This window comes from Triturus cristatus, chromosome 1_2, assembly GCF_964204655.1.
Source record: "Triturus cristatus chromosome 1_2, aTriCri1.1, whole genome shotgun sequence".
NCBI lineage: Eukaryota > Metazoa > Chordata > Amphibia > Caudata > Salamandridae > Triturus > Triturus cristatus.
Window position 1 is genome coordinate 541,790,305 of NC_140580.1, and position 144,179 is coordinate 541,934,483.

The 144,179-nt window shown below is 44.5% G+C and overlaps 1 protein-coding gene across 3 annotated transcripts; it reads left to right on the forward strand.

Annotated features, from left to right (window-relative positions):
- The first annotated feature begins 10,288 nt into the window (after nucleotides 1-10,288).
- AVPI1 (arginine vasopressin induced 1) lies at nucleotides 10,289-51,877 on the forward strand. Of its 3 annotated transcripts, XM_085606370.1 has the most exons (7): nucleotides 10,302-10,426; nucleotides 12,912-13,188; nucleotides 13,281-13,400; nucleotides 13,492-13,589; nucleotides 13,736-13,769; nucleotides 21,099-21,461; nucleotides 50,973-51,877. In XM_085606370.1, exons 6-7 carry the CDS (start codon nucleotides 21,142-21,144, stop codon nucleotides 51,163-51,165), a joined length of 513 nt encoding a protein of 170 aa, XP_085462496.1. In that variant the 5' UTR covers nucleotides 10,302-10,426; nucleotides 12,912-13,188; nucleotides 13,281-13,400; nucleotides 13,492-13,589; nucleotides 13,736-13,769; nucleotides 21,099-21,141; the 3' UTR covers nucleotides 51,166-51,877. The 3 variants fall into 3 exon arrangements, with proteins under 3 accessions (XP_085462493.1, XP_085462496.1, XP_085462495.1); XM_085606369.1 differs by lacking the exon at nucleotides 13,736-13,769; XM_085606367.1 differs by lacking the exons at nucleotides 12,912-13,188; nucleotides 13,281-13,400; nucleotides 13,492-13,589; nucleotides 13,736-13,769 and having other exon boundaries at nucleotides 10,289-10,426.
- Nucleotides 51,878-144,179: the final 92,302 nt, after the last annotated feature.

The following is a 144,179-nucleotide window of genomic DNA, read 5'->3' on the forward strand; positions in this document are numbered from 1 at the left end:
CGATTGTGCTGAGACTGCCGTCTGGGTAGAGAGGTCTGGATTCGTATGGGATCGCGAGGCCGCCGATTGTGCTGAGACTGCCGTCTGGGTAGAGAGGTCTGGATTTGTATGGGATCGCGAGGCCGCCACTTGTGATACTGTCGTATGGGCAGAGAGGTCTGGATCCGTATGGGATCGCGAGGCCACCGATTATAAGAGGTCTTGGTATGTATAGTAGGAATTCCCTGTCCTTAGGTGGTAGATATATGTGGTTGCAGGTTATGTGTAAATAGGCCCTAGGGAGGGGGTAACGTTCTGGCTGGGTTAGTGAGGCTCTGATGAGCGGGTTCTATCTGATCCGAAAACCCAAGCAGAACAGCAACTCATCTTGTTCATAAATTTCTATCCTGTCCAGAGGCAAATTTCCATTAATTATTTCATCAACTTCTGCTTCCAGTCTCACTACATCTAACATTCTTGCCCTCACTGCACCTCTCAATGGCTCCCAACAAGCTGTTCCATTGCGGTCATCCCTCTCGCAGCTCTGATCTCTAGACCTGCTCTCTTCTGTCATGTTCCTAGAAACTGGTTGATTCCCTGACTCATCTGGTTCACCATTCCCTGTTATTGTACCATTCTGGTTCCTCGCAGGTGGTACCCACATTCTCAGATCTGATCTTGACTCAGCCAAAGACTTTGGTCTCACTGGCCTCGTATCCACCTGTCCTCTAGAGGAGTCTGTGGTGGCTGGTAATGGTGTGCTCCATTCTATAGGTCTCGGAACCTGTTCCATTCCACTCGGCAGTGATTCTTTCTCCTGCAGTTGACTGTGCTAGACTGCCAATTTTCGCTTGGTCTGGGTCATAGACCGATACTATGGGTCCAATGGTAACCGGTGCTGTTAAAGCATCCGGTAGCCTCACCCCCCCCCCCCCCCACTGCTTCTGTACCTGCTGGAGACTGCGTCCTCATGTCCTCTGTTCCTGTCGAGATTTTCCCTACTACTTTCACATTTGACTGAGTCTTTAACCCACCAGTCCCTTCTGCTGGAGTCGACTTTCCTTCGTAAGAATCTGAATTAAACGGAGGCTGTCTTTCTGACAACAACCTCTCTACCAAGCTGTCATCCGTATCACTATCATCCTCTTCTACACTCTTTGCCTTCGCACTTTGTTTTTTCTAGTAGCGGGTACAATCTATCCCCCTCAATCGTTTCCACTCTCCACCTTTTCTCTAGTGCATCCCAACTCGCATCTAGGAATGCCCTGATCGACTTCTTCACTCTTTCTTGACTTCTTTCTCTTTTCCTGTCATAAGCTGCTCTGATCCATGCGTGTAGTGCCTCAAACTGTGTCGGTCTAGACAGCGGTCGTAAAGAGGACATCACAGATTTCAACTGATACAACACATCCAACCTGAAAGTACCATACCGGGGGAAAGTCAGTTCTCCCTCTCCTTGAGTCATGTTATGCCAATTTTCAAGCCAAATTATAGTATGCAATCCCACATTCTTTGCCATATAATGTGCTGGGGTATCCTCTCCTCCCCGAGTAACCACATGTCTGTCACCTCTACACAATTCTCGTAAAACTTTAAAACATTTCATGATGAACTAATTTTTGTACGCCCACAATATTTTCGTTCACTTCCTGGTGTCAATCCACCAATACCACACTAACCGACCTATCGCAGCGTGGCACCTTATGACGTCACACTTCCTCCACTCGCAGCAGTTCCCCTCCTTCACAATTCACTTCTCACTCTTGCATTCGTCCCATTCACACTCTGAAGTAATTATCTGCCCACGAGACGACCGAAAAAATCACCTCTCTGACTGTCTATGACAGTCTCTCGAAATTGTTGACCTCAAATCTGGCAACTGTCTGTCCGCGAAACGACCGGACAATCGCCTCAACTGATAGGTTTCAAACGCTTGATGTTTCACATACAGCAACCCGCGACCAGTGTCGGTTTCTCACGCACTCACACATTCGCTCCCCCTATCTCGGTCTGGGTAATCGATGACGTCTCACGACTCCCCTCTCAATGGTCAACAATTCTACCTTGGGTGTCTTCTACACCACAACTTCTCAGACTACTCGTCGAGCCTAAGAATCCCCGGGCTGCGCGCACTCACAGCATGATCTCACAATCACTAAACCCTCATTCCAACTCCGCAAGACATCACAGAATCAAATCAACACCGCAATCTACAAAATACATTCCCCTGTTCATACTCACTCTACCATGAACTGCTGCTTTTGCCGCAACGCTACTCTCTGTCGGTTTCCATCAGCTGCCGTCTTCTGCCACTTACAATACAATAGGTCGCCATTGCCAGAATTCTATAGGGCTCGGTAATCTCTTATCTTGATCTAAATCTCCCCTTACTATCAGAGATAACCATCCTACTCTGCTACCAACTGATAAAGCCGGATTCTTATCTGTCTTACCATCACCAAGAATCCTCTCAGGTTGCCAGGATCTTTCTATCTGCTAAATAGTGTAAAGGGGAGGAAATCCAACTTTAGCACATAATTAACAAATCGAAATTGAACTCTAAAGGACCACTGACCCCGAATCTAAAATTTTAAGGGTTTATTACAAAGCCAAAAATAATTGCACATACAAGCACCTCATCACGAGGTTAAGAAAATAAATGGGCACTAGTACAAAGAATATCCTACGCAGGAGTCTCATCCGACTCAGAATAAGAATAGTCAGCTCCAGAAGCATTAGGCAACCAATAACTGCTCCAATCTCTATATTAGAAGTCATTCACCTAAAAGAAAAATCAATTAGTCTATCCCTACTTTATTTCTAAGGTGACATCCCTACTTAGCATTTTCCCCAGGCAAGAGAATAGAAAAAGGTGTCAGAAGTGAAGACTTCCTTAGAAGTACACTCACTTTGCTCAGTACAGAGGTCGTTCGAAGATGCTCCTTCTAGCTTCCCATCTAATCCTCAACTGCTCAAGCCCCGGGGCACTGTCCCGAATTCAAAATCCCCAAATCATAGAACACGCCCTTCGTCACACCTCTTCAGCCAGGTCTTCCTCCGGTACTTTTCCACCGAAACTTGTACTTCATCAAAAGACGGTTAGCTTGATCTTGGCTCCCAGGAACCTTCTCCGCTGAAAGTATCATCCCTACATTCCAGTATACTCCCGTGTTGGCTTCTCATACCATCCTAACTCTTAAAACAAAGGGTTAGTCTTCCTAATAAGCTAGGAGTCCTTGCACCTGCAACAGAAACATGGGAACGAGACATTTTCCACTTCTCTAAGATCTGCTGAGTCTCACAAACCCAAGGAGCCTTTTCAAGGGAAGCAATTTTCAGCCTACAATATTCAGCTAACATAAGAAATTAATATGCCTTTCTCTTAAACGTGTATACGGTCAGGCCTTTACACAATTTAAACACACATTTCTAGAATCATACTATAAGCATTGATATTCATTAAATAGCATACATGAATAAGCAAATCTACATGTGCAGACTTTAATATGGTGCACGTTTAAATCCCAATACATCACATTATACATGAGCTAATGCATTATGTATCATCTAGCATACATTTTCAACTAAACATTACATTAGACTTCATAAATGACTTGGTTACATTTCTATTCGCACTAATATATGCTGCTTTTAGTACTACATTTCTAAGCCACACGTTAATAAAATCCAACTAAATATATGGGTGTAGACTACCAGTGATTATAATGCACCCCTACAAATTTCAGAACAACATGGCGCTCTATCACCCCGCTCCCAGGGCTTTAAGTGGGCCGGGTCTCACCGGTGCTGAGCACCGGCAGTTTTTTAAAGGGGGCCTCGAAACGTGTCTCCTTCGGGCTCTGTTTTGGGCCCGTTTTCTCCGGGCTGCAGTGACAGCAGGCACATCGATGTGTGCTGCTCACACTGCTCACTTCTCACTAGTGGAGAAGTTATGGCATGACGTCATGCCAGGTGAGCGTTGTAGGGGAAGGGAAATCCTTTAAAGAGAGTCCTTTTCTCTCTGGATTTCCCTTCTCTTTTTGAAACTCAGGAGCAGCATCATTGTCGTGGTGTCACCAGGGCTTTAAGTCGAAGCCTTTTCAATATTATATACAAGCCATCTTTCCTGCTTATTTATCTTATGCAACTAACAACCATTGACAAAACCAATAGTCGTGACTTGTTGTAGGTATGATGTTACTTGTTGTACCATATATTTGGATGCAATGACAGAAACAGAAAAATACAAGTTGGGCGACTTTGCTAAGCACAGATATTTAGCGTGTGTGTTTTTAAGCCACGCCCTTAATTACATTGGCCACGCCCCTTTGAGAGACCCCCCCCCCCCCATTTTTTCATCCCATTTAAAGCCCTGCCCGCTCCCTTGACCGGGCATCTTTCAAACATAAAGGGGATGTTACTATAGGGAAGGAAAGATTGAAAACGCTTTGGGCCAGGGCCAGTTTACACACAGTATTTCTAAAATGTGTGCTGCAGCATAAGGACACAAGACGTCATCTCTTGGTCTCCTTTAGCCACCCTTCTCTAAATATAGCAGGGTAACTCCGTACTGTAGCCGTTATGTAGTTAATGTTATGTTATGTAACATTTGGTTCCTGTGTTTCGCAGGCCTGGTTCAAGCGGGTGGGCCGGGCCCACCCAAACATGTGCCTGGCCCAGCCAAACATGAGCCTTGGCCCTCGTAGTGAGGACATGAAGGCCATTTGAAAATGGGCACTATAATTTAAAATGTTCCTCCGAACGTTGTTTTTCTTCCTATTCTGGGAGTTGCGTGATTGGGCCTGAGCTCTTTCTCACAGCCATCTTCAATCACCCAACTCCTTTTAGAAAGCTGGGCTGCATTGTGTAGGTACAATAGGGGCATGGCGAAGGAGAATAATTCTTTATTTGGCACCGAGTAACTTTTGCCTACCATCATGTGCTGTGTGAATATTTCCTTTTCTGTTCAGCACTGGAGAAAATAAGTTTGTTTCTTCTGATTCACCTTTACTGACCCCTGTAGCTGCTTATCAGTTCAGTCTGTGACACAAAGTTTGACTAAAGGAGTAGGTAAGAGAATGTGTTACTATTTGTTTTTATTTTTAAAATCTGCACAGGCCCAGCAAGGCACATACTTTGTGCATGCTTAATTTACATTGTTTTATCATTATCATGGCCATGGATGCAAGAAAACAATAAAAATGTCCGGGTAACTGGTGATTATTGATACTGCTGGAGACCAATCCTTTGTCTGTTGGTAGTTTTGAAATGCAGATAAACTGTGTTTTATGTGGATAGCTCTATGGGTTACTGCCTTTGTCACAGTGATTTTTGCCTTACTTGCGGTTCAGAAGTTACAATCCTAACATAGAGCTGTGACCTATGAACTGCCATCAAAGAGCTGCATACAAACATGAATGGTATAGAAAGAACTTCACTTTTTTTGTGTTACTATATAGTTAGAACTTCCCCAGTCTTTCGTTATTTTAATGTTGCTAAATAGAATTTGGGCCGATATACATATTTATTAGTAAAGCCAACCCCCAACCACTGGTGTATGCTTTCAATCCTGAGTTTGTGCTTCCCCAGCCCAAACCCTCTTAAAATATACTGCCCACCAGTATGGATGACATGTATTTCCTACACCTTGCAGTTCTCATTGGCTTATGTGACATTCCCTATAGACTGATTTACATAATTGTAAGATTCATTGTCTCTGTGAAACGTGAGCGTGATGTAAAGTACTGTGACACCCTACACTGATATGAGTAGAGCTATACAACAAATTGAAATGCATATGAGAGAGTGGCTACGGAGAGATGAAGGGCACTGTTGGAGGGTTGTACTAATGGTATCTGCGGAGAAAGAGGTCATTGGTGGGGCGCCAAAAAAGACTTTCTCACTAGCGCTAAAGCCGGTCCTGTCATGGCCTTTCTGTATTTTTTTAATGAGAAGTCAGGTCATTCGGCAACTGTGGAACATATTTTAACCCCTTCGATGCGGCGCCGATTCCCGCTGAGCGCTGACCGTTTCTTGCGCGGGCGTGGTCATGACGGAACGGTTCCGTCATGAGCACAGCTCAACCGACGCTCATGACGGGACCGTTCCGTCATGAGCGCCGAAGGGGTTAAAGTGTGTGCTAATTATATGTATTGCTATATTCAATGTTTTAAGTTTGAAGGTGATTTTACTAATGTTTTTTTACTGGAATAATTCAAGTAAAGCTGGATGGTGGCTGATATGGAGCTGGGGCCCTTGGTCAGCTGTGAGATAAGTTCAAAGGAGATGGATGGTAGAAAAGTGGATAATCGGGCCTGGAAGTACTTGTGTTGAAGCCTGGCCGGCTGGAATTTGAGGGTTTGAACTTAGGTCCAGACATTACTCTTACTTTCAAATAACTCTCCACATGCTCTGTATACACACAGAATCGATCCGTTGTATCATGATGACTGTTTGCAAGTAGATATATTGTAATCTAGGGCTTGCAGGCTACGACAAGAAGAGACAAATTGGGCCCACAGTGGCCCACCCAAATGCACCCTTGGCCCACCCAAATAAAAATTCCTGGAGCCGGGCCTGGTGTTACGTTACAGTGCTGCTGTCCACGATTTTGCCGCTGTCTGTTATATTATGTAACTGTAAATGTGGCTTTTGTACATCAGTGTAGCACAAATGTAATTTCTGTAATTTGCAATTCAGGATTCAAATTGCAATTCTTTGCGGGCTCGTTTCATGTTATAACTCTTATGCACCATGCCAGAACCCTCGCTCGGCTCTTAAACTATCTTGCTTGCCAACCTCTGTGTGGGTTTGATGCAATATGTCTCGTGCATGCCAAGACGAATCAGAACTACCGAGGTAGACTTTCCACTACCATTTAACATGCTGTATCCAGGGTCACAAGTCGAGAAATCCAGAGTCAGTAAATGATGAAGTCATCACACGAGCCCTAGCCAACACCACCCCACACGAGCACCGTTCTGTAGTCACCGGGAAATGGTCAACAGCCCGAGTCTATCCTGTTTTTTAGGTCTTGCGTGCATTGCAGCGCAAAGCGCTGCTCGCTCGGCCAGAGAATTTGTGGATGAAGGGTTTTCAGAAAGGGACTTGAAGCCCCGCCCCTCATTTACATTGGCTGGCGTCACCCTTTATGCTAAACGGTGGCCTGCCATTGGAAATGAGGGGTTTTTGTAGATGACGTTTCGCCTCCGATCCGGACTGGGTCACCTGCTTTGCTGCTGTCGCAAAGTACTTTCTTATCTTTATGGGGCCATGTGTTTCTATTTAGAAACACATGGCCCCATAAAGACAAGAGATCCCCATGCTCCGGCTGCAGAGCGGTCCTCTTTCACTATCGGGACCGCACTTGTTTAAAATCTGGTCACCCTACTTACAGGTCACTTTACTACCCGTAACAACACACACAACCCGAAAAATGTAATTGTCATACGCTAATATCATCACTTAAAATAAAAGAGGCCGCTTTGGTCCAGTTAACAACATTAACACCACATTACGACCAGCACCGCTGCCTTTCATATTCTTGGCAATCTCGATGTAGGCTTCATTTACCAGACCTCACAAACAACCTGCTCCTTTTCAAAAGAGCCCGCCCGCAGCACCCATCAGACTGCACGAGGCAGGCGGGTTCACGTTTCAGCCACAAAGGTGCAGTGCGCACAGTACCCTCCCGTCACAACATCCACCGGCCGGGGAAGGTTGATTTCTTAAGGATGGTACATTTTGTTAATCACAGCTGCTCAGATACAATTACAAGGCTTCCTTGGTTGTAATTTGCCCTTTATTATTTAAATACAGGAAGTAGAGCGGGCTCGTATCAGTGACATCAAATCGCGTCATCTATATTTAAGGTCCTCTAAGCTTGGCCAAACTGAACAATTTGTCCCCTGGGGCGGGCACGGTTTCTATTGTCTCTGCCCACTGCTTCGTGTCGCCGCTTCCCGCAGAGGCCCGGTGCGCCGCCATGATGGAAACACAATTGGTTCTCTGATCAGTACAGAACATATTAATCACAAGCAGCACGTTCAAAGGAAATTGCATGTTTATATTAATTAGGAGGTCGGTTACGCCAGGCCCTGCCAACCGTTTTCTCCCTTGGTGGTCAAGAAACCAGGGCGCTGCCAGAAGGAAGGGCAAATTGCGATTTCTAATAGAAATTGTCTAAATGTCTTGTGGTTATTACTGTAAATTGGGAGTTCTGATTAAAAGGCATACCTGGCTCTAAACGTAAAATTTATATACTTAATAAGTTCCCAGATTACTAATAATTAAATGAGTGGCAGAAATGAGGAAGAAAACAGCTTAGTTGATAAAAGTATTTCACTTGATGTCAGATACTCTCAAATAGTGGGCAGTGTGGTCCTATATTTCAAGAGAGCCCAGGCAGGGGCCACACTCCATTCGGACCCCTCCTTTATGACTCCTTAGCCCACCGGGCCCCTCTCCCACCCTTCACCCACACATGGGTGTCTCGGTTTTTAGGCATTATTTCCAAAAGGTGACAGGTCCCCCGATCAGCGTTGCTACCTAAAGCTTGTGACAGCAGAGCTAGCCCTCATGTTACCCAGATCTTAGAGCTCCAAGTAAGGTCACCTCAGCATCTAGTACTTGCTAGATATAATACGTCATTGTAACAAGTTATGAACGTCTCTATGCAATAGGTCAGTGACCTTGCGTCGCAGCACATCAGGGGACAAGGAGATGGCCACCAGGCGCCAGTCCTCATTTAAAGGGTCTTTCTGCGGCCCCTCCCCCAGTCGCACACCCCGTGACCACTTCTGGTCATACCCCACTTCCTTCGGGCCCCCACCCATCACGGTGGAGCGACTAATGACGCCCACCCGCGAATGGCGATGGGCTCTTAGCCATTCTCAGTATAGGCTTGGCACTTTTTAGTGAATCAAAATGCCAGAAAGGTTGCCTGCCTGTGCAATGCAATACGTCTCGCTTTCACGCGAATTTGAGCTATTGACATTGCAAATAACAATGCCTTTTATTTTTGTTTTAAAAACATAAATATAAGGCATTGTCGTTTACAATGCCAATAGGTTAAACTCGTGTAAATGCGAGACCTATTGCACTGCAAATGCTTGTTTTCTCCAGTTTTTATATAGCGTGAATTTGGCCCAAAGCAGGAGTCCCAAATGCTTGCCCTTCCTCTATCCCTTTGCCCTTGTTTCCCTCCAGTCCCACCTATCCAGATCTGCCAGGCACTGGCTGGTGGCGCCCTGGGCGACAATGTTTGTTGGCGCCCCCCAATGACCACATCCACCACAGATTCTCTAACTAGCACCCTTTAACAGTGAGCAAGTCTCCATAACCACACTCTCTCAGATGCATTGCATTAGTTATAGCGCCACTCATACCAGTGTAGGGTGTTCGAGCACTTTGCATCACACACATTACACAAAGACAATCAATCATACATGTGTAAATCAGTGTATAGGAGATGTTACATAAGCCAAAGGACGAAAAGTGTAGGAGTCACATGTCATCCATACTGGTAGGCAGTATATTTTAAGAGTGCTTGGTGTGGAGAAGCACAAACTCAGAGTCGAAAAAGAAACCGCATAGTTGGGAGTTTTCTTTAATAATAAGAATCGATTTCTAGCCAAATTAGCCCTTTTTGCAACATTAATCAATGTTCTAATAATGTATACTTTGCAGTGTGTATGCAGTTCTAGGATGAAAGTTAATAGCTCGTTATTCTATATTAGGACTTTAAGTTATAAATTGCAAGTAACAAAAGGATGTCTCTTTTGAAAGCAGTAACCTGCTGCTCTGTTTACATCAGTCGCACTCTGTCATCTACTTGGTACACGTTCTTTGCAGCAGGCATATTAGCCCTCTGCACTAACTTCACCGCAGTCAAAACCTCAACTATACAAAATGCTGATCTCTCTCCAGGAAGATAATTAATCACACGAGTTATCCTGACATTTATGTGAGGCCTGATAATTGCCGGCGGAAAGAAACGCTGCAGCAGGTGCTTCAAAATCATAATGAACTTTCAAACACGGCTCCCCCAGGAAGCCAGCACCCGGTGCGGTGGCACCGGTCGCACTGCCAGGCTCACTTAACTCAGGTAGACCGCCAGAAAACCGAGCAGACGCTCACTAGCCTCCAGTACCCGAATAACGCCGGAGAACGCCTCAGACAGAGTAAGTGTAGTCAGCAGCCAATCAGCATTTCAAATAATGTGCATAGCACTAGGATTCGCTAAGGTGCCATAAATACTCCAATCCTAGGCCACCTTACACATCGCAGGTCCTGCCAGTCCCAGGCGACTCCCAGAATGTGTTCAGCCGTGGCATTGACTGGTTTATGACGAGTCGACCCGGAAGTGCTACAACTACTGACAAATGGCACTTATACGAAAATTAATATTTACATGCTGAACATTAGACTGAATTTACGGACGATCTAAGTAAGTAAAGGTGAAGTGGTTATTTTACGGATAACAGTAGCAGATGGTATATCTGTAGATGTAATCGGAGCTCCAGTTAGATGTACTATAGTGTAATACGATTTATCTTAGTGGCTGCGCACAGCTGGGCTTGTTCTTTCACACAGTATGGGCATACCCGAAGATACAGGCTACTGGGAGGAAACTCGAGACTGTGTGGGTTGGATACTGGACAATGTGATTGAGATCACCCCAAAACGATTAATATCGTCTATCTGGGGAGACGATGGAATACCAGAGTACACTAGACTATGGGTAAATTTAGGATAAGGAGTAACAAAACGAAATATTGCAACACTGTGGGGACTGGCCAGACTTTCAAAACTGGAATGAGGACATGGGTTGGTGCATCATGCATGCAAAGTGGGCGTTCCTGCCCTGACATAACTGGAGAAATGTCGCTAAGCGACATTTCTCCAATTATCAATGGGCAAGCTAACCTGCAGAGCGACAAGCAAAGTAGCGTAACCTCTGTTATCGCTACTTTCCTTACGCCTGCTTCAAGACTGACTTAGCCATAATATCCTATGTAAGGTGGATATCATGGCTAAGTATGCCTTGCCCTATCATCAAGCTATCGCCAAACTTCAGCGATAATCTCACGGATTTCCAGCGATAATCTCACATTTGGCAGTTAGCGCTTGGAAATGTATCGCTGTTGAGATAAGCATTGCTAATAGCACGCTATCTCAGCGATAAAATTCCACGTTACCTGGTGATAATTATCCTAGCGCTAAGTGCGCCTAGCGATAATTATCACCGGTCCTTGATGATATACCCCATAATTCGTTATCCATAATGTTGGGCAGTTAGTCTCCAAAATTAGCTTGAACAAACGACATGAACTAGAGCTGTCAAGGCATCATGTTAAATTACCACCTATGCCACTGAAGAACAGCAAATGGGCGGACCTACTCTGCCAACAGACAAACGAAGCAGAGCAGACCTCACTCACACCAAGGCTACCCTGAGACTCGAAAAAATGCCTTACTACCTTCTGTAATACGTTGTTGATAAAAGACGTTCTGATTTTACTTAGGTGACCAATTATACATTACTCACATAAGACTCCCGTAAATTCAACCTAACGCCCGTAGCCGAGACGATTGTTGATCTTTTAGCGGCCCTTGTGCGTAATGTTTGTATTTCCGAGTTACATAATCGCCAATCCCACGGCTTATGCTCTGCTACTATAAGAAACAACAGTATAATTGTGTTTTTAATAAACCACTTGACGGATGACTATTTTATAAGGTTTAAAGAGACATAATTATGCATCCTGCAAAAAAAAAAAAGCGAATTCATGCAGTGGTCACGGGATATTCAGAGCACGGCAAAAATAGTCAATGTCTGAGGGTAAAACCTTGCAAGCAACAGCTATGAGCACTCCCATCCAGGAGGGAATATGACTCATCAGTTAAACATATGAATATCCAGAGGGTTCATATCTGCCAAGTCTCTAAAGAGTGGAATCATCAGGGCTGGAGTCATACAGAACTACAACAGCTGAAGTCACTGGGCCAAAGCGGACTCAATGCCGCCACTTTCTAGCATGTTTCAAGATGTGAAACTGTCCTATTTATAATACGGAAATGTAGAATTACACGGAAAGAAAAAAGAATTAGAAAGGTAAAATAAAAAGACTAAGAGGGAGCATTATACAGTGAAGCAATTACAATGGAGACCAAAACGGAGTAATGAGCAGTTGCAAAGTTAACAGAAACAAAAGTTTCAGAAACAAATAGCATGAGAAGTAAGGAGTTAGACAGCGTTATAGAATGAAGGCACCAAAAATCATAATGAACAAGAGAAATAGACGGATTCACAGAATCAGAGAGCAAACAATCGTTAAAACAAGAAACAAGAGTGTATGAGTAAAAGGGAAACTAAAGGCGCAAAAAAGAGAAGTAGGCAGCTTCAACGCAAAAGAGCAAGATGAAAAACTAGAGTTAACAAAAAAGAATAAGCAATGGCCGCGCGGCCGCGAAAGTGACGCGGCCATGAAAGTGAATAGGAAAATAAAGCTGATGAGGTGGGAGAAGGGAGGGGGTAGGGGGTAGGGGAGGGGAATCACGCGCTGTAAGGCTTAATGAGCCATTACAGAAAGCCAGATGGCGGCTGCGCGCGTGCACGATCGCATGAAACACAAGCACTAGGCCACCAAAAGCCTGTGGCAGCACTTTGGAAACCCACACACTTATTTTCTCGCAGAGCAGCGCATGCGCTGGCTCAGCGAGACCTAAAAAAGAGTACCTATATGATTGCCAAACCTTGCGATCCTTACTATTCTCTAGGGTCAATTGTGCCTGTGCCTTTTGCTTTTTTCGTCTGCCCGGCCATATTAAATTATTGTGGAATCAATATTTTTTTTTAATTTTTTTATTCTGTACTCTTTGGCTTTCTCTCATTTTGACACCAGGTCATTCTATTTCTTTTCTTTTCACAGACAGCCGGCTCTTTCTTGATATTTATTTTATCATATGTTGAGGTTTTGTAGAGGTAGCTGCCTCAGGTACTTTTGCAGAGTGATGATTTGGCATGGATGCAACCCATAGGATCAGCATGGACTTAGGTGGTCACCAGAGTACATCCTCCTTGGGGACCTGAACTTCCACCTGGAGAAAAACAATGCGTATGGGTTAAAGATGCCCCAATAGGATTACAGGTACCTAACGGATGATTAACTCCCAGAAAAAAAGACACGGACAACGCCGGTTCTCCAGGTAACAGTTCCTCGCTTTCAAAATAGATTACACGAACACCGTAGGACTTTCCTGGCATTAGTAACCTGACGTAGCCCCTTCTTCTCCTTTAGAGACTTTGACTGTGGCATAATCTGCAAAACGGCCGGCTAAACCCACGCCGCGCTTGTTCCTGCTCCGGACATCAGACGACCGAGCAGTAGATCTTTCCTCCATTCCCCCCTCCCTTGGAGGTAAGCGCTCTGAGACCTTTTCAAAACATTTCAGGTCCACACATTGTTGGCGATAGGACGCGCCTTCATTTTATGTCGCTCTTGCTTTCAGATATCGTTCAGTACCTATCAACGCTCGGAAAACCCCGTGGTTGTTTCTGATTGTAGACAGAATCACCTTCAGTTAACCAGACACCGTTCTACACACCCGTAAGCCTCTCTAATAATAACCAGACTACGTGTTTATGTCGTCTCTATGTCGTATGGGTGTGTTTATTACTAAAAAGGATGTAAGGTGGCGATCTAGATTAGACTCCACAGAAATAGGTAACCTTGTCGGCTTTCCCTTTCTTTAGGGTTTGGGCTGAGTTCTCCGTTCCTTAGACTAAGGTAAGATTCCCTTTTTGACCATGCGGTTTTTCACTTACAAAGTGGGCCAGCTTAGTAAATCTTGTTTCTCTGCTTTGTTTGCAGTCTAGTGTCGGTCCTGATGAGAATCCCTGCCAACTAAGGGATTCGAAACGCGTAGACCTTGTTTTTTCTACGGCCAATCTTGCAAAAAGACAGCATTAAGCTTCATCATTATGTACAGTAGTGGTTTGATGGCCTTTGTGTAAAGATTATTAATTGAAGATTTCTGTCGTATGTTGTATATTATTGTGGGTGCATGAGTAGTATGAGTAGTATGAATGTTGGCCTCATGGGTGAGTGTATGAATGAACACAGTGGTGTCTAAGTGTTTTCAATATTGTCATTTTCAAGTCAAGTTTTTTATGTTTTTTGTAATGAATATGTACTGTTTCAGTTAAAAATGTTTCTAAACGTGAACTAAAAAGATTTTTCACAGGATTAAATCCAACGAAACAATTGGTTGTCAGTGCCCTTGTTTTATTCAGGCCACGGGAATTGTAGGCAAATTTACACGCAGCATTGGCTTGTTTTTTGTTCTTTCCTCATCATATCTTCAACAAACCAGACACCATCATCGCACCCCACCTCCGGAACGTCATAAACAGCTCCTTCACGTCAGCCATCTTCCCTGAAAGCTGGAAACACGCAGAAATCAACGCCCCATCTCTCTTCTCCCCTTCCCGGCTAAAGTCATCGAGAAGACCTTCAATAAACAGCTGACTGCATTCCTCAAAGCAAACAACTCGCTCGACCCATCCCAGTCCGGATTTCGAGCCAACCACAGCACGAGACCGCCCTCATCGCAGCCACCGATGACATCAGAACCCTGATGGACAACAGAGAGACAGCCGCCCTCATCCTCCTGGACCTCTTGGCAGCTTTTGATACCGTCTGCCACCGCACCCTAATAACCCGCCTCTACAACACTGGAATCCGAGGAAAGGCCCTGGATTGGATCACATCATTCCTCTCCGACAGAACCCAGAGAGTCCGCCTCCCTCCCTTCCGCTCAGAGGCCACCGAGATCATCTGCAGCGTACCCCAAGGCTCATCACTCAGCCCAACCCTCTTCAATATTTACATGAGCCCCCTCGCCACCATCGTACGCAAACACAACATCATCTCCTACGCCGACGACACCCAACTGATACTCTCCCTCACCAAAGACCCATTCACCGCCAAAACCAACCTCTAGGACGGAATGAAAGATGTTGCAGAATGGATGAAGCACAGCTGTCTGAAACTCAACTTGGACAAGACGGAGGTCCTCATCCTCGGACAATCCCCATCCGCCTGGGACGACTCCCGGTGGCCCGCGACGCTTGGCACCGCACCGACACCCACGGACCACGCGCGCAACCTGGGATTCATCCTGGACTCCTCCCTCACGATGACCAAGCAAGTCAACGCAGTCTCATCCTCATGTTTCAACACCTTGCGCATGCTCCGAAAGATTTTCCGGTGGATCCTCACCGAAACCAGAAAGACGGTCACCCAGGCCCTCGTCACCAGCCGACTGGACTATGGGAACGCCCTATACGCAGGAACCACAGCCAAACTTCAGAAACGTCTTCAGCGCATATAGAACGCCTCCGCACGACTCATTCTCGACATCCCTCGCCACAGCCACATATCCGCCCACCTGAGAAACCTGCACTGGCTCCCCGTCAACAAGAGGATCACGTTCAGGCTGCTCACCCACGCACACAAAGCGCTCCACAACATGGGCCCCGAATACCTCAACAACCGCCTCTCGCTCTACACACCCACCCGCCAGCTCCGCTCCACCAGCCTCGCCCTCGTCACCGTCCCACGGATTCGCAGAACCACCACCGGAGGAAGATCGTTCTCCTACCTGGCAGCCAAGACATGGAACTCCCTCCCCGCACACCTACGACTGACCCAGGACCATCTCACCTTTAGGAAACACCTCAAGACCTGGTTATTCGAGCAACAGCAGCACCCCCCCCCCCCCCCTCTCTTCAGCGCCTTGAGACCCTCACGGGTGAGTAGCGCGCTCTACAAATGTACTGATTGATTGATTGATTGATACTATAGGCAATGCAGTGTTAGCCACATCTCTGAAAACGTAACATAGTAATGTCAGCATTGTGTATACCAAGTAAGTAGGTTGAGCAGGTGGAAGAACGGGTCCCTGCAGAGTCAGAAGGCATCTTTTGAGCAAACATGGCTCACATAGTCGAGATATGTCAGTAAAGCAGTGGTGATGTTTGTGTTATGTTCCAGCCAACTGGTTGACAGGATATGGATGACCGGTTTATGACTCTGACCAGCCAATTGTGCTGTATCAAAGTGGAGAGCTCAGAGTGAAGCGAGTGCCTCCAGAGCGTAGAATGATCTCACGAAATAGGTACATGCAACACCTTACGAAGCATTCTTCCACTCTGAGATCTGCTGGAAGGGAGTTCCACACTATTGAGTCTTGATGTGTAGTGAACGTGCTCTCATATTTATTTCTCGATGAAGAAGAGGCACATCTTTTCTGAGAGGTCGATCTCGGTGTCTTTTGTGTCGAGACTTTTGACTTTTTACGTGATGGCTAATCAATGCACACATGTTGCTGGAATTATGCCTGTTTGGCATAGATTCTGCACTGTGTGGAATGTAACACGCCCAACCTTTTTTGGGGGGTTGGGTGAGGTGAGTGCTCGGTTAATGGGGTTACAGTCCCAGAGCTTGCAAAGCAGCACTACCTTTCTAAAGGGGGATTTTTCAAGGCATGCAGCAAGAGAAATATTCTAGCACATGTTGTGCCTTTTTGCATAAATCCATGCTGTATTATTAGATTTGTGACATTGCTTGGCAGATCAAAGATCAAGTTTCTCATTTTACAGAACATTGATGTGGTCAATAATTTTGGGCCCATCTGGGTAAGTGTTTCCTTTAATTTATCTTTTTTCAGTTTACACTGGAATACTGCATGGGCGCACGTAAGTGAGTAATTACTATATATGGCTATTGACGAGCTGATGTTCTCTAACGTAATGTAGTGGGTCAACATAGCTTGACACTATTACAAGCCTTCCACATCTGATTTTGGTTGGAGATCTGGGCTGCCTATGCAGTTCTCTTTTTTAAATTAGTATAGGCACTTGTACATTTCTTATTGAACCACCCAGAACTGCATAGGCTGCCCAGATCTCCAACCAAAATCAGACAGGCCAGAGTGGAATATAGAGGGGCTGTTAAAGAGAGAAAGCCCACATTACGAAACAACGCTTGGGAGGCCCTTCACTGTGCGGCCCTGCAGAAAGACAGCACCGCGTTCTGGAAGGCCTTGAGGACTCCCCTTTTATCGCCTAGGGATGGCCCCTCCGTTGAAATAGCAATTTCAGAAGAAACGTGGATTAGCCACTTCACTAAGATATATAGTGATCAAGGAAATCCGGGGTGGCAAATGGCTGATACTTCTACAAATAATAGTGATTGGGTTGATCTGCAAATTACTTTAGAAGAGGTGAATAGGGCATTGGCTGGTAAAGCCCCTGGACCCGATGGGGTTCCAGTTGATATGTTCAAACTTAATGTTCCTCTATGGGGGCCTATCTTAACTCAAGTCATTAATGCCAGCATTAAGTCAACAGTTCCTAAGACCTGGGTGCAATCAACAATTATCCCAATCTTTAAAAAGGGGGATTGCCAGGATCCAGGGTGCTATAGACCGATCTCCCTTCTGAACTCCATAGTCAAAGTGGTAGAGCGGGTCGTCCTAGAGCGCCTACAAGATTGGGCAGAAGATACCCAGATTTTATCAGACTTACAGTACGGCTTTCGTGCCGGTCTTGGCACAATAGATCAGAGTTTGAATTTGTCCATCATGATAGGCAAGTATACTAGAGCAAAAAAAGGGAGCCTTTTCTTGGCTTTTGTGGACCTCACCGTAGCCTTTGATTCTGTAAGACACAACAGGCTGTGGGAGGTCCTTGAGGCAGTAGGGGTCGATCCCCAAATTATTGCTTTTTTAAGACGGTTGTACAGCGGAGCTACCGCAAGTGTCCGGTATGGTTTGAGGGGGGAATGCACCCAGGCCTTTCCCATTAGACGAGGGTTCAGACAAGGCTGCGTGCTGGCCCCTTTTCTTTTTAATCTTTACATCAACGGACTAGGAGAAGCGTTACTATTGAAGGGCAAAGACTTTCCCCAAGCCGGAGGCCGGTGCATACCCGCACTTCTCTATGCGGATGATGCCGTGCTAATGGCACGCACCCAAAACGGCCTCCAGAGAGCCTTGGACAGCTTCAGCGATTTTATGAAGGATTTAGGCCTTAATACTTACATCTCCAAGACCTACGTCATGAGATGCAGACAAGGGACACAGAGGACACGAGAAATGTTCATAGACTGGAAGAAGCTACTTTCAACCAGAAGTCTTTCCTACCTAGGTATTTTATTTAATCAATATGATTCATAGGTTCAAACCATTTCTGCTAAAACAAACTGGCATTTACTAGATCAACATCAGCCCTAGTAACTTTTGCCAAAAAACTAGGCAGGAAACCACCCCTAGAACTCCTGCAAATATACAAAGCCAAATGTATTACAATGGCAACCTATGGGGCAGGGGTGTGGGGTTTTCTAAACACCATTCCGCTACAAACAGTTAAAAACACCTTCCTAAGGTATATTCTTTCTGTACCCCCCAGTACCTCTTTGTATGTCTGTCATGAGGAGCTGGGTCTCCATTATATAGCCGATCTCATAAAAATAGAGCCAATACTCTTTTGGCATAGAGTTTGGTGTAAATCTCAGACTAAGTTAAATAGGGAGATCCTGCAAGACACCTTGAGGTTGGAGGGGGCCTTAATGATTCCCTGGTTTAGATTTGTCCATGATTTCATGAACGATCTGGGACATCCAGAATATTTTTTAAACCCAACCTCCATGCTGGAGATTCCTAGAAAGACACTAAAAAAAGAGGGCCTCCAATTATTGGAATCTATCATAATTGTAGGGGAAATTCCTAAAATGAGTGCCAGGCAACATCAGTTGTTACGTACAACCCTGGGGATGGAGCCTTACCTATCTTTCGTACCCGGAACATTCGACAGATTTCTTTTAACTAGGTTCAGATTGGGAAATGTACATAGATTAGTGTAATTACCGAAAATGAATGATTGGTCCCATGATTTGTTATCGTGTCCCTGTGACAAAATCTCGGAACAATCCACTATGCATCTAGTCTTGTTCTGCAAATTTTATACCGAGCCAAGGAAAGTATGGATTATTCCATTAAAAATAAAAATCAGGGGCTTAGGCAGTGTCGCCCAGCCGTGCTTTTACTCCAGCCACTGGAAAATAAGCATATAGCGTGGAGATTAGCAATGTTCTTAAGGAAGGTGCTTCAATATAGGAAATGTTGTATAACTACTGAGTTGTAATTGGAGTATCTTGTATAAAATGAACTGAGTTTTTATTGCTTTTATTGTTATACTGCTGTAAATATTATGAAATGATAATGTTCTTATTTATGTGCTTTTATGTCAGTCTTAAAAAGCAGCCGAATAAAGCTTCCTTGACTGACAGACTTCCACATCTTTTTACATAGAATTGTACCCAACCTTGACTGTAAGTGTAGCAACTTATGTGCAATGACTTTAGTAATTATAGACCAATCCTCAGTGAGTGTTAGTTGCTTCTTTTGGACATTGTCACTCCCTGTCTCCTGCTTGTAGCACACTAAATCCGAAAAGGTTCCGTAAGTTATTTGCTCACCTGGAGAAAGATGGTATTTGTTTTGAATCATAAGACACTTCATAACACTCTAGTAGGGCAGAACACTCTTTATTCCGTTGTGCTGGTTTGTAATGTTTCAAGACAAGGTAAACCAAACCAGCTATATTATTTTACCCCACTAGCCATTACTCGTAGGTTAATGCAACCACTCGCCTGAGCCTCTTTTGAATCTTCTATCACAGAGACTAAAAAGTGGGCCAAAAGCTCATTCCCAGCCTTTACTCATTCGATGCATTGTTTTTTGAAAGACTACTAAGCATTTTAAACTACATGTTTGATGCACTGCCAGAAGATGGTAGCAGAGCAATGTTTACGACTCAGTTCTCATCTGTCAAGATGAGAAGTGCTGCTGTCAACTGTCACTTTCCCTCTCATTCCACCATATTTCACCTTTTAAAAAAAGATGGAAACCGTTTGCAGTCGGTTGTGCCCATGCCACTTCCTCCATGTTTGAGAACCCATACATCCTCCTTACGATTGGCAAGGCTCATCCACCCTTGCCACCCTAGCTGCTCAGACCTGGGTCTTATGCCTCTGTTTGGGCTACCTACTAAGGGTTCCCAGAATGCAAACATTTTGAGGATTGTGGGGCTGCAATTACTTATTACCGGCTTCTTCTTACAAAGTCATCAGCTTCTTTTTGGTCTGGGTTTTGACAATACAGCTGTCATCACACCTACTGCTAACACTATACACAGAGTGGGCATTGGATCTGCCACTTTCAACTGTTTATGTTCGCCAACCAACCTCTTTCAGCCATTGGCTTGAGACTTTGTCAGTCACATCTTTGTTCAGCTTATTGGAATATTCATCTGTAAGCTAATACTGGTGGGTATTTGGGTGCATCCGCCTGCAATGAACTGCACTAGGGGGCACTTTACAACTATAGTCATATTTGTCCACTCCTTTGGTTTCATCCCAATTCTCCCTCTGTTGTGTTAATTCTTCATGCATTAGCACATTAAACCCAGATCTATTGGTTTGGCGATGCTTTAAAAAAAATGTTTTAATTAGTTTCCTTTTATGAAGTGGTCTCTTCAACCTGGATTGTGTTTATAGTGAAGTCCTACAAGGTGTCCATTTACTTTGAAGTCCAGAATGTTGGGATGTGCAAATCTACTTTAAAAGCTGATAAATGCATGAAGTAATGATATGAGCATTTGAAGCCTACTCTTTGCTGATGGCGAAGCCCCACAACGAATACACTTTTCTAACTTGGCTGTCACAACAAATTTGTTAATGTGTTTTATTTTCAAGTTGCAGTGCTGATAAATATACTTCCAGCTACCTGTTGTAGTTAGGTACGGTATAGAGGTTTTGGCATCTGTGAAACTGAGAATTGGTCACAAAAGAGATTTATCTATCCAACAAAATATTTTGGCTCTCGACCAACTAGCCACGTTCCTCAAATTTGGTAGTAGAGTAAAAAAAATATATGCATGTAGGTTTGATTGGGATTTTGGTCGACTCATTAAAAAATGCTCATACTTTTTATGTGGGATCTTATTGATCTACATAACCTCTTGACACTATTATGTTTTTTGTTTTTTACAGTATTCCATTCTGCTCTCCCGCAGTTTTGTTTTCTTCCGATCTCATGGGCACACCAGCATCTGTGGTGTGTGAGCCTTCTCCTACATTGCAAGTGCCTGAACCCAGAACAAGGAAGAAGGGCATAGCCAACATTTTCAAAGGGGTGGAGCTGCTCCAGATACAGAGCCTCTTCAAAAACAATGGTGATGAGAGTGCAGAAGATCGTGCGCGGATTATCTGGGAATATGCAGGGGACAGAAGGATTGCAGAAGCAATGAAACACTTGAGAAGGAAGAAAAATCGTCGTGTGTTAAATCGAGAGCCTCCCGTAGTCAATGGTGACAATGTAGGGGTCCTTTCTGTTCAACATTTTAGCCAGCTCTGGTAAGTTTTGCGTTTATTCTTTTCTTTACATGGACATTGTTTCATGGATTCAAGCAAGGCTTTTGAAGAATTACTGTATACTTTTGTTGCCTGTCCAATAAAAGTATGTTTTCATTAATTAATTGTCAATTTATGATTGTTATTCCCTTCCTTGTACCCCAAAATCTCTACTTCTTTTCACCTCTTCCCTGACTCAGCTGCTGATTAATCTGTTGACCCTCACATACCTGTCCTTTCTTGCGGTCCGCTCCTTATTCTCTCTCTCCTAGTTTTCAAGCCTCTTGATTTCCACCATACCCATGTAGTCTTTCATGTACCACTGAAAGGTTTGCGCCCTTCCATCTTAATTGCCCTCCTACTCTCCTTCCACATCTCCTGGTCCACAACCAAGAACCCTCCTCCTTCCCAGACTTGTTTAGGGTGAAAGTGGAGAGCATTTTGGCAACAACATCCTAGTTTAGTGTTTTATGAGTATACTAATTAGGTGGTAATGAAGAAAGAAAGATTCACAACGTTTCCAACTAGCTCAGCTTTGCTTAGTAGCTCTGGGGACATTTATTGGTAGTGTTGGTTTAATCTTACCCTACAAAGCACATCAGAACCTTTGCAATAACAGGAAACGAGTCCCTGGATGATTTGTTTAAGATTGAGCCAGTTTTAATATATGTAGTTTCCTAGAAGAGTTCATGCAGCTTCTGCGTGGATGAAATTGATAGCAGAAACCAAAGGTGAAGTTGTTAGTATTGGTCAGTAGCTCACTTGTGGTGATTGGTAAAACAACAAAGAGGAAAGCTATAGGTGACTGTCTTAAAGTGTTGAGCTTCATAAAGCCTAGACTAGCGAATCAGACCACACAATAATGAGATGCACTGCACTTGAAAACAAAATAAACATAATTAATGTTAAACATACAGCACACATTTTAAAAAGATTGCTAAAAAGGCATATCATTATGAATTCTAGTCCATTCCCCTCCCCCGGCGCATACAATCTAAAGACTGAAGTATTAATGTTAAACATACAGCACAAATTTTAAAAAGATTGCTAAAAAGCCATATCATTATGAATTCTAGCCCATCCCCCTCCCCGGTGCATTCTATGTAAAGACTGAAGTACTAACCGAGGGCAATTTTGGATAGTTGGAAGCACTTAATCTTTTTCTCCTAAGGTTTAAGGCTTTAGTTTAATGTTAGCATTAAGGTATAATTTAAAAGCTTAAAATGAAAGCGTTCAGTGAAAGTTTAAGCTTTAAAGTAAGTTTTAATATAATTCCTTAATTGAGCTTTAATTAGGTTAAATATTTAGTTTAACGTTATCATTAAAGTTTAATGCGCCTAAGGGTTGATGCTTTAGTTGAAACAACCCAACCTATAGGACCCCATTTAGAATAAAGAGGTTAGAAAGAGTGCAGCGAAGAGGTACTTTTTTGTTTTTAGTTATTGGTGTTTACTTCAACGAGGTGTAGCTGTCACAGAATTTCTACCTGACTTTATATATAATATACACGCACATTTTGAAATGGGCGTCATTATGTTGTTGAAGGTGTAGTTGGGTATCTATGATTTGCACAGCACCTACGGCCTTGGCCCTCTAATGAGAGCAACTTGTGTGTTTCTGGTCAGTGTAAGTGGAATAGGCCGTTACCTAGAATGGAAAGGGCACGTTCCTTATCCACCAGCGCTCAGCGTTTCCCATGTACTCTTCATACCTACAGTCCCTCGTTCCTCCCTCTCTCTCGATCTAGTCCTACTTAAAGGAAATGTCTGAAAATATAGGCTTGCATATATTTCGCGCATCTTGGGAGTGTTATTTTGACTTTTTTGAGGCTTATATATCATACTATCTTTTGGAATATTTTTAGAAGAATAAGGCATGTGCCAAGTACCATTGTGTATAGAAGTTTTAAAAGGGGCTCACCTTTGCTCCCCGCCAATTACAGACCGATCAGTCTGATAGACGTTCCACAGAAACTCTTTGCGAGGCTTCTGTTGGATCGTCTTTTGGACTGGATCGAGGAGAGGGATGTCCTGACCCCTCTTCAGGCTGGGTTTCGTCAGAAGATCTCTACCGTGGATCAGGTCTTTAGGCTGTCCCTTATATATTGGAAAATAATACAGCTGGAGGGTGGCAGCCTCTATACTGTATTTGTAGATTTAAGGGCTGCGTTCGACCTTGTTCCGCGTGGTAAGCTCTGGGAAGTCCTGGCGAAAGTGGGGATGCCAGCTGATCTCCTGAATATGATCATCCGCCTCCATACAAACACCTATGCCCGTGTGAGGTGCGGTGCGCAGGGCGAACTCTCGAATAAGTTTCCCGTTGAGAGAGGGGTAAGACAGGGGTGCGTACTTGCACCGACCCTGTTCTGCCTCTTTGTTAACGGGGTCATTGACCATCTTAACGGGGTCCCCAATTCGGATGTCCCGAAGTTGGCGGGAAGGAGGGTCCCAGCAATTATGTTTGCCGATGATACCCTCCTTCTCTCCAAGTCACCTATGGGAATCCAGCGTGTTCTGGATGGTTTTGGGGACTTCTGTAGAGAGCACGGATTGGAAATTAACACCACAAAGACCAAATTTATGGCCTTCAATCCGCCACCCAGGTTTCACCGTATCCCTCGCATTGGGGAAAATGTATTAGACCGAGTGAGCACGTTTGAATATCTTGGCGTCACACTCAATGAGGAATTGGAGTGGGGCGAACATCAGGAGAAAACAAGGGTGAGGCTGGCGCAACATATTGGCGGAATATTAACAATGGTGGGGAAGAATAGGTCAACCCTTAAACCCATAGGCCCTCCTCTTCATATTTATAGGGTCCAAGCAAGAGGGGCAGTTACCTATGGGAGTGAGCTATGGGGTCATAAAATCCTGGACAGCCTGACAAAGGAGGAGAACAGATTCCTTAGGTGTCTAGTAGCTCTTCCCCCGAGTACACCGCTAGTGCCTTTAAGACTTGATCTAGGCATTAGACCACTGGAGGAAGAGCTGGCACTTCGTCCTGTGATCTACTGGCGCAGATTATGGACGGTGCCTGAATTGATTCACTACAGACAGGGTCTCCAGGAAGTTCTCAGCTTCTCAAATTCGGGAAACATTCCTTGGCTTAAATTCATTAGGAACAGTTTGATGAGCCTAGGACTAGATGCACTCTGGAATGATCCTGGCAATGCCTGCCCCAAACTTTCTAAAAAGGCTCTAACCAAGGTGTATCATGATTCTAAGGCTCCTATACTCCGACCCTCTAAATTTCTAGGGTCCCTAACAAATCAATTCCTTCTTATGAAGAGTACGTATACTTTCGAATCGGCCTTGGACAATGTTTACCCCGTAATGATTAGGAAGCTCTACCTGCAATGGAGGCACGGGTCCTTGCCAATTCGTGCCTTTACTAGCTCCTGGTCCACGCCAACATCCAGTATTTGCCCGGCATGCAGCGCAAGTGAGGAAACTGAGCTGCATTTTATATTTTTTTGCACGGGCTATACTGAGTTTCGTAGAAAGTGGATCATTCCCATTTGTAGGAACCTGGGTTTCGTAAGGTGCCATCAAGCCTTTAGAATTCTTAAGAGCGAAACGGCCGCGCACATTGTGTTTGCAGTGGCTAAATTTTTGGGGGCTTTCTGGCAAAAACGGAAAAAATACCTAAAAATGTCGATTTGATCTAGGAATGTAAATATTATGTATTAGCTGTCTGGATGCATTATTTTAAAGATTTTACCCATTATTCTCAAATGTTTTACACTGATTTTATGTGCTTTTATGGATTTATTCCGAAATAAAGTTTCTTTTGACTTGACTTTGAGATTGAGCCAGTTTTAATATATGTAGTTTCCTAGAAGAGTTCATGCAGCTTCTGCGTGGATGAAATTGATAGCAGAAACCAAAGGTGAAGTTGTTAGTATTGGTCAGTAGCTCACTTGTGGTGATTGGTAAAACAACAAAGAGGAAAGCTATAGGTGACTGTCTTAAAGTGTTGAGCTTCATAAAGCCTAGACTAGCGAATCAGACCACACAATAATGAGATGCACTGCACTTGAAAACAAAATAAACATAATTAATGTTAAACATACAGCACACATTTTAAAAAGATTGCTAAAAAGGCATATCATTATGAATTCTAGTCCATTCCCCTCCCCCGGCGCATACAATCTAAAGACTGAAGTATTAATGTTAAACATACAGCACAAATTTTAAAAAGATTGCTAAAAAGCCATATCATTATGAATTCTAGCCCATCCCCCTCCCCGGTGCATTCTATGTAAAGACTGAAGTACTAACCGAGGGCAATTTTGGATAGTTGGAAGCACTTAATCTTTTTCTCCTAAGGTTTAAGGCTTTAGTTTAATGTTAGCATTAAGGTATAATTTAAAAGCTTAAAATGAAAGCGTTCAGTGAAAGTTTAAGCTTTAAAGTAAGTTTTAATATAATTCCTTAATTGAGCTTTAATTAGGTTAAATATTTAGTTTAACGTTATCATTAAAGTTTAATGCGCCTAAGGGTTGATGCTTTAGTTGAAACAACCCAACCTATAGGACCCCATTTAGAATAAAGAGGTTAGAAAGAGTGCAGCGAAGAGGTACTTTTTTGTTTTTAGTTATTGGTGTTTACTTCAACGAGGTGTAGCTGTCACAGAATTTCTACCTGACTTTATATATAATATACACGCACATTTTGAAATGGGCGTCATTATGTTGTTGAAGGTGTAGTTGGGTATCTATGATTTGCACAGCACCTACGGCCTTGGCCCTCTAATGAGAGCAACTTGTGTGTTTCTGGTCAGTGTAAGTGGAATAGGCCGTTACCTAGAATGGAAAGGGCACGTTCCTTATCCACCAGCGCTCAGCGTTTCCCATGTACTCTTCATACCTACAGTCCCTCGTTCCTCCCTCTCTCTCGATCTAGTCCTACTTAAAGGAAATGTCTGAAAATATAGGCTTGCATATATTTCGCGCATCTTGGGAGTGTTATTTTGACTTTTTTGAGGCTTATATATCATACTATCTTTTGGAATATTTTTAGAAGAATAAGGCATGTGCCAAGTACCATTGTGTATAGAAGATTAAACAGACGAGATGCTGAGGAAAGTAATACCTTTTTTTTAGTCTGTTGCATCTCAAAATTCCTTGCTTATCATTGTTTTCAGAGGTTCAATGGATTAAATCGCTATCCAGTTATATAAAGGTAGTGATGCAGTCGTACAGGACAGCTACCTGGATATCCCTCATAAATTATGTTTATGTACGTTTATTTTCTCCTCTAGGCATTCACCTTTCACGGAGTAGAATGTGGAATATTAGTCAATGATTTGGTGATGATGTTTGCCGCAGGGTTCTTTTATAGTTGGGTTTTGCTTGATATGTAACAGCAAGCTATATCTGACGTAATCTGCAGCTGAGGCCAGGGATGCCCCTACGAGCTTTTGTTATGCCAGGTGTGGTGGCTTTGAGGGCAAACACATCCACTGCAGGAATCTCTCACCTCGGTCACAGTTTAAAATCCTGGCATATCACTCAACCGTTCATCCTTCTGAGGTCGATAAAACAAGTACCGTTGGGTAAAAAAAAACATCTGTTATTTCGGCGCCAAGATACCCTTCAGGGTTAACATGCGCTTTACAAAATCCTATATTTTGTTAGAATGATCACCTACTGGGATAGCAAAAAAAAAAAAAACATCAAAACCAAACGGAGCCCAAGGCAGTCATCTTGAGCAAGTCTTTAACCCTCCTTTCACTGAATTAATGAAGAAAATTAAGAACAGTTCTCTGAACGCAGTCCCGTCCCAGCTGAAGCTCGAGTTTCACTCTCGGTGAGAAGGCCATTTACAGGGGGGATGGTGGAGCACAAGAGGAAAAACAATTCCAGTTCTTTGGCTCTAAACAAAGCGCCTAAAAAGCAGTTACAAACCACTGGTTGACCTAACGATTGTTTCCCCCAAATAGGTTTTATTTTTCTTGTAGATTAGCAAGTACAATACATATACCAAGTAATTTGGATATATCAGATGTTATATAATTAGATCATATAGTATAAAATGTTAACATCAGGGCTTGCCCAAATTGTAACCCATTTCAATATAGGTAGCTTTTTATCTATGATGGCACACTCACCAGTGACTGAGACTAGCACATTTCACCAGTAAAGCATTAAGACTTGGTGCACTCGCATCAGGGTGTCTTCCCTGCCCCTAAAAGTATTTTTTCCCCCTGTGGCCTTTGTTTTTTAGGTCTTGCCTACTAGACGGCGCATGCACTCTGTTTTGCGAGAAATATTGTGGAAATACCAAGAACATACAGGGGCTTGGATAATTGTTTGCCAGTGGTTGGCTTTCCTATCACTCTCATTTCTCTGATTTTTATTCGTATCCCAGTTTGTCAAATTTGTGTTTACCATTCCCATGGAGCATTGCCTCTTTACCATCACTTTTGATTGGGTAGCTTCTGTGCTTCCTCTGTTTGTTTGTCAAGCAGTACTTTTTTCTTTTGGGTTAGGCATTCCAAGAGAGTGCATGTTTTTCCCAGCTCTCTCCCTCGTGTACTTTTCTCCCTCTGCACTCTGTGCTTCTCCCCGACCTTCTACATGTTGGGCATGGCCATGTGTACTCCTTTGCCCCCAGTGGTTTTTCACCTGTGTGCTTCTACCCTGCCCTCTCCAGATTGCTGTCTGGCCCATTGCTTCTCCTTCTCATGCCCACTGTCTGTGTTGCATCCCTCCACATATATATCTTCCTCTCTGGGGTGGAGGGAGAATACTCTGTATTCTCCCTTCACCCCATTGCCTACTCGCTTGTGTGCTTCCTCCCCACCCTCTGCACGTTGCTTTATCCCCCGTTGCTTCATCTCCTCCACCCACGCTCTTTGTGTTGCTTCCGCGACCCCCTTTATGCTTCCGCCCCACCCGCTTTAATTAAAAAAAAATGTTTTTTTTTTTTTTTGGTCCCGATCTAACTCAGATCGATAACTAAACAGGGAAAAGGGCATCGCCTTAATTTGTAGGCATGTGTGTGCCTACAGAATGGCATGGGTGGCTGCATTCAAATTTTCTTTAAAAAAAAATGCCTTGCTGCACAGCATCACTTAAAGCGAATAGGTCCCAAAGGTGAGACCTGTTGGCTTTGCCGTTGCTTGTTGATCTTAGCAGTCACTGAAGAGTACTCTGATAATCCAGTATATATAGAATTTGAATTGTCCAACTGGAAGTTAACCAGAGTACTGACCAACAAAGGAAAGTTCTTGCATATGATAAGTGATAAGACTGTCCTTCACAAATTCACTTGAGGTCAATACCTCATATAAACCGTAAATGTTTTATATTTCTATTCATTGGTCCCCTCTCTCCCAAAAATCTAAACATTGGACATGCCACAGATACTTTTTTCAACACATGTTCTCTGCCTGGCACAACATTCTGTTTTGCTGCCATTTATTTTGAGATTAGGTGTTTCTTTTCTTTACCCTTTTTTGCCCTCATCAGATGTCTAACAGGTCTATCTGGAGCTACCTTTTCCCATCTGATACGTGATTTGTCAAAGAAACACCAAAGACAAAATTCTCTTGGCTCAGTTCAGCTTGGATTGGTGTACTCATCGGACAGGCATTCAATTCTCACTGCGTTACTCAACTTAACCACTTAACCCAACTATTTTTAGCATTATTGCTTGCTCTGCAAAATATATTTTAGCTTTTCTGGTGCGTTCTATCACCTTGCTTCCTGACGAAGGCTTAGGATGGAGCCGATTTATACAAATATCTCTTCGAACCATAAAGATCCTATAGTAAAGTAGACTCCTCTATGAGCTATGGAGACACGGGTTTAAAGAAATATCTGTTCCAAATATAATAAAAGTCTGGCTTACCTTGATTTCCATGTTCCAGACCTCACATATGAAACAGTGTCCCAAAACCTTTTACGCCAATGACAACTTACAAACATATGCTCATCATTGGCATCAGTGTTTCCATCTTACACACATATGCTCGTCATTGGCATCAGTGTTTCCATATCTTCTACAGCAAGGTGCTTGGTTTTTGACAAATGTAGCTATATTCCAAGGAGGTCCAGTAAATCCTGTGCATGGTATAAAAATGTTTTTTCTTTAGTGGAGCGGGTTTAACTGTAGCGTAAAGAAGAGTCAAAGATACCTACCGTGTATCTTCTAGCTCAGGCGTTAGTAAGTATCTTTCCCAGATATGGTATGCACTCTTCATATTCTTATCCTCTGGCCTCATTAATTCCCAGTACCAAATGTAGGCTTTTTTTGGGCTGTATGTTCTGGACCCGCTCCTCTTATTCCCAACTTCCTCCTAGTATTTGTTTTTCAGCTGCGCACCATGATAGAAGTTGTATGTATTTCAATTTTGATGCTGTTCCCTTATTTATATCGGTTAACACCTTCCACAGTATCAGGTCTTGCTGTACCAAAAGTAGACCCCAGGATCCTATATCTGCATCTTTCAAGTGGGGGCTTAGACTATTGAGCAGACATTCTGAAGCTCATGCAGAGTTCCAGATAGAGGCAAATGCTACGTAATAACCGATTCCAATTGATTTCCTAAAAATATAACCGAGTTTATTGCTTTCAGTACCTTCAAGAAAAACTTTATTAAAAGTTTTGGGGATACCAAATTTATACAAAAAGCTTTCTTGCCATGACACTTCTGCTTGTGGCAGTAAGTAGCTTTCACTGAGATAAATTGTCTGGGCAAGCAAGTAGTAATCTACAGTTTTTGCACTTGAGTGCATCACAATAAAGCTGCACATACGGAAATGCTAGACCACCCTTTGCTAGCTTCCATCTCAAGTGTTTCCACGATAACCTGACTCATTTCTAAGCCCAAATAAAACTCCTTAACTTCCCTTGGATTCTTAAGACTAAATCTAGGGAATGTGACTAGAATTGTATAAAAACAAATGAGTAAACTTAAGGACAATGAACAATTTGACCAGATTGGTTCAGCCAGATATTGCTAATGGTAGATTCCTCCATCTCTTCAGCAAAGCATCAATTTCTTTGGACAATTTCCCAAATTTTTCTTTGGGATTTCTTATAAATTGTGGACAATAGGTATATTTAGGTATTTATTCTTCAGCTTGACTTCCCTTTCCGTGTATTGTAAAATCCAACAGATGATCTCAGAGTTGTATTTATTAATCAGATACCCTAGGAACGCACCAAACTAAAAAGATTAATAATACACAATCCAATTTCTTCTAATTTATTTGATATGTTCCCTGCTTCATCTACAAATAGTTCTTTCATATAATTCCTAGTTCTATCTGTTGCGGCTTTCCCGGCTAATAGGGTTCAACTTCTTTCTCGATATTCAAAAAGCCTCAGTTTGTCAGCCTTCCACCAAACTTCGAATCATTCCTCTACCATGGTACTATATGCTACCTTTGGGTCCTCTAGTTTTTGACTGAGGGAGAGTATGATATCTTGGGGTTTAAGCTTTTGTAGCTTCTCCTATATGTGGCTGATTTCCTGTTCAGAGCCTAGCACATAATCACTGGCTTTTTTTAGCTTTATTTGATGACTTTGCAAAACAAACCTCTCAAATAAATGCATGCCTCCAAACCATGATGTGGAAGACATTCACATATTAAAATAAAATTAATTCTCACTCCAGCTAAGGAGAATGGGACCAGTTTCTGGATCCCTTATTATTGTACTGTTTAAAGTCCATCTTTGTTACTGTCTTCTACCTGGGAGCTCGAGGGAAGTAAACAGCTGAATTATCTCAAAGATGTGCTAGTTTGTGTCTGATCCCTCTGACTCCATCTAATAGGTTAATATCTTTAGAAATATAGTCTAATCTGGATTAGTGTCCATACTTCTTGCTATGAAATCTTTAGCCTGTCCAGAGCCCCGCCTTCCAGCCCCAGATACAACAGAGCCCTGGATCCTGAAGAAGATTTTTAAATCACTCCTCACCTTTGGGATGCTTATGAATTCTCATTTTGTGGACCTAACCAGTTCTCTATTTGAGAAGGTATTGAAGTCATTGCACCCCCATTCCCCCCAATAACTACTGGAGTAGAGAACTCTACAAGAGTCGGCTCCTGAGTTTTTAAGTATGTTATGTCATCACAATTCAGCCCTTAGCACCCAGCACGTGTGATGGTTATATGATTACATTTTAGATTGATGATAATCTATCTTCCTGAGCAATCAGTTTTAAAATCTAAGAGTTCTACACAGCATTCCTTTTTATTGATAGGGAAACCCCCTTGGAGTACTCTGCCTGATCGGTGCCGGTTAATTGATAGAGCCCACTTTTGTTTATTAAATAACTCCTTACATTCTATGGAAGTCAAGTGCATTTCCTGCAGTATGAGGTTTTGGACCCCACTCCTCTAAGTTCTGTAAGAATTTTACTATTGAATTAAATGAGTCTGATAGTTGATGGTGAATGACAAATGGGAACAAGGCAGTCGGCTAGTTCGCTGGTTGCGAGATGCTGCTGGAGGAGACTCATTCTTGAGTAGTTTCTCTCCCCACTACCTTCTTACGCAGCACCAACTGTCTAGATGGGCCCATGACAGTTGCGCAGTTCCCTCCCCACCCTCAATGCCCTGGATGTTTGGAGTTCGAGACCCATTCCCTCTCATGCTGAAGGGACGCCAACTGGCAGCTCCGATGCAGCAGGAAGTTGGTTGTGCAGGCCCACTGGGCAGCATCATTACAAGCTCAAAAGCACGAGAGAAACTGGTGCTTTTCAGTACAAGAATAAGGCAGGTTACATCCGCATACTGTTTCAAGAGAAAGAAAATACCCCCCTCTATGGATCATTTGTTGGTCTGGGAGCAAGGGGGAAACAAACTAAATAATGCAAAAAAAAACTCCACTCGACCTGTACCCTTTTACTATAGGCTAATATAAGCTTATAGGTTACTCACTGCTATACATACACGTCAAGCATTTGTTTATATTTTTGTTCATTTAATTCTTTTATTAATCCTTTCTTTAGCAAAAACGTTCATAAAAATATCTAGCATGGAGGTACTTCATAGGTTTGTATACAGGAATATGGGTATGGATAAAGGTTGTTTCATCCTAGACTGTACTTTCCATTATGGCCATGGTACACAATGCTTGCTGCTTACATACCTTTTCGAGAGGTTGCCCAAGGGATTCCATTACGCCGGTGCAACTCGATTGCATTTTACCACAGCACACCTAAAACTAACACTGATGAACCTTTGAGATGTATGCTCATGTAGAGGGTCTCCAGGAAGGTAGACACTACAACTTCCTTAGTTTTTACACCCCGCCCCATCATACCCAGTAGTTATTAGTTCGCATTAGTGATGTTATTCTGGACCTTCCTCCCTTAATACGGACTCAGTTGACTCCAAAGGCATCGTGTGGATGGCTGGCAAGGCGGTATACGTGGCAGGGTCAAAGATTTTCTCCTGGTATGAGCCTGCATCCGCCTTCAGCATGTCTCGGACCTCAAGGTGGAGGGCATATTCTTTGCGCGCCGATATAGACGCTCTGGGGATGCCCATTCCTTGCGTTACTTAGAAACCTATAGAACGTCTCTCCATCAGCTGTGCCTGGATGAGGCCAAGTAGTGGTGGATTGTCTCCACCAGACGGGTCTACGAATGGGGAGACAAATCAGGGAAGCTCCTATATTGGTTGGCAAGACATGATGCTACTTCTAGACAAGTCCCTATGGTCCGTGTCTCTTCAGGACTGCATCTTACCTCCTCATTTGCTTACTATGGCTCTCTATTTTTTTTTTTATTGGCATTTAAGAATATAATCATACATACATCACGTTCCGTGGAAAGGAGTATGTTACATGAGTAGAAAAATAGACCAACATCAATGTAGAAAGTACGTCTGTCGTGTTCCGTGTAGAAGTGGTCTGTATTGCAGCAGATCAGTGCCTGTTTAGAAAAACTGGGGAGGAGAACCGAACTGGGGAGTGCCATGAAGTTCTGAGTGACAAGGCCTAGGCTATGTCCCGAGTCTGCCATTGCCCATTCGGCCGTATAGTTGCCTCCTATCTAGGGGGGAATGGGCGTGTGCACTATCCGGGATGAGAAACCGTGGGGTGCAGCAGGTGAGTAGGGGGGGAACCCATCTGGCCCGAAGGTGGTGCAAGGGGACACGGGGGGGGGCGGGGGCGGGGGGGGGGGGGGGGGAGTCCCCGCCGCGGGGACCCGGACCGCGTGAGGTGGTGCGGCATCGGGGGTATGCATGTCAGCTACCGGGGCAGCTGGGGTCTGAGATTGTCTGAATTGGTGTAGTAGGAGCGCCCATTCTAGAGAGATTGGGGTTTTACGGGTACCTTTGGCCTCCTCCTCTCGTATTGCGTCCTCCTCAGCTGCAGCCCATTTTAGAACCGCCCCTACCCAAGCTGCAAGTGGAGGGCCAGTAGGGGACCGCCAGTGCATGGCTATGCAGCGTTTAGCCAGTAGGTGGGCCAGGAAGACGAAGCGCATCGGTACCCTGTGTCGCTTTCTCCGCCCCAGGATACCTAGCGCGCATCCCTCCCAGGTAGTCAAGTGGGTCAGCCCAGTGAGATCTCTGAGTGTCGAGTGGACAGATGTCCAATAGTTCTGAATGCCCGGACAGGTCCAGAACATGTGAAAGAAGGCAGCATCCCGCGCTTGACAGCGAGGGCATAGGAATGTAGTGTCGGGATAAAAGCGTTGAAGGCGCGCTGGCGTCAAGTAAGCCCTATGGAGAATGTGAAACTGTATATTCTTAAAGCGGGCATTCCTGGATACTTTTTTGGGGAATTCTATCGCCCTGTCCCATTCGCTGTCGTGAAATTGTCTACCCGCCTCCTCCTCCCATAGGGCCCGGAGAGGCACCAGCAGTGGGGGTGTCAGGTCCCCGATTGATTTGTACAGCCATGTAATAAGGTGTCGACCCCGTCCCATTCGTAAAAATTGTGTGGAGGACTGGATGTGTGGGAGGCTCCCCCTGCGTGAGATCAGAATATGGCCGAAAGTGGCTGAGGAGTTGATGGTGAAGCAGGAACTGGCCTGGGGGCAAATCGTAATCCTCCATGAGTTGTCGGTAGGGCCGGAGCAGTTCCTCGTCAAATAGCATTTCTGCTTCGACGATGTCCCTCGCCGTCCACTCCCGGAGCATGGCGGGTGTGAAAAAACCGTCATTTCTGGGCCAGCCGACTAGCGATAGTGAGGGTGTGTATGGAGGGCAGCGCGGCACCATGCGGCGGATACGTTGAACACATTTCCGGGCAATGTCCACCTGCAGGGGGTAGGTTCGCATGGGACGGGAACCCAGCAAAAGCAGGCGACGTAACTCGGGCCCGGGCACATATCCCGTGGCAGTGCATGTCTCAAGTAGGTATCGCTCTGCCGTCCAATATGAGAGCCACTGGAGCTGCGACGCCAGGAAGTAGGCCTCGAAATTGGGCGCCCCGAGCCCCCCCTGCGTCGTGGGCAGTGTTAGCTTGGCCAGCACGATTCTGTGTCGTCCCTTCCCCCATATTAGGGAGCTGAGGAGTGTATCTAAATCTTTGAAGAAGGAGCGGGGGGAATCACTGGGAGATTGGTGAAGTAGTACAAGAGCCGCGGGACCAGTATCATTTTTGCCAGGGCTATCCGGCCAATCGGGCCAACGGTAAACTCCGCCAGAACCCAATGGAGGATCATATCCCTGCTAGTGCTCTCCAATGGTTCCCCTCAAAAATGTCGATTGGGGAATGATATAATCGGATCCAGAGATATCGGGGACCCTCCGTCGCCCAATGCAGTTTCCGGTCACCGATCCAGACCTCCCGAGAGGGGGCGTCCGGGTGGAGGGGATAGACCATCGATTTGTCCCAGTTCACCCTCAACCCCGAGGCCTCCGCAAACTCTGCCAGGGCGGTCTCAAGTACGGTGAGATCCGTCGTCACATCCCGTATATATATGAGAAGATCGTCCGCATACATGGATACACAGTGCGTGCCGTCCGCTAGTGGGATACCCCAGGCCTGTCCATCCCTACGGAGCCGGATGGCCAAGGGTTCTACCGTGAGTGCGAACAATAGGGGCGAGAGGGGGCACCCCTGTCGCGTGCCCCTTTGTATCGCGAATTCCGGGGAGATATAGCGACCTAGGCGGACCCGGGACGTAAGATTGGTGTAGAGTAGGTGAGTATAGGCTATGAGCGTGGGGCCGAGGCCCACCCGCCCCAGGACTGCAAAGAGGAATTGCCACGTTAGAGTGTCGAATGCCTTTTCAATGTCCAAGATCAGACACGCCGCGTGAGGAAAACGATCCCCAATCTGATCCTGAATGTGAAATAGGCGCCGGATATTATGAGAGGTATTCCTTCCTGGAACAAAACCGCATTGGTCCGGGTGTACTAACTGGCATATGATTTGAGAGTATCTGTCCGCCAAAATTTTCCCTAGGATTTTACAGTCAGCTGTGAGCAGTGTGATGGGACGGTAGGAGGCGAGGAGTTGAGGGTCCCGGTCGGGTTTCGGAAATGTCACAAGCACCGACGCTCTCATAGAGCCGGGCAGCTCGCCGAGTCTAAGCGCCGAGTCCAATACTGCTGACAGACGAGGGGTCAACAGCGGGGCGAAAGTGGCGTAATATTCAAGTGGGAGCCCGTCGAGGCCTGGGGCCTTGCCGCGGGCCAGTGCTCGTACCGCGCCTGTAATCTCAGTTGTTTTTATCTTTGCGTCCAACCCCTTCCGGTCTGCAGCTGAGACTCGAGGAAGGGGAAGAGGGTCGAGGAAGTGGTCGATGGCCCCGGGATCTAGAGACAAGGGAGCAGTGTATACTGCCGAGTAATGGTGATAGAACACCTGGAGGATCTCATCCTGAGATTGCACCAGAGTGCCCTGGGGATTTATGATTGCGGTAATAGGCCGGACTTCGGTATCTTGCTTAGCCAGCCATGCCAGGAGTGTGCCCGTTACTATGGCTCTCTATATGACTTTCTTGCCTTCCCCGAGTGTGAAAACACTCACCCATTTATAGCCAGTCTTCTGCTGGCCACCCTGACAAGCCTTGACCATGGAGGAGATAGCCGATGCTGTCAGCGGCTGTAATTAGTAGGATGCCTTACTGATTGAATATACAAGAAATTCTTCTCAGTGCTCTCTCCTCATCTTCTGCTTGGAGGTCGTGGATAAAGGCCACTGCCCGACTGCATTGGACCATGCCACACTTGTTGTTCTTGGTAAACTGGGCCAACCCCCAGAAGCCTGTTCGTCATATCGTCCTAGCTCCCTTATTAATGAAGAAATACATTGTTTTTTAAAGAAATCCGCGCAAATGGACTTTTGCCATTGCAGTCCCCACTCATCCACCCAAACCAATGCAGCTTTTTGCTCTGCCGCAGCACTCTACATTGCATGCGCTGGGTGCATATTGCTCTGAAGCACGGCTGCACTTTGGAGACCCATTCGCACTTATGCTTTTGGATTTTGAGAAAGCATTTGACTCCCTGGACTGGGGATTCTTATTACCACTATCCTTCATGATCAACGTCTTGTCAACCAGGTCCTTCAGAATATTTTACAGACCCAGGACTGTGTGATATGTCATATACATTTTACTTCTACAAAGATTAATGGTATCTACTTATGCCCTCACAAAATCAGGCCTCTTCATTCTTGCCTTAGGCCTTAATAATTTGTTACTAATATGCAGTGAACCTTTCTCTCTACCTCATCCTTGAGGTGCGAGTCATTGTTAAATTCGTTCATGTGTTCAGGTATACCCTTGTGCTTTAGTGCCTTTATCTTTACTCTCATTGTATAGCCAGGGAAGGTGTACAGTATTTATATCTCTGGTGGCTGTCTGTCCGTGCATGACGGTACTGCCCCAAGGAAAGAACCTGTAACCCAGGGCTTTAAGTGGAATGGAAAAACTGAGGGGTCTCCCAAAGGGGTGTGGCTGATGTGATTAAGGGCATGGCTTAAAACATGTAAGTTAAAAATCTGTGCTTGGCATAGTGTGCCGCCCGACTGGTATTTTGCTGCTTCTGTCAGTGCACCCAGATCTATAATACAACAAGTAACACTACACCTACAATAAACCAGGACTATTGACTTTGTCAATTGTTGTTAGTTGTATAAGCTATATAAGCAACAACTTTGTCTTCGTTGTGTGGAAATATGGATTTTTATGATCAGTTATGTCCCCTATCTTGGACCCCAGCGGTTTCATGTATAAATCGCAAGTACATGTATGTTCCCTCCAGTTCCAGTTATGAAGACGCAAATACATGTGCGTCCACCGTCAACATGTCCTCTTTCAGATCCGCCATGAATGGGCTGGATATTCGACTCCTAAGTACGAAAGGCCACCGACTTTATATGGCTTAGTTATGCCATTTTACAGTTCAGGCGAGTAGGCCTTGATTCTGCCATCAAGCTTTCCCTGCTTTCTGCCTCTGAGAGCTCCAGTCTGAGCCTGCATCTGTGACCATGAACTTTGTCTCATTCCCTGCGCGGCTCACGGTGCCTGACATCAGCTTGCCGCCTGCCAAGAACTGTATTTCACCTTCGAAATTATCTGCTCCGCTCCCTGCCCAATGCATTCCTGTCTAGTAGTTTAAGTAAACATCCTGCCAGCTACCGAGCAAAGGCCCGGCTTCTCTGTCTTTATGCAAGTAATTCATAGCCCTGTTACTATGGATGATTTCTGCCCTCGCATCTAGTGTAGACACTTAGACGCTTGTACACGCACTAACAGTCAGTATAGTCAGTATAGAATAAGATTCTACTCTAAGAGACCTCTCTTTTGGATAACATAGTTCTTTAAACATAGGATGTTAGATAAGATTTGGGATTAGGTTGACTTGACCCTCCAGACATCTGTCGCCACATGTAGAGTTAAATGTCAAATCCCCTTCACCCCCTAGTCGCACGTCAATCATACGTCATGCTGCTGCGCGCGCATCTCTGCCAAGTATTTCTGCTGACATTGCGAAATTATTTCATAGGTCCACCCATATGTGACATCACAACCAATGACGTTTCCTTGTTACTCCCAATTACGCCTCCTTCAGCTACGCATGTGAAATGTTATCTTTGTTATCAATTGTTACGCCTCTTACATTGGTTTCATTGTAATGTCTGTTCTATAAAAATGATTACTTATCAATAAAGTATTGTACTTCACTTCCTGAACCTCCGTGGTGATGGAACTTGGAGGCCACGATTTCGAAATCGTCCATTGGAATAAAGCCCATTCTGAAACCTCTTATATCACGGATTCTGCCTCTTATTTTACTGAGCTATTTTACTAAGATTCTGTATCAAATTCAGTCCCGGTAATTGAATTATTTACCACAAAATGGCGCCCGAACAGGGACACTCTCATCTCACGCGCCGGCGGTGCGTTGCAGGCCCGGTCTCCTGCCACAGCTGGACGGACAACAACGCGTACCAGCAGGATTTCCTGTATCTCCCTCCGGTTAAGCGGGGGCGACTGAGGCTGCGATCAACACCCAGACGAGGCGGTGAGAAGTGCGAAGTATCCCGACCAGAGCCTAGCTGAGAGAGCAAGATCCGAGGTATACAGAGGCCCACCAGGTTTCCGATGTCCAGAAGTGTCCGAAGTTTTCGAGTCCAGTCCGGTCCAGTCCAGTTCAGTTCCGTTCCGAGGCCTTCCGTTCCGAGCTACCCGGTGAGTACCATTACTGGGGAGGCGTTCTGGCGTGCACATAAGTTGTGCCGGTCCAGACGGGTTTGGGTACACAAATCCGGTCTGCACTGTTTTAGCAGTGTATCTGTACTATTTAGCAGTATATCTAGTATATCAAGTATATAAATTCAGAATAATTCAGTTAAAATGCCGAGGATTATGTCTTGTGATAAAGTCTTCTTAGATCGTCATCATCATTGTTGCTCATTTAAAACGTTAAATGTTAAATGTGTTAATACGTCCTGCATATTGTGGTATGAATGACTGTTCATTATTGTGCTTTTGTATTAAGTGTGTTTAAGAATAAGTATCAGATCAGTTGTCAGTATGCCGCTCTTTTCGAAATTAAGACAGATCACAACTAGAAAAGGGGTACTCGAAGAAGCTGTTCCTATTCCTCCTAGGGACACTCCAGGGCACTTTATGTATCACAAACATGGCTTAGACGCCATATTATTTCTTGATTTATGGGTGGACTACACCAAGGAACTACCAGAAAGTCACAGGTGGCCCGCAGCTGGGACCTGGGATACAGATTGCATCGTGAAAGTAGAGGAAGAATTATGGAAAAGGAAAGCCAGACAGTCACAGAAAGACGCCATTGAATTATGGCGTAAAGAATCGTATAGACGTACAGAAAAAGCACGTAGACAGGAAGAGAAGAGTAAGGAAAATTCAAATAAAGTCCGAGAGAATCTATTAATTCAAGAAGGTACACGAGTGAAATCAGAACAAGTAGACAGACAAAGAAATGCCCTTATGAAGGGTATGTATCCCCTTCTGGCCCAGGGATTACCTAAGGCTACTCCGGGGATACCAAAAGACTTGCCACCCCCATTGTTCCCAATAAAAATGCATCCTAAGGGGCATCCTAGAACAGCAGAAGATGTTTTTCTTTCCTCATATTTAGATGAGGCAGCTCCCGAGTATGCTAACCCCGCCCCACATAGACCGTCTGCCGGGGAGGTTCAACGCCAAGACCCTGTATCTGTATCCTTGCAGCATCAAATCCTGACACAAGTTCCGGCAAGCACATCTGTTTCCACGTCTGTTCCTACAGCTGCTTCTACAGCTGTGCCCACACCTATAGTTGCTGTATCGCGTTCAACGAATCCTTTCACGCCCGATACCCCAGACGGGGCTACCGGAGGTGCTACCAACATTTTTTCTACGCCACCCAGAATAAATAAACTTACTTTTCAAGAAACAGCACATCCACGTACCCCCAAACTCATAAATGCCCGCACGCTTAAGGAACTTCTAGTAGATTGTAGATATGACCCTGTGCCCGGCAAAGAGGACGAAATGATCATGGCATCATTACGTATCAGACGAGCCGCGGTGTATTTGGGGAAGTTACCAGGAATGACTGTGCATCTAGATAATATATATCATTTTGTCCAAACAGGGCGAGATTCTGAATGTATTAACAGAGCTATGGAATACCAGAAAGTGGAGATACAGGGGGAACTGTTACGTTTCCTCATAAATTGTGTGATCAGAAATCAAGACCGACCGGGGGTAGACCCGGAAGCAATGCAAATTCTTACCAGATGGAGCCAGAATATATCAGAAGGGAGACATGATAAGCAAAAATGTATAATAGCCATGTGTCGAAAGATCCGTAAAGAAATAGAACGCCTACATGAAGAGAGATTAACGGTAGATCAGTTCGAACAAAGCGAGGAGGAAGGATCAGGACTGCCCACAGGACAGTCAGAAACCATAGCCTATGTAGGTAGAGGAAGATCTTGTGATAGTACTAGATGTTTTACTGACCCGATACGTCCGATATGTCTAGAAAATAACAGGAATTTCCAAACACCTATAATAAATATAAGGTCCCCCGAGCATTCGTTCCAAGCCGCTGACAAATTACTCCGAGAACGAAGGGGTTATCATTTTCTCGATTCTGTGGATGAACAAGAATTAGCCAGGTCAGCCGTTCAGTGGGTTGACAGTCCCGGAAAATATGGTGATGATACAGTAGCACACACATTTTTGAACTTCACCCCAGATGAACAGCGTTTAGCTGGGATTTATATGATTCAACAACTTCTTATACTTTATCAAAGTCAACATTCAGACCCTGGTCCGTTACCTGATATATTGACTGAATTACTCACGAATAGATGGAGAGGTTCAGGTACTAAGTTAATTAGAGAAATACTAGAATCAAGAAAGCAGTACATTCTTTTTGTATGCCCAGAACATGTCTCACTGCCCATCAAGGAAAGAACGACGTATTACATGGACAGACAGAACCCCTTACGAGAAGTACACCCAATAAAGGGCGAGGACAATCAGTTTAAACGTGTATATGTATATACGCCCATATCGAAAATAGAATTGTTAGAAATGAAGAAAGTGGTACCCAGTCATGATAAAGACCCAGCGGGTTTTCACCGAGAAATTAAAGACATGTTACTCATGGGAGAGTATACCTATCCCGACATTATGACAATATTAAAGGTATTAATGCCTGCTGGCATTTATGAAAAACTCAAGGAAAAAGAGTGGGAGGTAGGAGACCAAAAGATAGACTGGACAGCATTAGAAAATGAAGAAAGGGCCCGAGGTCCAGGTTCGGGGCTTGGGGATAAAACTAAAGCACTACCAGGTTTACTAGTACAGGTACTGCCACGTTTATTAACGACGAAAAAGGAAGACTGGGGTGCAATTTCAGCCTGTAAACAAAAGCAAGATGAAGACACTAGTGATTTCTATGCCCGATTCGAAAAATGTTTTGGTATAAATAGTGGTATAAAAGCAAGTAGCGAGTCATACCCACATCTGTTTGTGACAAAATTAGTTGAAAATTCCTTGCCCCAGGTGAAGAATAGAGTATTAAAATTCGAGAGTACCTGGCAAGGTAATACCCCATCACAAATGTTACAAATGTTACAGTACCATTACAATAGAATTAGAGAGGAACAAGAACATGAACAGAAACGCATGAAAGACACAAAAATGAAAATGCTAGTCTCCCAGACAGTTCCAGCTGAAGGTCATAAAAAGGGTACGACACAGTCCGGTGATTCAGCAGGACCTGTAAAAGGGACATGCAACTATTGTAAACAACTAGGTCATTACATACACGATTGCCCAGTCTTGAAGCGCAATATCGCCACAGGTAAAACACAAGAAAGACCACGGCCACCTAGACAGGATCAGAATGAACAAGGAGCACCACAGCATGCACAGTCCATGCCAGCTCCACAACAGTCTATACAGTTTGTGCCAGCTGCACCAGCGTTGCCTGTTGCTGCCACACAAACCACGACACGACAGCTGTACCAGACCGCACAGTATGACTATCCTGATTATCAACGATACGCATGAACCAGCCTAGAGAGGGAAGTTGACTTACCCCTTATCGAGGTCCCTGTAGACCAAGAAGGACCTTATGTACATAGTGAACTATTAGGCCAAGATAGAAAATTTTTACTTGATACAGGGGCAAGTCGAACAACTATAAAACGTAGTGAAGTTCCAGGGGCACCCCTCTCAGGCTCACAGAATATTTCCCTTGGTTTTTCCGGAAAACCTATTGTTAATGAAGTATCACAGCCTCTTCCACTTACGATAGGACCTTTGACCCGAACTACAGATTTATTGCTTACTAAATCATGTCCAGAAAACTTGTTAGGTATAAAAACTTTGAAAGCTCTAGGAGCTATAATATGTTGTTCTCCGGAAGGAGTAAGATTGTTTTTACGAGATTTCAAAGGGCACTATGTGTCCCGAGACATGGATTCCCGACTGCAGACTTTACCCACACATTTATGGGCACAAGGCCCTACAGATGTTGGTTGCATGAACATTACACCCTATCGAGTCACACTAAAGGCAGGAGTGGTACTACCACGAATGCGACAATACAAGTTACCCCCAGATGCTGTAATGGCTTTACTGCAAATCATTGACGAGCTTATTGGCCAAGGAGTGGTTGTGGAGACCGACTCCAATGTATGTAATTCACCGATAATTCCGATTCTTAAACGAACTGATCCAAAGGCTCCACCAGTATATCGATTGGTTATTGATCTGCGCGAATTAAATAAATGTATTGTGCCACAATACCCCGTAGTCCCAGACATCTCTTCATTACTGACAGCTATTGATTCCGAAGCAACATTCTTTACTGTAATTGACCTCAAGAATGCCTTTTTCAGCGTCCCAATAGATCCAGAAAGTCAATACTTGTTCGGATTTAGTTTAAATGGACGAAGCTTTAAATTCACACGCGCACCCCAAGGATTTACAGAAAGCCCCAGCATCTATAGTCAAGCACTGAAACGAGAACTTGACAGTATACACATGCCAGTTAACACTGCATTGCTTCAATATGTCGATGATCTGCTGATCACCGCCTGAAGCGAACCTGAATGTGAAAAAGCATCACTGACGGTTTTACAATTTCTAGCCGAAAAGGGGCACAAGGTGTCCCCTTCTAAGCTGCAATTCTGTGTCCAGCGAGTTGTTTACCTTGGTCACTCGCTGTCCAAGGAGGGAAGGCAGCTTACACCAGATCGCATCCAGCTAATTGCAAATATGCCAATACCCAAGACACAAAAGGAGGTGCGGGCTTTTATAGGCCTCACTTCATATTGTAGGCAGTGGATCCCTCAGTATGCATTTTTAGCAAAACCACTCATTCAATTGACAACACAGGAGGTAGCCACATCGACTGTTCTCCCTTGGACTCAGGAACATACACACGCTTTTGAAAGTTTAAAGAAAGCTTTATGTCAAGCACCTGTCCTAGCAACACCATGTTACAGCAAACATTTTACACTCTTTGTTACAGAACGCGAAGGTACTGCCTTGTCAGTACTCACACAGGAACAAGCAGGATCACACAAACCGTGTGCTTATTTTTCTAGTACATTAGATCCCGTAGCTCAGGCTCTGCCTGCGTGCCTGAAATCAGTGGCAGCGACAGCTTTAGCAATCAGACAAAGCGATGCCATAGTGTTAGGACATCCATTGACAGTACAAGTACCACATGCAGTAGAGGTTCTCTTGAACCGCACACAAACACAACACTTGACCATAGCAAGACTTACAGGGTACGAACTAACACTGTTTCAGCCACACATAGAAATCAGACGCTGTAATACATTAAATCCTGCTACACTTTTACCTGTAATCGGAACAGACCCACTAGCTCATGATTGTATTGAAGTTATTACAATAACGACGAAACCCAGACAAGATTTGACAGATGTTCCATTGTTAGATCCAGACCTGACGTTGTATGTAGATGGTTCATGTATGAGAACAAGTACAGGAGATTTAGTGGCCGCATATGCAGTCACAACAGATACTGAAGTCATTGAAACAAACTGTATAAATACCTTGTCAGCTCAAGCAGCAGAGCTTATTGCTCTGACACAGGCCTGTATTCAAGCCACAAATAAGAAAGTCAACATATACACTGATTCACGTTATGCATTCGGAGTTGTACATGACTTCGGCGTGCTGTGGCGAGAGAGAGGTTATTTAACGTCTCACGGTGCCCACATTCAGCACGGATCCCTCATTCATGCTCTGTTAGATGCAATACATTTACCCACTGCAATATCGATTATGAAATGCAAAGCTCATACGAAAGTTACTGATATCATTTCTCAAGGCAATGATTTAGCTGACAGAACAGCTAAACAGACTGCGCAAACTCGCACATCCGACATGACAAAGACAATAGTCCAGACACCGACACATTGTATGACGATTAAGGATCCCGCTATTGATATAATTGACATACAGACACATGCTACACCAGACGAAATGAAGAAATGGACGGAATTAGGAGGGATCCAAACGGACCAGGGATGGATGACGAAGGAGAAATCTGTATGGTTTCTTCCTGACTCTATGGTCCAAGCTATCATAAATACAATACACAGTCCAGCGCATCTAGGAGAGAAAGCTATGCTAGACAGCATCCAACACATTTGGTTCAACAAACATTTACGAGCAGCAGCTAAACAAAAAGTCCGTACCTGTATGATATGTTGTCAGTTTAACCCAGGTAAAAGCATCCCCGTAGAGCAGGGTGGATTTCAGCCTCCTGATCACCCTTTTGAAGCCCTTCAGATGGATTATATTCAGATGGAACGATGTCGAGGATTCAAATATGTTATCGTAGTTGTCTGCGCTCTTTCCCGTTGGACCGAAGCGTACCCAGTATCAGATTACACTGCCCCGACCACTGCCAAGCAGCTAGTTCGAGAATTCTTCCCACGGTACGGTTTACCACGTGTTGTCTATTCAGATAACGGCCAGCCGTTCTCATCCGAACTGATGAAACATGTTTCACTTCTGCTAGGATATCAGTGGAAGTTTCATTGTGTCCGACACCCCGAGGCAGCAGGTCTCGTGGAACGACATAATCAAACTTTGAAAATCAGATTGTCCAAAATATGTAGAGAGAAAGGTGTTGACTGGGTAGTAGATTTACCAGTTGCACTCTTTTACATGAGAATGGTAGCACATTCTCGAACAGGGCTATCCCCTTATGAAGGGATCTTTGGTAGACCACCAAATATGTGGGGGACGCCTATACCACGTAAAATAACTGATGTTGACTGTAATGTGCTGACAGATTACTTGGCTTCCTTGATGTCTGCACTACAATCTTGTCGTTCACAGGTAGCTGCAGCCTTTCCTGACAACACTGAGGTGAAACCCCATGACGTAATTCCGGGGGATCTCGTTTTAGTGAGGAACTTTGATCGAAAGACTCAGCTGGATCCTAGGTGGAAGTCGCCGCAATTGGTCCTGCTCACCACAAGGACAGCCGTGAAGATCGAGGGCAGAAAAGGCTGGATACATTCAAGTCATATCAAGAAATTTCATGGACTACCATCGGATGTAAATGCCACACCTCGTGTGTCTTTACCCATTGACTCAAAGCTTCCTCTGGTTGAACTTAGTAGTCCGGAACAATATAAATTAAAACTCAGGTCTAACCCGTCAGGCAATTTGATTGTTTAAGTCCTCTCCAAGGTGAAGCGGTTGAATTTGCCTCTGACATGTACCCCTTAGACCTGAATAGAGAAAAAACGCGAAAAATGTTGAAACGACATGCATACTGTAAATCACTGCGTAGTCATTGCACAGTGACGTTATTGATTTTGTTTTTCTTAAGTCTTTTAATAATTACTGCAAGTATATTGTTGCACATATATTATCCTATTTCTAAACATGTCTATAATGTTACTGCTGAACATTCTTTTAGTGACCTACCCCCGCATGAATTGTCATATAGATTTGCGCTGCGCAATAACACTTTTATTAGTATGTTACATCATTCCCATCAGACTAGTAATGCTACCAATTGTTGGATATGTGGCCGACTCCCTCCCTATCAGAACTATAAAGGAATTCTACCTCTCTTTCCATACTCGTTCACACACAACGGCTCCTGTGGAGCATGGTTTAGTTTAATTAATTCCTTAGACTCAAACACAGCAGTTTATCAAGACAATTGGGTATGGGGAAATCTGAACTTAGTTTTATTCAAAGTCTGCTACCCCGACAAGGAGGGTCGTCCCAAAAGAACAGGAACTGATCTAGAAAATGAAGTATATGGATTAGGTAATTTTACGCTTAATCTCTTGATCTTGAATGTCGAATCCGAAGCTACTCCAATTTTGCCCGCCATGTCAGTATTTCCAGTAAAAGGTGAATTATGTGTAAGAAAGAATGGTTCCATACATATGGGCCATAGTAGATGCACTACTGTAATAGAATTCAGTGATCAAGGCAAGTCTTCGTTTAGAGCTTCTCGCCATCCCTACTTTGTATGTGGTCAGACTGCATATATGCGTTTGCCTCTAGATTGGGATGGTACCTGTTACATTGCATTCCTTTTGCCACCTGTTTTTCTAGCTCCTCCTGATTATCACAGAAATACTCATTTAGTACACAATAGAGAAAGGAGAGATCTCCCAATAGTCGATTACACTGAAACAGCATGGGAAAAATACACAGATTTCAATAAAGGTCTCTTTCCCTATATAGGTACAGTTACCAATAGTAAGCTAATACGTAGATTAACCAGGACTCTTGAAGCTGTAGTGAATGAAACTATTTCCGCCCTAGGCAATTTGACAGAGGAGCAGTCTGCGATGAGGATTGTTGTTCTTCAAAATCGTCTTGTCCTTGACGTCATCCTGGCCGATAGGGGCGGAGCTTGTAGGGTCATCGGATCAAGCTGCTGCGTATTCATACCAGAAAATTCGCCATCTGTATATAAAGCTATAACTCGCCTTCATAAGATTGTGAGCCAGATACACCAGAATCCAGGCACTTGGACTTGGTCCGGGTGGTTTTGGAGCGTGTTATCAGCCTGGGGATGGAGAGTTCTATCATTCCTAGGTATTGGCCTTCTTATACTATTCAGTTGCTGCTTATGCCTGCAATGTGGACCAGCGATTTGTGGTCTGTGTGCCACTTCGTGTATTCCACATCAAGATTTTCATTCAAGATCCCAGAAGAAAAAAGAAGAACAAATGATGCTATATGAACAGATCAATGGATTGATGAAGATTGATATCTCTTGACGGGCAAGTAGGGGACAAGGAGGGAATGTGGAAATATGGATTTTTATGATCAGTTATGTCCCCTATCTTGGACCCCAACGGTTTCATGTATAAATCGCAAGTACATGTATGTTCCCTCCAGTTCCAGTTATGAAGACGCAAATACATGTGCGTCCACCGTCAACATGTCCTCTTTCAGATCCGCCATGAATGGGCTGGATATTCGACTCCTAAGTACGAAAGGCCACCGACTTTATATGGCTTAGTTATGCCATTTTACAGTTCAGGCGAGTAGGCCTTGATTCTGCCATCAAGCTTTCCCTGCTTTCTGCCTCTGAGAGCTCCAGTCTGAGCCTGCATCTGTGACCATGAACTTTGTCTCATTCCCTGCGCGGCTCACGGTGCCTGACATCAGCTTGCCGCCTGCCAAGAACTGTATTTCACCTTCGAAATTATCTGCTCCGCTCCCTGCCCAATGCATTCCTGTCTAGTAGTTTAAGTAAACATCCTGCCAGCTACCGAGCAAAGGCCCGGCTTCTCTGTCTTTATGCAAGTAATTCATAGCCCTGTTACTATGGATGATTTCTGCCCTCGCATCTAGTGTAGACACTTAGACGCTTGTACACGCACTAACAGTCAGTATAGTCAGTATAGAATAAGATTCTACTCTAAGAGACCTCTCTTTTGGATAACATAGCTCTTTAAACATAGGATGTTAGATAAGATTTGGGATTAGGTTGACTTGACCCTCCAGACATCTGTCGCCACATGTAGAGTTAAATGTCAAATCCCCTTCACCCCCTAGTCGCACGTCAATCATACGTCATGCTGCTGCGCGCGCATCTCTGCCAAGTATTTCTGCTGACATTGCGAAATTATTTCATAGGTCCACCCATATGTGACATCACAACCAATGACGTTTCCTTGTTACTCCCAATTACGCCTCCTTCAGCTACGCATGTGAAATGTTATCTTTGTTATCAATTGTTACGCCTCTTACATTGGTTTCATTGTAATGTCTGTTCTATAAAAATGATTACTTATCAATAAAGTATTGTACTTCACTTCCTGAACCTCCGTGGTGATGGAACTTGGAGGCCACGATTTCGAAATCGTCCATTGGAATAAAGCCCATTCTGAAACCTCTTATATCACGGATTCTGCCTCTTATTTTACTGAGCTATTTTACTAAGATTCTGTATCAAATTCAGTCCCGGTAATTGAATTATTTACCACAGTTGTATATAATATTTTAAATGCTGCAGTTGTGAAATTATGATACTGTGAAAGAACTATAACGAGTCTCTTTGACCTTACATCAAAGGCAGTGAAGTGCGGTACTGTTGCAGAGTTAAGATTTTTTTTCCACCCTGAGGATGAGGGCAAAAGCAGAGAGCCCGATAGGGACCCATCTCAGCACCTGCTTTTCAGAACTGCCAGTGTTGAGGACCGGCAGGACCGGGCCCACTTAAACCCCTGCTGTAAGCACTTTAAATAATAGTAAGTCTCACGTGCATCAGTAATTTAATTACAGTATCTCTTTAACCTGAATACTTGACATGTATAACGGTAGCAAAAATAACAGTTGATGGACAGAATGCAGAACAATGTCATACATTCACCCCACTACAGAGATCTGGGCCTAAATCCATCGTTTTTTTGCACACCATGCCGTTCCAGTTTGAACCCAGCCATATGCAAATCAGTCTTGACCCTGTGCCCCATAGGAACAGTCCAGCCCGAACTGCCAAGCCAGGTCCTTCCTGGACTGGAAACAAACATCCTAGGTCCGGTTTCGGGGTTTCACCCTTCTTCAGCCAGGATAGCTTGATTCCAGTGGCATGGAGAGCACGGGACCCACGTCTGGGCATACCCTTCCCACTCGGGGTGACAAATGCAAAAACAACAGTTGATGGGCAGAATGCAGAACAATGTCATACATTCACCCCAGTACAGAGATCTTGGCCTAAAGCCATCGTTTTTTTGCTCACCATGCCGTTCCAGTTTGAACCCAGCCATATGCAAATCAGTCTTGACCCTGTGCCTCATGGGAACAGTCCAGCCCGAACTGCCAAGCCAGGTCCTCCCTGGACTGGAAACAAGCATCCTAGGACCGGTTTCCGTAATCATTACTGTGTTAATTCATTAATATTTGTTCTAAAAGTCCCCGTGAAAAAATTTGTTTCTATAAGACGACATTTTCTTTCAGCTAATGAGAAATCGATCTACCTATTGTCTTTGGTTGCTGCCTGTCAGTACGTACACTGATGGACCTAAGGCAGTAATACCAGAATAAATGCCAGAAAAAGCCTCGAAGTTGCATATCATGTGTTCTCGACAAATACAGAAAAAATCTTGAGTGTGAAAGTACTCAGTAGAACAATTTTTTTGTGTGGAAAATTACAAGTGACAATACGGCCACATAACCATTTCTGCAGCTTAATGTTCAGTTTAAATTGAAACCTTGCCATGAATACAATTTGAAAGGGATTTATAATGACCAGTATTTCACCAGCTGCCTGAAGAATTGTTCTTTTGCCATAAAATCCCAGTGGTGACTATGTGAAAGATGGGGCCTCTCATTAGCAGGCTATCAAGTAAACCAAAAATGTCCCCAGTGAAAGTTACAAAGCAGAAATGCATGATCGGGGTTTAACAAGCAGACAAGTCTGTTATCCCTTTCTAATACGGTCTTGCAATGGCAAGCCTATGGTGTTCCAGCTCCTAAACAGGCTGTGCTTAGGTGCTGAGCACCTGCATGCCTCCCCTTTGGCAGGAAATTGATGTCTTGAAGACATTTTGTATCACATGTCCTTTTAGGGCACCTTGGTTGTGCAGCAATACTTGCCAAGAATCTAAAGTTAAGTAGAATACTAAAACATGTCACTTCAGAAGCACAAACCATTAGCAACCCCAGCACTAAACCCCTGAGCCTGGGCTGATCCAGCTCTTGTCTTAATACAGGATCTATCATCTAATTGAGCCACGGATGGAGCACTGCAGGGCAACTCCAAGGTTTTTCCCATAGTGTGGTGAAGTGCTGATCCTTGTCGGGGATGCCACATATTTTAAGTTGAACATACTGTAACATAATTTGTTTTCAGGCGTGATTTGCATTTTTTGATTGTAGTAATTTCTTTTATAACCCAGAGGGGAAAGATTTTTTTTATGGTATTTGCTTCTTGTGCGTGCAGCGTGAAGCTTGATAAAAGGTGAAACTTGATAAAAGTTTGCTGTTTTTCAATCTTTAATTTCTGTGATTTTTTTTTATTTTTTAGAAGTCGATTTTTTTGACCCTAGCAAAACATGTGTTTCTTTATTTCAGCTTAGAAGATGGTAGTTACCCAGTCTGCAGTCTGAAGAGTGACAGCGATGTAGGAGATGACGAGCCACCACCCAGCAGAGATGAAAAGTCTGGCGGAACACGGTGGAGGCCATCAACCCAACGAGCCACAAGGAATAAACGAGTGAGCACTGGACACGACCCCTCTGTCTATCTTCACCAGATACGACATTAAGACACTAAATAGGAAGGCGTAGAAGGGCGCTCCCAGAATACCTTCGGCTTCCTTTCCAGGTCATAGACCTTCGTGCCAAGTACCGTTCCAGATGAATATCACTGTGAGCAAGGACAGTAGTGGATTCTATACTTGACATAGGGACATGCAGAAAACCAGGTAGCACTGGAAAGCAATATTTCTGACACTCCATAACCCACCCGAGAATGTCTATTCGAGTGATGTATTGGACAAAAGAGAGGGAGCGACGTTTATCTGCAGCAAAGAGTGGGACCTACATCTTTGTTTTTCATTCTAGATTCTAGTTACGCCAAATAAAGCATGGACTTCAGTGCAAAAAGCTTAGGGATGGTTAGGGGGGTTACGCACAAATATATCTTCGCTCCATCTCTGTTCTTAAACACTAAAAAAAATGTCTTTTCTTCTTTAGTGCACATACGGACAATCATTATAATGCTGCTGCTTTTTGAGTGCAATAATTTGCAATTTATTTACCGCTAATAATGCCTAAACAGGTTTTCAGAGGCAAAGCTTGCAGGGTGTGTTATTGTGGCCAATTCGCCACCACAGATAGGCTGACAAAATGCATCTTAATCATTTCCTCTACCTTACCAGTAACATTAACTTTATTTGATTACACACTAGAAGTGGAAGGCCACTTCCTATTTATTATGAAAACAGCATGTTTGTTATTAAAAACATTCATTGTAACGATTGATGACTCTTTGTTTGGAATATAAATGGATTTTTTTCTTAAAATATTTACTTGCTAGAGAATTTAAGAAGTGCAGCAGACAACTTAGTGGAACTGGATGAGCAAAGGATGCTTGAATGAATAATGAATCAATGTTTTTATTAAAATACTATCACCCACTAAGGGCATCCTGGCACTAGCACTGCAAACTCCCCAGTCTGAATGGATTAAGTAATGAACAGCCCAGCCTTCTGTTTGATTCTAAAGCGATAATACATCTGCTGGTTTATTTCAAAGATTCGGTGCTAGATAGCTGAAAAAACAACCCCCATGTATTGTACTAAATATGTGGGGTGTGGAAGCAACTTTACTGTGAGAAAAGCGTAGGTACCTCCTTGGTTCACAGAGCCTACATTTTGAACGAGTTGTAGATGCGGGGCAGGACTAGATATAAAGAATTGCTGTAATCAAGGCGGGAGGTGATAAGGGTCTAGATGAAACGTGCGGCATAGGTAGGACTTTCCTAAGGGATCGGAGAAGACCAAAGCAGGTGCCATACACTTTAGAGATGTGGTTGGAGGTAATATCAAACCAGATGACAGGGTTTTGGTAGAATGTGAAGGTTGGAGAGGCTGTTCCAGTTCCTTTGGCCACCATTCCCAAGACCAAGAAATAGAGTTGTTGCACAAAAGCAGAATCTCGGTTTTTTTCTCACTATTTAGCTTGAGACAATTAGAAGCCACCCAGTTGGTAAGTTGAATATGCTGGAGGCTTTTTAAATAAACATGTTGATCTGAGTGTCCTATACATAGAATAAAACCTCAGAGCTAAAGGAATGCACTAGTTTAGCCAGAGGATAAGCAGAGACATTGAAGAGAGAGGGATTTAAGGAGGCACATTGTGGGACTCTTTACTTAAGATTGGAAGGGGCAGAGGACATGGGAGTGATAGAAATAGATTGAGTCTGGCAATTTATGAAGGAGGCAAGCACAAGGTTGCCGTTTGACAGACACCAAATTCCAGTAGGTGCCTGAGTAGGATAGGATATCGCACAGTGTCAAATACGGCAGTGGAAATTAACACAATCAAGGCAACCAATCTGCTGAGATCCAGACAGCAACAAAAGTTGTCAGGAACTGCCAATAACATGGATTTGGTGCTGTGGGCAGGTCAATAAACCTGACAGAGTAATCGAGAAGGAGATTATCTTTGAGATATTCGGATAGCCGGGCATTGATGCGTTTTTCAAGAATGTTGCTGGGAGAGCCTTAAGAGAGACAATAGCTGGTAGGGAGTTTAGGTTCTAGAGATTTTTTTTTTCGAGAGTGGGATCATATTGATGCTACAGTGGCTGAGTCTAGATAAAAATTAGCGTGGGCTATTAAGTGTGTTTCGATAAGGGGGGATCCTAAGAAGCAAATATAGGGTAGACAGGGGTCCGAAGAGAGTCAAATTTGGTGGAAATTGCCAGGTGCTCAACTTCGTGCAACAAAATAAGGGAGAATTTAGATAAAGCACAGCCTGAGGTAGAATAGGTTTTGCTATCCAGATCCAATTGCGGGAAGTCTGAGTGAAGGAAATCCTTGTAGATGGTTTTAATATTCTCTGTAAGGAAAGTAGAAAAGTTGGAACAAAGTTCTTGAGAGGGTGTAATCTTGGGCCTGGAGGCACTAGGATTGAGACAGGAGTTTAACAACCAAGAAAATGTATTTGGATGATTTAGCAGGCTTCTCAGTTTTAGAAGCCAGATAAAAGGCATGGGTGGCACAGATAGCACTGAGATTTTTTTTTCAGTGCTGCTTTATAAATAGATTGTAGAAGGGATCATGAGATGATCTTCAGTCGCGCTCTCAGGACACAGAGGGCCAGATTTTCAAAAAGAACACGCGATGCAGCGCAGCACCCAAAGAGGCTATGCTGTGTTGCGTGACAGGGAGAAAGGAGGAGAGCGTCATATGTACAGAGATATGGCTCTCTCCTCCCTTCTTCCTAGCACCAGCGCTGATTTCAGCTGCTGAGCGCCACGCACACACCTTAGTGCTAGGGTGTATACTTGAGTCTAGTATAGGTTTTGTACAGGAAGGGTGCCCGTCCTGTACAAAATACCATCCCTAGACAAGTTTAAAAGCTTTTCCCACTTTATATATGTGCTGCACTGTGCAGCACACATGAAAAGTTGGAAAAGGAAGGAGAAATAGAAACATTTCTCATGTTAGGGCCTCTTTTGAATTAGTGTTAACTTTTAGCGCTAAGCCCTGTCTACTGTTGTTTTTAGATAGGGTTTGCGTCAAAAGGCATTGGGGGTTGCATGGGAACGCCCATGTAACACACATGTAACTCCCCCTTGGCGGCAAGTAATGCAAAGCAGTGCTTTGCGCTACTTTTAGGGTACTTTCCCGCTGGAAAGTAAATTAAAAAAAAAAATTGTGCTGGTTAGCGTCACTTTTGTGACACTAACCCAGCGCAAAATGTTTGAAAATCTACCCCAGAGAGTATTTTTGAGGGACCCAAGCTCTTTGTTAAACTAAGGCGCAGATGACAAGGGTTTAAGCGAATACAAAGTGTTAAGAGGTATAGCTTTGTCTAGGGCGCAGGAAATTGAAAATTTAAATTGCTCTGTATACTCTGAAGGATGACTATGAGGTATGAAAGTAGTAGTAGCTAAACCCTTAATAAAATCAGAGGCGAGGAGCTTGTACCAAGATCTTTTGTCAAATGAGGGGAGTAGAGATGGAACAGAATGGGACAGGATAGAGACAGAAAATGGGAGAGCATAATGGTCAGACCAGATCAAAGCCAGAAGTGTGGCAATAGAAAGGGCAGAAATGATAGCAAAAATAAGTTCATGGGCTCGTCCTACTCTGTGGGTGGGTTCCTGGACTGTTTGTTTGGGGCAGAGGGCTGCCAAGGTTTCCAAGAGGATGGTGGAATCACAAAAGGATAAATCATCCAAGTCCTAATTCAGGTCACCAAAGACTTAAGTGAGCGTAGTTGAGAAGGTGGAGGGAAATGGCGTTAGTTAACAGATTACAAACATTTGCCTAGGATCAAGGAGGGCGATGTAAAAGCATTCTCAAGACAGAAAAGACCATGGGAGCTTTCAAGCAAAATAGAAGGCTTTCAGTACCTTCTAGGAAGAATCAATGCTGTGATGGATAGTGAGAGCTATGAACAATAGCTACACCACCTCCTGGTTTGTCTGTCCTATTCCAGCATCTGATAGAGTAACCATCACCTATGGTTTCAAAACTGTTGTGTCCAGAGGCCTCTGTGAGTGATGTTTCAGCTAGAAATACGGCATCCAGTTTGTGATTGTGGATAAAGGGCCATAAATCAAGATTGCGTTTGAGTAGAAATCTAATGTTAATTAAAAAGGGCAAAGGGTGGGTGTCCCGAGGACGACAAGTAGTGTGAGTGGGAGCTGGGTAGTCATAGATTGGTGTTTTACAGCTAAAGCTTGAAGATCCCATCAGAGAACTAACTCCAATATGCTGACAAGGATGAGTAGGAGAAACAAGTCTGGCAGGTAGTTGTCAGGAGAGACCGTCTCTGGTTCGAGGGGCACGGGTCCTGGCACTTGGTGCGCCCAGACCGCAGACAGACTTCCTTTATGTGCACATACACTCAGGGCGCCATTTTGTAGATGTTCCAAGGACCGGGATGGTGGCGTCTCGGTAAAGGGAGCTGTCCCATATGTCCTCTCCCACCCACAGTTTCAGGCGAAAGTCAAGCACAAAAACCCAACAAACGGATACAAAAAATAATAAAATGACGAAATTAAAATAAAAGGTGCCAGGCGACCTCCAAGAGAAACTACAAGGAAAGTAAACACAACAAGAAATAGCAAGCTGAAATAACAAGCATTTGCAATGCAATAGGTCTCGCATTTTCAAGAGTTTGAGCTATTAGCATTGTAAATGACAATGCCTTTTATTTGTTTTGAAAACCTGCAAGCGGTGCGTTAACGCGCACTTTGGGCTTATAGTCCTTGCTTACGAGAAGCAAGGCTGGCAGTAAAAGAGGCGCAGTTACTGCCACCCTTGCTTCTCATAAACAATGACTAGAAGTACAAAGTGTGTGCTTACGCTACGCTTGCAGGTTTTCAAAACACATTAATAAAAGGCATTGTCATTTATAATGCCAATAGCTCAAACTCTAGCAAATGCGAGACCGATTGCATTGCAAATGCTTGTTATGTCGTGTACTTTGGGCTTTTTCAGACGGGCCACTTGGACGGGCTCGCCTGTTTTCCGTGCGTCGCAAAAGGTTTCTTATCTTTATTGGGCCATGTGTTTGAAACACATGGCCCCATAAAGACAAGCTCCAGCGCGATCCTCTTTCGCTTTCGGCATTCCTGGGAGAAAATCCTGTTTGGATGTCGGTACTTTTTATTGTTTACTTATTTATTTCTACGTATTTCTGAGCGTACTATGCTTCTTTTGCCACGTGTGAAGGTGAAGAACCATCTTGCTCATAATTGTATTTAATGCGGTATAGCCAATGGCTGTCTACAACAGAGGGGTAAGTGTAAAAAAAATAAGTCATTCTCCAGGTACCAGAATCGAACGAAACACCTGGGCCTGTATAAACTACTCACTTGTGACATGGGGAATCTTCGGATTTGTGGTTGTAGGGGAGTGGAAGAGCTGGCTTGTATCCCACCGATGCATTTAAAATCTGCTGTCCTGCTGTTTTAGAAGCAGCTACTGCATGGGGAGCGCTTTGATGTCAGACCGCCAGGCCTCGACCAGTGCTGGCAGATTCCTTCCCATCTCATGTGCCTGGCATGACTGACTCCGTCCACCCCATCAACCTCTCAAAGGTACGGGCCTGTCGAGAAACTCGCCCTTTTGCCTAGTGACCTACCCGTTTCTGGCACTGCCGTGGTCCGAGACTGGAAGAGAGAGACTGGTAGTCGGATGCCTTAGAACATGAGTAGCAAAAGCGGCACCTTTTTTCAAAGTGTGAATTTCACACATGTCCTTGAGTTGTGCGGTTTCCACTAAGGAATTTATTTATTTATTTATTCCATTAAATGTGGGTTCTTGCGGTTTCGGCTTCTGGGCGACTTCAGTATAAAACGGCCCTCTTCCAGCTTGCATTAATCGATTCACAACTCTTTTGTGGGGAAGTTGTGTGCATAGCAGTGTGGCTTACATGTTTGGCTGAGTAACGTTTTTCGTGTTATCGTTTGCATGACAGAGGACGGCAGGGAATCAGAAACGGTAGGTCTGTGTTTATTGTAACTTTAGATAAGCCATAAATCTTGGAGTGCAATGTCAGTGTGGGAGCGGCGTGCGGGGCTCTGCGCGGTCCGTGTTTATGATAAGGCAACCAGGCAAATCACAGGCGCGCGCACACACAGTCACACCATCACACAAGCATATACCTACACGCGGAAACTCTCGAAAGCACGCAAGAGGATCAATACGCGTCTTCGCAGAAGCAAGGCTACATAAAAAAGCGGCTTTGAACATCTTTTGGAAAGAACGGGCTTTGTAAAAGAGTTCTGGTGGGACATTATGCGCAAATTAAACTGCTCTAAGGGACTGCCAACCATGGGGTTCACGCAAACTTTGTAGTAGTGCAGTATCTGTGAACACGGGCACGTGTGTGAAAGAGGAAGAGAGATGTAGAGAAGTGGGACGAGTGTGTACTCGTGAACTCTTCTGTGCTTCACCAAATATGTTCTATAAAAATGTTCAACTCAACGATACATCGCCTCACCTCGCTGTACTCAAATCAGATTTAAAACAAGCAAGAAGGGGGTGGCAAATGGTGTGCACTTTGATGTCCTCAGTGGCCGCGCGGCTCACTGAGGACATCAAAGCGAAAGTGATCAGGCAGTGCTTTTCAGGCTGCCAAATGGTGCGCGCGCCCGGCCGACGCACATGCACTGTATTTGGAGGCCTGAAAAGCCACTGTTTGCACTTCCAAAACTCGCTTACTATAAGTCTCGCCAGAGCAGCGCTAAAGCGCTGTCTCAGACGAGACCTAAAAATGCACTTAACTGCTCCGACGGTCACTCCCTTCCTCCCGATCCTCGCCGCCTGGACGTCCAGGAACTGCTGCACACTGCGCAGGCTCCCAGCTCCCAATTCCTGCGCTGCTCATATACTGGGAATACTATTCCCAGCATGCGAGAAGCGCTGGGATTGGTCTCGGCACCGAACTGAGGCGCTCATACATAGACTGGGAGCCTGTGTTGGTTTCTACACTCAGCTGTACAACGCAACTAGGTGGAGAAAAGTCAAGTTTACGGAATGCTGGACAATGCAAACATTCACCCCCAGTCACAAGGATCTGGATTTAATCCATCATTCTTTTGCTCACCACACCACCCCAGTTTGGACCCAGCCATATGCAAATCAGTCTTAAGCATTCCGTCCATCAATTGTTTCTTTTGCGTATGTCGCCTTAAGTGGGAAGGGTATGCCCAGATGTTGGTCCCGTGCTCACTACACCACTGGATTCAAGCTAGCCTGGCTGATGAAGGGTGATGCCCTGAAACCCTGTCCCAGGATGCTTGTCTCTGGTCCAGAGAGTACCTGGCTTGGCAGTTTGGGCTGGACTGTTCCCACAAGGAACAAGGTCAAGACTGATTTGCATATGGCTGGGTCCAAACTGGGGTGGTGTGGTGAGCAAAAGAATGATGGATTAAACCCAGATCCTTATGACTGGGGGTGAATGTTTGCATTGTCTAGCATTCCGCCCATCAATTGTTTCTTTTGCATATATATATATATATATTTAGGCACACATTTACAAGCCTAGCTATACACAAAGGTACATGTCATATTTACAAAGCTATGCATAAACCGGGATAGGCCAGGCATAGAAGGCAAACTCAATGCCTTAGTCCTACTTTCATGCCCCGCCTGTCCCGATTTTTGCTTCTGAAAATCTGGTCACCCTACTCGGGAGAAGGAGGCGGCGCCGTCAAAGATCGTGGCGCAGGCGCCACCAGCGCTAAAGCCAGGCCTGGAACTTCGCACGTGCAGTGATTATCGTCTTGAACGTGCCACTCACGTGACCCCCTTCTTCCGGTGAGGTTGTGGTGCAGTGCAGGCAATCCGGTTTTGGCCTGGCTTGGCCACTAAGTGCGTCACGGCAAGACAGGGCACCAATGGGCATCAGGCAGTGAAGGAAAGGATGGCTGGGTAGAGGCAGTCAGAAAGGGAGAAGTAAGTGACAAATGAGAATAAGACGGGCGGCGGAGAAGAAAGGGTTACGTGGAGGGGAGTTGTGTCAGAGAAAAAATTGTCAAAATAGGGGACGAAGAAAATAGAACCGAAGTAGAGGAAAAGTGTCAGAAAGGGATGAGAAAGAAAGAAAGTTGAATGGTGGCGTAGAAAGCAGGGTGAGTGATGGAGTGAATAGAAATAGGGACAGAGAAGGGGGGGGGGGGGATAGTGGACAGCAGAAGAGGGGAAGACGAGCCAGAAGGGGAAGTCGGAGAATGGTCGTAAATATACCGGTAGCTACATTTACCTTAGAGGGAAGACAGTCTGGGCTTGGGCTCAGCAAGGGAGCAGTACGGCTCAGAAGTAGAGGGCCCGATAAGATAAAGAGTAGGAGAGAAGAGTCAGAAAGGAAGGGGTTAGGCGACCGGAGTAGAGCGATCAGATACATAGATCAGAAAGAGAGGAGACGTGGAAATGAGAGTGGAGGAAGGGGTAAGAGGAGAGCGGCCCGTGGAGCTCAGGCAGGACGGCAGCAGCCCGCCAGGACTGGAACAGAGAAAGGGAGACTGTGCAGCAGAAGGGCAGGACCGGTGCAGGAACCCTTCCTGCAGCGCTCACACGCGTAGGAAGGAAGGAATCCGCCTTCTGCACCAACCAGACCTCCCTCCCCCAGGACCTGCAGCTTGGGGCACCAGCATCCAGGACTCAACAGCCCTGAGCACCAAGATCAAGGACGGGTCGGCTCAGGACACCTGCCTGCAAGACAAGAGCAGGTCACCTTTTTGAGGACGCAACTACCATCAACATCCCTCCTCTATTAGGGCATCGACCTTCAGTACCCACCAGTATTCGCACCCAGGACCTGCTCAGGGCACTTGTCTCCAGGATATACCACCGCGGTGCGCGCGCTGTCACTTCAGAACCCACCAGTCTCGAGCCACGGGGGCGAGGCACCTGCCTGCAGCGCCCACCGCACAGGCCGTCGGGAGCGGACCCCCCAATGCCCGGCATCCCCCTGGCGGCATGGGCCAGGCGAGGAGGGAGCCAATAGCCAGAGCCCTGCGCGCGGGGCCGAGCGTGAGCCGCCGAGACAGGTGAGCTGCGCCCGCGGCCGGGGGGATGGGGACGGGCGGGGAAATGAGGGGAGACGGGAGTTTGGAGAGAAAGAGAGAGAATGCGTGTGATGGGAAGCGGGCAGAAGACACCGGAGAGAGCGGGGCAATAATAGCTGTTGTTGGGACGGGGAGTGAAGGTAAGAAGACAGCAGAAGCTGCGCACCGAGCGGTCCGTGAGGGGGCGGAGGAGACCCAGAGCACACGGGTGGGCAAGAGAGAGTCGAGGCCGGGTGTCGGGGGCGCACAGACGGAGAAAGGAAAGTTACAGAGAACATGAAAACGGACCGGCCCTGAAGCAGGAGCGCCGAAGACAGAGGCTAAGACACCGAGGAGAGGTTTGAGAGAGGCAGGACTGGGGAGGCAGGTGAAGAGAGAGGGCCGGGAACGAGCGGGCAGGAGGAGAGAGAAGGACACACTGATATAAAGGGAGGAGACATACTGAAGAGAGAGGGACCCAGACAGACAGACAGGGGATGAGCTGAGATGCAACAACTTCTACACTTCCGAGGCAAGTCAGCAACAATAGATCTCGCTGGCGACAGCGCTTCGCGCTGCGTTCGCCAGGCGAGACCTAAAAACGTGTACGATATGGCCACGCAACCCTTAGCCTGAGGGCTACAGCCTACAAGGAAAACAAGCATTGGCATAGCCAATAGGTCTCGCCTGTGGGACCTTTTAAGGGTTTAGCCAAGCAGCACATGCATACACAGGAGGAAGGACACTGCAAAAACCATGCAAATATGCTAAAACAAAGAAAAACAAGGCAATGCCATATTTAGAATGTTGAGTTGAGCCTCTTTCCCTCTAACACATGCATCACCCCCTATAGCTTTTGTCAGTCTCAGCCACCTTGAATAAATGATCCAACTGTCTGACCATGAAGGCTCTGCTTCCGACATACACCTTAACCTTCCTTGTATTATTATATGCATTAAACTCGGCTTATGTGACCGTAATAGAAAACACTATATTTTTCATGCAAAAAAACTACAGGTGACAGACAGGTGGTACTTAATGTTCTGTTGGATGTCTCCACAAGGGCATTTTCCATTATTTTGCCAACCATTCAAATGACAACATTAAGATGACGTCATGATGATGCAGTACTTGCAAATGGCGCACTACCACAGGGCTTGAAACTTCGTTGCACTATAAATTGTACTCTTATAATTGACTTATGAAAGCTATCTGAAGCAGCTTGGATTTTCAATTACATACAGCTGTCAGACGAAGGTACTGAACCCACTGGGCTATTTTACTGGCCTGGTAATTCCAAGCACCCGAGGATGGCAAAAAAGAGGCGGAGGGGAGAGAGAATACAAAACGGAAGAATGTCAGAGGGGAGGTCAGTCTGGCATAGCGTCAGTCACAACACGCACTTTGCTCCCGGTAAAAGCTTTGCGGGTCTAACCTCTTTCCTTGGGACCTCAGCAACTCACAGATTTTCAGTAATAAAGAGTGGGCGCCTTTTAATCTAGAAGGACGTGGAAAAGTAGTGAATGCTAGATGATGAGCGCTGCCTAGAGCAAAACGCCGTGGGTGTGAGCGGCGCTCTGGTAAAACAATGTTGTTAACTGTGTGCACTGAAGCATAGCTGCTTTTAAACTTTACCGCGAGAAAGAGCCAGCCAGGAGGCTGTGGTGCAGCGCCCAGTATGTGCTGCGAACAAAGGAGCTATGCGCTGGTGGGGGGAGGCTGCAAACATATATCAATCCTCTGACAGCAAGTATGTAGAAAATAGGGACGAGAGGGGTCGTAAACAAGGACAACGGGAGGGGAGGGAGTAAAGGCAACAGACAAGGGTAGCGCCTACACTCGCGAGTAGAAGCAGAACAGACACCAATGCTACTGCTGTATTTCTTTTGAAATGTGAGCAACTGCAATGTGCAACATCTCTCAAAGGAAACCTGTAGGAATTAAAGGCAGCAGAAACTCTCACCCCGAATCACACGGGAAGAGAAATTTCCAAGAGACGTTTCCAAGTTTTTATTTTTTAAATCATTTTTTTTAAACAGTTCCCCTACTTTTTGTTTCACATACCTGCTCCTAAACAGTGAAATCAGACTTGAGTTGCACTCAATAAGACAGTTCCCATTCTTTTTTCAGTGCCCTTGAACCGCTGAAATCAACACTTCGACTTACTGTAATGAAATTAAAACAAGCGATGGCCAGGCAGCCGCGGCACCCGTGCTTTACTTTTAACGTTAAAAGTAAAGCGCGGGTGCCGCGATTATACCAAAAGTAAAGAAATAGATGTTTTTTCTATTTCTTTACTTTTGGTACAATCGCGGCACCCGCGCTTTACTTTTAACGTTAAAAGTAAAGCGCGGAGTTAAAGTAAGCGCGGAGTTGATGAAAATAAGCATTAGCCACGAAAGTCATCGCGATCACGATCGCTGTGAAAGCGAAAGTGATCGCGATGACGCGCTAATGCTGCTGGCTGGCCGAGCGCATGGCGATGTAAAGCCATATGGCTGCTTTGCGCGCGTGCACGCCTCGTGCACTGTAGCTGTATGCCAGCGGCAGCACTTTGAAAAGTCCCTTCTTACAAAATATCTCTCAGAGCCAGCGCAAGCACTGGTCTCAGCGAGACCTAAAAAAAGGCAGGGGGAGAGTTGTGAACTGATCTGCAGGTCCAGGCAATCTTGCAGCGCTGACTGATGTTTGGCAACCATGCCCTTGTTATGACTATTTTTAGAATGCACTTGATTACAATCCAGTCTTCCAAGGTGACTATTTTCCAACTAACTCCACTACGCTGAACCGTCTGCCACATTCTCACAAACATGCATCATGGTCAATATTCGGACTAAAGCTAAGATTTGCCTTCTCCATCATTGGACTTTTCATGTGTTAAAATGATTTTGCATATTATCTGTCACCATTTAGGAATTTTCAGTAAATTGTACATAGTAGTATTAAAGGATTGCTATTTAATACAGTTGACCGAAGGCACCAATGAGTTGGATGGCCCTTAAGTAGCCCTGGGCGGTATATTCCATTCCGCTTGCGGAATTTGGGTAATTTCGCGTTCCGCTGAGAACACGGAATTGCCAAAAATTGGGCGATCCGCGGCTTCGTGGAATTTTTTGCTTGTTCGCGCTTTCAAAATGCGTGTTCGCAAGATATTTCCCCCGACCACGCAAACAGTGTTCGCGAACAGGAAAAAAGCATCGCGAACGGGCGGAACAAGCAATGGTGCGTGTTTGCAGAACTCTGCGTGCTCGCGGAGATTTTTTTACCGTTTCACAGAGCTTTGCGTAGCGCGACTACACAAATTCCGCCCACCCCTACCCTTAACCGGAAGAAACCCTTCAGAAGAATGGAAAAGTGATTTTGAATAAGCATAATTGGATTGTAAGACAACCAATTCCCATTTGATGATGACCAATTTACTGAATAGTTAATTAAAAAAAACATATCAGTCGACTTTTCCTCAACCACCCACATTTCAGGAACAAACTGAAAGCTTAACCCTGGAGATCTTGCATAGAACAGATTTCAGAAGGAAATTAGGCTTCTTTTAGGTGATTTACATCATGGTAAATCGAATTTGAGGAAGGGCTGTAATCCCTAGAGATGAGTGGGTTTGCAGGTCACAGTATCATGGCATAGCATTGCTGGTCTATCTTACAAATTCTTAAACTCAAACTTTCCAAGAGTTATTATGCTCTTTGTTCGAATCCCTAGCGTGAGATTTTATCCAGGCATAAAGTGTGGACTCAAATTTTCCTTCGGAAAATGAAGAGCCAAACCCTATGTCCTTAATGCTTTGGGAACCTAAACAATGTGAAATGCTGCCTAAGTTTAAACATTCATGACCTCCTCTGGAGAAGCCCGGTGCGCAGAAAAACATTTCAAGCCCACTTTCTGTTGGGTCATCGTTGTGGGGCTGTTGCTAATTTTAGGTGCCTCAGAGGATAGAATCTGTGGCCAGAAGGGAGCAGCGCAGAGTCTAAGTTTGTTTTCCCTTTTTAGGTCGAGGACTACCGGTCTGCCGAAAGGCAGAACCGGAAGTCGGAGATTTAATGACTTGGAGAAGAGGGGCTTGAACCAGCCCCTCTTCTCCCCTGTTCTCCATTGGCTGGCCTCGTAAATGCTGGCCAGCCACTGGAGAAGAGGTCAATCACTCCGATTAGGCCCCGTCCTTTTCGGATCGGGGGGCGTGTTTTTTTGCGAGAAGTCTCAAGGAGGAGACAACAGCAAAACACGCCCCCGAATCCGAAAAGGACGCTGCGTTTCTCCGAGGCATTTCTGCTCTGCCTCGGAGAAAGGCGGTGGTGTCTTCCGGTGCCCTCGGCTTGTTAATGATTGTCCGTGATGGTGAATGTTGTTTTCCTTTCTTATTTACCTTCGGGAGTGGATAGCGTGGTGGTAAGTTTGTGCCCCTGTTTCATGCGCAGAGTAAATTGCAGCAGAACAGAGCTGTGAAGTCAAATGGTTGAGCCCTTAATCGATGCGCGCGTGACGTGCCCGCTACACTAGCAGAGAGCATTGAATTCTTTGCTGCCTGCCGTTCGGCCTAGTCAAAGCCGCCAAGAACAATATCCGGCTAAATGAGCCCTTCCTTTGCAATTAATCCTCTCCCTCACATCACCAGTGATAAGTGCTGCTGGGGAGGGCACGCGGAGGGGTGGACCAGAAGGACGGGGAAGGGCAGCCCTCGCCGCCTCTCTCTGATTTCATATGCGTGGCCCCCTTTCGAAGAGCATGGTTTGCCATCTGCAGACTGAGTTTGAAGCAGACATGAGTGGCACACACATAATTGTGCCAAACGTGGTAAAGCAGGCACATACTCCGTCACCTATGCCACGCAGATTGGAGATTGATACAACTTCTGGTCAGGCGTGTCTGGCGGAAGTCTGCTCCAATAGCGGTCTATGCTGGTCTGAGCCCCATGCACGGACCGGTTACGCTTATGCACTAGTGAATCAGTGGACCAGGCATACCATTGCCCGCAACTGTCTGGTATTACCACGCAGATGAGTAAAACCACAAGTGTGAGACAACTTGAGGAATCTGCAAAAAAAAAAACAAGATCAGAAAGGAGGGCAATTCAAGAAAATGTACGTTGACCGAATGATCGATTAGTCTATGTTTTTGGTGTAAGTAGCTGATGCAGACTTAGGATTTAACTTCGAGTCATAACGTTCTATGTAAATTGGAGCACTAAGCTCAGAGCACGAGGCCAAGATTCACAGGCATGTAACCCGGAGACTGGCGTGAATACCAGTGGGTCCCTGATCGCTGCGCACCAGGACTCTCATGAGAAGCCCCGCATCTACACTTCCACTTTCAGTACACCTTCTGCATTTTATATATCTCGAACTCGACCGAAGCTATTGGAGCGCTTAACTTGAGCACCAGTTACGTTGCACATCCATTTTTGGAAGGCGCGGGAGATAAAGTGATTTGCCCAGAATCATAGGGCGTTGAGCCGACGCCGAAACTCAAACCTGGTTCCCCAGCTCCAAACTAGTCCGCAGCTCTCTGTCTGGCCGTTACGCCACATCAGAAATGCCCGTATGTTCTTGTGGGATTGGTGATTCCTTTGTCATTGCTCCAGAGAGCTCCTGTGCAGGGCGGTACTTACTCCTGCACACAGCGCGCCACGCGGCAGCATTTGTGATGCACATTTTAAGGATTTCATTGAAAAGTTTAGGACTGCAGCTCTTTAATAAGATTCTCGGACTGGGAAGCGGAAATATGAATGGCAGTGAGCTGTGCGGGGGCGAAGAGCAGTCTGGGAATTGTGCGAGATGAGAGAACGCTGCAGGATGGCCTCTGAAGTGATGGGCTGTTCGCTTCTGCACAAGAGAGCGGGCTGAAACCCTAGGGATTCCTCCTCCCAGCTATGTTCCATATGTTATGTGGAAAAATACGGATTTATACAGAGAAGTTATGTATAATTAATGTTAGCATAGAAGAATCTGGTGAAGTTGTCAGGACGAATTGTCAGCCAGCACCAGGGCTGACACCCAGAGGCGCAGTGCATGGAAGCAGCCACGCCCCCCCCCCCTCCCTCCCGTGCAGCACACGTGTTCCCAAAATAAGTACATTGGGGTACATATGTGTATGTTTTGCGAGTGAATTTCTGCTTTTTAAAGCGCATCCCTGTTACTCTGTGTAAATCTGCAGTAGATGGTGAAGAGCTGGACACGGAGAATGAATATTTCATTGTGTAGCAAAAATGATTTATTCGGTGAGGAGCCAAAGATTGAATGGGTGATGACTTTCCTGTCTCCATCTCCTGTTGCCGCCATCCATTTGCACATCGAGCTTCATCTGTGTGTGTGCGTGTGTGTGATCGCGTGCACGCGTGCACACGCGTGTGCTCCCACCGACACTCGTGTGTTTATAGGCCAGGTACATTTATCTATACCCGTGTCCTTCATAGGGAGCTATGTTGGTGTCGTTTCTTTATGTAAAGCAATCTTTTTCGATTTATCCGCATTGCTAGTGTCACAATGTCTACCAGGGCTCCTGTAGCAATACGAAAACATATTGTGTTGGTGCTTTGAACTTCACTCTGCAACTGCAGTAATAAAGCCGGAGCAGCCGCAATTAGCATTTCTAATTTTAAATTCAAATATGGTTAACTCTATTTACCAAACCATGTTAAGAGCAGCGTCTGCCAGTTATTCTAATAAAAAACAGGATATATTTTGCTCCCAGATTTAGGATCTGGCTCCCTTCAAATTATACTTCACTTCCTGTTGTAAAAAAAATAATTACTCATGAAATCTTAATCTTCATAGAGCCTGTTGAGGGGTTTGTCAGTTGATCCAGCAAAAAGTAGATATGTGTTAAATTTTGAGGTTACTGTGTGGCTCTATGTGTGTGTGGGGGTGGCTGTGTGTGGGGGTGGCTGTGTGTGGGGGTGGCTCTGTGTGTGTGGGGGTGGCTCTGTGTGTGTGGGGGGTGGCTATGTGTGTGTGTGTGGGTGGCTCTGTGTGTGTGTGTGTGTGGGTGGCTCTGTGTGTGTGGGTGGCTCTGTGTGTGGGTGGCTCTGTGTGTGTGGGGGAGGGTCTGTGTGTGTGGGTGGCTGTGTGTGTGTGTGGGTGGCTCTGTGTGTGGGTGGCTCTGTGTGTGTGGGGGAGGGTCTGTGTGTGTGTGGGTGGCTCTGTGTGCGGCTCTCTGTGTGTGGGTAACTCTGTGTGTGTGTAGGTGGCTCTGTGGGTGGCTCTATTTGTGTGTGGATTGCTCTATGTGAGTGGCTCTGTGTGGGTGGCTCTGTGTGTGGGTGCAAATGCAATAGGTCTCGCATTTGAGAGTGATTAAGCTATTGACATTGTAAATAACAATGCCGTTTCTTTAAATGTTTTAAAAACAAAAACATAAACTAAAAGAATGTCATGAGCAATGCCAATAGCTCTAACTTTAACAATGCCGAGACCATTGCATTGTAAATGCTAGTTTTTTAAATTTTAGATACACTTCTATTGCCACTGTGCTAATAATGACTGAACACAGGTGTGCTTGAGGCGGAGAAGCCGCTGTAGAGTCATACATGAGTATTGCTGCTGTTCAAACCCGCATTAGCTTCACCAGGAGGAGTTGATAGTGGCTGACAATACGCCTTGGGGTCATAGCCCTCACCGAATACTTTCAGATCCTGTAATACTCTGCTTGCTGAAAGTTGCAAATCATTTAGGGCCAGATGTAGGTAAATCTGAAATACCGATTTCATAATAGCGAATTTTACCAATTCGCTATTAAGAAATCGGTATTTCCTATGTAGGTAAAGATTCGGTAAAAAATACTGAATCCTTAATATTCCTTATTACCGAATCGGTAATTGAGATTCGGTAATAAGGAATACCTACCCATTCATTTCTATGGGCTTGGAGGCCCATAGGAATGAATGTGAAGACATTCACTATCAGCGATTCGGTATTACCGAATCGCTAATAGCGGCAGCACTTTCAAGGGTGCCAGGGTGTCAAAAGGACACCTTGTTGCACCCCAGAGATGTTCATGTGTGCACATGTGGCACACATACATGCCCTAAGGGCATGAATGTGTGCCACATGGCACCTAACACAAAAAAAGTGATTTTTTAAAGGAAATCGGTAATTACCACCAACTTGAAGTTGGTGGTAATTACCGATTTCTTAAGGCTGAAAAGCACTCTTTAATGTGCTTCCTACATTGCATATAAGGAATCGGTATTTACTGATTCCTTTTTTACCGATTCCTTACCTACATTAGGAATGGCTGAAAACCGGTCGGTAACGCTGAAATTTACCGAATTTCGGCAACGCTGAAATTTACCGAATTTCGGCGTTACCGACCGGTATTTAGCCACCTACATCTGGCCCTTAGTTATGTGTTTTTTAGGCACAGCTGAAAGCCTTTTTAAGCTTTCTAATTTGTTAATATTTTTAACATTTTCAGCTAGTGTATTGCGGCATCTTTTCAAAATCATTGGCTTGAAAAGCTTCACTCTGCACTCGATCACCGGATGAATCGTCGAAGTTACCAATATCTGGATTAGTGATATCTCCTGGAATATTTCTTAAGAAATTCACATGAAGACAAGACGACTGATTATTTTTATGAGTTTTAACTATTATATAGGGTGTGGGGGTGAAAGTGGTGGATGTAGCTAGTAAGCCTTTTTGTAAGTCGACTCCTGTTATGTCATTTGGGGGAGGGTGCAGAGTTTGTCCAATACACAAGAAAAAAAGCTATGTCACCTGATTTGTGTGGCCTTCCTATCGCTATAGACAAATACGTTTTTCATCTCTGTCCACCAGAAGAAAGAGAAGGGTCTCTATTACCTCTATTTGCAGCTCTGGTTTGTCAGAATGTCAAGAGAGAGCTAAAGGGGTCGTGGTCTGGCCACGCAGGAAGATGGCCGCCTGAACGAGGAGCTCCGCTTCGGGAATAAACTCCTGATGGAGGTGGCGCTTCTTCCAGCACCTTCGTGACTGCAGCAATGGCGGTTTCGAGGACCCAAACACAGCGGCACCAACTGACTCAAATTTTGAGGCGAAATGGGTCCCTTTACGACATCTTTTTCTTGAAGTCTCCCTGAACGTAACATCGTGTGTTGGGCCTTGTGATGCAGCGAAGCACCGTCTCTTGCGTGGCTGGACCGCCGGTTTTGCCGCCCTCACGTGTGAGCTGGCGTCTTCCGCTCCTGAGGAGAAAATGTACTTCTGAGTTCCGGTTCTCCCCCTCTGGTAAGAACTGTCGGTGCTTTGCATAATTCTTCTTGGTACCATCTGCCGACTTATGTAAAAGGAGAATAAGAGAATTTCATTTTCAGTTATTTCTGTCAGCGCAGCTGCACGTCTGGAGCTCCTCACTACTACGTTGGTACTTTTCCTCTATTGCCGGACTATTGTGGAGAGCGATATATTATTCTAATAATTCTGCACTAAATGTGAGACAGAGCTCTATGTGGCGCGACACCTGCTGGGTACCTGTTGCTTTGGCTGTTCTGACAGAGTTGTGCTCATCTTGACTGCTTTTCTTCGGGCCATATAGGTTTTCCCCTCACTGTTGGTCAGTCAATATATCTATATTTCTATTCTGTTGGTCTTGGACGAGTGGTGTGTGAGGAAGATTCATGTCGCACTTCACACGCTGCGCATTTCAAACTACTCTGTCAGCACTGCAGTGCATTTGCCAGCACTTCTTCACGCTAGTTCAGTCTTCGCTTCACATATGTCCTCTCACAAAAATGGAAACAAGCCTTCTAAGCAACCTTTTCTCCCAGAGGCATCCAAACATTTGCGTACCATATCTGCAAAAAGCTCAGTCTCCCCAACCTCTAGCCCACCCTCGTTCACCTCATCTGAGCTGTCAGGTGACACTTTAAATTGCATTTTACAAGAAGTTTCGTCAATCAGCTCTCGTTTGACAGATATGGACGCTAATATTTTTCCCTCACGACAGAAACCAAATCATTAAGGCAGACCTTGCACATTTCCATGCTAAAGCTGAGGGATTAGACCAGCAGTTAACTATAGTCGAGACTAGACTCGAATCAGTACAAATCAAAGCCCAAGACTTATCATCTCTTCACTTTAAGCTTGTGGATTTGGAAGACCGAAATAGACGAAATAATATTAGATTTTTTGGTTTTCCAGAACAAGTTGAAGGTCAGAATGCCCGACTGTTTTTATGCAATGTCCTTCCCAAGCTTCTAGGTATCACCTTTGAACCGTTGTTGGAACTTCAACGTGCTCATAGAATTGGTCCGCCACGCAAAGAAACAGGTTCCCGCCCAAGACCCCTAATTGCTTGTTTTTTACGACATGATCAAGTACGACAAGTATTGATGGAAGCACGCAAACAGGGCTCTTATATCTATGATGGTCACGAGATACGCATGGCTGCTGACTTTTCAAAAGAAACTAATGAAAAAAGAAAGGCATTTCTATCTATGAGACCACAACATCAGACAGATAATCATAAAATATGGCTTATTTGATCCTTCTCGTTTTCGTATCACCAACAATGGCGAATCAAAGTATTTTTATAATCCTGAAGACTTGCAACACTTTCTGGATAGTATTTCACTTCAAAGCATGGATATACAACATTCTCCTACTGATCTCTCTACTTCAAGTTCTACACCCTTTCAACAATCTTCCGACAATCAGCAACGCCACACCAGTGAAGTCCGTTATCGTGGCAGGGAACTTGAAAGATTGCATCGTACTCATGAAAACAAAGCCTCTGCTCTACTGGCAGTCTCCACCTTCACACACGATCGTCCTAGGAATAAATCTCGATCCCCTCTGAAATCTGCCTCAGATGAAGAATAGGCTCTGATATTATGTCTTTCTTTGTTACAGCTCTATTCTTTTCTACTGTATTTTCATGATTTTCTCTTTAGGTTTTAGTCCAACAAATGATAACTCTAGGGTATATTATCAAGCACTGCGTTAAAATTATCGCCGCTTTAGCAGCAGAAAACAGCAGCTAAAGCGGCGATAATGGGCTTGATAATATGCCGCAGAGAATTCCCATAGAAGCCCATGTTGACACCAGAACATGGGCTTCTATGGGAATTCTCCAGGGCATATTATCAAGCCCATTATCGCCGCTTTAGCGGCAGTTTTCTGCCGCTAAAGCGGCGGTAATTTTAACGTCGCTTGTTGATAATATGCCCCATTGATCCTCATTTGTGATCTACAATGGTTTAAACTGCATTAATATTGCCTTTCTACGAAATTCTTTAGGTTTTGAGATGGGTAAGTATGGTTCAAAAGTTTTTATATATATTTTGTTACCATATATTCGATTATTTATATATTGATAACCATCCCTGCACTTATATTCTATTTTAAAGCTTATTCATAGAATTGTTATGTCGGGCATACAATGAATTTACTTGTCGTTTATTCATCTATTCCTGTTGCTTTTTTATATTCAATAGGTTTATAATCATTCTTATTTGCATCCATATTTTAATATTTATTATAAATTGCATTTATGCTAGTATTATTAAATGTTATATCTTCTATCACAAACTATTTGAGGTTATGTATTTAGCATCATGTATTTCAACTTCTTGGTTTTATATGAATGTATTGACAATTTTATACTTGCTTTAATGACAATATTTTACCTTCATGGGTCTTCAGAGCCAAATATCTTTTAATCTATATTAGTTTTTCTTTCATAGTTACGGTTTTATTATCTTGATGGAATTCCTACCCGCGGCGGTGCTCAAGTGAGCCCAGACACGCAGTTGACAGAGACATATTGCTTACATAGCATAGTTTATTCTTCTTCATACATTTTGTATAGGAATTCTCTTTTACTGCTCTCTTATTGTCAGACTCCTCAGCTCCTCAGGATCGGAACGATGCTCATTATGGTCCACCTCTCGATAGCTTCAAGTCTGAGGGCTATTATAGCGCAGATCAGTGAAGCGATCGAGCGGGGGAAGGAAAGGGAGGGGACAGCAGGGAAGGAGACCTATAAAGACACAAAGACAACACCGTTATCATCCACTGATTCCCCCACCACTCTGCCCCCTGACCGTGTGTTTTTTGCTCAAGGTTTGAAGAGTAACCACCTGTAAAAGAAAATAAGGATAGGTGTGGTTCCTCAGGTTTCAGGCCACGTGCTTCACCCCCGAACCGGAGGTCCGCAAGACAAGGCCTTGTCTCAATTAAGAACACACACACGCACCACTACAATGATAAGACAGTGTTAGTTTCAGTCCAGCGCTATGCTCTGAGTATTCTCTCTAAATGTAACCCCTCCTCTCAGTTTAACATACCCAATTGTTATTGGTTAGAACGTCGCAGAGGTTGCATGAGTTCTTCTCGACTCAACCACAATTCCCTGCTAGGGAAACAATCATAAAAGCTCAATGTAGCGATCTCACTTTATCTGAGATTGAACAGTTTCACTCATACAGGTAAACAAAAGTTCCAAACTTCAACACAGGTAGTTGTGGTTCACTTCTGGCGAACAATCCGTATTTTACCCCACGTGGCTCTATCTGTTTTCTATTAAGTACTTCAATGCCCAGGCACAGGGATTTCTGCCATGCACCAGTATTCCTGCTACTCGCATGAGCCTACATACATCTGGCTCGCCAACGAGGAGGAACACCTGGTGATGACCACTCCTGCAATGCCCTGTAAACCATCCTGCTCTTGGGTGCCTTATTAGGTTCCAATAAAAGTATCCGGGTAGTCCTGGCCTCAGGATTAAGTATTTCAATCTCTAGAATCAAGATGTGCACGACAGGAACTGAAGCGGTGCACTGCACCCTTACCGTGTCAACACGCGTTCTCCACAGGTATTCTGAGCCGGTTAACTCTCACGGGACCTTACCAACATGATGCGCTACAGCGTAGCGTCTCCCCAAGGCTCATATGGCCTCCTGACCGGATCACGAAGGGAGGACTGGGACCGAACCAAAGACGCGTAGCGAAACCTTCCACATACAAAATAATCGGCAATGCCGCCAGGGCGGAAGCGCTCCAAGAAGCCTTCCGTGACTGTGCGCGCATGCCTAGTTGCCGCTAACGCTCATGGGGCATGTACTCCCAGAGCGGTTCGTGCTTTACCAGGAGATAATCAGGCCACGTTCGCATAAAATTTGCGAACACTCGGACCGGGCCGCGCGATCCTGACAGTACATCCCCTTTATGTGGATTCCTGTTGTGTGTTTGGCAGTGGATGTTTCCTGTGGTACGCGGCAAGCAACCGTGGAGCGTGTATAGCGCTTGCCGGTTCCCAGGAATTGTCCTCCGCCCCGTACCCCTTCCAAGCTACAAGATACCATCTATTCCTACCTCGTGTCTTGGTGTCCAGAATTTTTGATATCTCATATTTCCTCTCATCGTTTACCCATATGGGGTTTGGTTTCTTCTTGATGGGTGTAACAGAGGGTTTCAGGACTGATACATGGAATACAGGATGTATACGCATCGAAGATGGTAGGGCTAGTTTCACTGTCACAGGGTTCAGAATTTTAAGGACTTTATAGGGTCCGATAAATTTAGGATTGAATATGGAATGTTTTTTGAAGTGGATATTCTTTGTGGATAACCATACCATATCTCCTATTCTATAAACCGGGCCTGCTCTACGATGCTTGTCTGCCCCCTGCTTGTATTTCATTTTTAGGTCTCGCCTAGCTATTGCGTTTACGCAATCGCTATGCGAGACTCTAGTAGAGGGGCTCCCAAATGTGGATTGCATGGCGAGCACGCGAACAATCACGTGCATCGTGCCGCCATGCAATCCGTTTGGGGAAGCGCTTCAGCCCACTGGCGCCCTCGGCATCAAACTTCAAAGGGTCCGCTCCCCCGCCTGGAATGTGCTCCCCCGCCCCCGCCAAGCGTGCGCGCCACGCTCCGCCGCGTCACAAATTTGCTTTCACTTTCGCAGGCAGCTGCCTTCACTACTCACGACTTCCCTCCTCCTCGCCCACAGTGCGGCCTCATCAGCTGTGGTTCCGGAAGTAGGTAACCCCTCTCTGAACACTGCAGCCTCTTTCCTTCTGGTCCTGGGCACCTCTCTCGCCAGCTGGGGTCTCTCCCTCCCTCTGATGGCAGCCTCTTCCCTGCTGTCCTCTCGCCCCAGACAGCGTCTCTCCCTTCCTCTCAGGGCAGCCTCTTCCCTAGGTCTCTCTCTCCCTAGCGTCTCACTCCCCTCTCTCCTGGCAGTCTCTTCCCTTGGGCTCTCTCTCACCAGCATCTCTCCCTCCTTCTCATGGAAGCCTCTTCCCTAGGGCCCTACCTCCCTCTCAGGGCAGTCTCTTCCCTAGCGCCCTCTCTCTCACCAGCCGGAGTCTCACCCTCCCTCTCATGGCAGCCTCTTCCCTAGGTCTCTCTCTCCCTGGCGTCTCACTCCTACCTCTCATGGCAGTCTCTTCCCTTGGGCTCTCTCTCACCAGCGTCTCTCCCTCCTTCTCATGGGAGCCTCTTCCCTAGGGCCCTCTCTCCCTCCCTCTCATGGTAGTCTCTTCCCTAGGTCTTTCTCACCAGCCGGCGTCTCACCCCTCCCTCTAAGGGCAGTCTCTTCCCTAGAGTTCTCCCTCACCAGCCGGCGTCTCACCCCTCCCTCTAAGGACAGTCTCTTCCCTAGAGTTCTCCCTCACCAGCCGGCGTCTCACCCCTCCCTCTCATGGCCGCCAAACTTTGTGTGTGGAGCTACTAATACGTAATTTGCAACAGATAAAGTGCCACCTAAAAGAAAATGCCTTGAAATACAGCTTAATCTGTTGTTTTTCTTATTACGTGCTGCTGCTGAGCGCCACAATCAACCAGTTTATATTTAGTATAACGCTATCCATGCTTAATTTTTGACGGAAAAGTGCCGGGGCTATGATCTTGCCGCAGCTTGATCTTGCAACAGCGTTACCTAATCATTTTTTAAGTTTAGCCTGTGTAAAAAACTTACATAGACGTTTTTTACCCCGCACAACAGCTCGTTTATTAATGCTGACAAACTCTTAATGATTATCCAGTCTAACAATGTTCAGAACCATAATTCTCTAATCAAGTGCTGGGCATCTTGGCGACGCTCTTTGCTATCAGGACATTTAAGGCAGAGTTTCACCAATATCGGCTGGGTATCCCGCAAGGTCTATTCTTCACTTTATTTGTAATGACGGAGTCGGATATCAGGAGGAAATGTGTTTACCACACCTGCTGTACCCTAATTCAAATCTGAAAAACCCCTCAACTCGCACATACATTGGTTTATTTACAAGCCCCTTGCGTCACTTTTTTCTATATTAAAGTGACGCACCGGTGGCGCAAGGGGCTTGCAAATAAGCCCCACAAAGTCTTACTCAACACAGGCCCTACATCAACAGCTGTGTACACTTCCATCGACCTCCCAGGCACCCCCGCTCAACAGGACTCTCACTGCCATCTGTTGGTTCCTACTATGCACAAACAAGCATTTGCAATGCAATAGGTCTCGCATTTGCGAGAGTTTGAGACATTAGCATTGTAAATGACAGTGCCTTTTATTTATGTTTTAAAAAAAACAAACTTAAATAAAAAGCAATGTCATTTACAATGCCAATAGCTCAAACTCGTATAAATGTGAGACCTATTGCATTGCAAATGTTTGTTGCTATTTGTAGCTGGGTCTGGGTTCTTTTTAAAGTGTCTTGAATGTGCTTAACCCTGTTGCGTACCTCTGGTATGTTTTTCCCCACACCTGGATGTAGAAAGGGAAGGAACCTGGGGTGAAACCCATATGGGTTGTAAAAAGGGGTGGTTTTTGTGGAGCTATGTATGGCGCTGTTATAAGCCACTTCCGCCACCCATAAGCGGTCCACCCAGGCTTCTGTCGTGGAATCTACGTAACACCTCAGATATTGTTTAAGTGTTTGATTGACCCTTTCGGTCTGCCCGTCTGTTTGGGGATGGAAGCTTGTGGACAGAGCTACCTGAATCTGCAGGGCCGAACACCATACCTTCCAGAATCGCGCAGTGAACTGCGTTCCCCTATCTGACACGATTCGATGTGGTAGGCCGTGTAGTTTGACTACGTGGAGTAGCAACAGCTTAGCTAGTTGTCCTGCTGTGGGTACGTGATGACAAGCAATGAAATGCCCCATTTTAGTGAGATAATCGACTACTACCATAACCGTGTCATAGCCCTGGTCTTCTGGAAGTCCTGTGATAAAGTCAATAGAAATGTGCTTCCAGGGAACTGAGGGTGTGGGTAAGGGTAACCCTTGTTGTTTAGTGTGATTAATGCGAGCGCACGTGATGCACTCCTTTGTCCATTGAGCTACGTCCTTATGAACACTAGGCCACCAGAACTGTCGCTCCAGGGTCTTGTACACCCCGTTGTTCCCAGCACTTGGTATGTCATGGCACCAATTGAACACCTGTTTCTGTAAAGCCTTCGTGGGTATCAACATCATATGTCTTTTCATAAAGATGCCTTGTCTCTCTTTCCACTCTCGGTGGAATCTCAACCACGTTCTCCATGTGCATGTCCGACTTCCTTTTACTCCTTTCTGTAAAAAGTCACTGGTTTGTATGGCACAAACCAGCTTTTGGGGAGGAATGATGGCATGTTCCACTTCTTCTTCCTCCTCTCGGATTGATTCCTGTCTGGTGAGCGCATCCGCTTTCTTGTTCTCTTTACCTGGTCTGAAGGTCACCACGAAATCAAATTCTTCAAAGAAGAGCATCTAACGCAGCTGCCTTGGCGTTAGATGCCTGGCAGAGCGCATAAACTGTAGATTTCTATGGTCGGTGTACACCGTTACCCTTTCCTTTGCACCAAACAAAAAGTGCCGCCACTCGGTAAACGCTGTTTTGATCGCCAGCAGCTCCTTCTCTGCAATGATGTAGTTTTTCTCCGCCTCGTTCAATTTCCGGGACATAAATGCTATGGGATGCAGTTGCCCCGTGGTGTCGTTTCTTTGGGACAAGACCGCCCCGATGGCCACCTCGGAGGCGTCGGCTTCTACTATGTAGGGTTTTTCGGGATTGGGATGAGCCAATACAGGAGCAGTTACAAAGGCGGTTTTTAGGTCATCAAAGGCAAGTTGGGCTTCTTCAGACCATCGAAACGTAGTTCCCTTCCTCAACAGCTTGGTTATGAGAGATACGGTCTTGGAAAACTGGTTGATGAACCGCCTGTAAAAATTGGCGAATCCCAAAAAGCATTGTACGTCGCGGACGTTCTGTGGCTCCGGCCAGTCCTTTACCGCTTGTACCTTTCTTTCTGCCATTACCTGCCCCCTTGGTGTAAGCATGACTCCCAAGAATTCGACGACATCCACGTGAAACTCGCACTTGCTGAGTTGACAGTATAGGTTGTTGTTTCTTAACGCCTGTAAGACCGAGCTCACATGTTGTACATGCTGTTCTTCGGATGAGGAATAGACCAGAAGGTCGTCGATATAAACGACAACGGATTTATCCATGAGTTCACGTAGCACTTCATTAAGAAAAAACTGAAATGCCGCAGGGGCGTTGCAAAGGCCGAAGGGCATCACCCGGTATTCGTATAGCCCATATCTCGTTTTGAAGGCGGTCTTCCACTCGTCTCCGGCCCTCATCCTGACAAGGTGGTAGGCTCCTTTGAGGTCCAGTTTGGTGTAAATTACTGCCTTTTTGACCTGTTCCAATAGAACCGGGATCAAGGGAAGAGGATAGCGGTTCTTAATTGTTATGTCGTTCAACGCCCTGTAATCGATGCACGTACGGAGCTCTCCGTTGGCTTTCGGAATAAAAAATAGGGGGGAGGCAGCCGGTGACTTGGAGGGGCGGATAAACCCTAACCCCAGGTATTTATCTAAGTATTGCCGCAGATGCTCGTTTTCCTTTTCCGTAAGGGCGTATATGCGTCCGCAGGGCACTACGGCTCCCGTTATGAGATCGATCTGACAATCATATTGTCGATGCGGGGGCAGAGTTTCAGCTTGAACTTCGTTAAAGACATCCCGAAATCCTGAATATCGGTCAGGTAGGACGATGTCCTTCTCTGCCGCCGTCGCGATCCACTGTTTTGACGACAGGGCCTGCGAGGGCGATATCGTCCGACTGTAATACTTGGAATCGAATCTGATGTTCTTGTTTATCCAACTAATGTGTGGGTCGTGTTTTTGTAACCATGGGAGACCCAATATGATTCCATGTTGAGGGGAACGTATCACGTTGAATTCCATGACTTCTTCATGTTGGTGATTACACCGGACTTCCAACTTGTCAGACACGTAGCGAATGGGACCGGAGTCGCCCATCAACTGCAACCACCGTTTCCGGTACTGCTTTCTTCAACAAGCATACCCCCAGCCTCAGGGCTACCGATTCGTCCATAAACGTACCCGTCGCTCCAGAATCCACCAGCGCTTGAGCCTCTTTCCATTCTTCTCCGATATATATTTCAATCGTAATGTAAAAAAAGCGGTTCATGTCCGCAGCACTTAAGGAGGGCAGATATGTAGCGCTCGAGGGTTTCCCTCCGTGATCTCTCGAGCTGTCTAGTTTTCCGGAGTTTTCTTGGTGTAGGAGTTTGCCTCCTTTCCGACTTTTCCCCGAGCACTCTGGGGTTTTTGTAAACAGTCTTGAACGAAATGCCCCCTTCTTCTAAAATAGAGACATAACCCGTTCTTCCGTCTCGAGTCTCTTTCTTCAGGGGTTAGCGGAGCCCGTACTGCTCCTATCTCCATGGGTTCGACTGGACTTCGTGGAGGTTCCCCGGTACTGAACCGTTCGTTCCGTAGGGATACGCGTTCCTTCATCCGGGTGTCACCCAGACGATGTTCTAATCTCAACGTCAGGTTGATGAGTTCAGTACAAGACGTCGGCTGGGGGTCGATCTGAGCGATGATATCCTTCAGTTCGTCTCTCAACCCTTGATAGTAAATCGCAAACTGTTTCTCTTCTGGCCATTTGGTTTCAGCTACCAAGTGCCAAAATGTGGTAAGATAGACTACTGACTCCTTACTTCCTTGCCGCAGTTCAAGTAATTCACGGTCTGCAGAGAGGGTGTGTGACCTGCGGTCGAAGATATTCTCGAATTCCTCTCTGAACGAGTCCCAATCATAGAGTAGGGGGTCGTCTCTCTGCACTAATGGGACGGCCCATAGAGCAGCATCACCAGCCAAATAGGAAATAAGGAAAGCCACCCTTGCTTGATTGGTGACGAACGCCTTGGCCTTACAGTTAAAGTGTAACATGACCTGCGTCAAGAACACTTGTATCTTATTAGCGTCGCCATAGTATCTTTCTGGGGGCGCTAGGGGGATTGGCGTGGGAACCTCTACCGTAATAGGGTGAGGGTGAAACAGTTAAGACCCCCCTGCATCGAACGGGTTACTTTGTAAACGCTCTACCTTGACCTTTAAGTTAGCGGTCTCTATTCTGGAGGCTGCCAATTCTTGCTGAACTACCTGTAAGGCAGCCACCACATCCTCAAGGGTAGCCATACTTGAGTAGAGGATTCGATCGGTAGGAGTTAATTCCGTGGGCCGATTATTCTGTCAGACTCCTCAGCTCCTCAGGATCGGAACGATGCTCATTATGGTCCACCTCTCGATAGCTTCAAGTCTGAGGGCTATTATAGCGCAGATCAGTGAAGCGATCGAGCGAGGGAAGGAAAGGGAGGGGACAGCAGGGAAGGAGACCTGTAAAGACACAAAGACAACACCGTTATCATCCACTGTTCCCCCACCACTCTGCCCCCTGACCGTGTGTTTTTAGCTCAAGGTTTGAAGAGTAACCACCTGTAAAAGAAAATAAGGATAGGTGTGGTTCCTCAGGTTTCAGGCCACGTGCTTCACCCCCGAACCGGAGGTCTGCAAGACAAGGCCTTGTCTCAATTAAGAACACACACACGCACCACTACAATGAAGAAGACCGTGTTAGTTTCAGTCCAGCGCTATGCTCGGAGTATTCTCTCTAAATGTAACCCCTCCTCTCAGTTTAACATACCCAATTGTTATTGGTTAGAACGTCGCAGAGGTTGCATGAGTTCTTCTCGACTCAACCACAATCCCCTGCTAGGGAAACATAATCATAAAAGCTCAATGTAGCGATCTCACTTTATCTGAGATTGAACAGTTTCACTCATACAGGTAAACAAAAGTTCCAAACTTCAACACAGGTAGCTGCGGTTCACTTCTGGCGAGCAATCCGTGTTTTACCCCACACGGATCTATCTGTTTTCTATTAAGTAATTCAATGCCCAGGCACAGGGATTTCTGCCATGCACCGGTATTCCTGCTACTCGCATGAACCTACATACATGTGGCTCGCCAACGAGGAGGAACACCTGGTGATGACCACTCCCGCAATGTCCTGTAAACCATCCTGCTCTTGGGTGCCTTATTAGGTTCTAATAAAAGTATCTAGGTAGTCCTGGCCTCTGGATTAAGTATTTCAATGTCTAGAATCAAGATGTGCACGACAGGAACTGAAGCGGTGCACTGCACCCTTACCGTGTCAACACGCGTTCTCCACAGGTATTCTGAGCCGGTTAACTCTCACCGGGACCTTACCAACATGATGCGCTACAGCATAGCATCTCCCCAAGGCTCATATGGCCTCCTGACCGGATCACGAAGGGAGGACTGGGACCGAACCAAAGACGCGTAGCGAAACCTTCCGCATACAAAATAATTGGCAATGCCGCCAGGGGCGGAAGCGTTCTAAGAAGCCTTCCGCGACTGTGCGTGCATACCTAGTTGCCGCTAACGCTCATGGGACATGTAGTCCCAGAGCGGTTCCCGCTTTACCAGGAGATAATCAGGCCGCGTTCGCATAAAATTTGCGAACACTCGGACCGGGCCGCGCGATCCTGACACATATCTTTTTACTGTTTTATACGATATTTGTAGGTGTTATACTGTTTCTCTTCTTTTCTTTCTCTATCATATTTCTTATTCATCAGCCAATAACCTTTACTTTAGATACTAATTCTTCCAACTTATAACACTTCTATTCTCTTACACTTCTCTATTATATATCAGCCAGAGTTTCCTCCCCCCCTTTTTTTTTCTCTTCTTCTCTGCTTCTTTCTTTCTCATCCTGCCTTATTCTCTCTCCTTGTTTTTCTACTAATTTATTCTTTCTCTCACTTTGTCTAATACATTGATTCCTGAATTCCTAATCCCTTTTTGACCATATTTCATCATGGCTAAAACTCAACCTTTATCCACAATTACGTGGAACGTTCATGGTCTCACCCATTACATCAAGAGAAAGAAGGTACTTTCTTATTTACAGTCCAAACATGTAGACATAGCTTTACTGCAGGAAGCGCATCTTGATGAGATCGCATCTGACAAACTTTGTAGAGACTGGGTGGGGAAGGTCATCCACAGCAGTATTCACAAAAATGACCCTACAGATGCTAATCCTCTCCGCAAATGTGGAGTTGCAATCCTTATTCGAAGATCACTTCCCGTTACGATATCTAAGACTTGGTCGGATCCTGATGGTCGATACATATTTGCAAAATTGCGTATTGGGGATTCTTATATCTGCCTGGGATCAATCTATGCTCCGATTGGCACTAAAAAGTCCCTTTTCCTCCAATTGAATCGTCTTCTCACAGAAATTGATGCCTCGCAATACCTCATTGGTGGGGATTGGAACCTGGTACGTGATCCTATTCTAGACAAAACAGGTCTATTTGATAAAGCCAATGCAGTGGATAGAGCTATTTTAAATGATATACTCTTGGATAATGGCTTGGTTGATCATTGGTGTCTTAGCCATCCACAAGATAAAGAGTATACGTTCTTTTCTCCCCTGCATGGCACGTTTTCCCGCTTAGACTACTTCCTGGTGTCACACAAAGCGGTTCAATTAGTCACGGAGTCTAATATCCTAGAAGCGGCTTTGTCTGACCATTCTCCTGTTCTTTTATCTCTAGATCTAGGTCTATCTCGTCCAGGACGGAAACCATGGTGTATGAACATTCAGCGACACAGGACGCCCAAGGGTAAACTTCAATTGCAATCCCATCTTCAAGATTATCTTTCTGCTAATCAAGGCTCTGTTACTTCCAGTAGAACTGTATGGGCAGCAGCTAAAGCCACTATTAGGGGTCAGTTAATGCGTGATGCAGCGCTCGCTAATAAGAATAATATTGCAAAGCAAGCAGAGCTAGAACGAGACATCCAATCTTACTCATGTCTATATGCATCAGATCCTACCCTGCATAATCGCAAATTAATGGAGCAAGCACTCATGTCTCTTAATAGTCTCTTTACATCTAAAGCTGAATATGCTTTACAAAAAATGAAGGGGAGGCATTATGAGCAAGGGGAGAAAGCAGGGCGGTTATTGGCGGCACAATTACGTCAAAGAGAAGCTGCAATGGCTATTCCAGCTATTCGGTCAACTCAAGGTAACATACTTACAAGACCTCAGGAAATAGTTAATGAATTTGCCTCCTTTTATCAATCCCTTTATACCCCAGGTAACCAAATAGATCTGGATGGGATGTCTTCCTTTTTTAGAGAGTGACTCTCCCCCGTCTTTCTGATGATGGTAGAGCTCTACTTGATGATGATATCACAAGAGATGAGATATATAAAGCTATTGCTGCTCTCCCTTATCATAAGGCTCCTGGTGAGGATGGTTTCCCTGCGGAATTCTACAGGTTCGCAGGTCATAATATTATTGATACTTTACATACTGCATTTCTTGAGGCTAATAAAGAATCATCATTGGACCTCTTTCTAATAAGGCAGTTATAGCCATATTACCTAAGCCTTGTAAAGATCCCCTTTTATGTGGTAGCTATCGTCCCATTTCTTTATTGAACTGTGATATTAAAATTCTAGCCAGTATCTTGGCGTCTCGGCTTCGCAAAGTATTACCTTCCTTAATACATCATACTCTAGTGGGTTTTGTTCCGGGCCGTTCCTCTCGGAATCATCTCCGTACATTGGCTCATACATTGTGGTCTGCTAAACATCTTTCAGAAGATGCTTTGGCTCTTTTGCTTGATGCAGAAAAGGCGTTTGACCGCATTGAGTGGGACTACCTTTTCACTATAATACACAGATTTGGGTTGGGTGATCAATTCATAGCTAAACCCCTCAGCTCAGGTAAATTGCGGCGGTTTTTTATCTAATGCGTTCCCAATTCGGAGGGGAACGCGCCAGGGCTGCCCGTTGTCCCCCCTTGTTTTTCTTTTAGCAATGGAACCACTTGCTGCTACGATTAGTCAATCTGATGACATTGTAGGTGTACCCCTCTCAATTGAACACTCTAAAATATACTTATATGCAGATGATATCCTTCTTACTCTTACTAATCTTACCCGATCTCTCCCATCTCTTGTTCAAATTATTAATGATTTCTCCTCCTGTTCAGGTTACAAAATAAATTGGGATAAAAGTGAGGCATTACCCATTTCTGGTGGCACTACAAAGGCAGTGATTCACGGATTCCCTTTCCATTGGCAGTCTTCGCATCTTAAATATCTAGGAATCTTAATCAATAAAGGTTTGGAAAACATGGTTACAGACAATTTAACCCCTTTATTCTCCCAAATGCAGAGGGATTTTGATAAATGGAAGGCTCTAGGACTGTCTCTTTGGGGTAGAGTTCAAGCTATCAAAATGGTCACTCTTCCACGTTTCCTCTATGTTCTTGGTATGCTCCCCCTTCAGGTTCCTTTAGCTACTCTTAGGGCAATTGATTCTAGGATCAAGCTTTCCATTTGGGGTTCAGCCAGACCACGTCTTGCTATGGCAAAACTAAAGGCCCACCAGTTATATGGTGGTATGGGTCTTCCATCCATCGAACACTATTCCCTTGCTCTACCCCTTTCCCAACTTTCATATATTCTGCCAGGAACTAAAGATATCCCGCAGTGGGTTTCCGTTGAGCGTCATCTTTTATCCAAAGATTCAGGACTTTCTATTTTATATGGTAGTGGCACTAGTTCTTCTGACCCCAAAAATCCGATCTTATCAGTCATGCACAAGTCTTGGCAGAGGGGACATCGCATTCTAGATTCAAATGCACGCATTCATGTTAAGGCTCCCCTATGGAACAATTCAGCTATTCGCATTAATGGTCGCACTTTATCTTGGCCCCTATGGCAAGCAGCTGGCATCAATTACCCAGATCAACTTCTCCATGATGGTAATTTTAAAACCTTTTCTCAGCTGTGTGAGGAATTTAATCTCCCTGCACAACACTCCTCCAAATATTCTCAACTTCAACAATGTTTGAAGAAACATTTAGGATCTCCACCTTGGTTGCTTCAAGTATCTCCAATATTATCATACCTAACCTTGTGGGGGAAGCTTAAGGGAGCAACTTCGGGTCTTTATAAAACCTTTATGCTTCCTTTATTCTTACAGTCCCTTTCTCATACTCTTCGAAATAAATGGCAATCCCGTTTATCTATTTCATATATGCCTTCTGATTGGGACCAGATATTGGAGGGACTTCATAAAGGAGTTCATGAAGCAAGACTTAAAATTTGTATATTCAAAATCCTTCATGATTGGCATTGGTCACCGATTAAATTGCATAAAGCTGGTCTACTCCCACATACTAATTGCTGGAGATGTCACACCTCTGGTTGTGATATAGCTCATATTATCTGCAAATGCCCAGCAACTAGATCTTTTTGGTCCTTTATTGGTAAAACTCTCCATTCCACAATGTCATTAACTTTACCACTTACATCTGCTACCATTCTTTTGCATGATTTACGTCATTCTCCAAAGCTTTCTAAACCACAAATTCGTCTTCTACATACTGCACTAGCTACGGCCAAAATGTGTATTTTGCGTCATTGGAAGTCTCCATTTCCACACTCTCAGGAAGAATGGCTAGTGGCAATGATGCAAACAGCCTTACATGAACGCACGATCTATAACTTGCAGGACCAAGCTGATATTTTTCTCCAAACTTGGTCTCCTTTTTTACAAGCTAAAATTGACGATAACGAATCAATTAGTTCATTATCTTGCATACTTGTATATTAAGCTTTTCTCATCATTGCTTGATCTCTTTTATGTTTATTATTTTTATTTTTTTATTTTTCTTCCCTTCTTCTCTTCCCTCTCCCTTTGCTATTACGCTTTCCTTGTTCCTGTCTTTCCTCCCTCCCCTACTCTGGCTCTACTCTCTCTCACTATTTTTTTTTCATTCTATTCTTCGAAGTTTCTATCTTCCTCTCTTCTCTTTTTCCTTCCACTTTTCATACCATGTTTTATTCTTTCTTATACTTTTGCGTCTTAATCTTACTAATATTTCTATCTTGTATAAAGATATTTTCTCTTATTTCCATTTAGGTTTATTTCTATCTTTTATATTCTATAATATTTGAAATATCAATTTCCTATTTATGTTATTTCTACTATTTATCTATTCATCTATTTAAATATTTAATACATATTGATTCCTTATTTATTAGCTTAAATTCATGATTAAAATATGTATTTCATGTTTTTTTTTCTTTTTAATCCATATAATGTTTCTTAAGTGCTTATCAAGGATTCATTGTTTTACTAATATTGTATTATGATATATTTTATTGTAACATTTAATAAAAAATGTCAACACTAAAAAAAAGAGAGAGCTAAAGCAGCTGCATCCAGGGAAGAGCGCAGTCTTTGTAGTGATGACCCATCTGCGGGAGCGGCAGTGCTAAGTAAGACTGCTTAAATTGGTTGGGAAAACAAGAAGACATTGGCAGGCTCATTATATTTATCACTGCAACCAAAATTAGCTGAAGTTGAAAAATAGTCACAAGCACTTGCACTATTTTCAGTCTAGCAAAGAGCCCCCCCCCCCCCCATCCTACTTGCCTCCACGTGAAGTGGGATGAATTTAATGGTTTAGCAGCCAATGACAGCCAAGAGCAAAAGAGATTATATTAAGAAATAGAAGTATATGGTCACCCACTTTCCTGAGATGTTTCAGACACCCCCTTAAATTAAGCAGTGGTCTTTGGGTCAGTATTCCAGGTGCTAACAACATGGTATGAGAACGGTGGTGAGGCAAGTTATTAGGGCGTAAAAGATGGATTCTTGAGAGCTTAGCCAGGCTAATAATAGGTGTCTGAGTGGCACAAGAGGGACACTATATAGCAGCCTCTCCCCTGCTTTCCGACCAGATGGCACAACAGCATGTATTTGGCCTGCAGCACACCAGTTTCGCCGCTCTGGCATCCCTCAATGGCTTTGAAACTCAAGCATCCAATCACAATGCAACTTTTATTCTTGCTCTACCCCGGTTTATCTCTATAGCTACATTTTTAAAGCAGTGTGTTGGCAGGCGTAATTCTAGGCTGCGAGTTAAGATGTCCAATTCAAAGTGCCATGCTGTGCCGCAAACATAAAGCAGTTCCATTTGGATTTGTGAAAGAATCTGGTCTGGAGAGAACCCTGGGCAGGCATAGAAATGCCAAAGAAAGTGTTTTAAAAATAAAATAAAAACACTGGTATTGGGGCCACAAAAGAAACACAAGTAGAATTATACGGATGACGCTCCTTTCGCTGCAGCAGTGATGCATATTTTCATGACCCGTCCTCCATTCCTAAGGCTAGGCAAGCATTTCACTAATAACACCCTTGAAGGCAGCAAGGAGATGTGTTTCTTTTTAATTGTAAGTTCCTCCGATTCTTCTGTGCATGAATCTGCCAAGTGCCCTGCTATGGACTCCTGAGCCAGAGAAAAATTGAACTAGATTGGAGGATGAGATTCTCAAGCCTGCCTAGGAACATTCATTAAAATGTTTCCAAGACCATTCTGGTCGGGTGTGGAATCTGAGCTTACGCAGACTCTGGGTTGGCAGGTACCCCATGTTTCCATACGCCTTCTTCTGCGGGTATTTGATGGTCTGGACGGCTCTAGAGCCGACAAACACTTTCTGGGCACGGCAGTGGCGGTAGCCAAGCGAGACATCGCGGCAGCCTGAGTTCAGGCCAACCCCCTCCCCTGCGAAAATGGCAATGGGGGCTGGACTGGTGCGCCGCCCAGGAGGAACCTCTCTTTTTTGTGCTGGGGATGTCCTGGGAAGTTTCACAAGGTATGGGGCAAATGGCTGAATTTACTGTTTTGAATGAATTGCTCTGATTTTCTCATACATCGCTATACTGCCATTCAGATGGGATGGCTTGCTCGAGTATTTCAATCATGACTGTGGCTTTTGTTGTCTGTTAGAGATGGTCTCTGATTTATTATGCAATTGTATGCTTGTATGTTTTTTCAAATGCAAATAAACTTGATTATAAAAAAAAATAATGTTTCCAAGATATCCCTGGTCTCCAACGGTCCGCCATTGCCGTTTAATCTTGAGGAGTGGCTGCATCATCCGTCATGTGGCACAAGGGTCTTGTTATTGTGGGCTTCTTTTAGATAATTGTTATAGATTTTCTCTGAAACATCGTTCTGAAAGTCCTAAAACGTGTCCTCATCAATTAAGCATTTGTCTTCAATGCATTCCATCGCACTGGTCACCATGTTGATGACTGCTCTGCCAACAACCACACAATGGTCGAAATGTAGCACAGCACCATCAAAGACATTTTACAATGAAACCCATGGACAAATTTATCAAGAAGTTATGCAGCGCAGCAACTCACCTTGCTGCGTGACAGGGAAAGGGCGGGATTGCGCCATATTTAACATTATAAGGCACTTTCGTGCCTTTTCCCAGTGCTGGTGCACAATGTGCTGCCAAGTGCCAACCCAGGCCCCCTTGCACCAAGGTGCAAGGGGGCGTGCGTTGCAAGCAGGATTGTGCAGGAAGGGACACCTCCCTGCACAAAAACAATCCCCTGAGGCATTTTCCCTCTTTCTACATAAAAAGAGGACAAAATGAGGAGAAATAAATATACTTCTCCCCTGGGAAGGTGTGGTATTTTTGTGCATTCCCAGGTCTACCAGTATTTGTAAATCTGGTAATGCATCAAAACCCATGGGATGGAACACCTCCCATGGGCAGAGTATCGCAGCGATTTGCGCTGCGTTGTGTTACACTGGCTTTATCAAGCCACGCAAGCCCCCAATTACATCTTAGAGCTTGCGTCACTTTTGCACCATGTTGCATGGTACAAAAGCTATGCAACCCCTTGATAAAAATGGCCCTCAATATATATAGATTTCTCTTAAGCTCATCTTCCCAACAAGTGGGGCAGTTCCTTCATGGTGTTCTGCTGAAAAGGGATAATCCATTTCCGATCACAAGATCGTACTGTGGTCTTAATCTTCCACTTTCAGTGAGGAGCTAAAGGTGTAGGATTCCCAAGAATGATCCGTAGTAGGAACAGCTAGCTCCAAAGCAGTTGTCCCAAGAGACATTTTTGATTTCTTATTTAAAAAAAAAAAAATCATATAAGATGTTTTCTGAACCTTATACTTGTACGCCACTGCCAGATCCCCCAACAGGTCTTTCTGACTCCATGTGTCTAAACTGCCTTATGGAGAAGGTGATCCATCTCTACAGCCAGCACTCCTGTATTTAAATCAAGGCTGATTACATACTTTTCCTCAGGTAAGGCATGCAAATCGCAACAACCATTGTTCATGGCCAGATCTTTACCCCAATACCAATCACTGCATATACCCTCAACCAGTATTGAAAAGATAAACTGCAACACGCCAAAGTAAAAGGATCTTATGCTTAATATCTGTAATAAAGATATGGAAATTGTTTTACCTGAAGCACCATCTATGGTTGCAAATCGAGAGAGGCCTCAACAACTCTCAGTGTCATTGCTCCTCCACCTCTGCTAAGAAGTTCCTCCTTCATCGCCGATTATATTCTTCTCGATGGCTCTATCTTTTCAGATAATCTTCGATAAAGCACCTCCACAAGATCAGGGACAATGTGACCCTCAAGGTCCTTAAAGGGAATGTGTCCCAACAGATATCAAATAATCAACAATATAATCCGCATAGTATTAAATAAGTCTGAGGCGTCTCCAAGGAGTAGCTCTACAGCTACCTGTGAGTAGCTCGCCTACATGAATGCCGTTGCTTGGTTATACTATTATTTGTATGCCAAAATTAAAAAGCATATATTTGAGATGAAAATGTGTGTATTTTCAGAACTCGTAAGCTGATGTTTAGAGAAAAATGGTTCAATTTCCAAAATAAATGTAAAGTTATTATTTGAGTTGGAGACATTTATTACTCATAGTATTACCTTGGTGCCAGGGAATATCAGCTTTGGCTAGTATGTACTACCCATGTAAATGCATTCCAAATTTCTTGCTCTTTTACTTTAGGGCTAGCAACCCTGCCTAATGCACTGATCCCTCAGAAAGTCTTGAATGGACGATCACATCACTTACAGTAGCTCACGATAATTCTCATTGAGCATAAGTAGCCCTTATTACAGAAAAGGTTGGAGACCCCTTCTCTAGTCAGCTCAGGATAGTAAAGTTAGAAACCATGAAGGTTTATTAAATCATTACAGTGCAAAACACAAGGCAAAATAAAGTAATGTATAGCAAATCATTATAGGGAATTAGCATAAGGCTCAGTCAATTGTAGCAGTAGAAGAGTAGGACATGAAGTTAAGACACAGAGTAAAATATTTTAAGTTCTCAGCAAGAGACAGACTGACAAGGGTTTGCTCTCTAAAATCAGGGCAAACCACACCTGGCTCGCCTCCCAAATGGAGCCTTCTTATAGCAAAATACACAGTGAAAATCGTATTGTCACCATAAGGTGATCGAATTGTTACACAGATTGACATATCAGAATACAGAACGTAATACGCCTAACACCATCATAATACCATCCTCTAAATTAATATTAATATAACCCCTTCTGTCCTCATGTCATTGGATATCACAGCACAAATCTACGTACATACCAAACAATTATAGACTTGTATACAGAATAGCCTTACAGTGGCACGGGCAGGAAGAATCTTTAATTGTTTCAAAAAGGAAACTTCCACTCAAGTTCTTCAAGAACAGCATGTCAATACAGAGCATTTCATAGTGCAGAATTTGCTGCGTGCAGAGGCAGAATGGGAGAAAAACGTGGACGCTAATGAATACAATATGGAGTTGTGCCTAGTTTAGGCCTCGGGTGGCCAACTTTAAGAAAACATGGTTGTGTTAAGTGCAGATTTCTCGTTTTTAGTGCAAACCATTCATGTTATTGAACAGCAATTATTTATTAATCAGACATCTCCTTGTCAGTACTTCCGGAAGGACCAGCACATCATTTACCCATTTGACAGGCCAGCATACTGCAATTTCATGAACCAATCAGGCCCTACGTAGGATACTGAGGTCAATTCTCTCTTTCCTGAAGACATCTTTAGAGAGTTCAGCATATGTTTCTTCAGTACTTACTACTATACCACAAGTCATGGCTGGATCAAAGGCTCAGTGCATCCTGCTCACCAGGTCAATGTAACAGCACTCCCTTCTAGAGCAGATGTCACATCTATGATATCAAGAAAACAAACCCATGTGCACAAAAGAACAGCCATTTTTGGGATAAGCTGTTGCTCACAGGTAACTGGAGGGAAGGGCTGCGATAAGACAAACCAATCAGTTAGGAAACAGGGAAGTGATGGATCTTCTATTCGTACCAAGGCATCAAATATAATGTATCATATTAATACTGAAAAATCCTAGACAAGTGGCCTTTGAGTTATCCAGGAACAAGCAAAGAAAGCAGGCTGATTTTCTCTATTCGCTGAGAAGGCTGTTGGTTGAACGAAAAATGATGCAAGCACAGTATCTAGTCACAAAGGACTTTTTTTAAAACATATTTGTATTGTAGATTTTAGTGCAACAAATCCCACATAACTGTGAACCAGAAACAAAAAACGTTAGATACATAGGTTCCATTGTCAATACATTACATGTTGGAGTCATCATGAATAGGTTATCTGGTAGGTGTTCACCCCTAAATGTCAAACATTCAGAATTTTGTTTTACACTTCCCTCGTGGCCCACACCCCAATGTCATCCACCCTAACTCGCGGTCTGTCATTACTAGTCTGCAGGACAACCCCTGGATTGATACAGCAATGCTTCTGCCCTCATGCACCAATCCATATTTGATTCCCATTCCTGCACTGTCGCTAGTAGAGTGCACCACTCTACTAGCGGATCACATCTCGGTGAACTACCATCAGAGCAGCGTTACAGAAAAGCAGTGTGTGTCTGTCTAATGTTTGCTCTCTCCAGATTCCCAGGGTCACCAGCTATGGCATGAGATCTACTGTTATTTCCAACACCTCTGTGGTCCTGTTCCTTACCTACCCAGAATGGCTGAATCTTAGGGCAGCCCCAGAGTGTGCGTACCAGCGTGCCGCTCTGCCCACATCCCTGCGAGCATAGGTCAGAATCACTCCTTCCCTTTCGGAATAGCATGGGTTTAGTAAAATATGCCCTTTGGAGCACCTTTTACTGGATCAGTTGAAACCTTGATCTTATCGCCAGCTCTTGGGGATATCGGAATGCTGCTCCCCAATCATCGTCCTCCAGTTTACACAGGTTAGTTTCCAATTTCCCCCTCAGAAGGTCTAGAGAAGGGAGGCCATTATGTAACAGCGAAGAATAGATTGGAGACACTGCTTGGCCGGTCAACATCATTTATTCTAGAGGTGTCTCGCTTGTATCTCGCTCAGTAACTATGGGGATCTAAGATATATGTCAGCCACAGGTATCTAAGATATTGACTATCTGTTAGTTCATATTGTTCTTGAAATTCAGAAAATGAATTAATCTAGCTGTCTTGCCATACATCCCCAATTGGGGATCCCATTTTCTATGCCCCTGAATGACTCGCAGGCCCTTCAATATATCAAAATGCCACAATGGGCTGCCCCATGGCAGAGTGGAGGCATTCCAGGACCGAGGGTATGCCACAGACTTGTACCAGTTGATGCACATCCCCTAGTAAAACGGAAAGTCCCAAGAATCTGCAGAATCCTCAGCCCAGAGATTTCTGGATCTGCCAGATAGAGCAAGATATTGTCCACGTAGATGTAAATTACGTCTTCCCAGTCCGGATCCTATCTCAGCCCATGGAGTAGCGTGTCCCTCTATACCCAAGTGGTCAGTGGCTCGTGTACCACTGCAAACAGCAGGAGGGGGCAATGGGCATCCCAGCCAGGTGCATCTGGCTAGTCTGAACTTTGTGGATAGTGCCCTCATTTACTCTCACCATGAGGGTTAGTGCATAGAAGTACCACCCAGGACAAGTATCTGAGGCTGAACCCAATCTTCTCCAGTACTGCCCACATGTAGGGCTATTCTAGGGAATCAAACGTCTTTTCAGTGTCCAGGGCTAGCAGAATCACTGACTTAGCTATGTAGGTCCTGCATGCTAAGCACCCAGCCAGGCAACGTAAGTTGTGTCATGTTGCTCTGTGGGACATGAAGCTCGATTGATCCAGGCCGACCAGGGAATTAACCACCTGTACCAAAGCAGTTGGCTAATACTTTCACAAGAATCTTGGTAGCTGCATTTAGCCTTGATATCAGCCTATAAGAGGCACAATCCTCACTTGGATTTCCAGGCTTGTGGATCATTGCCCATCTCAGGTGCTCCGGTAGGGTGCCGTCTAGTCTACCCCTATCATATAGTTCACACAGGGGTTCCACGATGTGGGATTAGACGCATGTAAAAAATTCCATTTTCCTTCCCTTCATCTGGGGTATAGCTTCAGATATTTCTGCCTCTGTGATTTCCAATTCCCACCCCGGTCTTGCGTCTCAGTTGGGGAACCAGGAGGTCTACGATAAATCGTCTAGGTTGCTGGCTTCTCCTGTTGGTCTGGTTCTGTGAGAGGCAAAGGTCTGTGCCGGAGTTTCAACTACATCGCCGGTATTCACCTTGAACGCCTGCACCCAGTGCCAATTCTCTTCCCTTTTTGCTAGCCAGGCTAAAAGTTTCCCTGCTTTGTCACCCATCTCAGAGTCGACTCTGCTGCTCTCAAAATTTGCCCTTGCCTCTTGTTGGACATGAATATGCAGGTCGTGTCCGAGCCCTTCTAGACTATGCGCCAGTTCCAGTGAGGGGGTCATCACTGAGGGCCATATGTAGGTAGACTGTGTTTTGCGATTCTCTAATTGCAATTTTTAAGGAATCGCAATTAGAGAATAGCAAAATGCAATGTAGGTAGGATTAGCAATTTTTTTTGCGAATCCCACCCATTCCTTATTTGCGATTCTCTAATTGAGAATCGCAAATAAGGAATACCTTGCCATGCATTCCTATGGGCTAAAAGGCCCATAGGAATGAATAGGAAGACATTCTCAATTTGCGATTCTCAATTAGAGAATCGCAAATTGAGAATGCAATTTCAAGGTTGCAAGGGTGTCAATAGGACACCCTGTTGCACCCCTGAAATTAGCATGGGTGCACATGTGGTGCACATACATGCCCTAAGGGCATGTGTGTGCACCACATTCCACTTTGAAAAATGCAAAAAACTGCATTATTACAAGAAATCGCAAATTACCACCAACCTGTAGTTGGTGGTAATTTGCGATTCCTTAAGGCCAAATAGCACTTTTTTGGAGCTTCCTACATTGCATTTAAGGAATCGCAAAATTTGCGATTCCTTAAATGCAATTGCAAAATAAGGAATCGCAAATTTAGCGATTCCTTATTTTGCATGCAGATTTGCCTTCCTACATTCCACTTAGCAAATTTGCGATCGCAAACGCCGAAATTCGGCGAATTTCAGCGTTTGCGATCGCAAATTTGCTTTCTACATATGGCCCTTAGTCTCTTTCCTACTGCATCAGTGTGGATTCCATCTCTCTAGTCTCCCGCCTTTCACTCTCCTTTTTCCTGATATATGCGGAATAAGTTGTCAGAGCATAACCATCTTGTAAGCCTCCCAAAGTATCGACTCAGAGTCCACCGTAGCTTTGTTTTCTTGAAAATATTGAGTGGTGGTTTCTGTGACCAGCTTTCTAGCGTTCCAGTCAAATCACCGCTTGACCTCAGGACTTCTGTCTGCAGGTGTGTAACTATGGGCGAGCAGTCTGAGATACCCCGCTGTAAAAATGTGGCGTGTGTTTGAATCAGCCCAATTGACATTAGGGCACTAGTAAATACTTTACCCTGGACAGAGTGCATCGTGTTAGCAGTAAATGAGTATTGGTGTGTCGCCTAGTGCTCCCTCCTCCAGAGATCGACCAGTGCCTCCAAAACCTGCAATAAATGCAGGTCTGTCCGGGGTTTCTCTCTAGACGCATTCACCCTGTCCATCTCCCCATGTGCAGTTAGGTTAAAGTTGCCGCCAACAGGGAGTATAGCCCCTGGTAGCCCCGTTAACCAGCTGCCCAATTTGTCAATTTTTACTGATTGTAGCCTCGGGGGGAGGGAGGGGGAGTAGTAAGATGCCAGCACCAATTTTTCCTCACACCAATGCCCATGCACCGCTGCCCGGCATCCCAAATGGGCTAATAGCCTGTATCTACTCTCGGTCAAGAATCCACAGCAGTTGCCTACTAGTTGGGTTTCCTGCAAACAATGATATCTGAATCTCGTCTAAAGAGGTACTTCCACACAATGCCTGTTTTTTTGCTTACTAGCCAGGCCATTCGTATTCCAAGAGAGTATATTTCGGTTTAGCCCTGAGGGCACCTGAGAGTATGTGTGTCCCGCCATTCTTGGGGTATGTCAAAGTCCTGCTAGGTTGCCCAACCTTTTCCAGATTGTATTCTGAGCCATTGTTTCCGCTGCAACCCCCTCCCTTTGCCTCCCTCCACGGAGTTGCAGAACTACCTGCCTCCCATATGCCACAGGAGTCTTTCACCACAATTTAACAAACTTATACATTGTTTGGCCAGTTCGAATACTGTGCACCAAGCAGTTCAGAATGCTATAAGAGTACAGTCAACGGCGGGGGGTGAACCCAGGGAGTAATCAACAACAGCATTACTAGCCATCTACATCACAAAGGAATTTCTACACCATCCTGCACGACTTCTTTGAGTACCCTAGACTGTATTTCAACAAGAAAGGGAAGCCACTAAAGCTAGTGAAGTATAGCAGGTTCAAAGTATCACCTCTGAGTGCACGCAGCAAAGTTATTGATGGTAGGCTTTCTATCGATACAAGCGCAGCCATCATTGCTACAATCTTCTTAAATGGCTTCAAGTCTGAATGCAACAGAATCTGAATCCCCTTGTGGTTTCTTTTATCAAAGGAGGCATAGATAGTTTGAGCCAAACTCGCTGGTTTTGTTGGAAACATTTTGTTTTGACTTTGACCAATTCCCTAATATTTTGGCATTCAACCCATTAAATAGGTTTCGCTTATTCAACATTTTTTATGCAACCTCTTGCTTGAGGCTGATCAATTTCCATGATATAGACTGAGTATACCCCCTGTCTACTGCTGGGGAATTCAAAGTCCATGATGTACGCTGACTAATCATCTAAAAGGTGGACCAACTCCAAAGTATGAGCATAGATATTATCTATCTTCATCCTTCTACCAGCAGTCATACCCGTATTAGCTATGCAGCTGCAAGAAGTCATATGATATCTACCCTACATTGACCAATTTGACTTTTTACACTCTCACCAAATATTGTAGCCGAGGTAAAATTTTATCGGAACATAGGAGGACTGTGTTATTTAATACTACCCAGCCGAGCTGTCTCCTGCTGCTCAGCCAGACTGAGAGATGGAGACGGAATGTTGGTGTGACTGTGATGAATGGAATGCCTGGGTGTCTGTGTGGATGAGTGGGGACAGTTGGAGTTGGGCTGAGCAGCAGGGAGGCTGCTCCTGGTGAGGCTCGTTCATGGCTGGTAAAAGACTGGTAACAGGGCTAATGTAGAGCTGGAAATAGAGCTGGATTGGTCTGATGTACATATTACCTGGAATCAATAAATAACTCATCAAATTCTGCATGGCTACCTGTGTCTACATGTGTGTAAGGGCACAACATTATTTTGGCGACGAGCGGATCAGGACTCAAGCATCTTTAACGATGGTACAGAAACCAAGAGAAACTAAAAGAGACTACAGAAACAAAGAGACTCCAAGGAACTTGAAAACCAAGACAGAAGAAATCAAGCGTAACAAAGTAAAAAGCGTCATGTTTGGAGCAACAGGCAAGCCAGCCCCACCAGTGTCCTTGTCAACAGACGGCCCCAACCACAATTGCCCAGCCTGGACATGCTCCATTGGAGTTACATTAAGGTATTGTGAGTTGGAGGTGTAGTTACACTACTGCCACATGTAGGTGTTCCAGCCACATCGTTTTACTTACGTCTACAGAGTCTGCAGTGACTGGATGTAAATGGCACATTTAGTTCTCTTATGTCATCTTTATGGATATGTCTGTTGTGCAAATTCATCGTTATTGCTACTGCCCTGGATTAAGATGTCACTGCAAACTGCATGGAGTAGCTTCACAGATGGAGTATTCTTCTGTTATCAACTTTGATTTGAGGCATGTTGGTATCTCTGCCAATATTAGGACATTCCAGGGGCCACACAGGAGCAATGTGGTTGTATTCATATATTGCTTTGGGAGTGCATGGAAAGTGCACAAACTTGGTCTGAGGAATGCTACCAATTTTATTCTTCGTGGTATGTTCTATGCAATGTGTTTGCTGTGCCGGCTAATGAAGTATAACCTATAGGTGAGGAGATTTTTATTTTGGTGTTTGAGGTCGTTCTACAAAAAAAAGAAACATCTTCCTCTTGGGAAAATTTTCACTCATTGAAGCCTCTCTTCTGTGTGAGCCGTTTGGTGTACAATTTACTTTTGTTGCGATTGAGCCTTAGGTAATATTTACCATATAAATGTGCGCTTACTTTGGCAGTTTAACAGTCGCGCTATATTTCAATGACAGAGGCACGAGTCTCACCTGCATTGTTGAGTCGCGCGGTTCACCACGAGGAACCAACATGTCGTTACTACCCACGAGGATCTGTGTAGTATACTGTACATTGGTTGTTGATTTATAAAGCTGACAGCTTCTGGTATAACGTGTGCACGAGCTCATGGTGGTTCACTGAGCTCGTGTTTTATCTGTACTCTGATAATTACATGCGCGTGTGGATGTCACACGCGCATGCTATGTATCTTTAAATAAGCATTGATTGAACTTGCATTCTCGTGCGTTCAACCTCCTCTCTGAACGATGATCAGTCCTGTCGCCAGTGGCCGTTCATACTTCAGAGAGGAAGGACGCACTCCCGTGGTGTCGTTGTATTTACTGAAAATAAAGCTTCAAAAACATCTTTACTTTTCGTCCTTTGGATTTATTCAACGAAGCTGCACATTTCATTTGACGTCGACTAATTATTCTCTACTTTCTGTCAACACTACAAAGAATTGTGCCTCCTACCGTCATCTCGGATTTCTTCAAGGTTCAAGTTACCTCTCCAGAGCCACGTCGTTTCTCTTTTCAGGCTAAGGAAACTCCCTTCTTATTTTGCTTCCGCTTTCAGGAAACGAGTTTCCGGATTAGCCTCATTTCCTTCTACGCGTCTGTTTCATGCTGAGCCACGCCTTCTCCTCACTACAAATCCTCACGTAAGACTTTAAGGAAGAGCCATTTGATTGGTTCTAATAACGCCCAACCTCTATCCTTGCTAAAACGCCCATTTTGATTGGCTTTTAGTGCATGTGTTGTTTTCTTCACATTTCTCGAAGGGAAATTGATGGAGCTCACTCGGGACTGACGTGTGAAAGACTGCAAGTAAGTTTTTACACCCTTCACGCCTGCAACCTTTGATTTGCACTTCTTTAGCAGTATAATTAGATGCCAAGATACTTATATTATTAACTTTAAACAGCACCTTGAGCCTTTCATTTCAAAATACATTTTCAATGGCTTCTCAACAAATATGTCAGTTGGACCAGTTCCTTCCAAGGCAAGGCAAACCAAAAGAGGCATGGAAACTTTGGTTTAAATCTTTTGAGAACTATCTGGTGGCTATAGATGCTGAAGGTTACTCAGCCAAACGTAAACTAGCGATTCTTTACAGTTTTCTGGGCAGTGCTGGCCCTGAAACCTTTGATAACTTACCAGTGACAATTCCACCACCAGATGAAGGGGATGGATGGAACGTTTACACAGATGCAGTTAACAGATTAAACAAGAAATTTTTAGAACAACCAAGTGTATTACTTGAGAGATTTAACTTTATGAAAAGGAAACAAAATTCAGATGAATCCATTGAGGATTATATCTCAGTTCTAAGGAATTTAGCAGCAAACTGTAACTTTGGGGCTCAACTGGATACTTATATAAGAGATCAATTTGTCTACAGCTGCTTTCATAAGAAGATTCAGGAACGGTTGCTTAGTTGTAGAGATCCTTCTCTATCCGAGGTCATTGACATTGCTAAAGGGATTGAAAGATCTATTGTTACATCAAAGTGTTTTAGTAATGAAAATGTTTCTTCTGTCAATGTGATTCAAAGTGATCCGCATATTAACAATGTTTCTTACAGGTCTAAATTTGGGAAATCCTTTCCACAGAAACAAAATACATATAATTCATTTTGCTTTAGGTGTGGCTCGAAATCACATTTAGGTGATAGCCCGATTTGTCTGGCACTGGGTAAGAAGTGTACAAAATGTGGAAAAATGGGGCATTTCTACACTGTTTGCAGAAGCAGAAAGATGGTCAGAGTCAGTAGTCTTGATACTGAGGAGGGTTCTATAAATGTCAATGGTGAACCTACTCAGTCACTTGAGGACAACCTTGAGAGACTTATGCTTTCTATTGATTCTCATGATTTGTCTGTTCCTACACAGAAGGTCAAAGAACCGTTATGTGAGGTTATTATTGGTTTTGTTAAAATTGACATGATGGCTGACTCTGGAGCACCCCACACCATTATCTCAGACACCCTCTTGGATATGTATTGGGGTTATAAAAAACCATTACAAACATTAGACATCATTCCAAAAGCATATGGTGGGCATATTATTGATATGCTTGGGTTTTTCACTGAATTTATAACCTGTTTAGGTAGAAAAATCTTTACGAAAGTCTATGTAGCTCCTAAAGGGAAGAATATTGTTGGATGGCAGGATCTAGCAAAAGTGGGTTGAAAGTTAGTTCCTGGCTCTGAAAATCCTATTCAGATTAACACTGAAATCTCTATTTCTGCTGTTCATGATAACTTTGTGCCAGATGTTACAAACATTGCTGAAACCATGTTCAAAGAATTTCCTGAAGTTTTTACCCCGAATATAGGCAAAATTAAAAAGGGTGAACATATCATCAAGTTAAAAGACAAGGCCATACCAGTTTCACATAAGGCTAGACCTGTTCCATTAAGTGTTAGAAATGATCTCAAAGCCTTACTAGGTAAATTGGTTAATGAAGGCATTATAATACCTACAGAATCTTCGGAATGGGTCAGTCCAATTGTAATAGTAAGGAAAAAGGACAATTCGATTTGTTTATGTGCTGATTTGCGCACTCTGAACAAAAACATTATAATAGACTGTCACCCATTACCAAAGATTCAAGATTTGTTATCTAACATTGCTGATGCGACCTGCTTTACTATTCTGGATTTAAGGTCAGCATATCATCAGATCCCTCTATCCAATGCCTCCACTGAACTAACCACTTTTGTCACACCTTTTGGGGCTTATAAATTTCTCAGATTACCTTTTGGGTTAGCTTCAGCGGCAAGCGTATTCCAAAGATTTATGGATCATATGTTAGAGGGTATTGAGTCAGTTCAAGCTTATCAGGATGACGTTTTAATTTTTTCAAGAAATAAGCATGAGCACATTTCTACTCTTAGGAAAGTTCTCAACAAGTTTAAAGATTTTGGAGTCACCTTGGGCACGGATAAATGCAAGTTCATGGTTGAATCTCTGGATTACCTGGGGCATTCCATATCTGCATCAGGAATCAAGCCCAAATTTTCTCTCACTCAAGCCATTGATGAAGTGGTTGTACCAAAAAACAAAGACTTGTTAAGATCCATTTTGGGCATGACGGAATATTACTCCAAATTCATTTCTAATTATGCCCAGGTAGTGCAACCTTTACGCATTCTGTTGAAAAAGAACACTACTTTTTCATGGGGAAGTGAATCTCAGTAGGCGTTTGAGTTAATTCAAAAACTCATTCTTCAAGCTCCTGCTCTTTCTCCATTTTTACCTGGACACAAATGTATTTTATCTGTTCATGCGAGTCAAAAAGGTTTAGGAGCCGTTCTCTGTCAATGGGTCAACGGTAGGGAGAATACGGTGGCTTTTTCGTCTAGGTCTCTCTCTATTCCAGAAACCAACTACAGCACAATTGAGCGAGAAGCACTTGCTGGTACATGGGCAGTAGAGAAGTTTAAAACTTTTATTTGGGGGTCAGAATTTGAAATTTTTTCTGATCATAAGCCTTTAATACATTTGTTAAATGGGAATGGGACAGGTAAAGCTTCTTCAAGACTTGCTTGTTTACTGTCACGGTTACATGAATATAACTTTGTCATAAAGTACATACCTGGTGGTCGTAATGCAAGAGCTGATTGCCTTTCCAGGTTATCATTGAAGGATAACTCGTCATCTTCCAGATTTGATGATGTGGAATGTGTTGTAGCCTCTGTTGAGGATTTTATTACCAATTTACCTCATATTACTCAAGATGATTGGATTAAAGCATCTGAAGAAGATGCTATTCTTTTGGCAGTTAAAAATATGATTGTGTCAGGCTGGCCCAAGGAACGTTCCTTACCTTCTCCTCTGAAATCATTTGCACAGGTTAATCAAGAGCTTTCTCTAGTTGAAGGCTTGGTCATGCATGGTGATCTTGCGGTTCCCCCAAATTTGTTGCGCTTCAAAATTTTTAAAATTGCACATGAAGGGCATTTAGGTATAGGTGCCACTTCTAGGAGGTTGAAGGAAAAGTTTTGGTGGCCTGGTTTAGATTCAGATGTCACAAAGTGGGTAAATTCATGTGATACATGTCTTGTGTCTGATAAACACTGGAAAACCATAAAGACGCCTTTGCACAATGTTCCAATTCCAGAAGAGGGTTGGACAAAATTAGCTCTGGATTTTGCAGGACCATTTGAAATTCTTCCGACAGACAAAAGGTACATAATAGTGTTAGTAGATTATTATTCAAAGTGGGTTGAATTTGAATTTTGTTGTTCTCCCAACACGCCATCGGTGATTAATTTTCTTTCCAGAGTCTTTCTCTCAGAAGGATTCCCAAGGGAGTTGGTTACGGATAATGGTTCTCATTTGACATCAAATTTAATGGAGAATTTTTTGTCAGCTCATGCCAGTAAACATTTAAGAGTTGCTTTATACTCGCCTGCGGCCAATGGCTTAGTAGAAAGAATGAATAGATTCATAAAAGAGGGTATTCAATCAGCCTTAGCTATTAATGTACCTGTTGATGATTTAAAAAAAAAAAGAAAATCTGGTCTTATCTCACTACTCCTCATTCATCGACTGGGGTTTCACCCTTTAGACTTCTTAAGAAGAGAGATCCGAATGGCCATCGTGGATTAAAGTGCTGAGGAAGAATGATGATTCATGTTTGGTTTGTAAGGATAAACAAAACATGCTTAAAAATGTGACACTCCAACAAACTATACAGAAGAAGAATTTTGATACTAAAGCTTGCAATTATTCTCATGAGTTTAACATTGGGGACTGGGTGTTGATTAAATCTCCCAAAAAGTTTCAGAAAGGTTTGTCAAAAATCTCACTTCCTGTACAAATTCTCAAAGTGTCTAAAGGTTCCTTGTTTCTGGGGCTTAAAGGTTGGTGGAGTAAAAGAATGTTGATCAAATTGACTCCAGATCAAGCCAGTGAAATTTTGGTTAAAAAGAAAAATGTTTTTCAAGATGGTTTACATTTTTCATATTTCTCCAATGGTTTATCCACTGCTAATTCCTTGGTTCCATCCAGAAATGACTGCACGGTACAAGACCTTACTGATTGTGCATCAAGCTCGTTGTCACATAATGTACCTCAAAATATGGTTACCCCTGAGACTCCTGATCCTATTTACAGTAGACCTACTCGCAATTGTACATTTCCCTCAAGATACAAGGATTATTATCTCTCTTAATATCTTTTGTTTTGTTGTTTATGAAAGGGGGAGGGTGATGTAGTATACTGTACATTGGTTGTTGATTTATAAAGCTGACAGCTTCTGGTATAACGTGTGCACGAGCTCATGGTGGTTCACTGAGCTCGTGCTTTATCTGTACTCTGATAATTACATGAGTGTGTGGATGTCACACGCGCATGCTATGTGTGTATCTTTAAATAAGCATTGATTGAACTTGCATTCTCGTGCGTTCAACCTCCTCTCTGAACGATGATCAGTCCTGTCGCCAGTGGCCGTTCATACTTCAGAGAGGAAGGACGCACTCCCGTGGTGTTGTTGTATTTACTGAAAATAAAGCTTCAAAAACATCTTTACTTTTCGTCCTTTGGATTTATTCAACGAAGCTGCACATTTCAATCTGCTATGATGATATGCTGTCTTTACGTCATATTTGTGTCAGCGTCATTGTTTGGTGCACGCTGGTTCCGCAAACCACTCGGCGCACGTTGGGCATGCGTGCTGCCATTTTACAATTGTATTCTTCCTGTTTTCACCACTATTGGGAATTGTGCAGGTTTGAGCAACACCGCGAGTTCTTGGAGCCTTACGCAAAGGAAAGGCAGTTTGCGGAGCTAGAAGAGGACACTCTATCTTCGGGGATCCCTTTTGTACAGCGGATCTGCTTCAAATTCGATGCTTCGGTAAAGTTCCTGTGTCTGTGGCTACTATTTTTTTTTCCACACGTGCTGGAGCAAGTTCTTATGCTGATTATTTCTGTGGATTTGCGGATAACTTCATTTTGTCTCACAGGGTTATGTAAGGTGTACATTTGATTTGACACTGCTACACGTGCGTACTTTATTTGGCTCGCTGTGTTCCTTGTGAGCACAATCACAGTGTTGGTATGCCAGATTACATATAGTAGCTGTCAATGATCTATGTTCCAGATGTTCTTCACCACAGTTTGGTTGTTCATTTGGTTTAGAGAACTTGTGTAGTTTTACAGTCTAACTTGGAAAATTTAGGTGCCATCTATTATTGCATTTTTGTTATTTGATTATTTGGAAACCTGGTACAGTCATGTTAATACGTGAAATTAGTTACAACATGTGTTGCACATTTTTGAAGGACATATGTGAAGTGCCATGTTTTCCTCAATTTGTGGTTTTACTGATAGGCATGTTTGCGATTTGGTTCCCTTGTGCAAGGATGTTACATGTCTAGTAGTACTTGGGTGAGAGCTCGCTCACCGGCGTGGGGCACAGTTTAGTAATGTTATACAGTTTTTGGAATTGTAATTGTATGAACTATGCAACATTTTCATATTTCGTGATGCCACAGATTTACGCTTTTCTATGTATGGGTGTCCCATATGTTTTGGTGGTGGTAATCACAGTTTTATCCCTTACATGAGGGATGGGTTTGGGTAATAGTCCCATCACAGTGTTATCCCTTACATGTGGGATGGGTTTGGGTTATAGTCCCATTCTTAAATTTTACAGTTTGTAATCTCTACAGGGGGTAGGATTATTGGGTGTGTTCCCATTTATATGGTTTTGAGGTTAACCCTTACTCACGGTTGGGTTATGTCCCATCTACATGTACAAAGGTACATCCCTAAAAAGGGTGTGTATTTATGGGTGCTAGCCCCATTTTCACTTTGTGTGTTTGTCGTCTCGCGCTGCACGTTTGGTCGGATCTGTGGGTCTTATTGTGTTTGTAAGTCGAGTTACGCTTCTCGTCATATCTTGTGTGTAAGTCGCCCTGCGCCTTACGTGTTGTCCTGTGTAAGTCGCCCCGCGCTTCAGGTGTTGCCGTGTGTCAGTCGCCCTGCACCTCACTGTTTGTACACTCTGTGTTGTCCATATTGTGGTACATGTATATTTTTGGTGTTGGTTTCACCCTTGTTGTCTGTAATTGGTCTCGGGTGTTGGTTTTGGGGTGTGGTCTACCCTTCACTACATTTTTTCTAATTGTTTTTTGGGAAGGATGGGGATATTGCTTGCTATTTATTTATTGTTGCTTGACAATATTATTCCTTCCTTCAGGTACGCAGTGTTTCTACTCTGCCGAAGTTGCTTTTAGTTTTGCTTCCCTGAATTTTAACCTTTTCTGTGATTGTATATTTTATTTCTGTGTCTATATTTATTTTCTTGTTTCTTCACACTTTTTGTTTTCTTTTATAAGGAAGGGGATAATGTTATATCCTCACTGTGTTATTTAATATTACCCAGCCTAGCAGTCTCCTGCTGCTCAGCCAGAGTGAGAGATGGTAACAGAATGTTGGTGTGAATGTGATGAATGGAATGCTTAGGTGTCTGTGTGGATGAGTGGGGACAGTTGGAGATGGGCTGAGCAGCAGGGAGGCTGCTCCTGGTGGGGCTGATACATGGCTGGTAAAAGACTGCGTCACCACCTAGATTCTGGAGATACGGTGGCTCTTAAATTGCTTGATTTAAGCACAGCATTCAACACGGTGTCTCACACCATGCTAGTGAAAACCTTAAGATCATTGGGTATTTGTGGTTTAGCTCTCAATTGGCTTATCTCATTTCTTGCCAATCGGACCTTCCAAGTCTTTTCTCCAGCAGCCAGTTCCGATACCCATTCTTCAGCCTATGGGGTACCTCAGGGTTCCATTCTCAGCCCTCTGTTATTCAATCTATATGTCAGACCTTTGGCTGATGTTGCTGAAGAGGCTGGGCTGTCCTTGTTCTCTTATGCGGACGACACTCAGATTATCTTCATTCTTTCAGTGGAGAGGGCGGCTGACACTTCCCAGTTGGGCTTGGGTGAACTTGCCTCGTGGATGCAGGTTAATTACCTCAAGCTCAATGGAGAGAAGACCGAGGTCTTGGTTTTGGGGAAAAACAAGGATCTCTGGGGCCCCCAGCCCTGGCCTAGAGAGATGGGTGCTCTTCCTCAGCCCTCCCGCCAAGTTCGTAACTTGGGTGTCATCATCGATGATTCACTAACTATGCAACATCAAGCTGTTAGGGTAACGGCCACATGTTTTACCATCTTAAAATGGCTCAAAAATATTATTTGGATGCTGCCGGAGCATACCCTGAGAACAGTAGTCCAGGCGCTTGTCACCTCTAGACTGGACTATGGTAACATTCTTTATCTGCGGACCAATAAGGAGGTGACTCGTAGGCTGCAGATGGTTCAGAACTCTGCCGCAAGATTGCTTTGTCAGGTTCCTAGAGCTATCTGTTTCCAGTCACCTGTGGGACCTTCACTGGCTCAGGGTAGAGAACCGAATTAAGTTCAAAGCCCTGAGCTATATGTTCAAAATCAAAATAGATGTGGTCCTCCAGTATCTGCAGTCCTTGGTTTTTCCCTATGTGCCTTCTCGTTGTCTTCGCTCATACACCCAAGGGAAATCTTCTGTGCCCAGAGTCAGACTATCCCGGATGGGCGGCCGATCGTTTGAATATCTTGGTCCCTCCTTATGGAACTCCCTCCCTACATCAATTCGGAATGAATCGATGTATACCCAATTCTGCAAATCCTTAAAAACTTGGCTTTTTAATCAATGATCATTAAGCTGGTTTCTGTTCCTTGGTCTGGTCGGCGCCGTGAAACCCTTTTTAGGTTGCTGTTGCGCCTTATAAATAATAATAATAATAATGGGCGGAGCAGCAGGGAGGCTGCTCCTGGTGGGGCTGGTACATGGCTGGTAAAAGACTGGTAGCAGGGCGGATGTAGAGCTGGAAATAGAGCTGGATTGATCTGATGTACATATTACCTGGAACCAATAAAGAACTCATCAAATTCTACATGGCTACCTGTGTCTACATGTGTGCAAGGGCACAGCAGACAGTTTGGTTAAAACACAATGCCTAAAACAAAGACGATTCCACGATAGAGCATTCTGTAAATCCATCATGGGCGTGGCTCCCAGAAGGGCTGAGCAGCAGAAGAAGAGCTTAGATGCTCTACTATGGGTGTAAACTATTCAATGATCGGGATGTGTTCCCTAATGGTTTGATTGGAGCTAACCCAGCATCAAAAGAGGAGGAGGCGAGGGCACATACAAGACCATTGCACAAACTCATCGTGGATTTTTTTTTATCAACCTGAATGACATCTGCTGTTTTCAAGAGACCTGGACCCTCACAGAAACACATTGGATAACTTAGTAGAATAAAATATTCCTGTACTGAAACATAAAACTGGGAGTCCCAAGGGAGGTATTAATGGTGGGGGGTCTCTCAAAAGCTTCGTGCCATAACTCAACAATTGCCTTTGACAAATGCCCACATTCTGCACGTGAGATTGATTTAGTGCCAACCAGTAGGACACGTGATATGCATATTTATATATGTATGTATTTTTTATATATATTGAATGTCTATATCCCTCCATGTCGTAACACCAATGTGGTGCCTATTCTTAACATCCTAGAAGACGTAGTTCAGCAAATTATAGGTGCTACAGATAATGTTGTTCATTATACTCTGCTGACATTTAGCGATTTCTATAGAACATGACGCGGAGAGAGAGCTGGGCTAGATGCCTCAGATCACGCTGCCACGCTTGTGCGATTCACATGCCTCAGCGCCCAAGCGACAGTTTTCCTGTAGAGCTGGCCCCAGGGAGGTTTACAGAGCATTATTTCCCCGTTCCTCAGTATCTTTTTTCCCACCAGAGAGGTCGGAGGCCCCACTCAGTCTTCTTGGTGATCATCTGTTCCATCAAGATGGCATTTACACCTACTCTTCTGTGACATGGTCTAACCTTTCTGTTCACTGCAACTGGAATCACCTGAAAGTCCTTGACCACTGGGATTTAAGATGAACCGCATTCTTACTCCTGAGGCAGCAGAAACTGGGTAGGTCATCCTATGGAGTCTTCACTACGACACTAGGTACCACCACATGGTTTGTTTACAGGTCTCCCCAACAGAATCCAGACCTCTACTATGAGATTACTACAGCTTACCTCTGTCTACATCAGAGGCGCAACCAGAGCCAAATTTCAGGGGGGGCTACTAAAATTTTCGGGGTGTTGATTCTTCCAGCAATATGCAGAGTGGAGATGCAGGGGCTCTGAGAGGAGGTGCAAACAACAAACCCTCGTTAGCATGTAAATGTATTTTTAAAGACCTGTGAAGTACTTGGGTGCGGCTGTGTGTGTGCCCGGGAAGCTGTCTAAGCTGGGCTGACACACACGACGGTGGGGGCTGAAGCCCTTTGAGCCCAATGGGCGTTGCGCACCTGGTCTATATATTCTAGCATGCTAAATAAGCATAACCTCTGCTCCCGCTCGAGGAGGTAAGATTGCTACCCTAATTGGGTGAGTTTTTATATTCACACAGTGTGTGAAATCCAATTGCCTGCAAGTACCCCTGAGTGTGTCATGGTTTGTTGTTTGGTTTTATTTTTCACTGGGATATTTGCACTGATGGAGCGGGTAGTACAACATTTTGTATACCCCCCCCTATTCTGCATGAGAACACTAATTGAATAATCTATTAAGTATAATATATTAAAGGAGTTTGCATGTTTTATTAATCAACATTATTAATATACAAAATATACGTGGGATTTGCATTTTGCATGGCTAAATAACCTTCATGACTAAAATCCGTACGCATACTAACAGTAGTATATGTAATAAATAGAATATTCCATGGTATATGTTGCTTTTGTGATGTCTCTGTAATGTTGCCCGAGAAGACAATGTAAAGGGTGAATATAAACGCTTTAAATGTTGCTATACGCTAGTTAAATACAAGCACATAGAGGGATTAGTAAGAGGTTAACATTAGATTTATTATTTCTATGCATTAATTACTCTTTTGTGTTTGTTTCGCTTAAGTTTGGGCCTAAATACAAATGGCCGCCGACGTGACATGACGATGTGGCCACTGTCCCACGAGGCGCGGAGCGAACAGAGCATGCGCAACAAAGATGACTGCAGCCTCTGCATGACCCGTAACCTACTGTACTAAGACAAGGCCACGGTGGGAAAACAGCTAAGTGACAAAACAAAGGACGTTTACAAAATAAACCGGAATGGACTGAACTGTGACCTCACCCCTCAAACTGTGCTAAACCCCATCGGATGATCATAAACGACCAATCACGACTGTACGAAATTATCAAAATGTAACTTTTACAGTGATTTTGTTATATAAGTACATGATAGAATAGAGAGGAAGCTACTAGCCCATTTTTTTCTACCTTACTGACCGATGACCACGACGACGACGGTGACGCTACATGGACTCTACGACTTAGGGTGACTGCTGCGTTCCTGAATCCTAAATGGTCCGGATGCTGCCCATTTGTCTGATGACTACGAACTTTTCCTAATTCTATGGGCATCGCCGGATGCTTGCACGTCTCTGGTCTTGTCCAATCTTTGAGACTGTGGCGTGCTGAGCACAGAACTTGAACATTAATCTGCTTTGACGAATGACGACAGGCTTAGAGGACTACAGATAGTCAGAATAGGTAAATATGATGTTCTGCGACTTAATTAAAATTTGATATAAACTCGCCAAATGTTACTTTAACTTTGCTAAGAAATTTTAGATAAACAGATATTGATTGACAAAGAATGAGTTTGTGATTTATTGAAAAGGGTATGATCAAAATCTTAAAATGTGTTTTAGCTGGTTCTAGATCACCATCAACCAATCCAACTATTTGGTCCATTGGCCACGTGGGAGGAGTGCCTTGATGTTTAGGATTGTGATCTGTAGGTGGAAGGGATATTGATGTATATTCTGTAAAATAACCTTTCTTTTCCTATAGGATATAAGGCATTTCCCCCCACATGTCGAGCGCTTGAACCGCTCATCCCTCCAACTGTGTGCAGACCGGTGAATGGATAATGTGAGTGTTGGTGTTACGGGCCCCACCAATGAATGCATGTGTGAATGAATTAGTGTGACGCCGGGTTTGTGACGAAGGGAGGATATCGATACGGGTTTGCTTTCCCCGTTACCAGGGTTTTAGCGCTCCATCAGCACCAACACTGATAGTAGCATGTTGAACAATATTATGCATGCCGCACTAAAATGACAATATGTTTACGGTTACCTGTGCTACACAAGTGGCTTGTTTAATGATTTTATTTCAAGTTCAAGTCGGCTAGTTCCTTTTGTAGAGAACACTATAATAAGGTATCACCTATACGAAATCTAGGTTACTTGCGATTGGATAATCCTTAATAGGACCCACGATCCCAACCACTGTGTAGATTAGGATTAATTGGTACTGACGAATGAACAACTGATCATTGTTGACTTACCAATGGCAGGCAACATGTTGATCCTCTGAGCTTTCACAGATTATTGCTTCCTTTGATAGCCACCAAGTTTTTAATTGGACAAGTAGACTCACCTATTAAACATATAATCTTGAGGACTACTTAGTCTAATTTAACACGCACCTCTACACACACACACATACGCTCTAATACACCAATCTACATGAGCGGACCTACACCCACAGTTCACAAATGGCACTGGAACAAAAGACCTACGATAAAGAGCCCTCTTGTGGGTGCCCGTCAGGCACTGCAGCTCCGGCCTGACGAGTAGCATGCCCTATGATAAAGCATGACACCCATTTGGATGTGTGAGGGATCCTGTTCCTAAGGAAGCAGACCACTGTTCGATTCCCTAGTTGTTGACCGACCTCGTATTCTCTCCTTTTTCATCTATAAGGAACTGCATACCCTCTGTTGTAAGATTTTAATATCACACTTATTAAAGAGATCATTGTTAATGCCATTACTGACAAGAAAGCAGTTTGGATCATCCCTGAGCTGGTATTGTTAAGGAGCAAAACTCCAGCTGGGCAGAGGCTTTACATCATTGCTGTTGGGCTGTGGCATGTCCTTTTAAATGGCCATACAAACATTGAAATCCCACCCAGTAAAATATACAGGTCTGGTAATTGATCCAATCTGACTTACTATATTCCGGTAAATGTTGAAGCCTGGGCACTGGTCCTGGAGGTAGTTTCATAACTGGAAGGGAACCACAACTCAGAGGCAACACTCATGTTAAAGGTTTCCTTGCCATGCTAGCTCGCATATTGAGGCAATTTTCTACTCCAGTGCTGACAAGCTGGGGATAGGTAATCAGCCAATTACCACAATTCTCCAAATATAGTCATAAGTTGGTTGCTTCTTTCATTTACAGTGCTGAAGTTTGGGGTTGTACCATAAACAGGATTTACTGGTAAGAAAATAAATAAATTAGCTCTCTCCTTTTGCTGGGACCCGGAACCTCTTTGGTGCCTATGTATTTTGAGTCTCTCATATCATTGCCATATGCCATATTTTGTAATGGTTATGATTACATAGGAACCAACAGGGTGGAGAGAGTCCAAGATCCAAGTTGGAGGTGGCATATTGCAATGGAGATGCTTCAAATCAGTTAATGAAGTGTATAAAATTTCTTCATTGAACTGATATTCAGCCAATATGAAATAGTACAAAAGTAAAAGTTGTTTGCCAAGGAACCTGAGAGCTCAAGTAATTAAAATTTAAGAACAGATTAGCAGTTCCTTTTGACATCTAAAATTATTACAATGCAACAATTGGTCCAAGCATTGCATTACACGTATGTAATATGTTAATTCCCAGAAAAATATGTTAAAAACCATAGATTGGAATACAGTAACATACTGTTGGAGGCGATACGATTTGCAACTCCTTGTCACTTTTTCAAGGCAGTGTAAAAAAAATATACACAGAAAAAGAAAGAGAAGTAAATAACTTGATATAAATTCATATATTTTTGTGTTATGGTCTTTCTCTAAATAAGGAAGAAGTAACCGGTTACAGTACGTAATAATGTCCAAAAAATTTGTGTGAAAGCTTTCTTCTTCCTTTGCGATAATTAGCTCTATATTTAATATTCGGGATTATTCTCTTTATCACATCTCATTCATAGTTATTATACTTGTACAAGTATTCTGATATTATTGAAAACATTTTATATAAGGTGACAGATAGTTAATTTATAGAATTAATGTACAAGAAATATATTTCATACCACGCTTAACTTATTGTAACTTGATTAATTAACTGTACTAGTTTTGGAATGACCAATCCAAGTATTCCAAATATTTCCACTATCCATCAGAGGTTGTTTGCAGTTTTAACATGCACACAATGATTATTCATATTTTGGAAATCAATAATATTGAGCTGAAAGGCAAAACAAATAGGTATAACAGATTATCATTAAAATAACATTTAATTTAATTCTAATTATGCATAACAAGGTCCACATACAGTAAAAAGGGATGAGCTCTCATTAAATTAGCAAGCATCAAATTACAGCAGTAACTCTTTAGATTCAATTATCTGAGGACATACTATGTACAATGATTCAATAATTCCTTATTCGTTATATACTACTGATAGAAATGGGGATCTTTACTTGGCATAGCTATGCACCTTTGTACAAGTAGGGACCCTTCCTTCTAGTCCGAGTAAGGAAGTTACACACTTTAGATAACCCCTGCTCACCCCCTTGGTTGATTGGCACGAGCAAACAGTCTTATCTCAAAGGCAAAGTGTAAAGTATTTGTACTCCAACCACACAGTAACACAGTGAAAACACAACAAATGAACACCACACTAGTTTAGAAAAATAAAGTCTCTTTATCTAAACCAAACAAGACCAAAATGACAAAAATACAACATACATGTATTAAGATATCATTTTTAAAACAGTTACTTCAAAACTAGCACTTGTAGAAACAAATAGCTCCACCTGTGGCTATTGTGACGACGCGAGGTGGCGGCGTCGGGCATGAAGTCTCAAGGACCTCCAAACAACAGTACCTTTGAATTGAAGTCTATAGACGATGCCCGGTGTGTCAGTGCAGAGGCAAAGCCAGTTCCCTGGTTGCCATCATGTAGGCGAGGCGTCGAGTCCGTGAGGAAGCGAGGCGTCACATCCAGGACAGAGGAAGTTAGGCGGCATCGATTCCGGTGTGGCGATGCGATGTCGAAGAGTTTGTGAAGTTACCCTCACCGGTTATTGGCTCCATGATAAAGGGATGCTGGAGATGGCATCGGGAAGACTGATAACTGCTGGTCTCGGCAGGCGTCTGAGCTGCGGTGCAGGCGGGGCGATGTGTCGTGCACTCACGAGCGGTGCCCCCGGCATCACTGACGGCTTCAGAGTTGATTTTCTGGCTTTGCAGCACCAACCACACAATTCCCAGGGTCGAGGAACTGGAATTGGCACCCTTTTGAGTGCAGAAGTCCACAGAGGAATCCAGGTGCTGGTCAGTGGGTAGCAGGTGAAGTCTTTGTGGCCCTGAGACTTCAGAAAAGGAGGCCAGCACACACAGGCCCTTGGAGATTCTTCTTCAAACAGGTTCACAGCAAAAGTTTCAGTCTTTGTCCTCTTCTTGGCAGAAGCAGCAACTGCAGGCCAACCCAGCAAAGTACACACATCAAAGGGGCAGTACTCCTCCTTACAGCTCTACAGCTCTTTTCCTTGGCAGAGGTTCCTCTTGAGTCCAGAAGTGATCTAATTCTCTGGGGTTTAAGGTCCAATACTTATACCCCATTTTCTCTTTGTGGAAAGGGTCTCAGAGTCCAGCCCAAACCAGTTCTGCCCTCTCTGGCCCAGCTTCACTACAGGAGGTGGAAACTGCATTGTGCAGAGGAGACACTGCCTATTCAGGTGTTAGTGAAACTCCTCCTGCCACTCTAAATAATGCCAAGGTCTATTCAGCCCTGCTATGAGTCACCCAGGAAAGGCAGGACACACCTTAACCCCTTTCTTATGGCTGTCTACAGTGAATGCACATCCCCAGCTCCTGTCACTCCAAAACCAGAAAGTCAAAACACAAGCAGCAGAGGCACACAGAATGGTAAAACAAAAAAAAATGCCTACTTTCTAAAAGTGTCAAGTCTGAACTGGGGTGGCAGAGTGGGCTAAAGAATGGTGATGGATCAAACCCAGATCTGTTGACTGGGTGTGAGTGTTTGATTGGTTCTGATGCTCCGTCCATCACCACCCCCTTTTGTACCGCTTTGTTCGCCATAAGTTGGCAGGGTATGCTCAGACGTGAGTCCCTTGCTCACTTTGCCACTGGATTCAAGCAAGCCTGGCTGAAGACGGCTGAAATGCCAGAAACCGGTCCTAGGAAGCTTGTTTCCGGTCCAGGGAAGGCATGGCTTGGCAGTTTGGGCTGGACTGTTCCCATGAGGCACAGGGTCAGACTGATTTGCATATGGCCATGTCTGAACTGGGGTGGCAGAGTGGGCTATAGAACGGTGATGGATCAAACCCAGATCTGTTGACTGGGTGTGAGTGTTTGATTGGTTCTGATGCTCCGTCCATCACCACCCCCCTTTGTACCGCTTTGTTCGCCATAAATTGGCAGGGTATGCTCAGACGTGAGTCCCTTGCTCACTTTGCCACTGGATTCAAGCAAGCCTGGCTGAAGACGGCTGAAATGCCAGAAACCGGTCCTAGGAAGCTTGTTTCCGGTCCAGGGAAGGCATGGCTTGGCAGTTTGGGCTGGACTGTTCCCATGAGGCACAGGGTCAGACTGATTTGCATATGACCATGTCTGAACTGGGGTGGCAGAGTGGGCTAAAGAACGGTGATGGATCAAACCCAGATCTGTTGACTGGGTGTGAGTGTTTGATTGGTTCTGATGCTCCGTCCATCACCACCCCCTTTTGTACCGCTTTGTTCGCCATAAGTTGGCAGAGTACGCTCAGACGTGAGTCCCTTGCTCACTTTGCCACTGGATTCAAGCAAGCCTGGCTGAAGACGGCTGAAATGCCAGAAACCGGTCCTAGGAAGCTTGTTTCCGGTCCAGGGAAGGCATGGCTTGGCAGTTTGGGCTGGACTGTTCCCATGAGGCACAGGGTCAGACTGATTTGCATATGGCCATGTCTGAACTGGGGTGGCAGAGTGGGCTAAAGAACGGTGATGGATCAAACCCTGATCTGTTGACTGGGTGTGAGTGTTTGATTGGTTCTGATGCTCCGTCCATCACCACCCCCCCCCTTTTGTACCGCTTTGTTCGCCATAAGTTGGCAGGGTATGCTCAGACGTGAGTCCCTTGCTCACTTTCCCACTGGATTCAAGCAAGCCTGGCTGAAGACGGCTGAAATGCCAGAAACCGGTCCTAGGAAGCTTGTTTCCGGTCCAGGGAAGGCATGGCTTGGCAGTTTGGGCTGGAGTGTTCCCATGAGGCACAGGGTCAGACTGATTTGCATATGGCCATGTCTGAACTGGGGTGGCAGAGTGGGCTAAAGAACGGTGATGGATCAAACCCAGATCTGTTGACTGGGTGTGAGTGTTTGATTGGTTCCAATGCTCCGTCCATCACCACCCCCTTTTGTACCGCTTTGTTCGCCATAAGTTGGCAGGGTATGCTCAGACGTGAGTCCCTTGCTCACTTTGCCACTGGATTCAAGCAAGCCTGGCTGAAGACGGCTGAAATGCCAGAGACCGGTCCTAGGAAGCTTGTTTCCGGTCCAGGGAAGGCATGGCTTGGCAGTTTGGGCTGGACTGTTCCCATGAGGCACAGTGTCAGACTGATTTGCATATGGCCATGTGTGAACTGGGGTGGCAGAGTGGGCTAAAGAACGGTGATGGATCAAACCCAGATCTGTTGACTGGGTGTGAGTGTTTGATTGGTTCTGATGCTCCGTCCATCACCACCCCCTTTTGTACCGCTACTTTATAAAAGTGGCATTTTCAAACACACAATTTAAAAACCGTCTTCCTAAAAAGATGTGTTATTAAATTCTGAGTGCAGAGTGCCTAAACTCAATTTCTCAATATTGTCCCAATGGAAAGTTATACTTGTAAGGTGTTCCAAAGTAACTCCCATGTTAGCCTATGGGACAGATAGCCTTTCAATAGTGAAAAAACGAAATTGGCAGTATTTTACTATCAGGACATGTCACACCCACCAGTACATGTCCTACCTTCCACATACACTGCACCCTGCCCATGGGGGTACCGTGTGCCTACCTTAGGAATGCCTTACATGTAAGAAAAGGGGGCCAGGTCAACATGGCAGTTACACACTGCATGCTTAGACTCTACAGTGGCAGGTCTGAGACATATTTACAGGCCTACTCATGTGGATGGCACAACCAGTCCTACAAACCCACTAGTAGCATTTAATTTACAAGCCCCGGCACACTCAGTGGACTTTACTAGGGACTTACCAGAAAATCAAATATGCCACTCATGGATAATCCAATCATAATTTACACAGAACATATGGAGTGATCAGCAGTGGTAAAGTGCCAAGAATCCTATAGCCAACAAATTCAGGGAAGGAAAAATGGGGCCGATTCACAGAACTAATCTGAGACAAAATCCTAAACTTACTACTTTTGGTATTCACAGAAGGCATTTAGTAGTAGTAAAGTTAGGATTTTGTCTTAAGTTTGACTTAAGACAGACTTTGGACAGACTTTGGACAGACTTAAGGCAGACTTAAGGCAGACTTAAGACAAAATCCTAACTTTACTACTACTAAGTGCCTTCTCTGAATACCAAAAGTAGTAAGTTTAGGATTTTGTCTCAGATTACTTCTGTGAATCGGGCCCAATAGGAGGAAGAACCAAAAGAAATTGGGAATAACCCCGCAAAAAGGCCATTTCCAACAACTACTTAGGAGAAGTAGGTCCTCTGGCACAATGGTTAGTTCTCAGCATCCAGAAGGAGGGATAACGGGGGAACATGTATCTTCACAGAGGAATATGATAACTGGGTGGTTTAAGAGAAAGGAAACAAGAAACGTCCAGTGACCCCAAAACTCACAAGTAAAAGAGGTAAAAGTAGCACCCACCAGTGTCTAAAACAAGATGACATCAAAAATAAGAAGTTGTTCCTGTACTGACATGGTAAAACGTCTGACTAAGTTTCCTTGGTGAGTATTAGTAGATTTTAATAGATTTAGAGCATCTCCAGGGCAGTTGAACTGGAAATGGAAAACTCTAAGATTATCATGAAGCCCACATTACTTTTGAATTAAATGTAGACAAGGATAACATTATTCATTAGAAGAAATTAATGCAAGAAGTAGCTACAGGGCCTAACGTTAGTGCACATATCTGTAATAATGAATGATCTTAGTGACAACATCTATGTTTGTTCTCAAGTGTAACACTACCAAACTGTAGCACGGATGCAGAAAAGGAAACTTTTGTTAAATGAATTAGATAACACATACAGTAGGTGCATGGTAAACTAGGCCATATATTCCGAAAATACAAGTCTCTTATGAGGAAGCGGCTGCCAAATGAATGAACTAAATCACTTCCATGAGATGATGTGAAACAGGGTAAAAAAAAACTACTTTTTGAGAAGTGTGGCTGGGATAAAAATATATTTATACTCAAACATACCAATCAGAAATTATGCCCAACAGAAAGCATAATGAGTGAGAACATAGATCTAAAATAATTATCTTATTAGGTCTAATATAGGTAGAGAAACAGGCGAACAGACCTGTCGATTCATTTTGGAATCCATAAAGAGAGCGTGTTTGCATTTACACCTTAAGGAAGGACCCATGACAATGTTTAAGAAATTGAAAATAATAGCTGGATAGGCAATTGAACAAATCTAGCATGACAGATGGTGGCCAAGACAGTCACAGGCACAGTGTTGTGCTGTCAGTCAAAGGTACGTGTGAAATGGACGAGAAAATGGAGCAATTTAAATATCCCTAGTTTGGTAGTGAAAAAGCCTGTCTAATTTGGAAAAAGTGCAAAGACCTACAAAACAGAAAGTCTGAATATGCCATCTTGATTTCATGGTTAATTAAATGTAGTTTTATTGTATTTATACATTAAAAACATTAAAGTTCCATTTGCCCCTGAGAGGTAAGGACAGAGGAGCAAAAGCGAGAAGAAAATAAAGGGAGGAATTAATGCAATAAGTGCTGCTGATATATTGCCCTTGAGGAAAGCTCTCTATCTGAGAACTTTCCACGAGATGATATTGGATCTTGTCACTATTTTATTAAGAGCTGCCACCCTATGACCTGAAGTAGAAGCAAAGAAACTCAGTTATTACTATATTCACCTGAAGCATATATGGAAGGGATGGCCTATCTTCAATTATACGCCATGTTTGTTGCACACAGACTAGGAGGGAAAACAATAGAATGCAGTTGGGAAAATAATTATTCACCACTGTTAAGGCAGCGAGTGCATTAGTGATCACTTTACATATGAAAGACAAATGTGGTAGAACTGAATGCACCTCCTTGATTATCTACATGTGTGTATCTAAGTACAGAGGACAACAATGTGATGAAAATAGGAGAGTGGATGCCTAACCAGATATTTAAAATGCCAGTGCATTTTGCTGAGACCAGTTTTTAACAATTGGGTATTAAGAAAGTATGCAATACCAGGGGCTATTGAAAAAGAACAATTTTTCTCGGGAAGAATAAACAAGCATTTGCAATGCAATAGGTCTTGCATTTATGAGAGTTTGAGCTATTGGCATTGGAAATGACACTGCCTTTTATTTATGGGTTGTTTTTAAAACAGATAAATAGAAGGCATTGTCATTTACAATGCCAATAGCTTAAACTCTCGCAAATACAAGACCTATTGCATTGCAAATGTGTGATATAAAAATAAAAAGAGCATTAGGAGAGAGTGTGTCCTGCCTGCAGCAGCAGGTAGGACAAAGCTATATAAGAAAATAGTGCTCGGAGGCTGTAATTAAAGCCTACTGAGCAACAACACGTAACAGGGGGTGTCGCCATGGGAGGCTACAAAATGAGACAAGGGCGGGACTAAGGAGGGATTACTAAGCCCTTTGACTACTGAACAGCCACAGTTTACAGTGGACAATGACACAAGGCAATGAAAAATGTGGGCAGAGCTTCAAGTCTCTACTGCATGCATTACAGAGCAGCGCATACGCCGCTCAGGATCTCCCTAAAAACGAAGCATCTTGGATAATAAAAATATTTTCCTAGGACTTTAACAGCAAAGAAGGTCCTATTTGTTTCAGGTGAAATCAGGAGCAGTGTTGTGTTTAAACCAAAGTTACAGGTAGCAGACATCATTGATATACCTGTGGTGAAAGAAAAGCGGTCAGTCACAGAGAACAAATAGCCTTAGAAATGAATGAGTAAAGGGAAGTTAAGACCCAAAATACAAAACATCTGTGACTTTTACATATCTCAGCCCCTGCCTATACTACCTACAGAAGGGAATAAGCAGTGCTTAATTTGTAATAATAATACAAAAAGTAGTAGGTGCCAGTGCCCCCTCTGAGGAGGCCACTGCAGCATGAACCACCCATAGCCCCTGTCATTGCTGCCAATGACAGTACCAACAAAAGTACTAACCATTACACTCTTACAAGTGTGACAATTCAGACTAATCCGGCCAGCCAAAGATAGAACAATAGCTTGGGTGGCAGGTATTAGTCATTTTTATTGTATATTGAATTATAAAACAACTGTTGTTGTGCTCATTTCAAAATTAGACACACAGTGGAACCATGTGATAGACCGTCCGAAGTGCAGGTGTTGATAATTAAGTGCCGGTGCTGAGCACAGGAATCCACCGGCTCAAATCAAGCCCTGAGAATAAGTTCTCGCCATCTTCTCAGTCAGCTGTTCGGTAAAGCACGAAAGATGGTCACACAGTAAAATTCTTTTTTTTTTTAAAACAACCACATCTATTCAAAAGAGGCTTCAAAAGAAATATCAAAAGCAAACAGGGTAAGAGTTCTTTCTGCGTTGATAAAACGAGCAATGAAAAGTAATGCCATGAAACCAGGGGCTATTCTACTTCAGCTACCAGCTTTTGAGGCAAGGAACTGTTAGCGGCAGACATGCCCCCATCATTTTCAACACGTGTTTTGCGACAATATCCCTAATCATGAAAGCACCCTGAAACTAAAAGGCAACACAGACTCTGCAAAACACGTTGGACATGCTAACTTTAATGATCTCAGGGAAGAAAGGAAGAAATGATGCCCAATACTGTCCAAGGAGGTGAGGGTTATAAGAGCAGATCTCAGTGCACGAAAAGTAACAGTAGTGACATCATAATAGAGAATTCAATAAAGTGCAGCACGCATGGCCAAAAACTCAACCTGTTGAGTACGAAACACAACTCGCTACTCAAAGTAGCATACTCATGAATTCGATTGGTTCTATTCTGTCGGCTGACAATATCAGTTTCAGCAACAATTGGAGGGCGAACTGAGAAAGATTACTGTCAGGCGGAAGGACCGGCACATTCAACTGCTGCTTTTTTTGTTTTTGATAAACAAATGTTACTGGTTTTCGAAAACACACACACACGACATTCCCGCGGCAGAAAACTTTAAGTACCAAGTAAAGACCCACATCTGAACTTCTTAAACACTGCAATATTCCCACCATTTCCCCCACACCTTGGTCTGCTTCCGTGGGCATCCCCTGGATTGATATATTGCCTCTTCCGGTTTAGCACACCAGTCCATGGCGGTCCGCCAGTTCCAGAGGAGGGGCCAACGGGGAGCTCCAGCGCTTTGCAATCTCCCTCTTCGCTAATACTGTTCCAATGCCCAGCGGAGCACGGTCTCCACGGGTACCCCCAAAATCATAGACTATACCCAGCAAGGCAACTCTGGGGGATGAGTCCATCAGGGAGTCCATCAGGGTGCCCAACACACGGGTGAGGATTGACAATATTTTCCCCCAGTAGTGTTAAATCATTGGGCATTCCCAAACTACGTGAAAAAAATGAGCATCCTCAGCTCGACTGGAATGACACGAGGGGGCTGACAGTTTGTTTGCCCGCCACCGTCTAATAACCGGTGTAAGGTAAGTCATATGAACGAAGTTAACTTGAATCAATCACAGCATGGAGGGAATGACCAGGATTCTAGGGCACATGCAATCATCTCTCCAATCGAGATCGTCTAACGGACCCAACCAGGTCTCCCAAGGAGATTTTAGACAATCCAGGGAAGGCGCAGCAAGTATAACCAGAGATTTGTAAACCTGTGAAAATCCTTTCTCCAATAGGGGGCTGAGGAGTTTTACTTCTAAGGAGTTGAAGTCAGGCACATTAACCAGGGCTTTGCGGTAAGCAGAAAGCGCATGTCTAATCTGTAGGTACCGGTAGGATTGGAAGTTGTGTAGAGAGAATTCTGCTTGGAGCTCCTGAAAAGATGTAACATGTGAACCCTGACATATGTCACTCAGGACCGCCATGCCTATAAGGTCCCATCCCAAAAAAATACCCCCAGTTCCACGATATGGTGCAACCTTCTGCCCCTCCACAGGGGGGGATCTCAAGGGTAATCCTGCGGTCCTAGCCCATCTGCCACAAGGCAGTCTGTCACGACCACAGCACAATCTGAGTGATCTCTGGCACGTTCCAGGGAATCAGTTAATATACAGGTAACCCATGAGGGTCCTAAGCCCCAATCTCCCACGTTCAAGGCTGTATGCCGGGTTCATTCCAACCCCCACTCAACCAATGATTTATCACCATAAGGTAAAAAGCCCAATTGAAAAATGTAATATGTGCCATTCCCAGTCCTCCATCGAAAGTCAACCAGATGGATTTCCCATAGGCTACCCAAGACTGGCGGTTGGCCCATAGAAACAGTTTAATTTTAGTGAATAGTGCTTGGAATCAGCGTTGATGGATCCACATGGGGATGTTTTGGATAATATAATAGTAGGCATGGGACTAAAATCATTATGAATAAGGCTATCCTACCCATTATGGTAAGTGGGAGTTTAGCCCAGGAGGACAGTGATAGTGTCAGATTAGACATGAGTTTGTAAATTTAGAGGCCATGCAAGGTGAGGCGCAAAGGCTATATGGATCCTCAGATAATGGAAACTGAGCAGCCGAATAGGAAGTCGGGTTTGCCAGTTCATAGTACTTTCAGCACTCTTCAGGGGAACCAAAAGCGACTTATCTAATTGATCCGCAGGCCAGACGCCACTCCATACACGATCAGCAAAACAAAGCTAGTATAAGAAGAGCAGAACGTCAAGCACATATAGTGCAATGCCATCCTCCATTGCCAGCCCCCAGTCAAATCCCCATACCTGTGTGTCACACCTGACCCAGACCTCCAAGGGTTCTATGGCCAGAGCGAACAGAAGAGGGGAAAATGGGCAACCTTGCTTGGTGCTTCGCTGAACAGGGAAGGGTGCTGAAAGGGTCCAATTAACACAAACCTGTGCTCTCTGTAGTGTGTATAGAAGTTGAACATGTGCCCGAAAACGGGGTTCAAAACCCATTCTCATTAGTACATTCCCCAGAAAGTCCCAGTCAACCGAATCGTCGGCCTTTCAAAGTCCACCAATAACAATGTAGAAGGGTCCCTTAACTCAGATAATCTGGCCAGGGCCATCTGGACTTGGCAGATGCAGTGTTGTGTATTACTTTTTGACATAAAGCCACATTGGTCTGGGTGGAATAACTGACTGAGCAATAGTTGGAGGCTGTTGGACAATGTTTTGGCATACATTTTTAATTCAGGGTTGATAAGGGATATCGGTCAAAAAGACAACCATCTTTCAGGGGGGAGCCCCCATTTGTGCAACACTACAATAAGGCAAGGTCTAGTTTGGGGGCAAATGTCCCATTTCTGCTGCTTCTTGCAACGTGGCCAGAAGGGGTCCCATAAGGAGTGTAGAGAGCCGACTGTAACACACTGTGGTGTACCCATCAGGCCCTGAAGTCTTGCCTCGTCTGCATCCCCTACCATAAGAGGGTGCTCTAGGAATTGGCATGCAGCAGAGACCAGCACTGGTAAAGGGAGGTCCCTGAGGAGGGGTGTGGAAGTTTCCCTCTCTGGTAGCATTTGGCGGTATACAGATTCTGGTAATACTCAGCAAAAGTCCTCGCTATGTGCTTAGCTCTTGATATTTGTACACCAATGTCACTTATTATGAAGGTAATTAAGCCTGAGGCAAGATCCTTGGCTGCAAGTCAATAGATCAACGTGCTGCACTTATTGCCCTATTCATTTATCGTAGTTGTCGAGATAAACCAGCATTGCCTAGTCTCATCAAGGGAAACCTGTCTAAGAGTCGCCCACTCCGCCTCCAACTGTTTTAGTGTCTTCTCACAGGGAAGATCATAGTGAAACCACTAAAGGGTCAGAATGGCAGCTTCCAGGGATATTATTTGTTGGTGCTTCACCTCTCCTTCCCTTTTAGATATAAACGTGCCTCGCCCCTAATGGGGGATGTCCTATACCTCCAGAGTACGCCTGGGGAGGTCACCGAGTCCTTGTTAAGTGTAATGTAGTCTTGAAATGTGTTTCACAGCGTTTGTATATATTCCCTGTCTGTGAAGTGCCAGGCATTAAGCCTTCACATTGCTTTGGGACCCGAGACAGAGGCACCAAGTTTAATCATAAAAGGAGCGTGATCAAAGATTCACTTTGGTAATACATAAGAATCGGTTGAGTGAACTAGATAGGATGAAGGGAGCAGTAGTAGGTCAATGCGTGAATACATTTTGTGTGCTGAAGACAAGTGTGTATATTGTCTGTCATGAGGGTACCTATCACCTTCAAGCAGCCGCAGTCCATGCAGGTAACAGTGGTGGGGCCTGGTAAGGGGGGATTTCGAGGGAGAATGCCAAGGGAAAATTAAATAAATAATTAATTTTCCCTCTGCATCGTCCCTCGAAATGCCCCGTAAGCGGGCCCCACCGCTGTTACTTGCACGGACCACGGCTGCCTTCAAGGCTAGCCACAGAGGTCAATACCGCTTCAGCTAGCAGTCAAAATGGGACATCCATGGATGTGTGTCATACCAAGTCACAGACACAAGGGGAGTGACTGTCAACTCCGCAGGAGTGATGTTAATAATGGTCTCCATGCGGAAGCATCAGTCAAGTAACTCCCCCCCTACAATCATTCCAACCTCTATGAAAGTATCGAACAAGGATGTAGCCAAATTTGTGTTGAATGGCAATACTGCATGCATGACAACAACCTTAAACCACTGACAGAGAATAAGGATACATGTGCACATGGGTAAAAAAGCTTACTCCCCTCCGGATCCACCTGTGTGAATGACGGTGTAGTTGCAAAGATTAGAAGCAGATATGAATAGCCAGGCTCTTTGAAAGGATGATAAATTGAACCAGGATCACTTATTATGTGACGCACAATGTCAGAGTTTGCAAGAAAAGATCACACTTGTTTAATATTGGTTTTTTTTACACCCTAATCTCTATGTTGTAAATTATACGCATGGAGATGTTAATGTGAACCTTACTCAGACGTTTTTAGAAAATAATAAAAAAAAAGATTTAAAAAAAAAAAGTTTGCTGGAAAGAGAAAAACTAAAATCAGGGAAAACGGATCTCAAACTCAAATTGCCAGATGTATAATAAGGTGTATACAGGACTATCTAACTGAGGCACAGTGACACTAGGAGGAACACCAGAGGCACATTCAAAACACAAAAAATGCAACAAGAAATTTGATGGGTAACAATCTTTTTACACATATTTGTAAACCTGCTACAGAGGTCTCTGTACATACATTTGCTAAATTCTACTGCTGCAAATGAAAAATATTACCTGTAACAATAGATTTATAATTTGTCGTGTAGCTTCCCCGGTGACTCTTCCATCTTCCCACTGACAGGAAGGTAGGGCAGGTCAAAAGAAACACTACGGGTTCACACAGACATTTAATTCCAATGAAGGAAAACCATATAATCTAAATTAGAGTCTCTCCCAGTGCACTGTGAGTTTTGAGAAGCATGATCATGAGTTATTCCTACAACACTAGGCTTAAATACTTTGGAGACACACATTGCAGTGTTCAGAACCCAACACTAGATGGTGGGAGACTACACAGCATGTGACTACATCAATACCACCTGCAAACCGATTGCTACAGGTAAGTAACGTTTTCCTTATGCTAAACGTGAAGGGACTTCGTTTGAGCAATCACAGATACTGGACGCCTCTTCTTACATAAGCTACAATGAACAGGGAAGAGTTCATTGTCATGTCATAATGGGTGAAGAATGGACTAGGGTGCAATGTCGAGCACACGTCCTGCATAGGAAGCCAATTAAGAGACACATGGGCTTTTTGATGGATGATACTGAAATTGAACAAACAGAATTCAGACAGTCTTTTGGACTTTGGGTGGCGGGGTCTCTTGGTCTAATTGGGACAGATTGGGATAAAGATAGTTTAATACAACTTATGTTTCATGAGCCTATCCTTATACAGTCTTCTACTTTCTTTGCTTTATTCAATATTATACTGAGTATATGAAGCGTGCATTTGCCTGAAGAGGAAAGTGATGTTCTTCAAAAGCATGGAGGGATTTAATTGTTTTTTTCATGGATCTGTGGTTTGAGTGTGATAAATACATAACATTTTTTGTATGAACTAGGAGGTTACATTGACAGTGTTGAGATTTATTTTCAACTTGGAGGACTTACAAATTTACAAAGTTATAAGGAAATGATAAAAAACAATCATTCAGCTAGCCTAGTAAAATTAAAAGAGAACCAAGTGAAACACCCTTGTGGGCGTGCTGTAGCAGTAAAATCTTACACCTCAAATACACGCCCACTGGTTTGATAGATAGGGGACGGTGTTAACCTCAATTTCATGAGATAACATGTCCTAAAATAAGGTATAAATCAGCACATCAAAAATACTGTTAAGAAAGGAATGACTCAATAAGGGAGAATTAAAAAATGTGTTAAGAGTTATTATAAATATTTAAAAGGTACAATACAGAACTAGTAAGAGCAAATGCAGAAAATCTAGTTTAAATGCTTAAATACATTGTCGTGAAGACTCTCAGTGATAGAACAATACAAAATAATACACCAAGTCCCAAAGATGCAGCAAAAATTAATAAGAAATCAGACAGTATCCCTAGCAGCATAGGAAAGGTCTCTTGCTCAATCCCAAAATTGAGGGTTTATATCAGAAATCTCCACATAGAACAGTATGAAAACAACAGAATCATTGTGGTAGGAGCAAAGAAGTACATTGTCAACAAATCAGAATTAGAATATTAAAATATTCAGACAACCCTACCATCTAAGTACTAACCCACTATACGAAATATTGATTCAGATTTCCGGGCCTGATGTTATCTGGGGCTTTCAGAACAAACTAGTTACATAAAGAACCGTGAACCACTGTGAATGAATGTAATACTGCGAGCAAGAGGAAGATCCTTGAAGAAATGCTACTTTAGTGAGCCCATGCTAGAGAACCTTCTTCGAGAAATGTCCTTCAGAAATAAACAACATGACTTGCTTGACTATGTGCTGTAGAAATAATAAACAGTGACTATCGCATCCATTTTGGACAAGATGTCATTAAGGCCTAATCGAGGCTTACATAGCATAAACCAGGACAATACACTAACAGGTCATATCAAAATCATTTTGAAAGCAATAGGTCCATGTCCAAATACACATATGAATTTGAGTGGAGATTACTTGCTCAGAAAATTATTATGAATGCACATTCTTGATTAATACACAACATCTTCCTCCCGCAACAAGTACCGCTGTATATTCTACAAACATCAACCAAGAAAGGTTGCTGCTAGATGGGTTAACAATTTAAAGTAACACCAATCGCAACAATAGCACTTAGGAATAAGGAGGCATTAAAGACCATATAATATGTGCACAGGTAGATAGTGAAATTCAAAGAGGGCTAGTATTTAAAAAAAAATGCTTGATGATACCCAGGGGCAGAGACTGATACCAGCATAATGCAGCTGCAGTAACAGAAAGAACTATCTCAGCTTGTGAAATTTACATTAAGCGTCTATCAAGTGCTTTCACAAGTTGATAGCAATAAAGGCCAACCAAACACACTGCTGCATTCGAAAAGATAATGGATTTTAGAAATATAATAAATAAAACACTTAAAATGTGACACAGATATGGAGAAGCCCTAGTTCATAAGTATATTTGTTGAAGATTGGCCTAACCAAGACGGTCCAAAGTTAAGGCCATACATTCTGACAACCACACAAACTTGAATAATCTCCCAAATATTTTCAAAGTAAGCAATAAAAGAAATGTATAATCAGAGATTTAGGGGAAAAAGGGAATGTGCAGATATTGTAGTCATAATGTGAGAAAATGTCAGGGTGGTTTCAAACTCATGGTGGATGGGGAAATGGTATTTCTCAGGAAAGGTCCTGCATCTTGGATTGTTGCACAATTTCTTCATAGCACACTGATTGGTTTAAAGGCTCACTGGTGAAGCAGATTACTAGGTAAGCACTAGCATTCAATTTCCAATTCAGAAACGTTGCAAGTGTCCACACCACAAGTCTGGTGAACAGACGGCCATGGTGGGAGCAGGCATTTTTATACCTATAAATGTCCTACATCAGATTTATCTCCTGTAATTATAAATTCTTTAGGAACTCACAAAGGCCAATCAGTATCAAAGAACACGTATGAACATCATTAACTAATATGATTACGTTTTGAAAATAGGAAACAAGAAAAATCATCTTTTTAATTACTGCTTTCAAGCAGAGGTGCAAAGAGGTTAGGTATTGTCATTTACCTCCATGTGCCCTGAGGCTCCGGAGCGCCCTGCACCAGTCACAGGCTCTCAGTTCTTTCTTCAGCTTTCAGAGACACTATTCGTGGGTGTGTAGTAAAGATGTAGAATGGGGAAATCATGCAACACAAATTAAGTAACCAAAATGTCGAAAACTATACATTTGACAGCAAAAGGTTGTATTTTGAATAAATATTAACAGAAACATTTTGTTTTCTTTAAAAGCTTTTTACAAAATGCCCACCACATTAAAGGAAATCAGGACATTTTTGAGGAGTCATGTGACTGAGAAGTGGGGACAAGGAGATACCACCTATCCTTAAGCAAATGTAAAGCTGCCCAAGAGAGTCCTGACCTTGCAAAATGTAGCCTGCATGGTTGAATAGCTTCTGCCTAACCCCTCAGCTGGTTTCATCCACACCAGATGTGACCTCTTTCACTTGTAAGCACAGACTTGCTCGTTGGTTATCTCCTTTCTACCTTCAAGATCATCTTGTGCTCTGGAGGCAAAACTAGATGCATGGACTAGAGGACTTCAAGGGCTAGGTATCCAAGTTTAATAATGTCCATGTGTGGTGGAATAGTCTCTTGGTGACAACTGCATTTAATACCTACTTGTTGTCTTTCTAGAGTACTTTGCTAAAATTATTCTCCAAAGTTTTCCGTTCTCCTTGAAATGGTTGGCTGATATAGAGAATCTGTTTTTCAGAGTCCCAATGCAACAAAGCCTTATCTTTCCTCGATAGGGGTGTGATCTTGGTCCTCCTTGCTTTATGATGTAATACTCTGAAGTCATGTTCAGCATTTAGATTTAAATAGTTGTGCTGTACCAGAACTAGAAAAAGCTTCTGGACTCAGCTGCATACCGTAGACCAGAGCCACTTGGCTACTGTCTTTCATAAATTAGTTCCAGAGGAGTAGACTTCCTGACATTTTACTGACTTTCTGATATAGTGTTCATGAAGTTTGACCTGACAGAACCAAATGCTAAGGAATCTTGGGCTTTTTAAGTGAAGATAATTTTCTATTCTCAACTCTCAGAAACATGATGCAGCCAGTCCACAAGGTATTCCTGATGTCCTCATATGAGCTGGCTTTCTGAACGAGAAAAAGTTGAGGAGTTCATGGTCACCAATAGTGACTGGCCTTGCTTTGCAAGACTGCTCACTGAGAAACCAATACTTGCTACAAATCAGGAGAAAACTCTCTCTTCATAAGGAAACTCTGCTTGTCTAAAACTGCTGCAATGAAAGTCACAGTATTTGATTGGATCAGAGGCAATTTCGTCCAATTCACTGAAAAGCACCAATGGCTTCTTAGTAAAGCTTTGCTTTGAGGTATGTTAATGCACCTTTGTAAGCAGGCAACCTGATTGCCCAGTTATTCAAGTATGTAAATATAAAGATGCCTTTTAGCTTGAGATGAGCAGCCATCCTCCTCTGCATTAGCAAACACTCTTGCACTCTGGAGAAGATTTCAGGCGTGTTGATATCTTGAACAGATATGAAGATTCCACTTAGAACCTCGGGTACTTCTGTGCAAGGACTACATTCAGGTTTCCTCTTTTTTAGGTCATTCCTAAGAGAGCACATGTGCTGTTGCTGCAGGAGATTTTGTTTACATACAGTGGGGTTACAGTCCTCCCATTGCTTACCATTGGTTGGCCTCATTGGCACTCTCATTTGTCTCCTTCTATGTGGTCAATGCATGCCGGCTTCACTTCCTTTTGATCTGCTTAACCCTCCCATGGAGCATGGCCCAAGTACTTGTGTCCTTCCACTGCTTCTCTTGTGAGACGAATTTCTGTATTTACTTCTTTTTTTCGTTACCTTCAAGCAGTCCTTGCAGGTGCACGTTTTTCTTTTATACTTGCCAGAATACTGATATTTATCTTTTTTTGTTGCTTGCTTATTATGCACGTTCAAATGTATTTATTTTTCCCTATACGTTTTCTTGAAGTGTTTGTAGTTTTCTTTGTTTTTTTTGTTGCTTTTGCTAGTGGTTTCTTTCTGTTTTTCTTGTTTTGCGTTCCGTTGTAAAAGTGAGTTGAAAATCAGTGCTACAGCACTCATGACTTTACTGTGCCAACAGACCTTAGAAGAGAAACTTCTGTCGTATCTTGGGAAAGGCAAACATTCATTGTTGTATTAGTCACTCATGTGCTCAAATTCGTGCAAGCAATGACAGCAAATGCGTTCATGGATTTGATAATTTTCTTAGCTGAAACTTTTTGGGGCGAAAACATTGCCTTTGTGTGCACACTTTCAGATCTGTTTATTTATATGTTCTATGTTCTTCTTGCTTGCCTCTCTCTCCCAGTGCGGTTGTTCATCCTCCTCCTCCCACCCCTTTATTGGTCTGATGCTCAATGCTTATTTGAGCTGGTGGTTTCTGATGGTGGGCACGGCACTTAATTGTCAACACTGGCGCTTGTGACAGTTTACCACAACGTGGCGCTATCTGGCTAATTTAGAGATCACCACAACAACAGTTAATTATTAATTCAATTTACATTAAAAATGATTATTACCTGCCGCCTAAACCATTCTTATAGCTTTGAGGGCCTGTGATAGTCCGAATTGTCACACTTGTAGGAGTGGGATGGTTTGTAGTTGTGTTGCTACTATCAATGGCAGCATGGCAGGGGCAATGTGTGGTGCAAGCTGCAGTGGCCTCCTGACGAGAGCCCTGGCACTTGTTTTTATACAAATTAAGCAATGCTGATGCTCCACATCCTTTCCCTCCTACCCATTTATTGATCTGATGCCTAAGGCCTGCTTCTTCAGTCTGCTAAGAACACTACCCTCTGCGTGGTGATTAAGAAGGTAGACGGGACATAGTAATCCCTTCTCTTCTTAGACGTCATGAGTGTCAACAACGGCCCAGGGGGGCAACATCAAAATGTATAATTATAACATTTAAAAAAAACATGCTTGATGTGCTTTTTACACATTTGTGTATGGTCTTCGACGTGCCCTTTTGCTTTCTTTCCATAGCTGAAGCTTTCTTTTTCGGAAAACATTCCCTGCCGCTGCATGTTTTAAAATGAGTTGTGTTGTTTTTGCTAGAGGTTTCCTTATGTCTTTCTTCCCGCGTTCTGTTGAGAAGACGAGTTCTAAATCCATACTTCAGCACAAATGACTTTAATGTGCCTTCGAACAGAAACATTTGTTGTATCATAGCAAAGGTAAAGTATTCATTTGTCTATTAGCCACACATGCTCTCAAATTTGTATTTATTTGTGCATTTTTATATACCCGAAGGTGTCAGAGCGCTTTACAATAGAACCAGTTATTTTAAAAAGGACTTCAGATTATATGAGTTACATACAAAGATACAAACAGCAAAAACTTTAAACTCAGATAAGAATGGTAGTACCACAGATACTAGTGGTTAGAGTTAAATACATACAAGATGCAAATTCACTCAAGATTATTTTAAGAAAAGTTGAAGCGATTAGGGTTGGACAAATATATGTATTACATATTACAGAGCATGATCTTCTCGCCATTGCTGGGGTTCTTGCAGTGCTCTTTCAGCCAGGCCATCAGGGTGCTGTTGCACTCACAGGAGATGATGTAGGGCCTGGAAAGATCCCTGAGCTGGTGATAGCCATAGGGTTAGAAGGCTGGGTTGAGGTGGGCGAAGGCAGCATGCTGGATCCCGGGATGTCCAAGTGGGCCCTCACCGTTCCACCAAGGACCATCTGGGGGATCTCTTTGCTCATGGGGACCACCTCTGGTTTATCCCTCAGGCTGCCTGCATTCTGGTGAGGTGTCCATCCTCAAAAAGTTCCTCTCTGGGGCACCTCAGCTCCAAGGCATTCCTCCGTTGCCGCCACGCTGCCGATGGGACCTCCTCAGTTCCCTACACAGCCCCTGCAGCAAGGCCCAGGGTTCAGGCCTCATCTGCTGACCGCCACTCTGTGTCGCCGGGAACTGTTAGTTCGTCTGTCCGTTAACTTTGTTTTGTACTGTCAGCTAAATGTTCATTATTGTCTTCATTTCCATGTCACACGTAGCATTAATAATTTGCATCCCAAATTTTAAATGTTATGGAAGAGATTAAAATTAGTGCTGCACCATAAAGGACGTCCGTGGACAACAATGGAACATTTTGGTGGAGACTGAGAAAGGCAAAGCAATTACTGTTTTGCAAATCTTACATGCTCTTAAATTCATTCAACCAATGACATGCTTTAAGTCAAGGGTGCTCAACATTAGCCCGCGAGTGTGGTTTGAAAATTAAGCTAACAAAACGAGCTCCCCCTGCTTCTTTGACTTTAAATGTCAAGGAAGAGGTCAGCATTATGTTTTACGCATGGGCAAAGTAATTTATTTGGACAGAATAACAGGATGTTGTGGCAATGCTGGGAATCTAACATGATTCCCCAGCTCCAGAGTCGCCAGCCCAGTCCATAGTGATATTCATAACAAGCATTTGCAATGCAATATGTATCGCATTTGCGAGATTTTGAGCTACTGCCATTGTAAATGATAATGTCTTTTGTTTTTGTGTTTAAAAACCTGCAAACAACTATAAGCACAAAGTGCACATAAATAAATGGCATTGGCAATACCAATGGTCAGAGTTTCAAAAATGCGAGACCTATTGCAGTGCAAATGATTTTTTTTTTGTACCTATGAGGGGCCAGTTTGTCTGCGCGATGTGATTGGGATACGAGGAATGTTTAAAGATGTGTGTATTGAGCCGTGACGGTGTAGGCTTGCAGGGTAAAGAGGCACATCTGTGTGTGACACTGAGCCAATCTGACAAACTCTGCCCTGGAGACACAGAAAAACAAGAAAAGGCGATGCCAATCATTTAGAATAGTGAGAAGTAAATCACCTTGATTAATAAACAAAAGTAGCAGCGTGTGGGTAGCAGGGAAGGACATGCATTTCCCCCACACACAGTTTTGCACAGCTGCTGCCCATGCTGCGTCTGTTGTGCGGGGAGGAAGCATACTTCAACCCAGTTAGAAAGGTTTACTCGTTCCGCTGACAATGTTGCACTTGTGTTGCACATCAAAACAACTTTGCACTGCACTTGTAAAGTGCAGCAGGATTTCAAGAGAGAAGGAAGGCGGAGTGCACGGGGATGCATAGTTTAAGGGGGCATGCAGGATGAAAGTTCTACCCGCCCCTGCCAGCTGCTGTGTAAGGCCACCCCAAGACCCATGCGAGGCAGGGAGAGAAGGACTGTATAGGGGGTGGAAGAGAAGGGAGACTCCAAAGGAGGCATGATCCAGGGAGTATCGGACATGGTCACTACAGCGGTTGCCATTGTGCTGTCTTTGCAACTGTGGAGGTAGGGAGAGACTGTCCCCCTTACCATGTCACAAAGCAGCCCTGCAATACAATCAGGTCATCTTGATGTACAGATCATGTGGTTGTGTGTACACCTCTATGGCTTAAAGGTCCAGCCTCACTGTGGGGTGGTAAATGAAACAGGTCAGCGGTCCTGTTGACCGTGATGGAAACCGGATGTACCTTGCACGTCATCCGCGGGCCAGGTGTGGCCTGCCGGTAGTTAATAAATCGAAGTGAACCGCACAGGGTTCATCTCTGACCCGAGTATCAATGTGTAAGGTTCCCTTCACTGGCTGCGCAGTAAGACATATGCCCTGACCCCCGGCCTACCCCACAACACTGTCGACGAGTGGGTCGCACCCCGCACCCACGTCAAGCAGTCCTTTACCCCACTAGCTGGACAAAGCCGCCGTCACAAGACGGCCAAAGACACGCCGCTGCCACGTGTGCCTGACCATTGCGATGCACGTACCTGGAAGGCAGCGAGGCTCGCTGTAGCGGCATGGCCCAGTGGAAAGAGTGCATTCAGTTGGATCTGCCTCACTCCCCACGGCACTGTGCAGGCCTTTGTCAGCTTGCGTGTGCTTGCGGGCGGCTCCCTCCTGCTGGCTTTGCCTGCCAAGAAGGCCTCGCTGGAGTTCGCACAACCGCATTGGCTCCCTGCGAGGGAAGACTGTAGTCCCAGATTCCCCTCCGGCATGGCAGGATGCCGGGGAGGCGAGAGGCAGGAAAGGAGGAAGGGAAAAAAATGAGAAGAGAAAAAAAAGCAAAAGCGAACACAAGTGGGAATCAGAAGAGTCCAAGAAAGGGATTAATAAACAAAGAAGAAAAAAAAGGACAGATCGAAAATATATGGCAAGATAACAGACATTGGATACCTAAAGAGGACAGAGAGGAGAGAGGAAGAGAAAAATAAAGGAAAGACAATACAAAGAGTGGACAGGAGTGCTCAAGCACAAACCCCACAGGGAGGGCTGTCCCAGAGAATGCACCGGCCAGCAAGGGTAGAGAAGCACCAGCAGACAATGCCACATGGCGGACGAAGCTAAAGTCAAGCCTCAGCAGAGGGCCCCAGTGCAGCACGCCCTCACCGGAATGTTGCCACCGTTCAGTGAACTAGAGAACCCGGCGACAGCATACCCAATGTGGAAGATCTGGATTGAAAGACTTAACAACTACTTTATTACCAAGAGAGAGACCGACAGAGCCGTCAAGAGGTCGTTACTCCTTCTCTACGCCGGAGACGAGATATACACACTCTTCAAGCATCTACCAGACACAGGTATAGCCACGGACTATGACGCTGCCTTGAGGGCACTTGACGCTCCCTTCGACCCACAGCTCAATCCAGATTTTGAGAGATTCAAGCTGCGCAAAGCGTGACAACGGGAAGGAGAGTCCATTGATGTGTTCTACGCCAGACTACTTGAGCTGGCCTGCACCTGTACAGTGGACGACCAGCCCAAGGAGATCAGGGCAAAAGTTATCCAAGGGTGTGGAGACAAAGTACTCCGAGGCCTCCTTCTGCGCCAGCCCAACATTAGTTTGGAAGACATCCTGATCTTGGCGCAAATGCATGACCTGTCAGCAGCAAGGGCCAGCGAAATGGACCAGGCCCTCACAAGGGTCCAAGAGAGGCCAGCGAACATCAAGACAGAATGGGCCGACGCCCTCTGGACAAGAACGAGGAGTGACACAAACAGAAGACAGAAACCTTCGACAACCAAAACGAAGTGCGGGTACTGTTGGTGCGACAAACACCCAGCCAATGAGTACCCTGCGCAAGGCCGGACCTGCGCCAACTGTGGAATTCCCAACCACTTCGCAGTGGTCTTGTCAGAAGAAATCCCAGAGCCGTATGCCAACTGTCCCTCACAAATATGACACAGCAGGATGACCCCCAGGGGCCTAGCAGGACATACCGGAGACTCAAAGACTCCTCTACCGACGAAGAGGAAGAGACCTTCCTCATCTCCTTCACACAAGAGTTGAAATGCCACCAGAGGCCACAGCTGACGTGCGTCGTCAAGGTAGTCGGGTCCAAAGTCATGGTCATCATCGACACAGAGGTGTCAGTCAACGTGATGGGAGTCCAGCAATATGACCACCTCTGACCCAAACCACTCCTCACAACGTCCTGAACCAAGATCTTCACCTACGGGAGCCACACCCGCTGCCCCTCAAAAGAAGAATGTCAGTGCCGGTGAGATCGGAAGAGCAAGAAGTCATGATGACAATCCACATCATAGACCAGGAGGCGGACACGCTGATCAGTAGCCACACTGCTGAAGACCTGGGAATAATATCTTTTGCCAGGACTGTCCGAACTGACCAGGTCGACGACATCCTGGACCTATTTCCCGAGCTATTCCAGGGCCTAGGGCGCCTCAAGTGGGCTCCTATCAAACTGCACATCGACCAGTCAGTTGCACCGGTGGTGCGGAGATACCTCCGGCCCCTGGTTGAAAAGGAACTTCAAAAGCTGGAACAACAGGGGAGAGGAGTTGGCCTAATGGCTAGGGCGCTCGACCTCGGACCTGGGGAACTGGGTTCGAGTCTTGGTAATGACGCTGAACATCCTGTGATTCTGGGCAAATCACTTAATCTCCCCGTGCCTAACAAAAAATGAATGTGTGTCCTCATGTAACGTAACTGGTGCTATGTAAAGCGCTCTGATACCCGATTGGATTTGGGTCAAGTTCACGCTATATAAAACTTTGCAAAAAAAACAACAAAACATAACAAGGGATGATAGAGAAGGTATCAGGCCAGACGCCATGGGTGTCCCCAATGGTGATCGCAGAGAAGCCCAAACAACCAGGGAAGATATGGCTCTGTATCGACATGAGACTCCCCACTCACGCCATCAAGAGAGAAAGACAAATCACACCCACAATGGATGACATCATCGTGGATGTCAACGGCTCCAAGTGGTTTTCCATACTGGACCTCAACGCCGGGTACCACCAGGAGAGTAGGTACATTACGATCTTCAGCCCACACCTGGGGCTACGCCAGTATAAGCATCTGAACTTCGGGATGTCATCAGCTGCAGAAGTCTTCCAGAACACCATACGTAAAACGCTATCCATCCTGCCCAGGGTCCTAAATGTCAGCGTTGACATACTCATCCACTCAGCCACCGCAACGGAACACTACATGCAGCTGAAAGATGCACTGTGGCGTCTCAGCGAACACGGAGTGACGCTACACTGTGACCAATCCTTGTTCTTCCAACTGTCATTGGAGTTCTTCAGGTATGTCTTCAATCAGGAAGGCATTCAAGTGGACCCCCACAAATCACAGATGATACGACGCGCACCTGCCCCCGGCACACCTTTGAAAGTAAGGAGCTTCCTCGGTATGGCCACCTACTGCAGGAGGTTCCTTCCGAACTCCTGACCCTGGCAGAACCACTCCAGGCCCTCACAAAAGCAGAAGCCAAATGGACCTGGGACCACCGAGAGGAGGAGACATTCCAGAAAATCAAGGCTGCCCTCCTCAGCAAAGCCACACTGATGTACTTCAACCCCAAAAGACGCACTGTGCTGCTAATCGACGCCAGCCCCGTGGGGCTCTGAGCAGTCCTGACTCAAGAGCAGGAGCCAGGGCGATGGGCTGCCCTTGCGTTCCCAGCAAGTCATTGACACCAACCAAATCAATATATGCTCAGATCGAGTAGGAGGCCCTAGCCATCAAGTGGGCCTACAAACATTTCCACCTTTACTTGTGCCGCCAACCCTTTAAGGTCGTGACCGACCACCAGACACTAGTCTCGCTCTTCAAAGGCTCAGCCCCTCACCTGCCGCTGCGGATTGAAAGGTGTGCCATCCAGCTGCAGCACTATCAAATGGAGGTGGTCTACTTCCCAGGGGCAAAGAACCCAGCGGACTTCCTGTCCTGCCACCCTACACTGGCAGAGGGGCATGAACTCCTTGAAGACACACATGAACACATCTGGATAGTCTTGAGTGCAGCATGCCACCAGGCCATGACCCTCGAAGACATCAAAAGAGCAGCGGAGTCCGACCCAGTCTATGCATGAGTGATCAAGGCTGTCCAGAACAGGTCATGGAGAGACTTCCTCTGAGATGCGAATGCCTGGGCCCCGGAGGATAAAGAAGCTTTGGTGAAAATGTAGTGTGTGAGAAACGAGCTGAGTGCCACCCAAGACAGAATTCTACTGCAAGGGCCCCGCCTCGTGATCCCGCAAGCACTTAGACGGGCAGGTCATTAAGCGGGTGCACAGTGGACACCAGGGCACCACCAAGATGAAGTCTAGAATGAGGGAGAAGGTATGGTTCCCAGAATTAGAAGCCATGGTAGAAGATCTGGTGTGAAGATGCCCTGCATGCCAGATGACAAGCCTGCCAGAACGCCCGGCTCCAGTGATCACCGAAGAGCTGTGTACCCACCCCTGGTCCAAGCTGAGCATGGATTTTGGCAATTTTCCCAGAGGGAGAACCACTCTTGACCTAGTAGACGCGCACTCCAAATACCCTGTGGTAAAAGTCGTTGCCACGCCGGCATTTATCCATGTGGCACCCGTCCTCGAGAAAGTGTTTGTGATCTTCAGCCTGCCCGCTAGAATCCAGAGAGACAAAGGGCCACCGTTCCACAGAGCCGAGTTTGTCTAATTTCTTAAACAGCGAGAAATCCACCACCACGGATTACCCCCAGTGACCACAGGCCAACCTGGACTCTTACAAGGCTCACCACCAGGCACACCCCAGCTGGGTGAGCCGCCTGTCCGGGGTCAACCCTATTGCTATAACCTGATCCCAAATCCACAGCCAAAGCAACGGTTTCAGAACTTTGCGTGCTAAACATCCTGAACAATTCTTAAGACCAAGTTGGGGAGGGATGTTATCAGCGGTTCTGTTGACCGTGATGGAAACCGGATGTACCCTGCACGTCATTCACAGGCCAGGTGTGGCCCGTGGGGAGGTAATAAATGGGAGTGAACCGCACGAGGTTCTTCTCCGGCCCGAGTATCAATGTGCCAGGTATCCTTCACTGGCTATGCAGCGAGACATAGGCCGTGACTCCCGGCCTACCCCACAATAGTAAACACAGAAAAGGGACAAATTAATTGCAGAAGAGGTGAGAATCTGAATTCGCTTCTCAAACATGTCGACCATCTTTAAGTGTACAAACTTTTAATGCAAAGTCTTCTGAGAACATAATCTATGAAAAAAGAATATTTGAGCAAAACTGTAGAATATTTGGAAACATTACATACATTAAGAGATCCAAAAGAGAAACGTATGCTGTATTTTTCACATTATATGAAAATGCAATGGTAATGGTATTTATCACGTGTGCGTGTCAATTTTTGTTAAATTTGAAAACAATGATTTTTTAACACATATTCGAAGAGCTCTGCATTTGAATTACGTCATACCAAAGTGTTGGTTTTATGTGACAAAGTACAAATAAGCCTCCTGACAAGAAGTGCCGATGACGTCAATCTCTTCAGTTTTCCAAGCATTGCAGAAGAAAAGCTTCAAAACAACGAATAACGTCACCGTACCTTCTTTGTGTGTTTCATCTTTGTTTGAAAAACGTGCCAGATTTTACATTGCAATACGCATTGACAATATACAAATGAAAGAAACACCAAGGTAATTACAGGCCAGGAAAAATGTATTACGTTGCGAGAGGCGGGCCAGCTCCCATGATTTAATGTAAAAAAAAATATATATATATAAAATGATTTGGCCAAGCTGTGCGCGTGGCCTCATTGCGCTGCAAATACAAAAAAAAGCAGCCACCATTGCTAAAGCTGGTGTGCCTTCGGTGCTCTTTAGATTAATTAAGCAAAGAGTTCTCCTGAAGGGCTAATGCAAGCTACACTGTAAAGACAAAATCCTGATGGGAGGTTACAAAAGAAGACAGGGAGGTACTAAGGAGGGACTAATAAGCCTATTAACAAATCAAAAGCCAACACATATATGGACAGTCACAGCAGCCTATAGAAAAGATAGGCAGAGAGTGTGAGGAGCTTCAATCCATACCAGAATACAGCATGCCTCGCAGAGCAGCGCATGCGCTGCACAGGCTCGACCGAAAAATGCTAAAGCTGGCCCTTTAATTACCACGTTGAATAATGCTAAGGAAGGATGAAAAGCTGAAAGAAGGTTCAGGCAAATGTATTAGCTATTTACACTGCTAAGCTAGCTTTTATTTTGTGGTGGGCGTCTCTGTGTTTAAAACATCTGCCTCTGACCCTAACTCGTGGGACTCTATGTTTTTACTACATTAAGCACAGTAGCGGTCCGTGGAGGGAGTTCGGTGGGGCAGTGAGGCGGGGCGGGGGAGGGGCAGGGTGGGGAAATGTAAACACCAGAATATGGATGAACGGAGGTAAGTACACATTTAAATAAATAAAACGAATTCCTTTGCGTGCGCTGCATCGCAAAATGTGACAGACAACTATACCCCACCAATAACAGTTTTATACCAGAGCGTTTATTGTACTATTATTCTGGCTGTTTATCTACCCATCATTTCTGCTTCTTTGCCTAACGGACTACTTATTTTTATGGAAACAATACCTGGAAGTCCATGTTTTGCTATTGCTTCTGCCTGTGTACTCAAGATTATCTTCATTTTATATAGTGTCATTCTCCTTACCATTGATAATTGAATCATTGGAATATCCATATACATCTCATTTATCTGCATCCATTACTGCTTGCTCGGTCCCATAAATCTGGTAAAACCTTCACTTCTTTTATGCTATGGGTATCCAATGTAGGTAAATGATGGGCCTGAGCAGTTTAAATTTACTCGATATAATATGATTGTTAGTCATGCTTTTCAATCACAAACATAAACAAAGATTTTATTTTAAAAAAAATGTTTAAGTCCTCATACGCCATTAGATATATCCAGAGCCAGTTTGATTTACTCTGCGGCCCCCCAGTTGATTGGCACCAGCAAGAGAGCTCTAGTCTAAATGGATGCACTTTACACAGAACCTCTCGTCTTCGGTCTGTCCAGCTTATCCCTCGGATTGGCCCCCAGAACTGACCCGAGTGGTAAAGTATTCCTATGTAAAGGCATAATCATTGGACATGTATGCCCTGAGTTTCATAAATTACCCAACCAAACCTTACATGGTAGCCAAAACTCTGCCTTTTTCTTGCTCTTCTTTTCCCCTATAGCCTTATCTAATTTCATTACATGCTTAATGGAGTTTATCCAATCTAAAAAAAGTCGGAGGTATACACTTTATCCAGCATTTACAAATTTCTCTCCGAGCAAGTAAAATTAGGTAAAAACACTGCTTATTTTTATCTATAGGTACTAATTCATAGCTCGTGAACATACCAAAGAATACTAAAGAGGTGCTCACCTGGATAGCAAAACCAAATATGTCTTCCATACTCCTGATAATAGATCCCAGAATTGGTGTAACATGGGACATCTTATAAACATATGCCCATCGTCTGCTTTTTCCTGCTGACACTTTGGACAGCACGGAATAGCTTCCTTCGCAAACTTGGAGAGCTTAGAGGGAGACCAGTATACTCTGTGGAGAGAAAAGAGATGGTTTCTTCTTAAATTGGCAGCTTGTACTATGGAATATAGTAAATCATAAGATACTTGCCATAATGCTTCTGTACTGGAACCCGGCAAGCACTCGCCCCACAGCTGCGATGGAAGAGTAAAATCACCATCTGCAAGATCAATCAGGAGCCAGTAAAGGTTTGCCATCTCTTTCTTATTTTGGTGTCTCTTTCTTTCTTTTTTTTTTTTTTTTTTATTAAAACCTTTATTTACACATCAAATATTCACAGTCATGGGCCTACAACCGCCTGGGCCGGCCGCTAACGTAGAAAAAGGGGAGGAAAACAATAATACAGCAATCATGAGGGCAGGAGCGAACCGCACGCGTAACGGCTGCAGCCGCCCACAACTGAACCCAGCACTACAGAAAGGTTTCTTATTAAATTCTTTATGAATAAAAACAACTAAAGGAAACTTAGACCAGGCAGAAGAACTCCATTAGCAAGGACCTGCTCTCTCATGAGCGGGGGACAACAGCGACAATGCAGCCCATTATACAGTTACTCGCGTTAAGAGGGGCAGGGGGGGGGGTCAGGGAAAAGATCGGTCATCAATCCTGCAAAGCGAAAGGAGAAAAAGACCAGGAACATCAAAGTCAAGGGGACATCGTTACGTCTGGTGCGACCACCAAGGGGGGGGTGCATATATCCCCACGGTAGGAATTCCAGGGACCCCACATCTTACTCCATTTCTTAGGTTTGCCTCTGGCCACGTAAACCGTCTTCTCTCGGAACATGCACCAATACATATTCTCTTTCCACTTCGTAACTGTGGGAGGCCTACCGGAACCCCAGAGCTGTGCAATGTCTCTTTTAGCGATCATGTTGCCCAAAGTCACCCAGCGTTCTTGTGCCACATCGCAGTCAGTCGGTTCCCACACATTCAACACACATCGCCGAGCCTCAGGGAGCAGAGCCACACCCGTAACCTCCTCCATCACTGCATGCACACCAGTCCAGAAACGTAGCACCTTCGGACACTCCCACAGTATATGAAGAAAAGTACCAAGCAGGCCACACCCACGCCGACACAAACCATCACTTGTGTAACCCATATGAAGCAAGCGGGGACCGGTGACATAGACCCTATGTAATATCTTTAACTGCACAAATCGAAGGCGAGCCGGTATGGCCACCTCCCTCGGCGAGGCTATGGCCGCGACCCAGTCCTCATCATCCAATTCTAGGCCATCGGCGACCCAGACCTCTCGCAGATGTGTGAGGAGGTCCGCTCGAGTATTGATCAGTTTTTTGTAGATCAGGGAAATAGTACTATCCGGCAGGTAACCATCAAGTAAACGATCTTCCAACGGGGAGGCTTCAGGGATATCAGCAGGATTCGGGAAAGCGGAAAGTAACGCATGGCGCATCTGCGCATAGCGAAAGAACTCCCCATCGCTCAGCTTATATTCCGTCTGAAGGGCTTCAAACGTTTTAAAAGCGCCCTTCGTCCAGAGGTCCCCCACACGACTAATTCCAATCAAATCCCACTTCTCAAAGCCCTTAGTACGCCATAAACCACCCAACGCATCAGACGCATACAGTGGAGTCGCACGAGACAGACGGCCCGTCCATCCCGTAGCAGCGGTGGCGCAGTGCCAGGCGCGTACTGCATTTTTCGTAGGACCTGTCAATTTAGTGCCTCCCTTCGTAGAATAAAGCGCCGTATTGAAGTCTCTGCCCGGCAGCAGTAGCTTATCCATCTCGTACGCAGGGTTCACCGCCGGGCCATATATCCCGTGATTCACCGCCACCAGCTGGGACGCCCAATAATACCTTCTAATATCAGGAAGAGCTATGCCACCGTCATACCACGGAAGGGTCAATTTAGCGAGAGCAATTCGCGGTCTCCCATCCCAAACTAGTTGCCTCTGTAGGCTCTCTACCTCACTAAAATATCGGGCGGGCACCACGTCCAGCGTATTCTGCAATGCATACAAGAAGCGTGGAAGAGACATCATTTTGAATAAGGCTGCCCGGCCAAGCGGCGATAGCGGGAGCTTCCGCCAACGAGCAACATCGGCCCGCAGCCGCTGGAGCGGGGGCAGCAGATTCAGAGCATAACGGACTGCCGGATCCAGGGACACGTGGATACCTAGGTATTTGAATCCAGAATATGAAATCTGAATCGGACAGCCACGAGGGAAAAGAGGGGGGTCGCCAACCAGCACATAAACACAGGATTTCACCCAATTAATGACAAGCCCTGAATTGCGACCGAAGGAGTTTAATACATCAAATAACACTATCAACGATTTCCGCGGGGAGGTGAGATAGAGCAAAATGTCATCTGCGTAGAGTGACACGCGATCCTCAAACGACGGTGTCCACCGAATACCCGTCATGGAGGGTTCCCACCAGAGCCACGCCGCCAGGGGCTCCAACGCGAGAGCAAAAAGAAGCGGGGACAGGGGGCAACCCTGCCGCGTGCCCCTCCCAAGCAAAAAAGGGGTAGAAACTCTACCATTCACCACCACCTGCGCCAGCGGTTCCACGTATAGCAACTTCACCCATCCAATGAATCCAGGTCCAAAACCAAACTTGGCCAGCGCCGCCCAGAGATACGACCACTCCAACGTGTTGAGCGCCATCGTGGCGTCTAAGGACGCCAAAATGGTGGGCTCCTGAATAGAATCAACTCTCGCGAGGACCCCGTGGAGGCGCCGCAGGTTCAGCGCGGTGTTGCGGTGCGGAATAAAACCAGACTGGTCCGGATGTACCAGGTCACCCATGACTTTAATCAAACGATTAGCGAGCACTTTAGCGAGAATCTTAGGTTCAGTGTTTAGGAGTGAAATAGGCCTATAAGACGCACAGCAATCACGCGGCTTGCCCTCTTTAAGGAGCACCACAATAGTCGCTAGACGTTGATCACGCGGAAGGGAGCCGGCCTCTCGGGATGCAATAAACATCTCGCGGAGATAAGGTGCCAGCCTATCTGGACGAAGCTTGTAAAGCTCGATCGGCAGGCCGTTAGGGCCGAGAGCCTTTCCTGAACGGACCGAGCGAATCGCCGATGCTATCTCATCGGTCGTTAACGCCGCATCCAGCAATTCTTTATCCTCGACAGAGAGGCACGGCAATGCAATATCTCGTAGCAGTTGACGAGAGTCGTCTTCTGGCCTCTCCGAGACCGAAGAGTAGACGCCACGCAAATGGTCCGCAAAACAGCTCACAATCTCCCCCGGATCCGTAACACTCACACCATCAGCACGCACAATCACCGGGACCACACGACTCGCTCGCTCTCTCCTCTCCAGCCATGCAATCAACTTTCCAGCCTTGTCACCAACATCATACAAGCGCCCCTGTTGTTCCCGACTAGCGAGCTTGGCCGCATCCGTAACCAACGCCCTATAATCCGATTGTTTAAGGCAAAGGGCATGGAGTTTATCCCGTGTGACCCCCCGCCCGAGATCCTCTTCCAAGTCAGTTATGTCAGACTCCAGGCGTACCACCTCCTCAGTTTTACGTCTCTTAGCAAGGGAGATCAAGGATAGGGCCTGCCCACGGATGACCACCTTGAAAGCCTCCCACAATGTTACGGCCGATGAGACTGAACCCTGATTTTCTACAAAATAACGGTCAAGAGACTTAACCAGAAGGGCACGAGTTGTGGGGTCATGCAAATACCAGGGATTAATCGGTGCCACCCTCCCCCCTGCCCCCAAGACCACATCTAAGTGTAGCAGGACCGGGGAATGATCAGAGATGCCACGAGCCAGATGTCCGACCTCCCCGATCATTTGAGCTTGGGCGGCCGGCATCAACACATAGTCCAATCTAGATAAGGAGCCGTGGGCGCCAGAGTGAAATGTAAATTGGGCGAGCCCCGGATGCATCGATCTCCAACAGTCCACAAGCCCCATAGTGTCGATAAAGCCACCCAGCCAAGAGTGCGCCCCGGGGAGGTCTCTGGGAGGGTGCCGATCCTCTCTACCCGATACCACAGAATTGAAGTCGCCACCTACCAGCAGGAGGCCCTCCGGGAGCCCAAGCAGCAATCCTCCCAAGTCCGCAAAGGTGGTGGTTTGCAACCCAGGGGGGACATAAACTGAAACCAAACACAAAGTCTGTCCTTCCCACCGGCCAACCAACACCACGTAACACCCCCGGTCATCGTGCATCACCTCATCAATTTCCAGCGGGAGAGAGGATCGAACCAAAATGCCCACCCCTCTGGAGCCGGTAGTAAAACCAGAGTGGGCCACCAAACGGTAGCCCCTTCTATTCATAGCATGGCATGAGTGTCCCACCAAATGCGTCTCCTGCAACAGAACTACATCAGGAGAGAGACGTTTCAGATATTGTAGCACCACCCCTCGCTTCAATCGGTCCCCCAAACCATTGACATTCCATGTTAAAATGCGCAATCCCCTATCCCCCATTTCCACCACAACGGTCACCCCACCCACGTAGAGAGCAAATAACAGCACACTGGTTGCCTGGTACAAAACAAACTCCACACAAAAACAACTCCCCTACCACCACCCCCCCAACTCCCGTTACACACCCCCCCACCCTGCACCCCTGCACAAGACCATTCAGCCACCCCAACTCGCAGTGTGCCTGTCGCCCCAACATGAACCTACTCTACGGAAAGAAAGAAAACCCCTCGAGGAGGAAGAATCTCGCCAGAGACCCCGCCGCCT

Excerpts from the sequence above, each read along its gene's own strand:
- AVPI1 (XM_085606367.1), top strand. The coding sequence starts at position 21,142 with ATGGGCACACCAGCATCTGTGGTGTGTGAGCCTTCTCCTACATTGCAA. Across the intron at positions 21,462-50,972 it reads CAACATTTTAGCCAGCTCTG|CTTAGAAGATGGTAGTTACC; the intron begins GTAAGTTTTGCG and ends TCTTTATTTCAG.